This window comes from Mesocricetus auratus, unplaced genomic scaffold (genome assembly GCF_017639785.1).
Source record: "Mesocricetus auratus isolate SY011 unplaced genomic scaffold, BCM_Maur_2.0 Super-Scaffold_100018, whole genome shotgun sequence".
NCBI lineage: Eukaryota > Metazoa > Chordata > Mammalia > Rodentia > Cricetidae > Mesocricetus > Mesocricetus auratus.
Window position 1 is genome coordinate 23,075,175 of NW_024429199.1, and position 144,179 is coordinate 23,219,353.

The 144,179-nt window shown below is 39.8% G+C and overlaps 11 protein-coding genes and 2 pseudogenes across 11 annotated transcripts; 2 read left to right on the forward strand and 11 right to left on the reverse strand.

Moving 5' to 3' along the window:
* Window positions 1–3,616: 3,616 nt before the first annotated feature.
* Window positions 3,617–4,679, reverse strand: LOC121132756 (trace amine-associated receptor 8b). Its single transcript, XM_040728335.1, has one exon. The coding sequence runs from the start codon at window positions 4,649–4,651 to the stop codon at window positions 3,617–3,619; it is 1,035 nt and encodes a 344-aa protein (XP_040584269.1). The 5' UTR covers window positions 4,652–4,679.
* A 7,237-nt stretch (window positions 4,680–11,916) lies between these two features.
* Window positions 11,917–13,167, reverse strand: LOC121132865 (trace amine-associated receptor 7e-like). Its single transcript, XM_040728308.1, has one exon. The coding sequence runs from the start codon at window positions 12,991–12,993 to the stop codon at window positions 11,917–11,919; it is 1,077 nt and encodes a 358-aa protein (XP_040584242.1). The 5' UTR covers window positions 12,994–13,167.
* Window positions 13,168–32,328: 19,161 nt separating this feature from the next.
* Window positions 32,329–33,405, reverse strand: LOC121132890 (trace amine-associated receptor 7e). The gene has a single exon (XM_040728367.1). It carries the CDS (start codon window positions 33,403–33,405, stop codon window positions 32,329–32,331), a length of 1,077 nt encoding a protein of 358 aa, XP_040584301.1.
* Window positions 33,406–42,561: 9,156 nt separating this feature from the next.
* On the reverse strand, window positions 42,562–43,638 carry LOC101824655 (trace amine-associated receptor 7b-like). Its single transcript, XM_040728341.1, has one exon. The coding sequence runs from the start codon at window positions 43,636–43,638 to the stop codon at window positions 42,562–42,564; it is 1,077 nt and encodes a 358-aa protein (XP_040584275.1).
* Window positions 43,639–56,715: 13,077 nt separating this feature from the next.
* On the reverse strand, window positions 56,716–57,792 carry LOC121132897 (trace amine-associated receptor 7b). Its single transcript, XM_040728382.1, has one exon. It carries the CDS (start codon window positions 57,790–57,792, stop codon window positions 56,716–56,718), a length of 1,077 nt encoding a protein of 358 aa, XP_040584316.1.
* Window positions 57,793–63,445: 5,653 nt separating this feature from the next.
* LOC121132891 lies at window positions 63,446–66,421 on the reverse strand (annotated as a pseudogene).
* Window positions 66,422–81,755: 15,334 nt separating this feature from the next.
* Window positions 81,756–82,832, forward strand: LOC101827813 (trace amine-associated receptor 7a). The gene has a single exon (XM_005065809.3). The coding sequence runs from the start codon at window positions 81,756–81,758 to the stop codon at window positions 82,830–82,832; it is 1,077 nt and encodes a 358-aa protein (XP_005065866.2).
* Window positions 82,833–90,208: 7,376 nt separating this feature from the next.
* LOC101827553 (trace amine-associated receptor 6) lies at window positions 90,209–91,246 on the forward strand. Its single transcript, XM_005065808.2, has one exon. The coding sequence runs from the start codon at window positions 90,209–90,211 to the stop codon at window positions 91,244–91,246; it is 1,038 nt and encodes a 345-aa protein (XP_005065865.2).
* Window positions 91,247–101,362: 10,116 nt separating this feature from the next.
* Window positions 101,363–102,373, reverse strand: Taar5 (trace amine associated receptor 5). Its single transcript, XM_005065807.2, has one exon. The coding sequence runs from the start codon at window positions 102,371–102,373 to the stop codon at window positions 101,363–101,365; it is 1,011 nt and encodes a 336-aa protein (XP_005065864.1).
* An 11,519-nt stretch (window positions 102,374–113,892) lies between these two features.
* On the reverse strand, window positions 113,893–115,245 carry LOC101828071 (trace amine-associated receptor 4). The gene is made up of 2 exons (XM_005065810.2): window positions 115,136–115,245; window positions 113,893–114,988 (listed from the first exon to the last, which is right to left on the reverse strand). Exons 1-2 carry the CDS (start codon window positions 115,192–115,194, stop codon window positions 113,893–113,895), a joined length of 1,155 nt encoding a protein of 384 aa, XP_005065867.2. The 5' UTR covers window positions 115,195–115,245.
* A 5,705-nt stretch (window positions 115,246–120,950) lies between these two features.
* Window positions 120,951–122,047, reverse strand: LOC101828337 (trace amine-associated receptor 3). The gene has a single exon (XM_005065811.3). The coding sequence runs from the start codon at window positions 121,980–121,982 to the stop codon at window positions 120,951–120,953; it is 1,032 nt and encodes a 343-aa protein (XP_005065868.1). The 5' UTR covers window positions 121,983–122,047.
* Window positions 122,048–132,124: 10,077 nt separating this feature from the next.
* LOC101828604 (trace amine-associated receptor 2) lies at window positions 132,125–137,827 on the reverse strand. The gene is made up of 2 exons (XM_005065812.2): window positions 137,804–137,827; window positions 132,125–133,120 (listed from the first exon to the last, which is right to left on the reverse strand). The coding sequence occupies exons 1-2, from the start codon at window positions 137,825–137,827 to the stop codon at window positions 132,125–132,127; spliced, it is 1,020 nt and encodes a 339-aa protein (XP_005065869.1).
* Window positions 137,828–142,212: 4,385 nt separating this feature from the next.
* On the reverse strand, window positions 142,213–142,552 carry LOC110340125 (annotated as a pseudogene).
* Between the last annotated feature and the right edge of the window lie 1,627 nt (window positions 142,553–144,179).

Here is a 144,179-nt window from a genome sequence, read left to right on the forward strand (position 1 = left end):
CACGTTTTTATGCAGCTCTCTATGTAAATGAGGCCCATGTGAAGAATCTCAACAATCCATGTCAATCCTGGTGACACCTGGTCATCGGTGTCATCTTCTCAAGGCTTGGTCACACTGGTCTCCCATTCTGGATATCCTTGCCCTGTTTTACCTCCATTCTTTTGCCTAAACTTAGGAAGCCTATCATTGTTAAGCTTTGGCCATATGCATTGGGAGGGAATGTATTACTTCATTATGTAGTCATTTTGTTACATTTAATATGTGTGCCATTGTAGAATCCATCACCTTCTTTCTTTAATTTGGCCAATGATGGTGTCTCATTCCAAAGTTAGAAAGGAATTATAATGGATAGAATATTATTTGTAAAAAACATTTTCTAAGATTGTTGCATTAACTTTTCTTGGGGAGACATGAACAAATAGCTCATCAACAACAGAACAAAAAAGATGACTTTAACCACATACGGCTTGGTGAACTAATGAGCTGAATTAAGACTACTTATAGATACATGGGCAAGAAATCCTTACAAGAATCTGGGGAAGTTGTAGGTTTCAACCAAGCTCCTCTCCCTGCAGCAGCCATTAACAACTTCCTTATTTTGGAGAGGCATGAGGCCTTGTAGGTACAATACACTACTCTGTGCTCTGCTCATGTGATGTCTTGTGAGACTTTTGGATGCCACTTCATGAACTACTCCTGACCAGCTCCTGCATGACCCTGTGAGCGCTCCCTCTCCTCTCCATGAGGGAATGTTAATAGGCCCAAAGCAGTGATGGTACAAAGAGATAATCATAGCTCTTCTGATTTCAAGAGAATTAAGGCCTTGCCCAGAGGTTAAGATTCTACAACAAAGACAAATGCAGTCTATCAGGGAAAGCAGGGAAAAGACCTGAGGCAAGAAATACACTGGGAGTGAAAAGAGAGGGTTGTGGGGTGGTGGCACATGCCTTTAATCCTAGCACTTGGGAGATAGGGGCAGGTGGATATCTGTGAGTTCGAGGTGAGCCTCATTTACAAAGTAAGTTCCAAGACAGCCAAGGCTACACAAAAAAACCTGGTCTCAAAAAACAAAAACAAACAAACAAAAAAAACAAACAAAAAAGTGAAGAGAGAGAGAGAGAGAGAGAGAGAGACAGATGCCCAATGCTGTGTGAGTCAAAATTTTCACAACACTGAGAACTATGATTCCTAAGTGCTGGGACACTTGTGACCTTTGAGTTTAACCATATCAACACTCCTCTCTTATCCCTACCCCTAAATAATATACTCTAGAAAAACCATTTAATTACTTTACTTACAAAATGGAAATTCTTAAGAGAAGTAAACCAGCTAAAAGTCACTTCCATACCATGTTGTTAAGAGACTTAACTCTCTCTCTCTCTCTCTCTCTCTCTCTCTCTCTCTCTCTCTGAATGTCTGCATCTAATTCTCATCTCTACTCAATAGACAGAACTGTACTTCATACTCACTTTTCCTGAAAGCCTTCTTTGATAAAGATGCATTCTTCACCTGAATGGACTTCTGTAACCGACGGGCTCCCAGTTACAACCAGCAGCCCTGGGCTACACTTGTCCTGCTCTTACTGGGGGAACTCAGGCAAAAGTGGCAGCAGCCAAATTTCTTGCAGAACTGAAAACGTAGCATGGGTGTAGAAGAGTGAGCAGTAGGCTGGAGAAGCAGGTGGAAGGAGCACTAACTGGAGAGAAAGGATGAGTTCCTCTTCTGGGGAAAACTGGGAAGGAGTGTGAGCACAGCCCTGGCCAGTCCTGTCTGCTGGATGATAGACACAGAGGATTTCCACAGCAGTTCCTACCAAGAGTCATTGTTGGTGTGGGTCTAACCACTTGTGTGTGTATTGAATGATGGACAGTCTCACAGTGGGAGACAGGCAAACATTGGGCAGAAAGCATTCCAGTACCTACAGCTGGAAGATCAGACAGGAGGCACTGGTGCAGGAGGAGGATGAATATGAGAGAGTCAGAGGATGGATAGGAATATAGCAATTCTGACGACCTGTTTTTCAGAACCCAAAGAGGGTTCTGTGTAATGAAGCTCCCTGAAACGACTCCCCACAGCCTGTGAGGACAGGAAGAATGCTGAGCAAACACACAGTCATCAGACCGTTTGCCAGTGGCCCCCGGCATGAGTGGTATTGAAAACAAGAGCATGCAAGTCCTCTCAGTCTGTAGTGGACCTTCTCTGCAGGAGGATTTAGAACCATCTTTTCCCTTTGGGCAAATCTGTTCTTAAAAGCTTCTTATTTATTTGTTTGTTTATTATTTGCTTACCTATCTGTGTGCACATACAAGTGGAAGTCAGAGACAATTTGCAGCAGTTGATTCTCTATGGGCCTGGTGATCAAACTCAGGTCATCAAGTTTAATGTTCAGTGTTTTATCTTCTGCATCATCTCTCTGGCCTTCACATTTCTTTTTTCATAGCATATTGCTATGATTATTCTAGTTTGCTACTTAAAATTGAATTTCCTAATGAACCTAATTGTAAGTTTCACTTCGTCTATATCTCTAGGCAGACAGATAATTGGGAAAACTGTATAAATAGGATAAGGTATCACCTATTATTTCAGTCATTCACTGAGTATCTTTATCTTGAGAAAGAAAGGAGTATGACGCACACCATTTTGTGATGGGAAAAACCATATAGGTACCAAGCAGAAGTGAATTATGCAGTGCTTAAGATGACCACACTTGGCATAGCTTGTTCATTGTGCCAAGCCTATATCGTAGATCTTCTCCTTGCCAATTTTCTGGAAATCTCTGTAGGAATTATATAAGCCCCAAGGTCAAATTACTGGTCCTATAATATTGTACTCAATACCAAGTACAAGAAATTTATCTCTGTCCCCCAATCTCCTTTTAGGTACAAACACTGAAGAAAGAGGGAGGGAGTGTCACAGAGGAGCAGAAAATACACAGCTACTTGCCTGTCTGTGGCTGTTAAATAGGGCTTTTATGAGCTAAATTGTGTCACCTAAAATATACAAGTTAAAGTATTAATTCCCAACACTCCAGCAGTGAAGAAAGAATTAAATTATCTACTTAACATCTTATCAAATCCAATATGACACATGTGTTTGCAAGAAGGGAAGACGAGGACACAGACACACAGATGATGAACCTGTGGGGGGAAGCCATCTCAGAAAGACTACCAGAGACTCTCGAAAGAAACGCAGGCTGACATCGCATAATCTGTGATTTCCAGCCTCTAGAAACCATCTAGTCATGGACCATTATCCCTAGCCACTCACGCAGAACTTCAAAAGAATAGAATGATTACGTGAGAATGTGTGACAGTCCAGCATAAGCTAGAAGCATATAAATTTCACATCAAAAGTTATTTCCAAACTGAAAAACACAAGTGCATATACTGAGAATATATACAAAACGTAGATGAAGATCACACATGCCAAGCATTCATTATTCATTATTTAATGCAATAAATATCTTTACAATAGTTTAATCAGCCCATGACTTCTTTCCTACTCAACTGAAAAGCATTGTTTCCTCAATCAGAAAAAGTTTATTTACTTCTTACGTTAAATTTCAGCTTCACTTACTAATGTAAAAATATCCTTAACATCAATGTAGTGTTAATACTTATTCTAAAAACAAACTCATGGTAGATGAATGACTCTTTAGGACCTCTCCACTTAAAATAAGTTTTATTGCTTTCCTAAACCAAGGATAAAACAAAGCATAAATTAAAGGATTCATGGCTGAGTTATAATATGCACTCCAGCAACAAATTTCATAAATGTAGGCAGGAGTGATGAAGCCCATAAAAGCATCAATCAATGTATCAATTGTATATGGTAACCATGAGAACATAAATGCCACTACAGTGACCCCCAAAGTTTTTGCAGCCTTCCTCTCTCTCTTGGCCACTCTGGCTTTGTAATTTTCTGAGGATGACTCTGCTTGGTTGCTACGTATAGTAGTTTCAATTTTTACAGCTTGCTGTTTAGCTATCAAGAAAATTTTGCTGTAGAGAATGATCATAATTAGGGTAGGTGTGAAGAACAAAAGAAAGTCTATTAAAACCCAGTCTTGATTGACAACAATCTGGCAGCCCCCTACACAGTTGAGAGCACTCACTAAGCTTTCCATCCCCTTAGCACTGATGCCTGTGTAGAATACAGCACTACTGTACACCAGGGGCAGAATCCAGGAGATGCTGATGCAAATTCCTGACACAGACACGGTGAACTTGGTGGGATAGATCAGAGGGTCAGTGACAGCGATGTACCTGTCGATGGAGATGAAACACAGGTGGAAGAGAGAAGAATAGCAAAATGCCGCATCCCAGCAACTGTGTAGACTACAAAATTTGTCTCCAAAGTACCAACAGCTCTCGATGGACCTGACCATGCTGAAGGGCATCACAGAGATACCCACCAAAAAGTCAGCGCTGGCCAGAGAGGCAATGAGGAAATTGGCTGGAGAGTGCAGCTGCTTGAAATGGAGAACTGAAATCACCACCAGGAGGTTCCCACACACTGCCAGCACAGCCCCAAAGCCAAAGACCATGTACAGGATGACCCTGGCCCCTGGTGAGTAAGGAGTTTTAATGCAGGATCCATTCATGTTCTCATAGCAGAGCTGCAGGGCTGGTTGGGAAAAGTTGCTGGTCATGAGTCTGCTTTGTGGTGCCTGAGGGATTTCTGACCTGGTAGAAGACAACAGTAATTATGAGATCTAAAATTAAAGAATTGGGGCTCTATATCTGAAGAACTGATTTTAAATATTGTCCAGGATTACATTCCTTCTCAAACTTAATTCTTTTAAAATTAAACTCAGGAATCTATTTTTGCAATTATGTTTATTTTCATGCTTTACTTCAGATATGTCTAATATAAACCTTACTATAGTCCAGAAATTATTACTTGAATGTTAGAAAAGTAATCTAAATTAAATTTTGAGTTCTAAAGTTTAAAAAAAATCATGAAGAATATTTGATCACTTACTTTAAGTATTTTCCCAGATCACATTCTTTTACAAATGAAAAATTAGAAGACATTTAAAATTCAGAAAGCTATCCTGAGTTTAGAATCAAATAATAATTTTATAATTATATCTAAACTACATCACTAACCCAAAGCAAATGTCCTATGAATTGTCATCAGCCCAGAATCACATTATCTAAATAATTTAGAAAATTTTTACTTAAATACCTGTTTAGCCCAATGATGCTCTTATCTGAAAAGGGTAATCACATATATTTAAATAAATATTAGAGAAGGGACCTTTTAATGAGTTTCTCCTCTTAGACTTTGTAGGCAGTCAGCCAACCCACTTTAACTATTATAAAAGTCCTCTCAGAGGGTCCCTGTGGCCTGAGGTGTGAATCATAAGGGGAAATTCGCTTTGATAATTGTAATCACTAAGTCCTTCTCTGAAGTGGGTTCTCTGTGTTGTGCTGCGTTGTAGAGATGACTCATTTTCACCACCTAAGCATTTCTCTCAGTTCAACAATCTTAAAAGCCCAGCCCAGCATTTGAGTCATTATGATGCTTCCTTATTAATTAATCTGCCTCCAGTTTTTACAAGACCTAGGACAAAATGAAAATAACAAAGCAAAGCTACTTACTTAAATGGGGTGGCAGTGAGATGGGGAACCTATGGAAGGTCTAAAATATCAAGCTTTTTCCTGTCCTTTGTGGTCTCTCGTGGAGTTTGGTGTTTGCAATGCTTTGCTTAATTAGTGTCATGGTTACTTTTTCCATTGCCATGACAAAACTCCAAGACCAAAAAGGCTTACAAAAGAAAGCATTTAATTTGGGCTTACCGCTCCAGAGGCTTAGAGTTCATGGTTCATGACCATCACCGCGTGGAGCATGGCAGCAAGCAGACAGACATGGTACTGGAGAAGTAGCTGACAGAGCTTACATCTTGATCCATAAGCACCAGCAGAGAGAGCTGACATTGGCAGGGGCTTGTGAAACCTCAAAGCTCACCTCAAGGCCATTTCTACTGATTCTCTCCAAACAATTCCACCAACCGATGACCAAGTGTTCAAACATATGAGCCTATGGAGGCCCTTCTCATTTAATGTACCATTTAACAGGCATAGAGGTTTGATTTTGTGGGTCATGTGAAGAACCTCTCAGATATCATTCTACCTAGAAGCTCAGCATGTATGTGTCACAGAAACTGCCACACTCACTCCCTGACAGTGTTGAGCCAATATGTCATGCCCGTGATGGGGACAAAGAAGTAGAGGCAGACAATCTTCCCTTCTCATGGGACTGCCACTTTAACCGAAAACAGGCACATGACTTCAAAGAAATTGTAACATCCACAGCACAAGCAGCCTGGATTTGGAGGGGGAGTAGGAGAACTGGCCCTCAGAAAGAGCGTAACAAAACATTTTGTGATACCAGCTTCTGCCTAGTTCTGAGACACACAGAGAATACATGACCACAATTCTTTCCCTGAATCCAGGGGGGAAGAGGATGGCAGGGGAGCAATGGTGGAAGGAGTCATTTTAAAGAAACTCAGAGAACTATACAGGTGGGTGACTGAACTTATCAGAAATGAGGGGATGGAATATTATCTTTTTGGATTCCATCTAATGGAAATTGAACAAAATTATTTTTTTAATTATAAATAAATTCAAAACAGCAGTTCAGACACCAAAATCCAACTACAAGACTTCGCTACTGCACGAGGTGCAGGCCCATGTACGAACTCTTCTTATTTTATTTCATGTATTGTTACATTTTAGTAGTAGCAATTCAATGATAAATCCAGGAATAACTTACACTGTGCCTTACAGCATGGCAGCCAGGCAGAGGGGTGTGGGAAGTGAGGGCCAGGCAACTTCAATATGGGCACATTTTCTGACCTAGACTTCTACACTGACAATTTATTGGGAGTAAGGGAATTCAAGAAGAAAAATAAGAAAGAGCTAGAGCTGCAAGAGAGGATTTTCTCTTTGAGAAAGGCTCATAAACCACTACCAAATGGAAGATATAATACTGTTTTATCCCATAACAATTTATTAAATATTGAGATAGAAAAATGCCACCTAGGATAAAAAACATTTAAAAATACATTGGAATAATAATAGGAAATTGTAGGAGGAAGTCTGATGCCGCCATTAAACATGTGACTTACTAGAGGCGCATACAGATGAGGTAATAAAAGGGCGGTTTACCACACCGCTAACCACACCCACTTTAGGCAGGACTAAAGACGTATATGGCTGGACGTAAAGACGTATACGTACGTAGGCGGAACTACGTCACTAGCCAGGCCCACTTTTGGGCATGGCTAGGGGCGTTACGGGGGAAAGGCATAAAAGACAGCACACAGGAAGTCTCGGTCTCTTTTCCTGGAGTTCGGCTTCCAGTCCGGCAGCTAACTGAGAACTGCTTGGCTCCTCTGGGTTTGGTATCTTGTGAGTAATTTTCTACATTAAATACTTAGCTTTACTGTCAGTAATTGTGTGTCGCGTATCGTTACAGCATCCGTTGAAGCCTACAGGAAATAATAGTAGGAAAGCAAGTATTAGAAATGTTTCATGAAAACAGGTGTTCAGCTAATTATCTACCTAATACTTCATGGTGATATTGCCATCTCTGTAAATTATTGATTAATTTGATTCCACACTGTCCTTGTTGTTTTTTTATAGAATTGTTTGCATTTTTTATTTATTAAGAAATTGTGTTTGGAACAGTGGCATACACTTTAAATCCCAGCACTCAGGAGGCTGAGGTAGGCAGAGCTCTGTGAGTTTGTGGCAAAACTACTCTGCAAGAAAAGTTCCAGGACAGCCATAACTGTTACATAGAGAGACCCTATCTTGAAACACACACACACACACACACACACACACACACACACACACACACACACACGTTGCAACACTGTACTATATACGTATGTATAAAATGATGTGTTTCATTATGACATTTTATGTGTGTGTTTAGTTACTTTTTTAGAACTACTATCTACTGCTCCTTATTTTCTCCCCCTCATAGTGCTTTTGAGTCAATTTTTACTTCACAAGCATTTCTTAGAGATACTGTGTATAATCTAAGGAATTTTTCCAGATGACTAAAAAACAGTATGAAATTATGCTTGCTCCAACCACAGTGTGCAAATGTACTGTAGCCAACCTTTCCTTTTCTTCTGTTGTTGAAGCCTCAATTGTCAGTCACCATGAGCATTGAAAATTTGGATTTCCTTCAACTTCAGCTCAAAAGTTGAGGCCATATCTGAGTGTTGTCAGCTTTTCTTTCACTGGTTTGAGGAAGATAAATGTCTTTCTTCATATTCATTATACTATAGCACAAGGAGGATCAAAGGACAAGTTTAAATAAGTGAAATAATTTTATAACCAATTTTATCTGCTCTTAGCCTTCGTTGGTGGGCTCCATCTCTATGTTTCAATCCTCTAATCATGTTAGTCTCACTTCATTACTCTGTGGAAAGCATAATAATCCACAATTACAAAGGGCTTGCATCCATCTGACCTCCATCTATCAATTAACTTCCCATATGAAGTCCATGCAAGCTCTGTCAAGGCTCTTCGTCTCCCATGAGTGCTCTGTGTCATGTGGAACTCACACTTCTTTGTTACATGGCAGAGAGAGCTAATGTAGGTTTCTCCCAATCACTCAAATTACCTTCCAATTTTTTCTTCCTTTTGCTCCAAATAAACATGGGACAAGTTAAGGAATATTACTACAATGGAGAAAAGTAGGAACTAAAGTTTGAACCCTTTAGTCAGTACCCTCTTCAATGTCACAGTCCTTAAACAACATGGCCTCATGAAAACGCCCTAAAGTTTTCTATCAAGGACATAATGCTAACAAGAACTAGGAGAGATCCACAGAGAATTCTCACCAACATGTCTTAGCAGGGCAGGATTCTGCCGATGGAATCAGATGTGTATCATTCACACATTGTACATTTGTTTGGTGATCACTTCATGGGCTTTGTCCATGAAAACTACATGACTACCATGCTCAGAGAATGTTATTTTCCTGGTTTCAATATTCTCTTTGTTTGCTGTTTCTTGGTTCTGGACAATGAGTGGGTTTATAAAGAGGGAATAAAGAGACATCATTCAATGGTCTGGATCGGATGGCAGGGGCAGGAAATATAATATGCTAAATTGCATTCTATTTTGAAGTTTTAATTGCAAATATATTTAAATTCATAAATTATGTAATAGTTCCAGAGGTAGTGTGCTTGCTACTGGATTCACTCAATATACAGTCACTGAAACAAGGGGTCATGCAATAAAGCACAAGCAGAGAGGTTCTTAGAGATTAATGATGCACTAACATGATGAGATTCATAATCAGTTTTCCAATGCTTATGAAAATAGTCAGGAAAGTGTATTGATCTAGGAAGGGACATGGTAAAATTACTTGTCCAATATGTTTGAAAGGTGTCCTAGTCAGAGTGACTATTGCTGTGATGAAACAGCATGACCAAGGCAACTGGGCAAGGAAAGCCTTTAATTGAGATTCACTTCCTAGTAGCAGTCCATCACTGGAGGAAGTCAGGGCAGGAAGACAAACAGGCCTGGAACCTCCCAGAGGCAGGAGCTGTTGCAGAGACTTGGGTACTTACTGCCTTGCTCAACATGAATTGCTCAGCCTGCTTTCCTATAGAACCCAGGACCACCAGCCCAGGGGTGGCACCACTCACAGTGGGCTGAGCCTCCCTCATCACTTATCAAGAAAATTCGTTATATCCAGACCATATGGAGGAATTTTTTCAACTGAGGTTACTTTTTTTCAGATAACTTGTGTCAAGTTGATGTCAAACCTGACAACACAGAGAGTTATTAAAAAGGAATTTCTACTTTGAGTGTATTAGGCTAAATATTAGAGTTACTTTTTGTTGGGGAAGTCTTATTAGCACTGTTGAGCTAATAGGGAACTAAGATAGGAGGGACTAGGAGTCCAGGAGGACTCTGAGAAGGAGAAACACAGGAGAGTTCGACATGTAACGCCATGGGGTAGGAAGCCCGGAACTATTCTCCAGTAAGAGACATACTTAGATTAACAATTATGGGGTAATTACTTAAGTCAGAGCTAGCCAGTAAGAAACAAGCAAGGCCAACAGCTTCATAATTAATATAGCCTCCTGTGTGCTTATTTGGGACTGATGCGGCTCTAGAACCAGGCTGGCGGGAAGGCTCCTCTCAAGGAAAAAGCTTCTCTTTACAACTTTTGAATACAGACATTTACAGCATGCGTCAAGTACTGTAAAACTTTTGATTATGTACACTGTCACACAAGTGAAGAAGAGATCCTGTTCCATAGCTTCAGGACAAGCCACACATTGAAATAGCTAAAGTCAAAAGAAACGTGATGTTTAAGGTCTACACTGAAGATCAACAAGCAGGGGACACTAGTGAGTTTGCGGAGACTTTAGTCATCTGCCTATCACACAAAGACAGACTTCCTCAAGACACATTAAATTAAAAAATAAGTCAAGTATAGTAGCTTAAGCCTCTAATCATGATGTTAAAAAAGCTGAGGCAGAGGGATTTCCTGGAGTTCCAACACAATATAGAGTCTGAGCTACAGATAGTGAGTCAATCACAAATAAAAATCAGAGCTAGATCACATCAAAGGGAAAGCTTTTTCATTTCTAATATCTAACAATAAAAGACAATGCACATTAATAGTAAAGAGCCCTCGTCTTTGTCAACATAGAAATTAGAAAAAGTGAGAAGCTAGAAAGTTTCAATATGTCTTAATACTTTTGTCAAATAAGTCTCAAGTTTGTCCATTATTTTGCTGTTGTGTGTATGGGTGTTTTCCTTGCACATATGTCTGTGCACCATGTGTTTGCCGTGCCTCTAGGTCAGAGATACAGATGGGGCTGGGGTCACCGACGGTTGTGAGCTGTGGAAGAGCAGAACTGTCACTCCAGCTCCAAGGCTTGGAGTTTTATAATTTCTTGTCTGAAGCATGCTAATCAAGAATGGTATATGCAGTCTGTTTATGGCTCTGCTGCACACTGCCCTCTACTTTATTATTGAGCGAGTCATCGAAAAAACACAGAGTTATCTTACCAGGGTAAATTGCACAACAAATTCAGACCTTCAGGGGTAGGGGGATTTAGAAAAATGGTCTCTAATACAAATGTATTTTGCAGACTTGAGTTGACTGCATATTGTGTCCATATTCTTAGTGTTTTCTTCTTCTGAACACATTATTAATTTGGATTTGTGTATATTTTTGAAAAGTTCTATAAAACTTTACAAATCGCAATAAATTAAGAATAATCATCTTTATATCTTTGATTTAAATAAGTAACAAACTGTAAACCTTTTAGACAGTCACATTCCTCTGTGTGCTTGTTGCCTAGAAACCAGGGGACTGAACAGAGGTTATTATGTGTGACACCATTTATATTTCCTCTATAAACAATTGAGTAGATGTTATTGAATACATAAACGTCTTAGTTTATTTTCTCATGACCATAAAAATCATATTTTAAATGTACAAATCTGGGCCTCAGTGAACAGAGAACACACGTACACATTCTCTCGGGAAGAGACAACCGGTAAGGGTCTCTTTGTTTCAATTACATTGCATCAGAAAAATACTACTAAAGGAATTAAAGATTACATTCAAACTTGAGGCTTAAAACATGTAAACAAAAGCCAAGGGTTAGTTAGAATTTTAGAAAGGCAGGAAAAAGTGGCTACAAGAAATCAAGCAAAACTAACATAGTGGGAAAATGTTAGATCCAGGTTCATCTAGTTCCATTACAACTAGGAACTTATTTTACATTTATTCAAGAGCATGGAATCTGGATTTAAGTATTACAGTCAGCACTGACTCTAAAAGGTCAGATGTGGCATTCAGTCTCCCCAGAGATGTTCTGCTGTGAATCTCTTGTCAATCCTGAACTAAACCAACAATCTATTCAAGAAACAAGTTGGTGGCTGAGGAATTCTCCCTCAATATTCTGCCAGTGACAATCATTTTGATGGCTTTTCGAAACCAAGGATAAAAGAAAGCATAAATCAAAGGGTTCATGGCAGAGTTGTAGTAAGCGATCCAAATTAATATTTCATACACATACGTGGGTGTGATGAACCCTAGGAAGGCATCAATGATGGAGTCAATGAAGAATGGAGTCCATGAAAGGAGAAAGGCTGCCACCGCGATTCCCAGGGTTTTGGCTGCTTTCCTCTCCCTCTTGGCTACCCTGTCCTTGTAGCTGTCTGATGCCCTGGCAGTCTGGTCACGCATTTTCTCAATCTTCTGAGCCTGTTGTTTAGCAATGAGGAAAATCTTAGAGTAGACAGTTATCATGACAAGTGTGGGGATAAAAAATATTAGAAAATTAATAAAGACCCAGTTTTTATTCACTACAACTTGGCAGCCACCCACACAGGTGAGGGCACTCACTAGATCCTCCAGCCCAGCTTCATTTGCCCCTGTGTAAAGGAGGGAGAAGCTGTAGATGATGGACAGGAGCCAGGAGAAGGTGATGCACTTGCCAGAAACAGATGCAGTGAACCTGGTGGGGTAGAGTAGGGGGTCACTGACAGCAATGTATCTATCAACAGAGATGAAACACAAGTGGAAGATAGAAGAACTACAAAATGACACATCAAAGCAAGAATGAAGTTTACAGTAACTGTCCCCAAAGTACCAGCAGCTCTCCACAGACCTCACTGTGCTGAAGGGCATCACAGTCAGTCCCACCAAGAAGTCAGCACAGGCCAGGGAAGCCACCAGAAAGTTGGCAGGAGAGTGCAGCTGCCTGAAATGAAGAATTGACATCATCACCAGGAGGTTTCCACACACAGCCAGCAGAGCCCCAAAGCCAAAGACTGCATAGAGGATGAGGCGCGGGCCTGGAGAGTATGGGTTCCTGACACAGGATCCGTTCAGGTTCTCATAGCACAGCTGGACAGATGTGCCAGAGAATAGATCTCGGGTCATGATTCTGGTTTGATCCCAGACAAAACTCTCATCATCTGCAGCCATGTATGCTATTCCAAAGATCCTCAGAAAGAAATACAAAATGTTTAATTGCTAATGGATTTTCATTTCCTAAAATCATTTGCTTCCTAATACACAATCAACCTTCCTTATTACATGAATGTTGCTTAAGTCTACTTTAATTTCTTTGTCTGCTTAACCTATTTATTCACATCTCAAAAGCAACAGTCTATTCTGTGATGCGCATCTAATTCTCACCTTTTATTAGCATTCTCATTCTTATTTAACTAATCTTGGGTATGCCCCAAGCACTTTTAACTCTCAGGAAAGCAGCCTAACAATGGTAAATGCAGGTGTCCCTAGGACTGAATCCCCAAGGTGTAAGGTGAGGATAAGTGAGAGCTTGTCAGTGTATGTTGTTTGTGCCAAACCAAATTTTCTCCTTCTAATTTTCTAGTGACACCTGACCTTTCTGTACAATGTGAGCATGTGATTTCTGTTGCAAAGTAACTTGGTCCAGTATTTTCAATTGTTTGCTTCTTAAAGATAGCCTTTCCCCTATATGAGAAATTCTATTAATGACCCTCATATTGAAAAGCAATCAACATTCTTGCATAAAAGGTATTTCTTCTTTCTAGCACTGGTCCTTGTTAAAGAAATATGATGAAGACTCAAGAGATCAACTACTTTTGTGTAGGTACTGTTTTAATATTACTGATTTAGAAAAATAAGGTCATCAACTGCAAAGATTTTTCTTATGGAATGAAGCAAGGGGCTACTATAATAAACGAGTTTTTCTTGGTGTTGTTTGCTTGATTTAATGGAATCATTGGAAAGATACTGTAAAATTCAAAGGTACAAGTAATCTTCAGAGTGTAGAGTCCTACTGTATGCTTTTATTTTACTTTGAAAATATTTCTCCTCACAAAACACTGTTAAAGAATCTGCCTAAGTTCTGAAAAGGTTTTCCTGTTGAATGTCTGGATATTGTTAGTACTTTTTGTTTGTTTTTGAGTATTAAACTGTAAATTATTCTTTAAATCCTTTATGTTATGACCTATAAAGATTTTAAAACAATTTCCACTTTTATCAGTCTATGAAATAGACCTTCCCTGTAATTTGATGGCAGTCAACATAGCTTTCTTATTTTTCATAATCATAGTAACAGTAATAATATACAAAATAGTGTTTTTCATATTTGCCTACCCGAACAACACTTTGTATTACATTTATGGTTCTCTTCAAAATAAAACCACATTTTCATGGCTTGGAATTCTCAGTAAACAATGTGCTCAAAGTACACATGTGGGGAACTCCAGTAAATGCCTGGTAGACATGGCTGTCCACCTGTAATTCTAGTGGTCAGAAGAAAGAGACAGCTGATTCCCAGAGCAACTGGGCAAGCAAGAATAGCAGTATTGGCAAGCTATGAGTTCACCTGAGAGACCTTGCCTCAAATAACAGGGGAGAGGAACTGGAAAAGACACCCAATGTCACCTACAGGCTTCTACATGCACAGGAACACATATTCATACATATGCTAAATATAATGATAGTAAATTCACTTCTCCGTTTAATTGTAAACTGTCCATTCTATTTTTGGCAATATTATGCCTATCGTATACTTTATGACTTTTGTAGCAGCATTGATTTAGTTTCAGTTGTTTAAATTTTAGATGCCACAGTATGATCTTTTAATATACCTCTCAGGGGTGGTGTCAAATTTTTAAACATTTTTTCATCTTCTTAGTTGTCATTTTTGTGACAAGTATACCTTTTGTGGAATATTATTTTGAGATGTGTTCCATTTGTTTGCACTGTGGAACATTTATTTAATGATGCAAAGATGTGTTGCATTCTTTTCCGTTGCATTTAGTTAACTTTGTGAAGCTGTGATACTTTGCCTGTCTAAAGCACCTAATTGGTCTAACAAAGATCTCAACAACCAATAGCGAAGCAGAAGAAAAGATAGGCAGGGCTCACAGGTAGAAAGAATAAGTAAGAGGAGAAATCTGGGAAGGAAAGGTCAAGAAACAAGACAAGGAGGATAGGGGGACAAAAGGGACCAGCCACTCAGCTACACAGCCAGGCATGGAGTAGTAAGTAAAGAAAGATAAAAGCCTAGAGACAAAAGCTAGACTATATAATTTAAACTAAGAAAAGCTAGTTAGAAACAACTGAAGCTAAAGCTGGGCATTCATAAGATTGGCCTCCTTCTGATTTATTTGGGAGCTGTGTGGTGTGACCCTAAAGAGCATAAGAGTAAATAGAAAAGCCAACAGCATATACCGAAATCTATGTTTATATTTAATAATATTGATATTTTCTCCAAGAAATAAAACCAACATCCTCTAATATTTGAAAATAAAACTGACTTAATTAAAATTTTCTAAAGGATACAGGTAACTTACTTAGCAGTTTTTAAACAGCCCAGGACACCATCATTATTTCTTAAATAATCTATTCTTTTTTTCATGTATTGTTCTACATCGTGTATTTTTTTTCCTTTATCAACATTGTAGATATGGGAGTGTTTTTGGAAAAAAATGACAAAATTGCTGTACACTATGATATTAGACATGCAAAATTTAAGGTAAAGAATAAAAGAATTCCACAAAGACCATCTCTATGAGCTGGAGAAATGGCTCAGTGGTTAAGAAACGTGTGCTCTTGCAGAGGACCTGTTTTCAGTCCGCATTTCCCACATGGTGGTTCTAAACTCTCTGTAACTCCAGTTCTAATCTCCACAGGCACCAAATGTGCAAGTGGTACACACACATACAAGCAAAATGCTCGCACGTAAAATTTAGCAAGAAATGTCTACTATAGAAATGGCATTTAGCTGCTCTTATTAAAGCATGGATGGGAAGATTTTCAAAGACAATAATTAATCACAAATTAGGCATCCAGGCAGATTTGTGTTATGGTACCTAGGAAATATTGTGGAAACTAACATTTATTAAACCACACTTCTATCAAATGACTTAAGATAATCATGCAACCAAGAACCTACTCAGAATAAAGACTATTGTATGAAATTTACATGTCATTTCCCCTCCTCAACTTTAAGCAGCATATTCATGGGCTGTATAATAACTGTCATAATGACAGCAAAACTCCCATAATGTCTGCAGATTCCTTAATTATAGATTTTGACTGGGTTACAAGGTCATGAATTCTTGATACCTGTTAAGTTACTGGATGTTTTGATAATCTCATGAAACACAGAAAAAATAAAGCATAAATCAACATATTTTGACCTGAGTTATAGTGTCTAAACCAGCAAAATGTCTTATAAATGGATAATGATATCATAAACACCTTAAAAGAATCAGTGAAGGAACTGATCATGTATAGTCACAGATGATCACAAATGCTATAACTTGAAACCAAGATTTGGCAGCTTTTCTCTCTCCTTTGGCTACCCTGACTTTATATCTCTTTAAAAATAACTGTCCTTGGTGGCGCACGCCTTTAATCTCAGCACTCGGGAGGCAGAGGCAGGCGGATCTCTGTGAGTTCGAGGCTGGGCTGGACCGATAGCCTCCAAAACAATACAGAGAAACCCTGTCTCGAAAAACCAAAAAAAAAAAAAAAAAAACTGGCCTTGTGCCTGGTGTTTTATTTTTTAGCTTGTTCTCTACTTAATATAAACAATATGACCACTACAATATAGGCAGGTCTGAAAAATAACAGAGAACCTGTAAATGTTCAGCCCTACGATAGAATACACTGACATCCTTCTATAAATTTGACAGAACTGGATAATTCTTCAAGTCGGGGTCATAGACCTCTGTAGAACATAGCACTGTTGTCCACCAGGGTCAGAATTCAGGAGATAAAGGCTCAAATCTCTGACTGAGATACTGTGAACTTGGTTGGATAGACAAAATTGTCAGTGCTACTGATGTACCTGTCAGTGGAGTTGAAACATGGTAGAAGAGAGAAGAGTAGCAAAATGCCATGCCATCTGGTGAGAAAAGTAGAGAAGTTTTTCTCAAGATACCAAAAGATCTCTAAAGGTTATGAAAATACTGAAGGCATCACACAGACTTCCACCCAGAATCAGAAAATCCAGAAATACAATGTTGAAATCCAGTTGATTGAAATGCAGGGTGAACCTCATCTCATCTTCAGGAGGTTCCCAAATAAAGCCAGCACAACATCAAAATCAAAGACTATGTAGAGAATGATGACCAAGGACCCTGGTGAATAAGTTTTCACAGAGGACTCCTTGGCTTCTTGTAGCAGAGGGCTATGGGAGACAGGTATTTTTCTTGGCACGGCTGTTGACATGAACACAAATTCTGAGATTTGGTAAATCCCACAACACAACAGCTATTTTATTCTGAGGACAGAGAAAGCTCTAATTAATGTGGGTATCCAAAGTGTCATTATCAAACATTTCCCCATTCCCTATCACATATCGATTTCAGTTTTAATATTTGAACCTATAGAGCAGTTGTGAATTCTACTTAAATTTGTGTGTTCCATAAATGTCATTGTTATGATCATGATTCTTATTTCTCTGTATAATATGGGAAATAGCATTTTATTCTAGCAGCAATTGTTATTCAAAATATGCAGCAAATATTCGAATGCTAAAGATAGTTTCTGACTTCGTGATTTAACTTGTCACTTTCAGTACCTGATATGTGTGCCTTGGACCCTCCTCACCGTCAATGCCATGAAATTTGATGAAGGTTTTATTGGTGTTACTCATTTTTCACAACTTTCACCCCTAATGCTCAGTAATGAGTGAGAAAACCTCCCAGGAACACAGCCAAATCTCATGTCAGAAACACAAAGACAATAGGAGTCCCTGAAGGATGGTATGAACAATGAAAAGACATTTACATTAATGTTTAAAAGAGAATGGCTTCAGTGATAAAACATGGTAGAGACAGTAGAAAAAGGGAAATGAGAGACATTTTCACTTTAAATAAAATACAAAATCCAAAAATATGTAGATACTCACAAATAACCTAATAAATCCAAGCATGGTAGCATACACCTTAAATCCCAATGATGAAGAAACAAAGGTAGGTGAATCTCTCCAAGGTCAAGACTGGCCTGGCCTACAGATCAAGTTCAAGGCCTGCCAGGACTACATAGTGAGACCCTACCAAAAAGAGAGGTGATATATCATAATTGGAGTCTCTGTCTATGTGGGCATGTGTGGTGTGTGGGGTAGAGGTAAATAGAAATTTTACTTTTCCACTTGGTTTAAGATAAAGACTCTTACTAAGGCTGGAGCTTGTCATTCCATCACTGAACTAGACAGGTTGACCAGTTAGTCTATTAATTGTACAACTCTCTGTCTCATAGTGCTGGAGTGTCAGACCCACACTACCACACCTGGCCTTTCTAAGGAGTGGATGAGAGTGGAGTAGGGGGAAGGTGGGGAAAGAGAGAGGAGAGGTGGTGGGAAATGGGATTGGTCTGTAAAATGAGAAAATATTATTTTAAAATAAAAAACAAAAAAATAATTTGGTGGTTGAACTCTGTTCCTTGTTTGAATAATTTAAATATTCCATGATCTTCCATCACTCACTTTGAGATACAGCATTTAATTATTGAATGTAACAAGCAATTGATGCTTTGATATTTTGGGGGTATATCTTAATTGTCTATATTTGGGTTTATATTATCAAACAAAACTTTAGTGTAGTTAAAATGTTCAACAACATGAATCACTTAATTACTGAGTTCATATTCAGATGGCATATTCCAAAACCAACAGAGTAAGACACAGGCAATGACCAACCAGATCTTTTTAATTCTGAGTGTGGAGAAAGGACTTGAGATGACATCAGCTTTGGACCATGTGCCAGAATGAATATGAAGGAAGGAGTCAGATCACATGGGGACACAAGGCCTATACACTTTCTAATAAATGATGTCCCAATCCCACAAATTAATAATCAAATGGTTGGATCAATGTGCACTACCTAAACATTGATTCCCATTTTCCTGGGGAATCTGCATACTGATTTTCAAAGTGGCTGTACAAATTGGCATTCTCACCAGCAGTGTAGGAGTGTTCCCATCTCTCCACGTCCTCTCCAGCATAAACTGTCATTGTTTTTTTATTTATTTTAATTTTAAATAGCTTGTTTTACATGTCAATCCCAGTTCCCTCTCCCTCCCCTCTTCCCGCACTCCCCTTCACCCCCTCCCTCCCACCCTATTGCCAAATCCTTCCACATAGGGGATATCTAGAGTCTGTCATTTTACTCTTGGTAGGGTCAAGGCACTCCCCTAAGAGTCCAGGCTGAGAGAGCATCTCTCTTTGTGCTATAGGCACATGAAGACAGTTTGTATACCAGGGATAGACACTGATCCACAGCTCTGGGCCCCATAGGTTGCCCAGGCCTTCTCACTGACACTCACATTTGGGGGGTCCAGATCAGTCCCATGCTGGCCTCCCCACTGTCAATCTGGGGTCCAAGAGCACTCCCCTGTTCAGATCAGCTGTCTCTGCTGGTTTTGCCAGCCCATTCTTTGCCAATTTGCTCATCACTCCTCTCTCTCTGTCACTGGGTTCCTTGGGTTCCATTTTGACAGGAGTGAGATGGTATCTCAGAATTGTTTTGATTTGCATTTCCCTGATGGCTAGGGATGTTGAGCACTTTCATAAGTGCCTCTCAGCCATTTTAGATTCCTCTACTGATAATTCTCTATTTAGTTCTACAGCCCACTTTTTAATTGGATCCTTTGGTGTTTTGGACAATTGCTTCTTGAGTTCTTTGTAAATTTTGGAGATCAGCCCTCTGTTTGATGTGGGATTAGTGAATATCTTTTCCTATTTGGTGGGTTTCTGTTTTGTCTTGTTGACTGTGTCCTTTACCTTACAGAAGCTTCTCAGTTTCAGGAGGTTCCATTTATTGTTGATCTTAGTGTCTGTGCTACTGGTGTTATGTTCAGGAAGCAGTCTCCTGTGCCGATTCATCCAAGGGTACCTCCCACTTTATCTTCTAAGAGGTTCAGTGTGGCTGGATTTATGTTGAGGTCTTTGATCCATTTGGACTTAAGTTTTGTGCATGGCGGTAGACATGGGTCTATCTACAGTCTTCTACATGCCAATACCCAGTTATACCAACACCATATGTTGAAGATGCTTTTTTCTATCATATAATTTTAGCTTCTTTGTCAAAAATCAAGTGTTCATAGGTGTGTAGGTTTATATCAGGATTTTCAATTCAATTCCATTGATCTACCTGTCTATTTTTGTGCCAATACCAAACTGTTTTCAGGACTATAGTTGTATAATAGAGCTTGAAGTCAGGGATGGTGAGGCCTCTGAAAGTTCCTTTATGGTACAGTGTTGTTATGGCTATCTTGGGTGTTTTGTTTTTCCATATAAAGTTGATTATTGTTCTTTGAAGGGCTGTGTAGAATTGTGCCAGCATTTTGATGGCAATTGCCTTGAATCTGTAGATTGCTTTTGTCAAGATTACCATTTTTCCTTTGTTGATCCTACCTATCCAAGAGCATGGGAGGTCTTTCCATTTTCTGGTATCTTCTTTAATTTCTTTAAAAATTCAAAGTTATTGCTATACAGGTCTTTCAATTGTTTGGTTGGCATTATCCCCAGATATTTAATGTTGTTTGGGGATTATTGTAAAGGGTGATGTTTCTCTGATTTCTTTCTCAGATCATTTATCATCTGTATATAATAGGGCTACTGATTTTCTTTGAGTTAATCTTGCATCCTGCCACTTTGCGGAATGCGTTTATCAGCTGTAGGAATTCCCATGTAGAGTCTTTTAGGTCACTTATATAAACTATCTGCAAATAATCAAAGTTTGATTTCTTCCTTTCCAATTTGTATCTCCTTGATCTCCTATTGTTGTCTTACTGCTCTAGCTCGAACTTCAAGTGACACATTGAAGAGATATGGAGAGAAGCCTTGTCTTGTTCCTGATTTTAGAGGAATTGCATTGAGTTTCTCTCCATTTAGTTTGTTGGTTTATTGTATGTAGCTTTTATTATGTTCAGGTATGTTCCTGCTATCCCTGATCTCTCCAGGACCTTTATTATGAATGGGTGTTGGATTTTGTCAAAGGCTTTTTCAGCATCAAATGAGATAATCATATGATTTTTCTTTTGCAGTTTGTTTATATGGTCAATAACATTGATAGATTTTTGCATATGAAACCATCCCTCCATCCCTGGGATGAAGCCTACTTGATCAAAGTGGATGATTTTTCTGATGTGTCCTTGAGTCAGATTTGCAAGTATTTTATTGAGAATTTTTGCATCAATGTTCATGAGGGAGATTGTTTTGTAGTTCCCTTTCATAGTTGTGTCTTTGTGTGACTTGGGTACCAAGGTAATTGTAGCCTTGTAAAAAGAGTTTGGCAACAAACCTCCTGCTTATATTATGTGGAACACTTTGAGAAGTATTGAAATTAGCTCTTTGAATTTCTGGTAGAATTCTACACTGAAGTCATCTGGGCCTGGAGTTTTTTGTTGTTATTGGTGGTGGGTTTTGTTGTTGTTGTTGTTTTGTTTTGGTTGGGAGACTTTTGATGACTGCTTCTATTTCATTAGGGGTCATAGGTCTGTTCAGATTGCTCGTCTGTTCTAGATTTAATTTTGGTAAGTGATGTCTATCAAGAAAATTGTCCATTTTCTTTAAGTTTTCAAATTTTGTGGAGTATGGGTTTTCAAAATATGTCCTGAAGCTTCTCTGGATTTCATCAGTGTCCGTTGTTATGTCCCCCTTTTCATTCCTGTTTTTGTTAACTTCCATGTTCTCTTTCTGCCTTTTGCTTAGTTTAGATAATTGTTTGTCTATCTTGTTGATTTTCTCCAAGAACCAACTCTGTTACATTGATTCTTTGTATTGTTTTCTTTGTTTCTACTTTATTGATTTCAGCCCTCAATTTGATTGTTTCCTGCCGTCTACTCCTCCTGGATAAGTGTGCTTCCTTTTGTTCTGGAACTTTCAGTTGTGCTGTTAATTCTCTAGTGTGACTATTCTCCAGTTTTTTCAATATGCGCTCTTAGTGCTATGAACTTTCCTCTTAGTACTGCCTTCAAAGTGTCCCACAGGTTTTGGTATGTTGTGTCTTCATTTTCACTAACTTCTAGGAAGTCTTTAATTTCTTTCTTTATTTCTTCCTTGACCCAGGAATGGTGCAATTGCCTATTGTTCAATTTCCATCAGTTTGTAGGCCTTCTGCAATTTGTGTTGTTGTTGATTTCTAACTTTAAAGCATGGTGGTCTGATAAGATACAGGGGGTTATTCCCATTTTTTAGTACCTGTTGAGGTTTTCTATGTTGCCAAGTATGTGGTCGATTTTAGAGAATGTCCCAAGTGGCACTGAGAAGAAGGTATATTTTCTTGTGTTTGAGCAGAATGTTCTATAGATGTCTTTTAAACCCAATTGGGTTATGACTTCTGTTAGTTCCTTTGTTTCTTTGTTGAGTTTCTGTCTGGTTGTCCTGTCTAGTGGTGAGAGTGGGGTGTTGAACTTTCCCACTATAAGTGTGTGAGGTCTTATGTGTGATTTGAGTTTTAGTAATGTTTCTTGTATGAATGTGGGCGCCTTTGTATTTGGGGCATAGATGTTCAGAACTGAGACTTCATCCTGATTGATTGTACCTGTGATGAATATAAAATGACCTTCTCCATCTCTTTTGATTGATTTTAGTTTGAAGTCTAATTTGTTCGATTCTAGGATAACTACACCAGCTTGTTTCTTGGGACCATTTCATTGGTAAATCTTATCCCAACCTTTACTCTGAGGTTATGTCTGTCTTTGAATTTGAGGTTAGCAGAAGGATAGATTCTGTCTTAATATGCATTCTGTTAGCCTGTGTCTTTTTATAACCAAATTAAGACCATTAATATTGAGGGAGATTAAGGACCATTGAGTGTCAGTTCTTGTTTGCTTTTCATTTGTTGGCGGTTGTGTTATTGTCTGTGGAATTACCCCATTGTTTCTTTTGGCTTTTGGAAAGTTTGGATTATCTATTGCCTGTTTTTGTGACTGTAGTTAACTTCCTTAGGTTGAAGTTTTCCTTCCAGTATTTTCTGTGGTACAGGATTAGTGGACATGTATTGTTTAAATCTGGTTTTGTTGTGGAATATCTTGTGTTCTCCATCCATAGAGATTGAAAGATTTGCTGGGTATAGTAGTCTGGGCTGGCATCCCTGGTCTCTTACTGTTGGTAGGATATCTATCCAGGACCTTCTGGCTTTCACAAATTCCTTGGAGAAGTTAGGTTTGCCTTTATATGTTACTTGGTCTTTTTCCTTTGCTGCTCTTAATATTCTTTCTTTATTCTGTATGTTTGGGTTTTATTATTATGTGGCAAGGAGACTTTTTGTGGTCCACTCTATTTGTTGTTCTGTAGGCTTCTTGTACTTTCATCGGCATATCTTTTTTTAGGTTGTGAAAGTTTTCTTCAATGATTTTGTGGCATATATTTTCTGTACCTTTGAGCTGTGTTTCTTCACCTTTTTCTATCCCTATTAGTCTTAGGTTTGGCCTTTTCACGGTGACCTATATTTCCTGGATATTTTGTGTAGGGATTTATTGGATTTTTCTGTGGTTGATGAATCTTTCTCCTAGTGAATCTTCAATGCCTGAGATTCTCTCTTCTAACTCCTGTATTCCATTGGTTGTGCTTGCATCTGTAGTCCCTGATCACTTTCCCAGCTTTTCTATTTTCAGCATTCCCTCAGACTGTGTTTTTTCTTATTGTTACTATTTCAACTTTCAAACCTTGCACTGTTTGAACTGTTTCTTGCAATTTTTGGTTTGTCTTTTCCTCCATTCCTTGAATTTTTTTGGTTTTTCTTTCATTTCTTTAAAGGATTTTCTCATTTATGTTTTTAGGGTCCCTATCATCTTCATGAAGTTGTTTTTAGGTTCGTTCTCTTCTGATTCATCTGTGTTGTGATGTTCAAATCTTGCTGATGTACAATCCCTAGATTCTGGTGGCATCATATTGGTTTTTCTGTTGTTGAATTTGTTCGTATATTGTCATCTTCCCATCCCTTCTTTCAGTAGGTACTGTTGTGGTCTCTTCCTTTCCTGGTCAGTACAGATTCAAGTTTCTCTTCCGGTGGGTGCAAGCAGGTCCAATACACTGACAGGTCTCATAGTGGGTGCAGACATGTCTGAGTCACTTTCTCCCAGTTGTAGCTCTGCCCTCTGCACTCTGCCCTCTGTACTCTACCTTCTGCCCTTTGCCTGAGTGGGGGCAGGAGTAGACTGACCTCTCAGCAGGCTCCTGGTAGCTGAGTCCTCCTGGGGCAAGTCGAGCTGGCTTCAGTCTACAGGCCTGGAGATCCCAGAGAGGGCAAGCAGAAGGAAGTAAGAACCAAGGTGCCTGGAACTCACCTCTCCATTTAATTAGTTTTAATTGTTTGTGTTTTAGATGGCTCACTATCATCTTTTAATATACATCTCAGGGATCGTGTGATATTTCTATTGGTCATAATTTCAAACAGTTATTCACCTTCTTAGTTTCTATCTTTGTGACAGGTATACCAAAATCTACATTCATATTTAATAATATTAGTATATTCTCCAAGAAATAAAACCAACATTTTCTTCTAATACTTGAAAATCCAAATGAATGGTTTACAATTTCACAAAGGATATGAGTTACTTAATATTCTTAAACACTTGTATGCTGCATCACCATTTCTTAAGCAATTTATTCTTTCTTCAGGTATCACTTTACATTATGAGGTTTTTAATTACCAACAGTGCAGAAACTTTAGTGTTTATAGAAAATCAGTGTTCATGACAAAATTACTATATATTATGGAATTAGACATAAAATTTCAGGTAAAGAGTAAAAGAATTCCACAAAAGACAATCTCTAGTGGCTGGCGAGATGTCTAAGTGGTTAAGAACACTTGCCCTTGCAGAGGACATGGGTTCAGTTCCCATCATCCACAAGGTGATTCACATCTCTCAGTAATTCCAGTCCCAGGAAATATGGTATCTTCTCCCAGTCTCCATGTATACCAAATATGCAAGTGCTGCACAGAAACAGACAAGCAAAACACTCACACATTAAATGAATAGATCTAATAAAAATATTTTAAAACTTAACATGAAGTCTCTCTTGTAGAAACTGCATTTTTTGCAGTAAAGCATGGATGGGAGGCTTTTCAAAGGCAACAATTAGCCACAGACAAAGTAGGCATTTAGACAGATTTTAGTTGTGGTCTAGAAATATTGCATAAACTAATAATTACCACATCATATTTTTCAAGTGATTTAAGATGATCGCACAACCAAGAGCCTACTAGAATAAAGGCTATTCTATAGAATTTACCTGTCATTTCTCCTCCTCAACTTAAAGCAACATGTTCATGAGCTATGAAGTAACTGTCATAATGACAACAAAATCCCCATTCTATCAGAAGATTCCCTAATTACACATCTGGGCTGAGTTACAATGTGATGAATTCTTTGCACCTAATGGGGGATGTCCTTCTGTATGCTGTGAATATATGTTTCTTTTATTGGTTGATAAATATAGTTGTTTCAGCCAATGAAGAAGGAGGATTCAGCCACTTGGGAAGTCCAAACAGGGAGAGAGAAAGGTAGTAGACGGAGTCAAGGAGAAGCCAAGTAGCTACCAAGGAAGAAAGAGGACCAACCAGGCATATATGTTAAGCTAAGACTACGTGGAGATACACAGACTAATAAAAATGGGTTAACAATTTAGAGAAAGGTAACCATTAAGAATCCTGAGCCATTGGTCAAACAGTTTATAATTAATATAATTAGTCCAAAATCAGATGTTCATACATATATGTGTTAATATCAGGGTGTTCAATTCTATTCTATTGGTCTACCTGTCTATTTTTGTGCCAATACCAAGCTGTTTTCAGGACAGAGCTCTATAATAGAGCTTGAAGTCAGGGATGTTGATGCCTCCAGATGTTGCTTTGTTGAATAAGGTTGTTGTGGCTATCCTGGGTCTTTTGTTTTTCTGTAAAAAGTTGATTATTGTTCTTTCAAGGTCTGTGAAGAATTGTGCTGGGATTTAATGGGGATTGTGTTAAATCTGTATATTGCTATTGGTAACATTACCATTTTGACTATGTTGATCCTACCTATCCAAGAGCATGGGAGATCTTTCCACCTTTTGGTGTCTTCTTTAATTTCTTTCTTTAAAGACTCACAGTTCTTGCTATACAGTTCTTTCACTTGTTTGGTTAGCATTACCCCAAGACATTTTATGGTGTATGTGGCTATTCTAAAGGGGGGTGTTTCTTTGATTTCTTTCTCAGCCCTTTTATTGTCTGTATACAGTAGAGCTACTGATTTTCTTGAGTTGATTTTGTATCCTGCTACTTTGCTGTAAGTATTTATCAGCTGTAGGAGAACCCTGGTAGAGTTTTTCTGGTCACTTATGTAAACTATCATGTCATTGGCAAATAGTCACAGTTTGACCTCTTCCTTTCCAATTTGTATCCCCTTGATCTTTTGTTGTTGTATTGCTCTAGCTAGAACTTCAAGTACAATATAGAAGAGGTATGGAGAGAGTAGACAGCCTTGTCTTGTTCCTGATCTTAGAGGAATTGCATTGAATTTCTGTCCATTTAGTTTGATGTTGGCTGTTGGTTTGCTGTAAATACTTTTTATTATGTTGTGGTAAGTTCCTGTCATCGCAGATCTCTCCAAGACCTTTATCATGAAGGGGTGTTGGATTTTGTCAAAGGCTTTTTCAGCATCCAATGAGATGATCATGTGACTTTTGTTTCTCAGCTTATTTATATGGTGGATTACATTGATGGATTTTCATATATTGAACCAACCCTGCATACCTGGGATGAAGCCTACTTGATGCTTTTTGATGTGTTCTTAGATCCGATTTACCAGTATTTTATCAACAGATTTTGACCTGAGTTATAGTAGCTAAGTCAGAAAATGTCTTATAACTGGAGAATGATGTCATAATCACCTTAAAAGAATCAATGAAGGAACTGATCATGTATAGTCACAGATGATTACAAATGCTACCACTTGAAGCCAAGGGTTGGAAGCTTTTCTCTCTCCTTTGGCTACACTGGCTTTATATCTCCTTAAACATGACTGTCCTTGTGGTTACTGTTTTAGTTTTTTAGCTATATATGACTATATAGGATTGCCATAATAGAGGCAGTTCTGAAAAATGACAAAAAAACTGTGAATTTTCAATCTTAGTTTAGAATACCCTGATATCCTTCTATTAAGTTGAGAGCACTGGATAATTCCTGCAACCCATGGTCATAGACCTCTTTGTAGAACACTGCACGGTTGTGTACCAGTGTCAGAATTCAGGAGCTAAAGATACAAATCCCTGACTGAGATACTGTGAACTTGGTTGGATAGACTAAACTGTCAGCACCACTGATGTACCTGTCAATGGAGTTGAAACATGATAGAAGAGAGAAGAGTAACAAAATGCCACTTGTCGTTGGGTGAGAAAACTAGACCAAAAGATCTCTAAAGGTTATGAACATACTGAAGGCATCACACAGACTTCCAACCAGAATCTGAAAATTCAGAAATACAATGATAAAATCCAGTTGATTGAAATGCAGGGTGAACCTCATCTCATCTTCAGGAGCTTCCCAAATAAAGCCAGCACAACATCAAATTCAAAGACTATTTAGAAGATGATGATCAAGGACCATGGTGAATAGGTTTTCACAGAGGACTCCATTGGCTTATTGTAAAAGGGGGATATGGGTGACAAGTTTCTTCTCTTGGTACTGCTGTTCACATGAACACAAGTTCTGAAATTTCATCAGTCTCATAAGACAGACAGATTTTTATTTGATGAGGTGAGAAAAAAATCCTCATTAACTTTCATATCCAATGTATCACCATCAAATATTTTACCCATTCCTCATCACATTTGATTCAATCCATAATCTTTGAACTTATACAGCAGTTGTGAATTCCACTTAAATTTGTGTGTTCTATAAATGTCATTGCTATGATTATGATTCTTATTTCTCTGTGTAATGTGGGAAAAAGCATTTTATTCTAGCAACAATTGTTATTCAAAATATGCAGCAAATATTCGAATGCTAAAGATGTTTCTGACTTCGTGATGTAACCAGTCAATTTCAGTACCTAGTATGTGTGTCTTGGACTGTCCGCACAGTCCATGCCCAGAAATTTGATGAGAGTTTAACATGTGTTACCCATTTTTCACAACTTTCACCTCTAATGCTGAATAATGAGTGAGAAAACCTCCCAGGAACACAGCCAAATCTCATGTCAGAAACACAAAGACAATAGGAGTCCCTGAAGGATGGTATGAACAATGAAAAGACATTTACATTAATGTTTAACACAGAATGGCTTCAGCGATAAAACATGGTAGAGACAGTAGAAAAAGAGAAATGACCAACAAAATCCAAACCTATGTAGATACTCACAAATAACCTAATAAATCCAAGCATGGTAGCATACACTTTAATTCCCAATGATGAAGAAACAAAGGCAGGTGAATCTCTCCAAGGTCAAGACTGGCCTGGCCTACAGATCAAGTTCAAGGCCTGCCAGGGCTACATAGTGAGACCCTACCAAAAAGAGAGGTGATATATCATAATTGGAGTCTCTATCTATGTGGGCATGTGTGGTGTGTGGGGTAGAGTTAAATAGAAATTTTACTTTTCCACTTGGTTTAAGATAAAGACTCTTACTAAGGCTGGAGCTTGTCATTCCATCACTGAACTAGACAGGTTGACCAGTTAGTCTATTAATTGTACAACTCTCTGTCTCATAGTGCTGGAGTGTCAGACCCACACTACCACACCTGGCCTTTCTAAGGAGTGGATGAGAGTGGAGTAGGGGGAAGGTGGGGAAAGAGAGAGGAGAGGTGGTGGGAAATGGGATTGGTCTGTAAAATGAGAAAATATTATTTTAAAATAAAAAACAAAAAAATAATTTGGTGGTTGAACTCTGTTCCTTGTTTGAATAATTTAAATATTCCATGATCTTCCATCACTCACTTTGAGATACAGCATTTAATTATTGAATGTAACAAGCAATTGATGCTTTGATATTTTGGGGGTATATCTTAATTGTCTATATTTGGGTTTATATTATCAAACAAAACTTTAGTGTAGTTAAAATGTTCAACAACATGAATCACTTAATTACTGAGTTCATATTCAGATGGCATATTCCAAAACCAACAGAGTAAGACACAGGCAATGACCAACCAGATCTTTTTAATTCTGAGTGTGGAGAAAGGACTTGAGATGACATCAGTTCTAGACCATGTGCCAGAATGAATATGAAGGAAGGAGTCAGATCACATGGGGACACAAGGCCTATACACTTTCTAATAAGTGATGTCCCAATCCCACAAATTAATAATCAAATGATTGGATCAATGTACACTACCTATACATCACAATGACAGAATGCAATGATTTACTTACATTATTCCTTAATTCTCACAGAAATGACCTAACATATAAACATGAAATATAAAAAGCAGAGGTGATCAAAGTGATGAAAAAAGAATAGTGCATATACACATATGCATATGTGCATACACACATATAGACCTTTAATTATACTTTTCTTGATTAAATTCATATTTTCCCTAGAAATAATTAGATGAAATTTACATGTTCCAAAATTATACTACATAAGTTGTCTTCAGGGACTATGCCTTATTCTCCTTTCTAATGGAAAGAATATTTAGGACAGCCCCACTTACACTCTGAGTTAAGGGTAGTGTATGTTCTTGTCTTATTGTAATGACATTAGGCACAATACAACTTCTTCGGATGTAATTACACTCACTGACAGAGGTACAATCCTACCTGTTCCACCATATTGTGGTATAGAATAAAAGAGCTGTTATAATTAAAGCAATCCACAGCACAAAATAAGCATTCTACAAGTTTATATACAATATTCATATAGTTTAAGTTATTTATGTGTTGTATTCCGGATCCAGGGTGGGTTTATTTGCTTCTGAGGTCAATCAATAAACACTCACTGAAATAAGGGCTCATGCAATAAACCACAAGCAGAAAGATTCTCAGAGATTAATGTTGCATTAACATGATCAGATTCACAGTCAGTTTTCCAATGCTTATGAAACTGGTCAGAAAAGCCTATTGATCTAGCAAGGGACATAGTAAAATAACTTGTCCAATGTGTTTGAAAGGTGTCCTAGTCAGAGTGACTACGGTTGTGATAAAACACCATGAACAAGGCAACTGGGCAAGGAAAGCCTTTAATTGAGATTCACTTCCTAGTAGCAGTCCATCACTGGAGGAAGTCAGGACAGGAACACAAACAGGCCAGGAACCTCCCAGAGGCAGGAGCTGTTGCAGAGACTTGGGTACTTACTGCCTTGCTCAACATGATTTGCTCAGCCTGTTTTCCTATAGAACCCAGGACCACCAGCCCAGGGGTGGCACCACTCACAGTGGGCTGGGTACTTCCCTTTCATCACTGATCAAGAAAATTCATTACAGCAGAACCACATGGAGAAATTTTTTTCAATTGAGGTTATTTTTTTTCAGATAACTTGTGTCAAGTTGATATCAAACCTGACAACACAAAGAGCTACTAAAAAAGGAATTTCCACTTTGTGTGAATTGGGCTAAATATTAGAGTTACTTTTGAATACAGACATTTACAGCATGCATCAAATACTGTGAAGCTTTTGTTTATGTACACTGTCACACAAGTGAAGAAGAGATCCTGTTGCATGACTTCAGGATAAGCCACTCATTGAAACAGCTAAAGTCAAAAGAAGCATGATGTTTAAGGTCTACACTGAAGAGCTACAAGCAGGGGACATTAGTGAGTCAGGGGAGACTTTAGTCATCTGCCAATCATCACACAAAGACAGACTTCCTCAAGACACATTAAGAAATAAGTCAAGTATGGTAACTTAAGCCTCTAATCAGGTCACTAAAAACACTGAAGCAGGGGATGCCCTAGAGTTTCAACATACTATAGAGCCTGAGCTACAAAGAGAGATTCTATCACAATTAAAAATCAGAGCTAGATCACACCAAAGGGAAAGCTTTTCCAGTTCTAATATATCTGACAATAAAAGACAGCGCACATTAATAATAAATAGTCTTAGTGTATGTCAACATAGAAATTAGAATAAGTAAGGAGCAAAATTGATTCAATATATCTAATACTTTTGCCAAATAAATAAGTCTCAAGTTTTTCCATTATTTTGCTGTTGTGTGTATGGGTGTTTTCCTTGCACATATGTCTGTGCACCATGTGTTTGCAGTGTCTCCAGGTCAGAGATACAGATGGGGCTGCGGTCACCGACAGTTGTGAGCTGTCACAGAGTGTGCTATGGAAGATTAGCCAGTGATCCTAACTGCAGGTCTGTCACTCCAGCCCCGATGTTTGTAGTCCTATAATTTATTGTCTGGAGCATGCTAATCAAGAATAGTATGTGCAGTATGTTTATTGCTATGGTGAACACTGCCATCTAGCTTATTATTAAGTGAGTCATCTCAAAAAACACAAATCTATCTTATCAGGGTAAATTTTACAATAAATTCAGATCTTTAGGGGTAGGGAGCTTTGGAAAGACATCTCTGTGTCCTAATACAAATGTGTTTTTCAGAGTCAGGGATACTGCATAATTTGTTCTTTACCTTAGTGGTTTTTTTTCTGAACACATTATTAATTGGTTTTTGTGTATATCTTTGAAATTTTCTATAAACCTTTTGAAACTTTGCAAAATAGTGTTGGATCAGAAAATTTATAAATTGCATTGAATTAAGAAAAACCATCCTCAAATCATAGAGTTAAACAAATGACAACTTGTAAAGCTTTTGGACTGTGACATTTCCCTTGTGTGTTTGTTGCCTAAAAAGCAGGTCACTGAACAGATGTTACTATACGTGACACCATTTTCCTTGCTCTGTAAACAACTGCATAGATGTTACTTAATACATAAACTTGTTGACTTAGTGTTCCTGATATTAAAAGTCATCCCCCCATTCTCCGAGGAAGACACAGTGCATAAGGGTCTCCTCATGTCATTTGCATTGTTTTAGAAAAATACTACAGAATGATTTAATGGCTGCATACTCAAAACTGAAACTTAAAAAGTTTTTTAAAAAGCCAGGAGTTAGAAGTTTGGAAACACAGGTAAAGGGGCTGCAGTGAAGCAGCAACACTTCCCTGCACAAAACATGGGGGGAAAGCCGGGTACATCCAGTTCCATTACAACTAGAAACTAATTCTATAATTACTGAAGAACATGGAGTCTGGATTTAAGTTTTTTGATCAGGACTGAAGTATAATTCATGACTCTAAAAGACCACTTGTGGCACTCGGTCTCCCCAGTGATGTTCTGCTGTGAATCTCTATTCCATCCCCAACTAAATCAACAACCTAACCAGGAAACAGGTTGATAGACGAGGAATTCTCCCTCAAGATTCTTCCAGTGACAATCAGTTTGATGGCTTTTCGAAACCAAGGATAAAAGAAAGCATAAATCAAAGGGTTCATGGCAGAGTTGTAGTAAGCAATCCAAATTAGTATTTCATACACATACGTGGGTGTGATGAACCCTAGGAAGGCATCAATGATGGAGTCAATGAAGTATGGAGTCCATGAGAGGAGAAAGGCTGCCACCGCGATTCCCAGGGTTTTGGCTGCTTTCCTCTCCCTCTTGGCCACCCTGTCCTTGTAGCCGTCTGATGCCCTGGCAGTCTGGTCACCCATTCTCTCAATCTTCTGAGCCTGTTGTTTAGCAATGAGGAAAATCTTAGAGTAGACAGTTATCATGACAAGTGTGGGGATAAAGAATAGTAGAAAATTGACAAAGACCCAGCTCTGATTCACTGCAAGTTGACAGCCACCCACACAGGTGAGGGCACTCACTAGATCCTCCAGCCCAGCTTCATTTGCCCCTGTGTAAAGGAGGGAGAAGCTGTAGATGATGGACAGGAGCCAGGAGAAGGCGATGCACTTGCCAGAAACAGACGCAGTGAACCTGGTGGGGTAGAGTAGGGGGTCACTGACAGCAATGTATCTATCAACAGAGATGAAGCTCAAGTGGAAGATAGAAGAACTACAAAATGACACATCAAAGCAACTGTGTAATTTACAGTAACTGTCCCCAAAGTACCAGCAGCTCTCCACAGACCTCACTGTGCTGAAGGGCATCACAGTCAGTCCCACCAAGAAGTCAGCACAGGCCAGGGAAGCCACCAGAAAGTTTGCAGGAGAGTGCAGCTGCCTGAAATGAAGAATTGACATCATCACCAGGAGGTTTCCACACACAGCCAGCACAGTCCCAGAGCCAAAGACTGCATAGAGGATGAGGCGAGGGACTGGAGAGTATGGGTTCCTGACACAGGATCCATTCAGGTTCTCATAGCACAGCTGGACAGATGTGGCAGAGAATAGATCTCTGCTCAGGATGCTGTCTTGATCCCAGAGGAAACGGTCATCATCTGCAGCCATGTATGCTATTCCAAATATCCTCAGGAAAAAAAATACAGAATGTATAATTGCTAATGGATTTGCATTTCCCTCAGCAAATCCTACCGGTGTGTGTCACCACAACCGGTTGGATTTTCATTTCCTAAATTTATTTTTTTCCTAATTGGCTGTCAACTTCCATATTACATGAATGCTCTTTAAGTGTACTTTAGGTTTTTTTCTCTGCCCTATTTTTCACGGCAGGCACATTTAAATCCTACTGTTTATTAGCATTCCCATCCTTATTAACTATCCCATGGTGATGATTCAAGCACTTTTAACCCTCAGGAAAGCAGCCTAATGATGCCAAATACAGTGTGTCCCTTGGACTGAATCCCCATGGTGTAGGGTGAGGTGAGAGCTTGTCAGTAAGTATGCTGTTTGTATCACAATCAAATTTACCCCTCTTTTAATTGCCTAGTGACAGCTGACCGTTCTGTTCAAGGTATGTATGTGTACATGACTTCTGCTGCAATAGAACTTGACCCAGAATTTGAACCTTTGTTCAGTTATTAAAAATGACCCTTCCCCTTCATAATAAATTTTGTCAATTGGTCCTATATTGAAAGTGACAAAAACTCTGCATAAAATTTCTTTTTTCCTTTAGGAATTGGTCCGTTTTAAAAAGATAAGATGCAGAGTCATGAGTCAACTCTTTTCCCAGTTCAGTTTTAGTATTTTTGTTTTGGTAAATTGGAGGTATGAACTGCAAGTATTTGCTCACAAATGAAGCAAGGAGGCTGGCATAACCAACAGGAGCTTCTTCTCTGTGTTCTTTGATTTAACTGAATCATTAAAGACACTGAAAAAAAAAGACACTGTAAATCTCAAATGTGAAAGGAATCTTCAGAGTGTGGGGTCCTAATGTATGATTCTACTTTACTTTGGAAATGGTCTTCCTCACAAAACACTGTCACACAATCTGCCTAACCTCTGAAAAGATGTTTTCTGTTGAAAATCTGGAAACTGATAGTACTTTTTTGTATTGATTTATAAGTTATACTTTAAATACTACACATTAAAATCTATCTAAAGATTTTAAAGCAATTTTTGCTTTCATCAGTACATATGAACATGAGCCTTCCCTGCAGATTAATGATAATCAATATGTCATTACATTTTTCATAATAGTGGTAATAATAATAAGCAAAAAATTTCATTTGTCTACTGTAACAACAAAAGGGTAATACACGTTGAATTTTATTTATGGTACTATTCAAAATAAAAACACACTTTCTATGCAGCAAGTTGCCCAGTCAAAAGAAGTGCTCACAGTACACTTGTTAGGATGGGAGTTTAGTTCCTCAGAACCCTGAGACATGCCTGGATGGAAGACATGGCTGCCTACCTATAATTCTGGTTCTCAGAAGCAAGACACTGTTGATTGCCAGAACAAGTGGGCTAGATGGAATAGTAATGTTGGCCAGCTATGGGTCCAACTGAGAGACCTTCCCTCAGAGAATAAGGGAAGAAACACTGGAGAAGACTCCCAGTGTTAACTGCAGGCTGCCACATGCACGTGCACACATGTGGGCATTCATTCATATGCTAAATAAGATAATGAATTCACTTCTCTGTTTAATTGTAAGATACCCATTTCTTTATTTTTCTATTTCATTTTTTATTTAAATTAGAAACAAGCTTGCTTTACATATCAATCCCAGATCCTTCTCCCACCCTTCTCCCCTGCCCCCACCGGCCCCCTATCCCATACCCTTTCTGCTCCCCAGGGAGGGTGAGGCCTTCCATGGGGGATCTTCAAAGTCTGTCATATCATTTGGAGCAGGGCCTAGACCCTACCCTGTGTGTCGAGGCTGAGAGAGTAACCCTCTAATAGGGAATGAGCTCCCAAAGTCCATTCCTGTACTAGAGATTAATACTGATCCACTACCAGTGGATCACTACCCAATAGATTGCCCAGACCTCCAAACTGACATCCACTTTCAGAGGGTCTGAAACAGTCCCATGCTGGTTACCCAGCTATCAGTATGGTGTCCATGAGCTCCCCCTTGCTCAGGTCAGCTGTTTCTGTGGGTTTCTCCAACCTGGTCTTGACCCCTTTTCTCATCACTTCTCCCTCTCTGCAACTGGATTCCAGAGTTCAGCTCAGTGTTTAGCTGTGGGTGTCTGCTTCTGCTTTCATCAGCTACTGGATGAAGGTTCTAGGATAGCATATAAGGCAGTCATCAATCTCATTATCGGAGATTTAAGGTAGCTTCTCAATTATTGCTTAGATTGTTAGTTGGGGTCAAACTTGTAGATCTCTGGACATTTCCCTAGTGCCAGATTTCTCTTTAAACCTATAATGGCTCCCTCTATTATGGTATCTCTTTTCTTCATCTCATCTTTTCAGCCTCTGACTCAATCTTCCTGCTCCCTCCTGTTCTCCCCTTCTCTTTTTCCTAACTCCTTCTCCCCTCCCCCATGCTTCCAATTAGCACAGGAGATCTTGTACCTTTCCCCTTCTCCGGGGGACAATGTATAACTCTCTTAGGGTCCTCCTTGTTTCCTAGCTTCTCTGGTGGTGTGAACTGTAGGCTGTTTGATCCTTTGTTCTATGTCTAAAATCCATACATGAGTGAGCACATACCATGCTTCTCTTTTTGTGACTGGGTTACCTCACTCAGGATGGTTTCTTCTAGTTCTATCCATTTGCCTGAAAATTTCAAGATCCCATTGTTTTTTCCCCACTGAGTAGCACCCCATTGTGTAAATGCATTTATTCATCTTCTTAGTTTCCATTTTTAACAAGATACTAAAATATGCCTTTATGTATAATAGTAATATGTTTTTCAAGAAATAAAACCAGCATTTTATTCTAATACTTGAAATACCAGTTAGTTAATTGCAATTTCCTGAAGGATATGAGTAACTTTCCTAACATTTTAAAACAGTCCTACATTCCACTACCATTTTTAAATAATTTTCTCATGTATTATTCTACATTATGGAACTGTAACACTGTAAAAATATGACTATTTATAGAAAATTTATAGAAAATCATGAAAATGACTATATTATGATATTAGACATATACAATTACAAGTCAAGAGTAAAAGAATTGTAAAAAAGATAATCCCTAGTTTCTGGAGACTTGGTTTGGTGGCTAAAAACACTGTGCCCTGGCAGAGGACCTAGGCTCAGATCCCATAACCCACATAGTGGTTCACAACTCTCATTAATTCCAGTTCCAGGGGATATGGTGCCTTTTTCTACTCTCTATAGGCACCAAATATACACAGAAATACAGGAAAGCAAAACGCTCACATATAAAATTAATAGTCTACTCAGAGTATTTTAAAACTTAACAGGAAGTCTCTTTGTTGATACTGCATTTGTTGCTCATAGTAGAGCATGGATGAGGGGCTTTTCAAAGACAATTAGCTGCAGAAAAAGTATGCATCTAGGCAGATTCGAGTTGAGGTACCTAGGAAATATTTTCCTCATTCGTAATCACGTTTGATTTAACCTATAGTCTTTAAAAGTATAAGGCAGTTGTGAATTCTACTTAAATCTGTGTGTTCCATAAACATCATTGCTATGATCATGGTTCTTATTTCTATGTGTAATCTGAAAATTGCATTTTTATTCTAGCAACAATTAGTATTTAAAATATGCAGAAAATATTCTGATGCTAAAGAAGGTTTCTGACTTTGTAATTTAGCCAGTCATTTTTAGTAGCTTGTTTGTATGTCTGTGACTGTCTTTGTTGTCAAATCCCTGAAAATGGATGAGGGTTTAGCATGTGTTACTCACTTTTCACAACTTCTACCCCTAATGCTGAGTAATGAGTGAGAAACCCTTGCCAGAACACAGCGAAAGCACATGTCAGACACGCTATGGCAACAGGAGTCTCTGAAGGGTGATATGAACAACGAAAAGACATTTACATGAAGCTCTTCTTAAGATTTAATGTTTAACAGAGAATGGCTTCAGTGATAAAACATGGTAGAAACAGTAGAAAAGGGGGAATGAGAGAGATGTTCACATTAAATAAAATACAAAACCCAAACATATGTAGACACTCACAACCTAATAAAGCCAAGCATGGTATCACACATCTTAAATCCCAACAAAGAAGAGGCAAAGGCAGGTGAATGTCTACAAGGCCAAGCCTGACCTGGCCTACAGATCAAGTTCCAGGCCAGCCAGCAATACATAGGGAGAGTCTACCAAAAAGAAAGGTGTTGTATAATAATTGGAGTCTCTGTCTATGTGGGCATGTGTGGTGTGTCAGGTAGAGGTAGATGGTGGGCATTTTGCCATTCCATTTGGCTTTGAGATAGAGTCTCTAATGAACTCTGGAGCTTGCCATTCTGCCACTGAACTGGACAGGCTGGCCAGTTAACTCATTAGTTCTACCAGTCTCTGTCCCATAGTGCTGGAGTGTCAGATCCTCACTTCATATGTGTGTCTGTGTGTGGGTTTGTGCCTGCATGTGTAAATTCCAAAGATAGCCATAATCCACTGGATTTAGAGTTATATGTAGTTAGGAGTTGTCTGATGTGGGTTCTGGCCACTGAACACAGGACTTCTGCAAGAACTGTACATGTTAAGGTCTCAGTAGTTTCTGGTTTTGATGAAAAGCTTTATGTTGCACAATCTAACTTCAAACACGCTTAAGAGCTGAAGATGCCCTTTAACTCTAATATTCCTGTGTCCTCCTCCCAAGAGATGGAATCACAAGCAATTATATTTTCTGTGACTGAATAATATCCCTCTTGGTAGGTATATGATATTTTCTTGATTTCTTCTTCCATTGTTTGATAAGCAGACTGATCCTAGACTAGCCTATTGAGAATAGTGCAACAATAAACAGGAGTGTGCAGATAGCTATAGTGCCTGCTGATTTTGATTCATTTTGGTACACTGTAAAGCATGATGCAACTGACACACATGGTACTGATTAGAGATCAGCAAGCACTAGAAAGGGGAAAGCCAGTGCCCTATACTATAGTAAACACAGGGATGTTCAGGTACAGGCAAAGCAAAATGTCACCTCAATGTTTTTATAATGTTAACTATTCTACCATTACACTAGACAATCTAAACTCAATAAAGGTTATTCAGGTTGATTTGACCTTTCCCTTTAGAGTAACTAAATGGAAACCTTGTGCTGAGATACAACATATTTAGGAGAGATTCCTAATGCCCATAACATTTCTGTACAAATGTGAATCGCACATTTGTTTGCAAAAAAATTTTCAAAAAAAAGATCTGCAAAAAAGTCATATGAAGATCAGGCAGGTGCTTTGTTTCCCTGGGGTTTAAGATTCTAATACTGAGATCATGATTCTCATACAAACTTTTGGTTCTTTGGTGAACATAAGTTTCCTTCTCATTTCTGCACTTGAGCATTAGTTTACAGGTTGTTGGTTTCTGAAATACATTATTAAAAATCCACTTACTTGTAACCATCCAAGTGGTAGACAGTTGTCATCCATGCCTTATTATAAAAGGATGGTCTATGGTCATAGAATCGTCAAAATTATGAATACATCTAATGAGAGGAAATGGGAGAAAGGTTTTATGCCCTATCTTTATGGGACAGAATCTAATGCAATGTTTCTGAATCTTCCTAATATGTTGACACTTTAATATAGTTTTTTATGTGTGGAGACCCCCAATCATAAAATTATTTCCTTGCTACTTAACTGTAATTTTGTTACTGTTATAAACTGTTGTAATTCAAACATCTAATATGTAGGATATCTGATATGCGACAATTGTGTCAATGTTCTAAGGTGGGGTCGACACCCACAGGTTGAGATCCCCTAGATTAGATGATGGAGGCAACCAAATAAAGGGAATATCAAAATACTAAACTATATATTAACAGCAGTGAGCACTGGGCACACACAGCAATTTGTCCAATAATGGGTCTAGACAATTCTTTTACATAATCTGTATTTCACAAACATGTCTTATAGATACAGCTAATTGCCTAAGGAATTCTAGATGTGAAATTGTATGAAATTTTGCTTGCTTCAACCATGGTCTGAAAGTGCTCTGCAACCAATCTTCCCTTTTCCTCTTTTCATGAAACCTCAATTGTCACTCTCCTTTTCATGAACACTGAAAATTTGGTTTCTTTCAACTTCTGTGCCAAAGCCTCAGTCCATATCTGACTATTGTCACCCTTTCTTCCAGTAGTAGATGAGCAATAGTGAATAATGCTTGGTTTGAGGAAAATAAATGTCTTTCTTCATATTCATTATATTTTCTGTTTCCCTCCCACAAGGAGGAACAACGGAATGAAATAATTTTATAAGCAATTTAGTCTGCTCTTAGCCTCACTGTGTTGGCTCCAACTCTGTGTTTCAAGCTTCTGATCACGAAGGTTTCATCTTCAGTACTTGGTTGAAATCATGATAATCCCCAATTACAAAGGGCTTGCATCCAATTGACCTCTATCAATTCACCTCCCATATGAAATCCATGCAAGCTCTGTCAAGGCTCTTGGCCTTCCATGAGTGCTCTGTGTCATGTGGAACTCACTCTTCTTTGTTACATGGCAGACAGAGCTGATGTAGGTTTCTCCCAATCACTCAAATCATCTTCCCAATTTCACCTTCCTTATTCTCCAAATAAACACAGGTAAGTTAAGGAATATTACTAATTGAGGAGATGTATGTAGGAGCTAAGGCTCCAACACTTTTTCCAGTACCTTCTTCAGAGGCACAGTCCTTTAGACAATGTAACCTTATGAAAATCCCACAAAGTTTCCTGTCAGGAGCAGACTGCAGCAGGTATTGGGAGAGATCCACTTAAAAAGTTCACCCACATATCTTGGGGCTTGGGGTGGCAGGCACAGGATTCTCCCAATGGAATCAGGTATGTACCATATCACAGAGCTTACATTTGTTTAGAGACTACATTGAGATCTTCCTCCATCACCCCACATGACTAGTAGGCGTGGGGAATGCTATTTTCCTAGTACCAATATTCTCTTTGTTTCATGTTTCTCAATTCTGGACAGTGAATGGGTTTATAAAGAGGGAATGTAGAGACTGAAATATAAGATATTTCATTCTCTAGTTTGGAACTGGTAGGCATGGGCAGGAAAGATAATGTACTAAATCACACCTGAATTTAGAGTCTTAATTTAAAATGAGCTAAAAATGTACATGATTTTAGAGCTTTGATTTACATTATACTTTGAATAAACTTTTAAGTTGGATTTATCAAAGTTGGTGAGTTAATGCAAGGAGAATTAAAAAACAGCAGACAGATAAAATGATAAAGTAGACTAAAATGAAACTAGAAACACATCTGACTGGCCAGACTTCATGTTACAAGAAGAGGTAAGGAAGAATTGGTGGTTCAACTTTTTCTTAATTGAATAATTTAAATATTCCATACTATACCATCACTTGTTTGTGATATCTCATTTGTTTATTGAATATAAATAAATCCTTATATTTGGACTTGCATTATCAAATTTTAATTTTGTTGCAGTGAAAATGTCCAATAAAATCTAATCACATGATTCCTGAGTTCATATTTAGATTCCAGATTTCAAAACCATAAGATCAAGACGCAGGCAGTGACCAACCGGAATCTATGTTATTCTAAGGGTGGAGAAAGGATTTGACATTACATCAGCTTCTGGACCACGTGGCAGCAAGAGAAGAATGGTGTCTGATCACATGGGGGCACAAACCCTAGATATTTTCTAATAAGTAGTGTAGCAATTCCATATTTTAATAATCGAATGGTTAAACCGCTGTACACTACCTAAACATTGCACTGACCAAATCCAGAACTATACTTACGTTATTCCTAAATTTTCACTGAAATACTCTAGTACCTGAAAGATAAAAGCAGTGGTGGTCAAAATGGATACATACATACATACATATTCCACACACATATATATAAATATACACATACATGAACATATACATATATACATCAAAACACATGTACGCATATAAATATAGACTTTCACTATAATTTTCTTGACGAAAATCATATTTTCCCTTGAAACAATTATATGGAATTTATGTATTCCATAATCTTTACTATAAACAACTTGACCACAGTCTATTACATGGTGTGAAGAATATTTAGGAGCAACATTACTTATTCTCTGAGTCCTAGGTGATGCATGTTTGTCAGAGACCATGGAAATATATAGCATATAGCAACTGATAATTCATATGTCAACCAACCAGAGGAATGATTCTGATGGAGGTTAATTCTATCCAGGCAAGGCCTTTGAGATCATCCACTCTGGAAACTGCTGTTGACTTTTTAAAGGCAATTTGATGTCTCCACAATACCTGAATGTTTTGTGTAATCTCATGTGATGTGTATGTGTAATCTCATAATTGCATCTCAATCATATAGGCACATATATTTGTGAGTGTCAGGAGGTTTAGTTTTCATTTATCTACATAGTTTTGATATATAGACTATATACTGGGACATGCTTCATAACTGGATCTATTTGTCCCACAAAGACTGTAGACACTTAAACCCCTGCCTTGTTGTTTTTCTCAGACTAACATTACACAATTGGCTCACTTTCACCTCAAAGCAAGTTCAAACGAAGGTTTTTTGTAAATATATCATGAGTTTAAAACTTTAGAGCTGTACACAAGGTCACAGCTGCAGATGTCCAACCAAGGTTACTACACAAAGCACCCTAAGAAAAGCATGCCAATTCTTTGCTTTCCAAGTCTATTAATAATAGACCTATGTCTCAAAGTTTACCTTAGTGGGCACTGTACCTCACCCTGTGGTCACAGTCTTACCCTGTAACCATGAACCCTTGTGTTGCCATGGCAATGGCTTAGCTCTTGATCACCCTAGGAATGTGCTTTTGGACAATGAAAGGCAACTCCTGTAACTTTTTTTTTATCACTTCAAGACTCCTGTAAGGAGAAGAGTTTTTAGGTTAGAGGGGAAGAAGCTAGAGAATGTAGAAGTGGAATCGGAGAATTAGAATAGAAAAATAAGAATAAAGAGACTGAATCAGAAAAGCAGTAGTTAGAGATTCATTCACCCTCAGACATCCTGAGTCTGGTCAGAGATGAAGCATAATTCATGACTCTACGAAATCAGATGGGGCATTCAGTCTCTCCAGTGATGTTCTGCTGTGAATCTGTTGTGATTCCCAACTACACCAACAATCTACTCAAGAAACAAGTTGGTGGCTGAGGAATTCTCCCTCAAGATTCTGCCAGTGACAATCATTTTGATGGCTTTTCGAAACCACGGATAAAAGAAAGCATAAATCAAAGGGTTCATGGCAGAGTTGTAGTAAGCAATCCAAATTAATATTTCATACACATACGTGGGTGTGATGAACCCTAGGAAGGCATCAATGATGGAGTCAATGAAGTATGGAGTCCATGAGAGGAGAAAGGCTGCCACCGCAATTCCCAGGGTTTTGGCTGCTTTCCTCTCCCTCTTGGCCACCCTGTCCTTGTAGCCATCTGATGCCCTGGCAGTCTGATCACCCATTCTCTCAATCTTCTGAGCCTGTTGTTTAGCAATGAGGAAAATCTTAGAGTAGACAGTTATCATGACAAGTGTGGGGATAAAAAATAGTAGAAAATTGACAAAGACCCAGCTCTGATTCACTGCGATTTGACAGCCACCCACACAGGTGAGGGCACTCACTAGATCCTCCAGCCCAGCTTCATTTGCCCCTGTGTAAAGGAGGGAGAAGCTGTAGATGATGGACAGGAGCCAGGAGAAGGTGATGCACTTGCCAGAAACAGATGCAGTGAACCTGGTGGGGTAGAGCAGGGGGTCACTGACAGCAATGTATCTATCAACAGAGATGAAACACAAGTGGAAGAAAGAACAATAACAGAATGATCCATCAAAGCAAGAGTGAAATTTACAGTAGCTGTCCCCAAAGTACCAGCAGCTCTCCACAGACCTCACTGTGCTGAAGGGCATCACAGTCAGTCCCACCAAGAAGTCAGCACAGGCCAGGGAAGCCACAAGAAAGTTGGCAGGAGAGTGCAGCTGCCTGAAATGAAGAATTGACATCATCACCAGGAGGTTTCCACACACAGCCAGCACAGCCCCAAAGCCAAAGACTGCATAGAGGATGAGGCGAGGGCCTGGGGAGTATGAGTTTCTGACACAGGATCCGTTCAGGTTCTCATAGCACAGCTGGACAGATGTGGCAGAGAATCGATCTCTGCTGACAATGCTGCCCTGATCCCAGAGAAAATTGTCATCTTCTGTAGCCATGTAAGCTATTCCAAAAATCCTAAGGAAAAAAATACAAAATGTTAATTGCTAATGGATTTTCATTTCCTAAAATTATTTGCCTCCTATTACACAGTAATGTTCCTTAAACAACATGAATGTTCTTTAAGTCTATTTTAATTTTTTCCTGCTTAATCTATTTCTTCACATCTCAAAAGCAACTGTCTATGCTGTGACACACATCCAATACTCACCTTTTCTTAGCATTCTCATTCTTATTGACTAACCTATGGTAATACCCCAAGCACTTTTTACTCTCAGGAAAGCAGCCTAACAATGGTAAATACAGGTGTCCCTAGGACTGAATCCCCATGGTGCAAGGTGAGGTAAGTGAGAGTTTGTCATTAAGTAGGCTGTTTGTGCCACAACCAAATGTATGCCCTGCTAATTTGCTAGTGACAACTGCCCTTTCTATAAATTGTGTGAATAGTGGTTTCTGCTGCAGTAGAACTTGTCCCATAATTTGAAACTTTGTTCATTCATTAAAAATTATCTTTCCTCTTCTTGAGAAATTTTATCAATGACCCTTATATGAAAGTGATAAAAATTCTTGGAAAGAAGTTCTTTTTCCCATCAGATCTAGGTCAATTAAGAGGTAAAGTCATGAGAACAACTTTTCTCCAGTTTCAATTTAATATTTTTGTTTTGTAAAAGTGTGGTTGTGGACTACAATTATATGATCATGGAAGAAAGCAAGGAGGCTTTTATAACAAACAGGAATTTTTTTCTGTGTTCTTTGATTTAACTGAATAATTAAAACTCGAAGGTGGAAGGAATCTTCAGATTGTGTGGTCCTAATGAGTCATTCTAATTTTCTTTGGAAATGTTTCTCCCCACACAATACTATTACATAATCTGCCTAAGCTCTGAAAAGTTTCTGCTATTGAATGCCTCATTGATGGTACTGGGTTTTTTTGTTTGTTTTGTTTTGTTTTGTTTTATTATTGACCTGTAAATTATGCTTTAAATAGTTCACATTAAAATCTGTCTAGAGATTTTTTAAAACAATTTTTGCTTCATCAAAACATAAGAGTGTGAACCTCCCCTGTAGTTCAATGGGAGTCAACATAGCATTGTTTATTTTCATAGTAATGATATCAAAGTATTAACAATAATAATATACAAAATAGTTATTTTTCATATTTGTCTACTGTAACAACAAAAGGGTAATACATCTTGAATTACATTTTTTGTTGTTTTTCAACACAGGGTTTCTCTGTATTGTTTTGGGGGCTGTCCTGGAACTCCCTCTGTTGACCAGGCTGACCTCGAACTCACAGAGATCTGCCTACCTCTGCCTCCCTAGTGCTGGGATTAAAGGCATGCACCACCAATGCCCAGCTATTTGAATGACATTTATGGTTCTATTAAAAATAAAACCATACTTCCCAGGCATGGAGTTGTTCAGTAAACAAAGTGCTTGCAGTACACATGTAGTGATGGGAGTTTGGATCCTCAGAACCCTTGTAAATGTCAAGTAGACATTTTTGCCCGCTTGGAATTCCAGTGTTCAAAAGGAAGGGACCGTTGATTCCCATAGCAAGTGGGCAAGCTATAGGTTCAAGTGAGAGGCCTTACCTCAAATGATGAGGGGTGAGAAACTGGAAAAGACTGCCAATGCCACCTACAGACTACCACATTCATGTGCACGCATGTGGACTTTAATACACATGCTATATAATGATAATTTTTTCACTTCTCTGTTTAATTCTAAGCTGTCCATTTTATTACTGGAGATATTTTGCCTTTACTTTATAACTTTAGGAGCATATATTTAGTTTAGTTTTTTTACCTGTTTTTTTATTTAAATTAGAAACAAGCTTGTTTCACATGTCATTCCCAGCTCCCTCTCACTCCCATCCTCCCCAGCTCCCACAACCCTCCCAACCCCCTACCCAATACCAACTCCACTCTGCAGAGAGGGTGAGGCCCTTCACGGGAGATCTCCAAAGTCTGTCATATCATTCCCTCCCCTATGTGACTAGGCTGAGAGAGCATTCCTCCATGTAGTATGGGCTCCCAAAGTCCACTTGGATGCCAGGAATAAATACTGATCTATTGCCTTGGCACCAAAGAATGCCGAGACCGCCTCACTGACACCTACATTCAGGGGGTCTGGATCAGTCCCATGCTGACCTCTCAGCTATCAGTCTGGGTTCAAGTCACCTGTTTCTCTGGGTTTCACCAGCCTGGACTTGACCCCTTTGCTTATTTATCCTCCCTCTCTGCAAGTGGTTTCCCGGAGTTAAGTTTAGTGTTTAGCTGTTGGTGTCTGCCTCTGTATCCATCAGTCACTTGATGGAGGCTCTAGGATGGCATACAAGGCAGCCATCAGTCACATTCGGGGAATGGCATTTAGGGTAGCCTTTCCACTATTGCTTAGTTTGCCAGTTGGTGTCATCCTTGTAGATCTCTGGAAATCTCATTAGTGCCATATCTCTCCTCAGACCTATAGTGGCTCCCTCTATTACAGTATCTCTCACTTTACTCTCCTCTGTTCTCCCAAATAAGCTTCTTGCTCCCCCATGTCCTCCTCTCCCCTTCTCTTTAACCTCTCTCTTTCTCCCAGCTCCCTCTCACCTCCCCCCTTGTTCCCATTCCCCTCAGGAGATCCTTTCCCATTCCCCTTCTCGGGGGTACCATGCATATCTCTCTTACAGTCCTCTCTGTTTCCCAGACTCTCTAGAGGTGGGATTGTAGGCTGGCACTCTCCTGTTTCATGTCTAAAATCCATATATGAGTGAGTACATACCGTGTTTGTCATTTTGTGACTGTGTTACCTCACTTAGGATGGTTTCTTCTAGTGTCATCCATTTGCCTGCAAATCTCAGGATTTCATTGTTTTTTCTTTCTGCAGAGCAATACTCTATTGGGTAAATGTACCACATTTTCTTTATCCACTCTTCAGTTGAGGGGCATTTAGGTTGCTTCCAGGTTCTGGATATTACAAATAATGCTGCTATATACATAGTGAAACAGATGTCCTTCCTGTATGAATATGCATCTTTTGGGTATATGCCTAAGATGGAATTTCTGGAACTTGTGATAGACTGATTCCCATTTTCCTGAGGAATCTCCACACTGATTTCCAAAGTGGGTGTATGAGTTGGCACTCCCACCAGCAGTGGAGGAGGATTCCCCTCTCCCCACATCCTCTCCAGCATAAACTGTCATTGGTGTATTTGATTTTAGCCATTCTTACAAGGGTGAGATGGTATCTCAGAGTTGTTTGATTTGCATTTCCCTGATGGCTAGGGATGTTGAGCACTTTCTTAAGTACCTCTCAGCCACTTTAGACTCCTCTATTGAGATTTCTCTATTTAGTTCTTTACCCCACTTTTAATGATATTTTGATGTTTTGGAGACTTGTTTCTTGCGTTCTTTGTAAATTTTGGAGAGCAACCTGCCATGCCTACTGCGCAGCTTGTGTCCCAGAATGTGTGGAGGGTGTCGGGATTGATGACACAGAGACCTGTGTCGGTGGTGCAAAGAAAACTTCAAGAAGGCTTCCAGAATGTTCCTCAAGAAGGCTCTACTTTATTCCTACTCTGGATGGTTATATATACCCTGACACCAGAGGCAGTGGTGGGTGGGTCAGGAAGAGGCGGTTAGTCTTTGGAAAAGTTCAAGATTAGGGTGTTCCTGTGGGTGAGCCCTTATCAGGAGCTTATTGCTCAGAGCACCATATTGTTTTTAGTAAACATGTTTTTAGTAAACATTGTCTTACAGCTGCCTGCTCCCAGGCTGATGGGGAAGTGGGCCTCTGGCCAAGGTCTGTTGTTCCCATAATTCCCTTTTTTTATTTTCTAATGAGGCACTCCTGTCTTAGGTCAAGTAGGGTCACCCACGCTTACCCGTCTTTTTTAACCTTTTTAGTTCAAGGATTGGCTGGAGTTGTTCTGTTACAGAGATTTTAATTAAGGAAGTTTCATTTCAACACACTAATCATGATCTAGGGAAAAAGGATTACCAAAAGACGTATGTATGTTCTGAATGTATGGTGTGGCCACACTGGTATATATGAAATGTGACTGTGAATGCGTGAGTGTGAACTGCTTATATGATTAAAAGGATACTTAAATCCCTTCAAAATAGTTAAAAAGCTACCTAAATTGCTTTAGATATAGCCAAAAAGGACATCCAGCCAGTTGGTTAATGTCTTAACAGAAAAGGTATAAGATTAAGACTTCAGAGCCAGTCGATTTTTTCAGGGAACTGCCACTTGGTCCGAACCCACCCCCAAAGGTGTCTGTGTAGATGAAAATGAGGCCTTGTCAGCTAGTGAGAGCTCTACCAGTTAGATTGGAAAAGTCTGCTCACAGACTTCAAAAAATTTTCACAAGTTATTTGGGACATAGTATAGTTTACAATCCTTGAATGATTCTCAAAAGTTTTTGGGAAATACTTAATGGTTATGTCCTTTTTAAAGGGCATCTACTAGTAATTTAGATATAGATCCTAATTCACCTAGATAGTTAACTAAGGAGGGTAGACAAATCCTTCTACTGTTATAGTCCAACATCAACAGATGTTAGCAGTTTAAACAAAAATTTTAAAAAATAAAAAAGGGAGAGTAATGTCCCCTGTGCCCACATGACTCATTAAATAATACACTCCTCATTTAAAATTTTTTAAAATGTGAATTCCAGTGAGCAATCTACTTCAGACAGATTCTGGCATGATGGAACTTGAGCGACTTTTGCTCAGATCAAATGAAGACATTCATGCACTAGACAGTGGAGAGGACCCGATTCTGCCCTAATTTGGGATCAAGGGCGTGTTTGTGTTTGGTTGCAGGAAAAGAAAAAAGTTTGGCAGCTGTCAGAACATTTGGTGAGATGCATGGAGCAGAGAACAACTGAACCTGAGACCATGGGAGCCTACCTAAGCCAGTTCGAGTGAGATCTCCTAAATCAGTGTTCCTGACTCTTGATATCATCGAATCTATAGCCTGAGAAAGAAAGAAAACAGTCGGTTTGAGATTTTCAGTTTCTCAACAGGCCTGCTACATCAACATCCTGGACCTATGAGTTTTCATCCCGAAGCCAACAGAGAACTGGAAGATTAACAGTCTGCCCTTGACACACCTTGAAACAACAGAATTAATTTTGCCAGTTTTTCCCTTTGGGGAAAAAATGACACATTTGGACACTGGTATGGATCATGATGAGTAGCAAAGCCCCTTTTCAGTATTTGAACAGGACATGACCACTTGAAGTATCAGCCTTAGTGGTTTCTGTTGCTGGAACCGCGCCTATGCCAGTGTGTTTTTCTGGAGAAATGCAACTTGTCCTAATGCAGCAAAAAGGAGACTTTGGCTTCATGGCCGCTGTTGTGGCAGCCATCGCCATATTGGCCACTGCAGCTGCCGTGGCCAGAATTGCCGTTGCCCAATTTTCTGCCAAAGCAGAGACTGTTAGCAGCCTTGCTGGTAGAGTTAGCAAAGCCCTGTCCACCCAGAGTGCGCTCAATTAGCATATTCAGCTGAGGCTGCTGACGTTAAATCAACAAGCTGCATCATTACAGGAACAAATTGGTGCTCTGTGGATAGTGCAACAAGCCTCTTGTTCACATTTCATCATGCTACATGTGTAACATCAATGAGTATACCTAATGTATCTGTGCAAGTGCTCCTTCTAAATGCTTTCCTGAGTGGATCTTGGGACGATTTTAAACTTTATCACAGTTTTGACCATCAAATTGTAACTGTAAATCACATGCGGGTTACCCTTGTAACAGAGGAAGGCTGGTAGAATGTTATGGCCCAGATGGGGAATGGGTATGGCAATGGAGAGGTGCTACATCAATGGGGGTCCTGGGAATAGTGTCAGAGGCAGTAGACATTCTGGCCTTATGCCGAGTTCAAACGTGCCTTGCTCCATAGGCAAGAGATCCATCACCAAGTATTGCTCAGCTTAGCCCATGGCAATCCCGGTAGCCATGAAGTCTGGTTATAGATGATTCAAGGATGAGGTTCTCTGATGATGGGCAACCTGTGAGGAAGAGACCTCCCGCCTAAGACAGGGTTTGCCAGGTCCCCCAAAGACAGATAAGCGAGGGTGACCCTACTTGACCTAAGACAGGAGTGCCTCCTTAGAAAATAAAAAAGGGAATTGTGGGATTGTGGGAACAATAGACCTTGGCCAGAGGCCCACTTCCCCATCAGCCTGGGAGCAGGCAGCTGTAAGACAATGTTTACTAAAAACATGTTTACTAAAAACAATATGGTGCTCTGAGCAATAAGCTCCTGATAAGGGCTCACCCACAGGAACACCCTAATCTTGAACTTTTCCAAAGACTAACCACTTCTTCCTGACCCACCCACTGCCACCTCTGGTGTCAGGGTATATATAACCATCCAGAGTAGGAATAAAGTAGAGCCTTCTTGAGGAACATTCTGGAAGCCTTCTTGAAGTTTTCTTTGCACCACCGACACAGGTCTCTGTGTCATCAATCCCGACACCCTCCACACATTCTCGGACATAGGCTGCACAGCAGGCACAGCAGCAACCCTCTGTCAGATGTGGAGTTAGTGAATATATTTTCATTCTGTGGGCTGCCTTTTTGTCTTGTTGACTGTGTCCTTTCCCTTACAGAAGCTTCTCAGTTTCAGGAGGTCCAATTTATTAATTGTCGATCTTAGTGTCTGTGGTACTGGTGCTATGTTCATGAAGCAGTCTCCTGTGCCAATTCGTTCAAGGGTGCCTCTCACTTTCTCTTCTAAGAGTTTCAGTGTGTCTGGATTTATGTTGAGGTCTTTGATCAATATGGACTTAAGTTTTGTGCATGGCAATAGACATGGATCTATCTGCAGTCTTCTACATGCCGATAACCAGTTATGCCAGCAACATTTGTTGAAGTTGCTATCTTTTTTCCATTGTATAATTTAGCTTCTTTGTCAAAAATCAAGTGTTCATAGGTGTGTAGGTTTATATCCGGGCTTTCAATTCAATTACATTGGTATACCTGTCTACTTGTTTGCCAATACCAAACTGTTTTCAAGACTAGCTTGATAACAGAGCTTGAAGTCAGGGATGGTGAGGCCTCTGAAAGATCCTTTATGGTTCAGGGATGTTTTGACTATCCTGGGTCTTTTGATTTTGCATATAAAGTTGATTATTGTTCTTTCAAGGTTTGTGATGAATTGTGCCGGTATTTTGATGGGAATTGTCTTGAATCTGTAGATTGCTTTTGGCAAGATTTTCATTTTTACTATGTTGATCCTACCTATCCAAGAGCATGGGAGGTCTTTCCATTTTCTGGTATCTTCTTTAATTTCTTTCTTTAAAGACTCAAAGTTCTTGTTATACAGATCTTTCACTTGTTTGGTTACAGTTATCCATAAATATTTAATGTTGTTTGGGGTTATTGTAAATGGTGATGTTTCTCTGATTTCTTTCTCAGCCCCTGTATCATCTGTATATAGTAGGGCTACTGATTTTTTAAAGTTAGTCTTGTATCCTGCCACTTCACTGAAGGTGTTTATCAGCTGTAGAAGTTCCCGTGTGGAGTTTTTCTGGTCACTTACATAAACTATCATATCATCGGCAAATAGTCAAAGTTTGATTTCTTCCTTTCCAATTGGTATCCCCTTGATCTCCTTTTGTTGTCTCATTGCTCTAGCTACAAAGACAAGTGATATATTGAAGAGATATGGACATAGTTGACAGCTTTGTCTTATTCCTGATTTTAGAGGAATGGTGTTGAGTTTTTCTCTATTTAGTTTGATGTTAGCTATTGGTTTACTGTAATTTGCTTTTATTATATTCAGGTATGTTTCTGTTATCCCTGATCTCTCCAGGGCCTTTATCATGAAGGGGTATTGGATTTTTGTCAAAGGCTTTTTCAGCATCAAGTGAGATAATCATATGATTTTTCTTTTGCACTTTTTTTATATGGTGAATTACATTGATAGATTTTCATATGTTGAACCATCCCTGCATCCCTAGGATGAAGCCTACCTGATCATGGTGGATGATTTTGCTGATGTGTTCTTGGGTCAGATTTGCTAGTATTTTATTGAGGATTTTTGCAGCAATGTTCATGAGGGATATTGGATTGTAGTTCTTTTTCTTAGTTGTGTGTTTGTGTGACTTGGGTACCAAAGTAATTGTAGCCTTGTAAAAAGAGTTTGGCAACAAACCTCCTGCTTCTATTGTGTGGAACATTTTGAGGAGTATTGGAATTAGCTCTTCTTTGAATTTCTGGTAGAATTCTGCACTAAAGCCATCTGGGACTGGGTTTTATTGTTGTTGTTTGGATGGGAGAATTTTATGACTGCTTCTATTTCATTGGGGGTTATAGGTCTGTTTAAATTGTTTATCTGTTCTTGATTTGATTTTGGTAAGCCACATCTTCCCAGAAGATTGTCAATTTCCTTTAAATTTTCCAATTTTGTGGAGAATAGGTTTTCAAAATATAACCTGAAGCTTCTTTGGATTTCCTCAGTGCCTATTGTTGTGTCCCCCTTTTCATTCCTGATTTTGTTCATTTCTGTATTCTCTCTCTGCCTTTTGCTTAGTTTGGATAAAGGTTTGTCTATCTTGTTGATTTTCTCAAAGAACCAACTCTTTGTTACATTGATTCTTTGTATTGTTTTCTTTGTTTCTACTTTATTGATTTCAGCCCTCAATTTGATTATTATCTGGCATCTACTGCTCCTGGGTGAGTGTGCTTCCTTTTGTTTTAGAGGATTCAGTTGTGCTGTTAATTCTCTAGTGTGACTATTCTCCAGTTTCTTCATATGAGCACTTAGTGCTATGAACTTTCCTCTTAGCACTGCTTTCAAAATGTTTGGGTATGTTGTGTCTTTATTTTCATTGAATTCTAGAAAGTCTTTAATTTCTTTCTTTCTTCATTGACCCAGGAATGGTGCAATTGCCTATTGTTCGATTTCCATTAGTTTGTAGGCTTTCAGCAATTTGTGTTGTTGTTGAAAGAACTTTAAAGCATGGTGGTCTGATAAGATACAGAGGATTATTCTAATTTTTTTTTGTACCTGTTGAGGTTTGGTATATTGCCAAGAATGTGGTCAATTTTAGAGAATGTCCCATGTGGCACTGAGAAGAAGATACATTCCCTTTTGTTTGGGTAGAATGTTCTGTAGATGTCTGTTAAACCCAATTGGGTCATAACTTCTGTTAGTTCTCTTATTTCCTTGTTAAGTTTCTGTCCGGTTGACCAGTCTAGTAGTGAGAGTGGTGTGTTGAAGTTTCCCACTATAAGTGTGTGAGGTCTTATGTGTGATTTGAGTTTTAGTAATGTTTCTTGTATGAACGTGGGTGTCTTTGTATTTTGGGCATAGGTGTTCATAATTGAGTCCATCCTGATGGATTTTTCCTGTGAGTATGAATAACCTTCTTCAGCTCTTTTGATTGATTTTAGTTTGAAGTCTAATTTGTTTGATACTAGGATAGCTACACCAGCTTGTTTCTTGGGACAATTGGATTGGAAAATCTTATCCCAATCTTTTATTCTGAGGTAATGTCTGTCTTCGAAGTTGAGGTGTAGCAGAAAGATGGATTCTGTCTCAATATGCTTTCTGTTAGCCTGTGTCTTTTTATAGTCAGGAAGATTAGTTTTCATTTATCTACATAGTTTTGATATATAGACCATATAATGGGAAATGCTTCATAACTGGATCTAATTGTCCCACAAGGACTATAGACACTTAAACCCCTGCCTTGTTGTTTTTCTCAGACTAACTTCACACAATTGGCTCACTTTCACCTCAAAGCAAGTTCAAACTGAAGGTTTTATGTAAATATATCATAAGTTTAAAACTTTAGAGCTGTGCACTAGGTCACAGCTGCAGATGTCCAACCAAGGTTACTACACAAAGCACCCTAAGAAAAGCATGCCAATTCTTTGCTTTCCAAGTCTATTAACAATAGACCTATGTCTCAAAGTTTACCTCAGTGGGCACTGTACCTCACCCTGTGGTCACAGTCTTACCCTGTAACCATGAACCCTTGTGTTGCCATGGCAATGGCTTAGCTCCTGATCACCCTAGGAATGTGCTTTTGGACAATGAAAGGCAACTCTTGTACCTTTTTTTTTTATCACTTCAAGGCTCCTGTAAGGAGACGACTTTTTAGGTTAGAGGGGAAGAAGCTAGAGAATGTAGAAGTGAGATGGGAGAATTAGAATAGAAAAATAAGAATAAAGAGACTGAATCAGAAAAGCAGTAGTTAGAGATTCATTCACCCTCAGACATCATGAGTCCTTATGGACTGTTGCTCCCTTCTGAACCCTGAAAGGGCATTGAGGCTGGGCAACAAAGACTCTCATTACATGTTCACATCTGATTATGATGACATTAGACATGAGGCTTGTTCTCTTCTGACATAAGTACATTAAAAAACAAAGGAATATCCTTACCTGCTCCACCAGATTATGAAGAGTGAATGAGCTGTTGTTATTAAAACAATCCACAGCACAGAATAAACAACCCATGAAATTACATGCAAACTAAAGTTCTCCCTATGATGTATGCTTCCAGTTCCAGAGTCAGTGTGCTTGTTACTTATTGTAGTTATTTAGAAACTACAATAGAATCTAGACCTTCTGGCCATAGAAGACACTATCAATGTCATATATAGATTACAAAATAGTCTCTGTGTAGTCCCATTTTAAGCTTTACTCTGTATTTGGAATTGGAATGATTGTTGCCTGGAAAAATTTTCCAAATTCTTTTGTATTTATATATGCCTACAATAAACCACCTTGCACCAAACCCCCTGAAGTTTGATCCAGGTAGACAAAGTCAATCTGAACTAAGTTTTTATTCTCACCACTTCATTTTTTTCAGCATGATATAACACCTGCAGGGATGGCATCTGTTGTGATAAAGCACAAGACCAAAGAGGCTTTGGGAGGAAGTGGTTTATTTCAGTGTTTATTATTTCACACAATATTGCACTACCAGGTAACCACTCATCACTGAGGGAAACGAGGGGAGGAAATCAAACAGGGCATGAACCTGGAGGCAGGAGCTGAGGCAGAAGCTATGGAAGAGTGTTCCTTACTGGCTATCTCAGCATGGTTTGCTCAACACCTTTGTTATAGAACTCAGGACCACCACCCCAGGTATGATACCACTCACAATGGGTTGGGTCCTCCCACATCGATCACTAATTAAGAAAATGCTCTTCAGAGAGCCCATATGGAGGCATTTTCTCAAATGAGTTTCCATCCTTGCAGAAAACTCTAGACATAAAATGTACGTAACACAAAGGTCTCCTAAAAAATGTATTGCTTCTTTGAGTATACTTAATTGCTTCTTTGAGTGTTACTTTTGAATGCAGACATTTACAGTATGCACCAGCTACTCTAAAGCTTTTGTTTATGTACACTGTCACTTAAGTAAAGAAGGGATCCTGCTCTATAGCTGCAGGATAAGCCACTCATTGAAACAACTGAAGTCAAAAGAAACTGATGATGTTTATTATCTGAACTGGAGATATGAACAGAGAACACTAAGGAATCTGAGGAGCCTTTAGTCATCTGTCAATCACACAAAGACAAACTTCCTTAAAGACATTAAAATAAGAAGTACGGCAAATGTGGTAACCTAACACTGTAGTAACAACATGCAGGAAGCAGAGGCAGGTGGATTGCCAGGAATTACAACTCAATATAGGTTACTTTGAGCTACAGAGAAATTGTCTCAAATAAAAATCAGATATAGTATCATCTCTAAGGGAAATATTTACCAATATAAAATATATATGATAATAAAAGACAGCAATTACTAATAATAAATATGCATGGTGCATGTCAACAGAGAAATTAGAAAAAATGACAAACAATAAGGTTTAGATATGTATCCTTAACTTTGGTAAATACAGAAGGTTCATATTCTTTCTTTATTTTTCTATTACATATATATAATATATATGGGTATTTTGCCTGCATGTATGTCTGTGCACAATGTTATAGATGGAATTAAAGTTACAAAGGGCTATGAGCTGCCTTGGGGTGCCCTCTGAAAGAGCAGTCAGTGCTCTTACCTGCAAGTTGTCATTCCAGCACCAAGGCTTAGAGTTTTATAATTTCTTGTCTGAAAAATACTAACTAAAATAGAGTATGGAGTTTGTTTATTCCACTACTGTACACTGCCCTATAATTCACTATTGAAAGAGTCATCTGTAAAACATCTAGTTGGCGGTATCCATGATAAATTTTATGACAAATTCAAATTTGGGGCTGGGTGTTAGAAATACATTTCTGGATCCTAACAAAAATATGTTTTCCAAGCTCAAAGTGACTGTACAGTTTGCATTTATCTTAGTGTTATCGTCTTGTGAACACATTAGCAATTTGACTCTTGTGTATACATTTGAGAACTTCTACAAATCTACAGAAATTTTCCAAGATAACTGAAGGATCAGCAGACTATATACCACATTTAATAAAGAATAACAATATTTGAATCCTTTATGTAAACAAATAACTTGTAAGGCTATTGAACTGTGATCATTCTTTCTGCGCTTGTAGCCTAGAAAGCAGGTCACTGAGCAGATGGTACTATTTGTGACACCGCTTTTCTTTCCTATGTAAACAACTGGGAAGATGAGAGAAGATACATGAACGTCTTTTTTTTCTTGACGTCAAAAATCACATTTTTAAAACTATAAATCTGGGCTTCAGTGATAGAGAGCCACAATCAGCCATTCTCTGAGGAAGGGTCTCTTCATTTCATTTGCATTGTTTTAGTAAAATACTACAGAATGGTTGAAAGGTTACATACTCAAAATTGAGACTTCAAAACTTTAAACAAAAGCCAAGAATTAGAATTTTAGAAAGGTAGGAAAGGGGTTACAGGACCAGCAGCACTAAGCAGTACAAGACACAGTGGAAAATGGTTAGAGCCAGGTTCATCTAGTTCCATTATAACTAAGAACTAATTTTACATTTATTGAGGAATATAGAATCTGAATTGAAGTTTTGGTCAGAACTGAAGCATAATTCGTGACTCTACAAAATCAGATGGGGCATTCAGTCTCCCCAGTGATATTCTGATGTGAATCTGTTGTGATTCCCAACTACACCAACAATCTACTCAAGAAACAAGTTGGTGGCTGAGGAATTCTCCCTCAAGATTCTGCCAGTGACAATCATTTTGATGGCTTTTCGAAACCAAGGATAAAAGAAAGCATAAATCAAAGGGTTCATGGCAGAGTTGTAGTAAGCGATCCAAACTAGGATTTCATACACATACGTGGGTGTGATGAACCCTAGGAAGGCATCAATGATGGAGTCAATGAAGTATGGAGTCCATGAGAGGAGAAAGGCTGCCACCGCGATTCCCAGGGTTTTGGCTGCTTTCCTCTCCCTCTTGGCCATCCTGTCCTTGTAGCTGTCTGATGCCCTGGCAGTCTGATCACCCATTCTCTCAATCTTCTGAGCCTGTTGTTTAGCAATGAGGAAAATCTTAGAGTAGATAGTTATCATGACAAGTGTGGGGATAAAGAATAGTAGAAAATTGACAAAGACCCAGTGTTCATTCACTGCAACTTGGCAGCCACCCACACAGGTAAGGGCACTCACTAGATCCTCCAGCCCAGCTTCATTTGCCCCTGTGTAAAAGAGGGAGAAGCTGTAAATGATGGACAGGAGCCAGGAGAAGGCGATGCACTTGCCAGAAACAGATGCAGTGAACCTGGTGGGGTAGAGCAGGGGGTCACTGACAGCAATATATCTATCAACAGAGATGAAACACAAGTGGAAGAAAGAACAATAACAGAATGATCCATCAAAGCAAGAATGAAATTTACAGTAGCTGTCCCCAAAGTACCAGCAGCTCTCCACAGACCTCACTGTGCTGAAGGGCATCACAGTCAGTCCCACCAAGAAGTCAGCACAGGCCAGGGAAGCCACCAGAAAGTTTGCAGGAGAGTGCAGCTGCCTGAAATGAAGAATTGACATAATCACCAGGAGGTTTCCACACACAGCCAGCACAGTCCCAGAGCCAAAGACTGCATAGAGGATGAGGCGCGGGCCTGGGGAGTATGGGTTCCTGACACAGGATCCGTTCAGGTTCTCATAGCACAGCTGGACAGATGTGGCAGAGAATAGATCTCTGCTGACAATGCTGTCCTGATCCCAAGGAAAGCTGTTATCATCTGCAGCCATGTAAGCTATTCCAAAAATCCTCTGGGGAAAAAATACAGAATGTGTAATTGCTAATGAATTTTCATTTCCTAAAGTTATTTGCTTCCTCTTACACAGTCAACCTTCCTTATTACATGAATGTTCTTTAACTTTATTTTAATTTTTTCTCTGCTTAACCTATTTCTTCACACCTCAAAAGCAGCAGTCTATGCTGTGATACACATCTAACTCTCACCTTTTATTAGTATTCTCATCCTTATTAAGTAACCTGTGATAATGCCCCCAAGCACTTTTTACTCTCAGGAAAGCAGCCTAACAATGGTAAATACAGGTATCCCTAGGACTGAATCCCCAAGGCGTAAGGTGAGGTAAGTGAGAGTTTGTCATTAAGTATGTTGTTTGGCCACAATGAAATTCACCCCTTTCTAATTTTCTAGTGACAACTTCCCTTTCTGTATAATGTGTGCATATGTGATTTCTGTTGTAATAGAACTTGGCTCATAATTTGAAATGTTGCTCATTTATTAAAAATGATCTCTCCTCTTCATGAGAAATTTTATCAATGACCCTTATGTTGAAAGTGATCAAAATTGTTGCAAAGAAGTTCTTTCTTCCTTCAGACCTAGGTCCAATAAGAGGTAAAGTCATGAGAACAAATTTACTGTAGTTTCAATTTAATGTTTTTGTTGTGGAAAAGTGGGGGTATGGACTGCAACCATTCTCATGGAATGAAGCAAGAAGGCTTTTGTAACAAACAGGAGTTTCTTCTCTGTGTTCTTTGATTTACCTGAATAATTAAAACTCAAAGGTGGGAAGGAATATTCAGATTGTGTTGTCCTAATGTGTGATTCTGTTTTACTTTGGAAATGTTTTTTCTCACAAAACACTATTACAGAATCTGCCTATGCTCTGAAAAGCGTTTGCTGTTGAATCCCTTATTGTTAGTACTGTTGTTTGAGTATTGACCTGTAAATTATGCTTTAAATAGTTCACATTAAAATCCATCTAAAGATTTTTTAAAACAATTTTTGCTTCACCAAAACATATGAATGTGTACCTCCGCTGTAGCTTAATGGCAGTCAACATGGAATTGTATTTTCATAATAATGTTATCATAATAATAATAATATACAAACTAGTTATTTTTCTTATTTGTCTACTCTAACAACAAAAGGCTAATACATTTTGAACAACATTTATGATTCTATTCACAATGAAACCATACTTTCCAGGCAGGGAGTTGTTCAGTAAACAAAGTGCTTGCAGTACACATATGGTGATGGGTGTTTGGATGCTCAGAAGCCTATAAATGCCCGGTAGACATTGTTGCCTGCTAGTAATTCCAGTGTTCAAAAGGAAGAGACCATTGATTCCTATAGCAAGTAGGTGAGCTAGAATAGTAGTATTGGCAAGCTATACGTTCAAGTGAGAGGCCTTACCTCAAATGATGAGGGGAGCACAACTGGAAAAGACTGTGAATGTCACCTACAGACTACCACATTCATGTGCACGCATGTGGACTTTAATACACACACTAAATATAATGATAATCTTTTCACTTTTCTGTTTAATTGTAAGCTGTCCATTTTATTACTGGAGATATTTTGTCTTTACTTTCAACTTTAGGAGCATTGTTTGGATTTTAGATTGCTCAGTATCATATTTTAATATACATCTCAGGAGTTGTATGTTATTTCTATTGGTCATAATTTCAAACATTTATTCACCTTCTTATCTTAGTGTCTATGTTTATGACAGACATATCAAAATCTATGTTTATATTTAATATTAGTAATGTTTTCTCCAAGAAATGAAACCAACATTTTCTTCTAATACTTGAAAATCCATATGAATTATTTACAATTTCCCGAAGGATATGAGTTACTTAATATTATGAATCAGTCCTGAGCTGCATTACCATTTCTTAAATAATTTATTCTTTCTTCAGGTATTACATTACATTGTGAGTTTTTAAATTATCGACACTGGAGAAACTTGAGTTTTTATAGAAAAATTAGTGTTCATGACAAAATTACTGTATATTATGATATTAGACATAAAATTTCAGATAAAGAGTAAAAGAATTCCACAAAAGACAATATCTAGTGGCTCGCGAGATATCTAAGTAGTTAAGAACTCTTGTGCCCTTGCAGAGGACATGGGTTCAGTTCCCAAGGTGATTCACATCTCTCATTAATACCAGTTCCAGGAAATTTGGTATCTTCTTCTCATCTCCATGGATACAAAATGTACAAATATTGCACAGATATACGGACAAGGAAAACACTCACACATAAAATGAATAGATCTAATAAAAATATTTTAAACTTAACATGAAGTCTTTATTGTAGAAACTGCATTTGTTGCTCATAGTAAAGCATGGATGGGAGGCTTTTCAAAGGCAACAGTTAGCCACAGACAAAGTGGGCATCTAAGCAGAGCTGAGTTGTGGTCTAGAAATATTGCATAAATTAATATTTACCATATCATATTTTCAAGTGATTTAAGATGATCGCACAACCAAGAACCTATTAGAATAAAGGCTATTGTATGGAATTTACCTGTCATTTCCCCTTCTCAACTTAAAGCAACATATTCATGGGCTGTAGAGTAACTGTCATAATGAAAACAAAATTCCCATTCTATCAGAAGATTCCTTAATTACAGATCTGGACTGAGTTACAATGTGATGAATTATTTGCACCTGATGGGGGATATCCTTCTGTATGCTGTGAATATGTTTCTCTTAAAGGATGATAAATAAAGTTGTTTTGCCCAATGAAGAAGAAGGAGTTAGTCATCTGGGAAATCCAAACAGGGAGAGAGAAATGTAGTAGGTGGAGTCAAGGAGAAGCCAAGTACCTATCAAGGAAGCAAGAGGCCCAGGCATCACTGTTAAGCCAAGACTATGTGGAGATACACAGATTAATAAAAATGTGTTAAAATTAAGAGAAAGATAGCCAATTAGAAGTCTGAGCCATTGGTCAAACAGTTTATAATTAATATAAGCCTCTGTGTGTTTATTTGGGACTAAACAGCTGCAGGACTGGACAGAACAGAAACTTCTATCTATATGTACCTGTTAAGTTACTGGATGGTCTGATGTTCTCATGAATCACAGAAAAGCTAAAGCACCAATCAATGGCTTTTGGTCTAAGTTGTAGTAGCCAAACCAGCAAAATATCTTATAAATGTAGAAATGTGTTTTGAATCCCTTAAAAGAATCGATAAAGGACCCCAGATTTGGCAGCTTTTCTTTCTCCTGAGGTAACTTGCTTTACATCTCCTCAAAAACGACTACCCTTGTGACTGAAGTTTTCTGTATTTTAAGCTTGATTTCTTGTGTCTATAAAAATATAACTATATAGAACTGACATAATAGAAGCAGGTATGAAAAATAACTGAAAACCTGTAAATGTTCAACCTTAGTTTAGAACACACTGACATCTTTCTGATAAGGAAACAATGTAATGGGGAACAAAGATATTTATTAAAGGTAGCAATCACTTACTTGGGAAGCACTCTGCCCTCTGTAGTACAGCCAACCTCCAAGAGAGGAGGAGTTCCCACCTGTTCCTTCTTTTATATCCTGAATCTTCCCATGTACACCTGACAGGGGCGTGGTCTCTATAAGTTGAAGATTGGCCTCATCTACAGAGTTAAGTTCCAGGCCAACTAGGGCTACATAGGGAGACCTTAGCAAAAAGAAATGTCATACATCATAATTGGAGTCTCTGTCTATGTTGGTATGTGCGATGAGGAGGCTAGAGGTAGATGGTAGGCAGATTACTCTTATTCTTAGTTTTGAGATATAGTCTATAACTAAAGATGGAGCTTGCCATTCCCCCCACTGAAGCAGACAGGCTGGCCAGTCTACTGGCCATTATATCCACCTGTCTTTGTCCCACAGTGCTGGATGACAGATACACACTGCCATAACTGGTCTTTACATATGTGTCCTTATATGGGTTTGTTCATGTGTATAGATGCCAAAGGAAGCCAGATCCCCTGGATCTCGTGTTACAGGCAGTTGTGGGTTGGTTATGTGGGTACTGGAAACTCATTTCTGGTCTTCCACAAGAGCTGTACTGCTTTTAACTTCTATAAATTCTATGTAGTTAACAGTTCTTTATTCAAAACTTTATATCACGTAATTTGTTCTCAAACACTCCTAGGAACTGAAGATGACCTTGAAATCTAATACTCCTGTCTCCATCTTCCAAGAAGTAGAATCACAAGTCATTTATTTTCTGTGACTGAATAATACCCCACTTTATATGTATGCAACATTCCCCTAGTTCTTTCTTCTGTTAGGAAAGCAGACTAATCCTAGACTAGCCTATTGTGAATAGTACATAAGTAAACAGGGTATGCAGATAGATATAGTTCATGCTGACTTTGATTCACGTGGGTACACTGAAAGGAATGATGTAACTGCATCATGTGGTAATGACTAGAGAAGCAGCAAGCACTAGAAAGGGGAAGCCAGTGTCCTGAAGTACAGTAAACACAAGGATGGTGGAGTACAGGCAGAGAGAAGTGTAAACTCAACGTTTCTGTATTGCAACTTTCTACACTTAGTTTAGATAATCCTCAGTAGAGGCGTCCAGGTTAATTTGGCCTTTGCTCTTAGGCTAACTCCAAGAAAATCTAGTGTTGAGATAGGATAAAATTAGGAGAGATTCCCAATGCCTATAAAATTCTTGTGCAAATGTGACCCCCACCATTTTTTTTGCAAAATTATTTTCAGTAAATGAGTCTGCTGAACGTCAGATGAAGATCAGACAGGAACTTTGTTTCCCTGGGGTTTAAAATTCTAATACTGAGATCATGATTCTCATACAAACTTTTGGTTCTTTGGTAAAAAATAAGCTTTCCTTCTCATTTCTGCACTTGAGCCGTAGTTGTTGGTTCCTGAAACACATTACTAAAAATCCACTCAATTGTAACCATCCAAGTGGTAGACAGTGTCAACCATTCCTTATTAGAGAAGGATATAGTAATGATGGCCTATGGTCATAACATAGCCAAAATTAGGAAGACATCTAGTAAGAGGAAATAGGGAAAAAGGTTTCATGCCCTATCTTTATGGATTAGAATCTCATGCAGTGGTTCTCAGTCTTCCTAATGCAGCGACCCTTTAATTCAGTTTTTCATGTTATGGAGACCCTCCCACAAAAGCATTTCATTGCTACTCACACCCGTAATTTTGTTACCGTTATAAATTATAACTGTAAATATCTAATGTGCGGGATATCTGACATGTGACTCCAATGAAAGGGTATTTAACCCCACAGAGGAGTCAAGACCCACAGGTTGAGAACCCCTAGATTAGACAACAGCAGAAACCAAATGTAAGAAAGATCAAAATATCAAGCTGTATGTGGAGAGCAATGAGCATGTGCAGAAATTTGTCTACTAATGGGTCTAGGCGATTCTTTGAGTTCAGGAGTAATTGTATCAGTTCAGCTTGATTCACTACATAATCTGTATTTCACAAGCATTCCTTATAGATACTGCTAATAGCCTAAGGAATTCTTAGAGATGGATGTGAAACTGTGTGAAATCCTGCTTGCTTCAACCATTGTCTGCAAATGTACTGCAGCCAATCTTCCATTTTCTTCTTTTGGTAAAACCTTAATTGTCAATCACCATGAACATTGAATTTTTGGATTTAATTCAACTTCCATTCCAAAGCCTCAGTCCATATCTGAATATTGTCATGGTCTCTCTTGGCCACCCTGTCCTTGTAGCCATCTGATGCCCTGGCAGTCTGGTCACCCATTCTCTCAATCTTCTGAGCCTGTTGTTTGGCAATGAGGAAAATCTTAGAGTAGACAGTTACCATGACAAGTGTGGGGATAAAGAATAGTAGAAAATTAACAAAGACCCAGCTCTGATTCACTGCAAGTTGACAGCCACACAGGTGAGGGCACTCACTAGATCCTCCAGCCCAGCTTCATTTGCCCCTGTGTAAAGGAGGGAGAAGCTGTAGATGATGGACAGGAGCCAGGAGAAGGTGATGCACTTGCCAGAAGCAGATGCAGTGAACCTGGTGTAGTAGAGCAGGGGGTCACTGACAGCAATATATCTATCAACAGAGATGAAACACAAGTGGAAGATAGAAGAATAGCAAAATGATACATCAAAGCAAGTGTGTAATTTACAGTAACTGTCCCCAAAGTACCAGCAGCTCTCCACAGACCTCACTGTGCTGAAGGGCATCACAGTCAGTCCCACCAAGAAGTCAGCACAGGCCAGGGAAGCCACCAGAAAGTTTGCAGGAGAGTGCAGCTGCCTGAAATGAAGAATTGACATCATCACCAGGAGGTTTCCACACACAGCCAGCAGAGCCCCAAAGCCAAAGACTGCATAGAGGATGAGGCGCGGGCCTGGAGAGTATGGGTTCCTGACACAGGATCCATTCAGGTTCTCATAGCACAGCTGGACAGATGTGGGAGGGACCAGATCTTCACTCATGATTCTGGCTTGATCCCAGATAAAACTGTTATATCATCTGTAGCATTTGTCCTCAGAAAAAAGAATACAGAATGTACAGTTGCTATAGTTTCTCTTTTCCTACACATTTATACACCAAGTTTTGGTATCTATTTTGATTTTCATTCCCTAAAAGTTTTCCCTTCATACTTCAGTCAACCTTTCTTATTACATGAATATTGTTTGAATCTATTTTAAATATTTTCTCTGCTTAATCTCTTTCCTTACATCTCAAACTATGAGTCTATGCTGTGACCCACATTTAAATCCCATCTTTCATTAGCAGTTTCATCATCTTTAACTAACCTATGGTAATGCCCCAAGCAGTTTTCACCCTCAGGAAAACAGCCTAATGATGCCAAATGCAGTGTGTCTCTAGCACTGAATCCCCATGGTATAAGGGGAGGCAAGTGAGAGCTTGTCAGTGAATATGTTGTTTATGCCACAGCCAAATTTTCCCCCTTCTAATTTGCTAGTGACCGCTGGTCTTTCTGTGTGATGCAGGTCAATGTGACACTTATCGCAACAGAACTCACACAGAGTTTGAAGCTTTGTTCATTTATTAGAGCTCACCTTGCCCCTTGTGAGCAATTTTATCAATGAATCTTATATTGAAAGTGAAATTCCTGCATGAATGTCCTTTCTTCCTTCAGGCATTGGTCCATGTTAAAGAAATATGATGCAGAATCATGGAACACCTAGTTTTTTCCAGGTTCAACTTTAACATTTCAGATTTGGAAATGTGAAGGTATGGAATGAAGTTTCTTCTCTGTGTCCTTCGTTTCGTTTAAATGAATTTATTGGAAATATAGTATATTAATCAAATGTGGAAGAAAAAGTCATGGCTGGGAGTTGCCCAGTAAACCAAATGCTTGCAGTGTACATGTTGGGATGAGAGTTTAGATCCTCAGAACCCTAATAAATGCCTGGTAGACATGGCTACCTACCTGTAATTCCAGTGCTCAGAAGGAAGATAGAGTTGATTCCCAGAGCTAGTGGTCTAGCTAGATTAATAATATTGGAAAGGTATGGGTTCAAGTGAGAGACCTTCCATCAGAGAATAAGGGGAGAACAACTGGACAAGACATTCAAATGTCACCTACAGGCTACCACATTCATGTGCATACATGTGGACATTAAAACACATTCTAAATATAATGAAAATAAATTCACTTCTCTGTTTAATTGCAAAGTGTCCATTTTCTTATTGGAGATACTTTTCCTATAGTTTAAGATTTTAGAAGCATTATTTAGTTTTAATTTCATGAGTTTTAGATGTCATATCTTTTAATACATATCTCAGGCAGGATGCATAATTTTATAGGTCATAATTTCAAACACTTACTCGTTCCGCTCCTTTCCATTTCTGTGACAAGTATCCCACCTGTGTTTATACTTTATTTTGTTGAAGAAATAAAACCAACATTTTCTTTTAATATTTCAACATCCAAAGGAATTAATTATAATTTCCTGAAATACATGAGTAACTTACCTAGTACTTTTTAATCAGACCTGCACCCCATGACCATTTTAGTGTGAAAACTCCAGAGGTTCTTTGTGGTGTTTCCTTTTGAGGAGATTCTTATTTCCTACATGTAGGTGCTGTATTTTTCACAGATGCTTTAATGCAGCTTAGTAAACTTCTCTCAATTGCTACTTGAAGGTGGACAGTTAAACTACGATTTTCTGCTTAGTTTCCGTGATTCCCGCAGGAGCAGATGTTGCTGAGAAGTAAGAATCTTTGACTCTTTGACAAGTAACCCATTCACCTTAGTGGGTCTGTAGGCGGAGGTTGGGGAGTCCACAAGAGCCTGAATAAAAGGATATCAAATATTTGTTGGGAGAACACTCACAAATAACAATACGGTAGAGAGCTACGTGGTCTTCTGCCATGGGGATACTGGAAGCTGAGATCAGCTCTCCGACCACCACACCAGAGAGCATGAGACTGCTCCCCTCTTACTTTCAAAGGAGTTATGCCAGCAAACAAGAAGCTCCACCTCTATAGAGCCAGATAACCCACGTTCATGGGCGGGGTGAACACCCACTCCATGTTTCCCTTCCTATTTAATTCCCCAACAATCTCAGGTGTCTTCCTTGTTCTCTGATGATGCTTCAAACATTGTTCTGTGTCCACTGAGCTTCCATCCATTGTTGTCAGGGTCGGAGTGAATACCAGCTATTGTTAATCACATGTAGCCCAAGTCAGCAATTGCACCTTGTATCCCAGAATTTTTATTTTGTTTTATTTTATTGATTGAATTTTTCTCTTCAATTAGCTAATTAGAGATTGTAATCTTGATTTTGATGTCTCCTTTGTCTCACAGCTCTCTTCATTAGGTTATCTTTTCTGAGCCTGCAGATACCCCAAATGGAAACACTCAAAATTAAAAATTAAATAAATCTTTAAAAGAAATGGTTTAAGCCAGATGTTGTGACACACACTTTTTTAAAACTTTTTCTTTTTTACATTCCAATGCCAGTTCCCCCTTTCTCCTCGCCTCCTGCTCTCTCCTTCTTCCCCCTATCACATTTCCCATCTGCTCCTCAGAAAGGGTGAAGTCTCCCATAGGATGTCAACTAAGTCTATCCCACTACCTTGTTGAGGCAGGACCAAGCACCTCTCCACCCATGTCTAGGCTGGGCAAGGTATCTTTCCATAGAGAATGGGCTCCACAGAGTCAATTTATGCATTATAGTTAGACCTTGGTCCCACCGCCAGTGATTTCGTATACTCAAGTCATACCATTGTTACCTGTATTCAGGGATCCTTGTTCAGTCCTATGCTCATTCCCCAGTTGCCAATGTGAAGTCAGTGATCTCTCTCTAGCTTGGGTCATCTGATTCTGTGTGTTTCCCCATCATGGTCTTGACTCCTTTGTTCATATTATCACTCCTCCCTCACTTCAATTCTACTCTGGAAGGTTTGCCCAATGGTTAGTTTTACGTTTCCAAATCTGCTTCCAGCTGTTTCTGGGAAAGGAACCTAACTTCTTTAGGGCTGTGGATTGTAGGCTGGTTATACTTTGCTTTATGTCTGGTATCCACTTTTGTGGGAGTACATACTATATTTGTCTTTCTCGATCTGGGTTACCTCACTGATGGGGGAAGTCCTTCTGTGTTTATGTTTGTCTTATTAGTTGATAAATAAAGCACTGTTGGCCAATAGGGAAGCAAGATAGGTGGGACTAGGAGTCAAGGAGGATTCTGGGAAACAGAGGCATGGTCAATCACAATATAGGATACAAGAGGAGTTAGAGGTATGGACCCTTTCTCTAGTAAGAGACGACCATGTGGAAATACTCAGGTTAGCAGTTATGGATTAATAATTAAGTCAGTTCTGGTCAATAAGAAACCATAGCAAACAGCCAATAGCTTCATAATTAATATAGCATCCTGCGTGTTCATTTGGAACTGATACAGCTCTGGCAATAGACTGGCAGGAAGAATGTTTGTTACACCTCACTCAGGTTTTCTAGTTCTGTCCACTTGTTTGCAAATTTAAAGATGTCATTATTTCCTACCACTGAGTAGTACTCCATTGTTGGCACACACTTTTAGTACTGGTACTGAAAAAGAAAAAGCCAGCCTGATCTACACAGCTGTATGTCAGCCAAGGCTACACAGTGAGACCATATTAAAACAAGCAAATAAATAATAAAATAGATAAATGAAAAGAAATTAAACTTTTTAATAAAAGACCAGGATATTAGTGTATTTAATTTGTTTATCTGTCCTTGATTTAATCTTGGTAAATTATGCCTCTCCAGAATATTACCTATCTCTTTACATTTTCCAATTTTGTGGAGTACAAGTTTTCAATGCATGACTTAATGATTGTCTGAATTTCTTCAGTGTCTGTTATTATGTCTCCCATTTTTTCTTGGTTTTGTTAAATTAGATATTCTCTCACTGCCTCTTAGTTACTTTGGACAGGGTTTTGTCTATCTTGTTGATTCTATAGAAGAACCACCTCTTTGTTTCACTGATTTTTTTGTATTATTGTTGTTGTTTCTGTTTTATTGATAAAAAAGACCAGGATATTTAAAAACAAGAATTGAATAATGAGATTACATCAAATTAAATGGCTTCTGCATACAAAGGAAACAAGCAGAAGAATAATCCAACAGCCTACACATGGAAGAAAAATCCTACACAACTTCTTGTCCAGTATATACAAAAATCTAAAAAAGAAAAAGATAAAACCAAATGACAAATAACCAATCAATCAATTAACTGAGCTGACACTTCTCAGAGGACTGAATATTTAATTACGCAAGAAAAGTTCCACATTCTGAATGATCAGGGTAATTAAAACCACAACTAAATGAGAAACCTGTTACCCAGAGAGAATGGCTAATACAAAAAAAGAAAGAAAAATGTTAATAAAATAAAGTAACTAATGCTGGAAAAAAACTACAGAGAAAGGGAATCCTTACAAAGTCATAGTGAGAAAACAAACTAGAACGGCTATGGGAATCAGTAAGAAATCTCTCTAAAAACTAACGAATGGGGCTGGTGAGCTGTTCGTTGACTAAAAGCATTTGCCAAGTCTGACAGTTTGAGTGTGGTGCCTGGGATCCACGTGGTGGAGGGAGAGAGCTGAATCCTGAGAGTTGCCTCTGGCTGCCATACATGTGATGGCAAATGCAAAAGCCAGTCTCCCACTAGAAGAAACAAACAAAACAATAAATATATGTGATTTCAAAAAAACCTAAAAAACAAAACAAATAACCGAAGAATGGAAACTAAAGAGTGATCTGTGTCTACAGTGCCTAGGGTGAGTCTGAGAAAGTAAAGTCAGCATACAAAACAAGCACCTGGATTCCCAAGTCGCTCTATTCTCAATAGCTATAACATTGAATTAATCAAGGTGTCTATTAACAAATGGGTAGATTTTAAAACACAATGTATATTCATAGTGGTGATTGTTCGATCATTAAGAATGAAATCCTATCATTTGCAGGAAAATGAGTGAATTGGAGAACAATAGATCTGGCAAAAAAAAAAAATAATAAGCCAGGCACAGAAAGGCAAATGTGTAATGCTCACTCTTGCTGGTGGAAACTAAAAACCTCCCCTTTATGAGTGAGCACCAAAGATCCTGGATCTCTGAGAGCTTCATTGTAATCTGGAGGCTGAGCCCACCAGCTGTCATCACACTGTTAATTGAATATATTGAATTATACTGTAAATACTACAGATACTGTTTAGCTTACCAAAAAAACTGAAAGTTGAGAAGCTCATGAATGTTCACAGAGAGAAAAAAATCCTGACCACTGAAATCTACTATAAATTGTGTACCAAGTCTGAGAAACCGCAAATAGGAAAGAAGACCAAGATGCAGAAAAAGAGAAACGGCCAACAAAAGAAACACAAGACTCCCCTCCCCAGGAACAGCCTCTGTCCTGTACTACATAGAGGACACATCTGGTAAACATGCTTTTTGTTTTGGTCTTGGGGGGGTTGTTTTGTTTTTTTGTTTTTTGTTTTTTGTTTTTGTTTTTCGAGACAGGGTTTTTCTGTATTGTTTTGGAGGCTGTTCTTGAACTCTGCTCTGTAGACCAGGCTGGCATCAAACTAATAGAGATCCGCCTACCTCTGCCTCCCGAGTGCTGGGATTAAAGGAGTGTGCCACCAATACCTGACTGTAAGCTTGCTTTTTGAAACAATTAAACAAAAAACTAAAGAGCAGGCTGAGCTGAGCGATGGGCTACAGACCCAAAGATTGTAGCCTGGGAGAAGCAGGCGTGTTAAAAACCACTGGAACATTAAAGAGAAAAAGCAAAATGCAAAGAAGCCTTCCAAGAAACCACACATAAGGAAATCTCAACATAGCCATTCGGTGGTGGCACATACCTTCAATTCCAGCACTCAGGTGGCAGAGTCAGGTGGATCTCTGTAAGTTCAAAGCTAGCCTGTCTACAGAGCAAATTCCAGGACATCCAAGGCTACACAGAGGAAGCCTGTCTCCTAAAACAAACAAACAAAAAAGTCTCAACATAACATGTAACATATCCTGAAATTAAGTGAGTGAACACAGACACATACACACACATACTCACACACACACACACACACACACACACACACACGTAAGTAAATAGATAAATAAATGTAGTAGGAACTATTAAAAATGACTTCAGTAAGCTAGACATTGGTAACGCACGCCTTTAATCCCAGCACTCAGGAGGCAGATTTCTGTGAGTTCGAAGTCAGCCTGGTCTACAGAGCGAGTTCCAGGACAGGCTCTAAAGCAATACAGAAAAACCATGTTTCTAAAAAAAATGATTTCAGTAGTAATGTGGAATTCAGTAGTAATGTGGAAGACTTACTCAAACAAAAAATACACAACCAACTGACATGACAGTGAAAAATACAAAAATAGGTTTGTTGTATTCACAGTTATGTAAGTTCAAAACCTATCCTTTCTTCTACTATACAGTTAGAAAATATTCTAAAATGAAAATGTTTGATTTTAATTCAACAAAGAGGCATTGAACATATTCAAATATGCTTATGAGGGATTTTTTAAGTTTAGTAAAGAAAATTTGACATGAAAATTTTTTATAGTGTTCACCATATCTCAGTATCAAGGCTGATTTTGGAAAATAACCAGATGTCTCCCATCAGGAAAATCTTAGCATAGACTAAGATGAAAGCTGGATATCATGATGTATACTTACAGTCCTAGCACTGGTGAGACTGATTCAAGTGGACTATCCTGGGAGCCTGGGATTTAGGGATTAACCTGGACAACACCTCAAGAGTCTGACTAGAAGAAAAGAGAATGAAATGGGTGATTATACACAGAGGGATGATATGGAAGGAAAATAGATAGATTACATTAGATAGATACATAGATAAATAGATAGATACATAGAAAGATAGGTAGATAGATACATAGATATATATATATATATTAGGTAGATAGATAGATGGATAGATAGATAGATAGATAGATAGATAGATGTTGGGTAGAAGATAGATAGATGGATGGATAGATAGATAAATAGATAGATACATAGAAAGATAGGTAGATAGATACATAGATATATACATTAGATAGATAGATAGATAGATAGATAGATAGATGATAGATAGACAGACAGATAGATAAATGATAATGGATTAAAAAGAAAAGACCCAAGAGTTCTATGAGGACAAAGAAATTTGTCTGACTGCAGATAGATGCATATCTACCGCCTTGCACAAAACTTAAGTTCAAATGGATCAAAGATCTCAATATAAATACAGTCACACTGAACCTCTTAGAAGAGAAACTAAGAGGTACTCTTAAACTAATTGTTACAGGACACCACTTCCTGAACATAACATCAGTAGTACAGACACTGAGATCAACAATTAATAAATGGGACCTCCTGAAGCTGAAAAGCTTCTGTAAGGCAGAGAACACAGTCAACAAGACAAAATGGAAGCCCACAGAATGGGAAAAGATAGTCACCAACTTCACATCTGACAGAGGGCTGATTTCCAAAATATACAAAGAACTCAAGAAGCTAGTCACCAGAACACCAAATAATCCAATTAAAAAGTGGGTACAGAACTAAATAGACAATTCTCAATAGAGAAGTCTAAAGTGGCCGAGAGGCACTTAAGAAAGTGCTCAACATCCCTAGCCATCAGGGAAATGCAAATCAAAACAACTCTGAGATACCATCTCCTGTCAGAATGGCTAAAATCAAAAATTCCAACAACAGTTTATTATGGAGAGGATGTGGAGAAAGGGGAACACTCCTCCATTGCTGGTGGGAGTGCCAACTTGTGCAGCCACTTTGGAAATCAGTATGGTGATTCCTCAGGAAAATGGAAATCAGTCTACCACAAGATCCAGAAATTCCACTCTTAGGCATATACCCAAAGGATGCACATTCATACAACAAGGATGTCTGTTCAATTATGTTCATAGCAGCATTATTTGTAGTAGCCAGAACCTGGAAGCAGCCTAGATGCCCCTCAACTGAAGAATGGATAAAGAAAATGTGGCACATTTACACAATGGAGTACAACTCAGCAGAATAAAAACAATGGAATCTTGAAATTCATAGGCACATGGATAGAACAAGAGGAAACCATCCTGAGTGAGGTAACCCATTCACAAAAAGACAAAAAACATAGTATATACTCACTCATATATGGATTTTAGATTAGAACAAAAGATTACCAGCCTACAATTCACACCACCAGAGAAGCTAGGAAACAAGGAGGATCCTAAGAGAGACATACATGGTCCCCCCTAGAGAAGAGGAAAGGGACAAGATCTCCTGAGCTAACTGGGAGCATGAGGGGAGGAGAGAGAGAGCTAAGAGAGAGAAGGGGAGAAAAGGAGGGGAGAGGACATGTGGGAGCAGGAAGACTGATTCAGGGGAAAAATATTTTAATAAAAAATAAAATAACATTATTTATTATAATAAAAGAGGGCAACAAGAAAAGAGATAACCATAATAGAGGGAGCCATTATAGGTTTAAAAAGAAATCTGTCACTAGGAAAATGTCCAGAGATCTACAAGTTTGACCCCAACTAACAATCTAAGTAACAGTGGAGAGGCTACCTTAAATGCCCGTCCCTGATAATGAGATTGATGACTACCTTATATGCCATCCTAGAGCCTTCATTCAGTAACTGATTGAAGCAGAAGCAGACACCGGCAGCTAAACACTGAGCTAAACTCCTGGAATACAGTTGCAGAGAGGGAGAAGTGATGAGCAAAGGGGTCAAGACCTGGCTGGAGAAACCCACAGAAACAGCTGACTCGAACAAGGGGGAGCTCATGGACCCCAGACTGATAGCTGGGAAACCAGCATAGGATTCTTCCAGACCTCCTGAACTTGGATGTCATTTTAGAGGTCTGGGCAATCTATGGGGTCTCTGGTAGTGTATCAGTATTTATCCCTAGTATACAAATGGATGTTGGGAGCCCTTTCCACATAGAGGGATACTCTCTTAGCCTAGACAGGCAAGGGAGGGTCTAGGCCCTGCTCCAAATGATATGACAGACTTTGAAGATCCCCCATGGAAGGCCTCACCCTCCCCAGGGAGCAGAAAAAGGATAGGATAGGGAGATGGTGTGGGGCAGGGGAGGAGGGGAGGGAGAGGTGATTAGGATTCACGTATATAAACAAGCTTGTTTCTAATTTAAATTTTTAAAAAGAAGGAAAGACAGAAACTTGAGATTAAATTGAGCCTTATTCAGCACTAGTTGGGTTGGGTGGATTAGTGAAACAAGAAGGCACAAGGCTGGGGGGACATGAGGTGATGAATCGGGGAGGGGTTGGATATGGCCATAAGATGTACATACATGATGTAAGACTATTGAAGAGTAATGGTAAATTATTTTTTTTAAAAATGGAAGAGAAGGTTCCTTCGGCAACATCAGGTAAACAGGCCAGCTTCCTGGCCTGTGTTCCAGTGCCTGCAGATCACCTGGGAACTGCACAGAGCTCCCAATCCCGGTGGGAGCCAAGCACCCCAGACTCCAGGTCTTCTCTCCCACCAACGAGACCAGGAAACCAGAGGAGGCTGGGAGTCCAGGGAAGCAGTGGTTCTTCCAGCAGCGTCAGGTAAACAGGCCGGCTTCCCAGCCTGTGTTCCAGTGCCTGCAGATCACCTGAGAACTGCACAGAGCTCCCAATCCCGGTGGGAGCCAAGCACCCCAGACTCCAGGTCTTCTCTCCCGCAAACGAGACCAGGAAACCAGAGGAGCCAGGGAGACCAGGGGAGTAGCTGTTCCGGATCAGGTACAACAGGACGCAGCATAGGGTCCAGGGGACCAGGTAGGAGGCTAAGCACCCCAGATTCCTGTTCTTCTCCACCCACGGGACCAGCATTTGGACAAGGAATAGAAGAACCACCAGATTATTGGACTTGCTAGCACCCACCAAAAGGGAACTCTGGTCCCCAGACCAGTAAGGAGCTCTTTCTGCACCCACTAGAAGAAGAGATGGGAAAGAGACAATACAAAAACACACTCAGCAACAGAAAAACAAATATGACACCGCCAGATTCTAGAGACTCCACACCGGCAAGACCCCAACATTTCAATGCGAACTAAGCAGAAGAGAATGACCTTAAAAGCACTTTCATGAAAATGATAGAGGCCCTAAAAGAGGATATAGGAAAGTCCCTCAAAGAAATGGAAGAAAAAACAAACCAAAAAATGCAAGAAATGGAAGAAAAAACAAAACAAAAAATGCAAGAATTGGAAGAAAAAACAAACCAAAAAAGGCATGAAATGGAAGAAGAAATGAAGCAAAAAATGCAAGAAATGGAAGAAAAAAACAAAGCAAAAAATGCAAGAATTGAAAGAAGAAACATACAAAAAAAGGCAGGAAATGGAAGAAGAAACAAAGCAAAAAATGCAAGAAATGGTAGAAAAAACAAAGCAAAAAACGAAAAAATGGAAGAAGAAACAAACCAAAAAAGGCAGGAAATGAAAGAAGAAACAAAGCACAAAATGCGAGAAATGGAACAAAAAGCCAACCAAAAAATGCAAGAAATGGAAGAAAGAACAAACCAAAAAAATTCATAAAAGGCAACAAACGGACGAAAAGATAAACAGAAAATTGCAAGAAACAATGCAAACACTGCAAGGGTTGAAAACTGAAATAGAGACATTAAAAAAAAAACACAATCTGAAGAAAGGCAGAAAATAGAAAAGCTGGACAAACAGCCAGGCACTACCGATACAAGCATTACCAACAGAATAGAAGAGATGGAAGAGAGAATCTCAAGTGTTGAAGATACACTAGGAGAAATGGATTTATCGACCAAAGAAAACCTTAAATCCAACAAATCCTTAACACAAAACATCCAGGAAATATGGGACACCATGAAAAGACCAAACCTAAGAATAATAGGTATAGAAGAAGGAGAAGAAATCCACCTCAAAGGGGCAGAAGGCATATTCAACAAAATCACAGAAGAAAACTTTCCCAACCTTAAGAAAGACATGCCAATGAAGGTACAAGAAGCCTACAGAACACCAAATAGAGTGGACCACAAAAAAAAAATCCCCTCGCCACATAATAATCAAGACCCCAAACATACAGAATAAAGAAAGAATATTAAGAGCAGCTAAGGAAAAAGGTCAAGTAACATATAAAGGCAGACCTATCAGAATTACACCTGATTTCTCCATGGAAACTCTGAAAACCAGAAGGTCCTGGATAGATATTCTACCTACACTAAGAGACCATGGATGCCAGCCCAGACTACTATACCCGGCAAAGCTCTCAATCACTATAGACAGAGAAAACAAGCTATTCCATGACAAAACTAGATTCAAGCAATATGTGTCCACTAACCCAGCCCTACAGAAAATTTTGGAAGGAAAACTCCAACCCAAGCAAGCTAACTACAACCAGAAAAACATAGGCATTAGAGAATCCCTCTCTACCAACAGCCAAAAGAACAAAGGGGTGACATTCCACACATAATTCCACCAACAACAACCATTGCAAATCGAAGAAGGATGAGCAATCAATGGTCATTAATATCCCTCAATATTAATGGCCTTAACTCACCCATAAAAAGACACAGACTAGCAGAATGGATTCGAAGACAGAACCCTTCCTTCTGCTGCATACAAGAAACACACCTCACCCTCAAAGACAGACATTACCTGAGAGTTAAAGGTTGGGAAAAAATTTTCAATCAAATGGACCCAAGAAACAAGCAGGGGTAGCAATCCTAATATCTAACAAACTGGACTTTAAAATAAAATCAATCAAAAGAGATGAAGGAGGTCATTACATACTCATCACAGGTGAAACCCACCAAGATGAAGTGTCTATCCTGAACATCTATGCCCCAAATACAAAGGCATCCACATTCGTTAAAGAAACATTATTAGAACTTAAATCTCATCTAAAGCCCCACACAGTTATAGTGGGAGATTTCAACACACCACTCTCACCACTAGACAGGAATACCAGACAGAAACTCAACAAAGAAGCAAAGGGTCTAATAGAAGTAATGACCCAACTGGGATTAACAGATATCTATAGAACATTTCATCCACATAAAAAAGAATATACCTTCTTCTCACCACCACATGGAACCTTCTCAAAAATCGACCATATACTTGGCAACATATCAAACCTCAGCAGCTACAAAAAAATTGGAATAACTCCATGCATCTTATCAGACCACCATGCTTTAAAATTAGATTTCAACAACAACACAAATTGCAGAAAACCTACAAACTCATGGAAATTGAATAATGCTCAACTGCACCATCCCTGGGTCAAAGAGGAAATAAAAAAAGAAATTTAAGACTTTCTCGAATTCAATGAGAATGAAGACACAACATACCCAAACCTATGGGACACTTTGAAAGCAGTGCTACGGGGGAAGTTCATAGCACTAAGTGCTCACATGAAGAAACAGGAGAACAGTTATACCAGAGAATTAACATCACAGCTGAAAGCTCTAGAAGACAAAGAAGCAAACTCCCCCAGGAGGAGTAGACGTCAGGAAATAATCAAATTGAGGGCTGAAATCAATAAAGTAGAAACCAGGAAAACAATACAAAGAATCAATGCAACGAAGAGTTGGTTCTTTGAGAAAATCAACAAGATAGACAAACCTTTGCCCAAACTTACCAAACAGCAGAGAGTGAACACGCAAATTAACAAAATCAGAAATGAAAAGGGGGACATAACAACAGACTCTGAGGAAATCCAGAGAATCATTAGGTCATACTTTGAAAACCTGTACTCCACAAAATTCGAAAATTTAAAGGAAATGGATGACTTCCTGGATAGCTATCACTTGCCAAAACTAAATCAAGAACAGATAAGCAATTTAAATAGACCTATAACCCCTATGGAAATAGAAGCAGTCATCAAAAGTCTCCCAACCAAAAAAAGTTCAGGCCTAGATGGCCTCAGTGCAGAATTCTACCAGAAATTCAAAGAACAGCTTATACCAATTCTTCTCAAAGTGTTCCACACAATAGAAGCAGAAGGGTCTTTGCCAAACTCTTTCTATGAGGCTTCAATAACCTTGATCCCCAAGCCACACAAAGATACAACTAAGAAAGAGAACTTCAGACCAATATCCCTCATGAACATTGATGCAAAAATACTCAATAAAATACTGGCAAATCGGATCCAAGAATACATCAAAACAATCATTCACCACGATCAAGTAGGTTTCATCCCAGGGATGCAGGGATGGTTCAACATACGAAAATCCATCAACGTAATCCACCATATAAACAAGCTGAAAAACAAAAATCACATGATCATCTCACTAGATGCTGAAAAAGCCTTTGACAAAATCCAACACTCCTTCATGATAAAGGTCTTGGAGAGATCTGGGATAACAGGGACATATTTAAACATAATGAAAGCTATATACAGTAAACCAACAGCCAACATCAAACTAAATGGACAGAAACTCAATGCAATTCCTCTAAAATCAGGAACAAAACAAGGCTGTCCACTCTCTCCATACCTTTTTAACATGGTACTTGAAGTTCTAGCTATTGCCATACGACAACAAAGGGGGATCAAGGGGATACAAATTGGGAAGGAAGAGGTCAAACTTTCACTGTTTGCAGATGATATGATAGTTTACATCAATTACCCAAAGAACTCTACCAGGGAACTCTTACAGCTGATTAACACTTTCAGCAAAGTGCAGGCTACAAGATCAACTCAAGAAAATCAGTAGCCCTATTATATACAGATGATAAAAGGGCTGAAAAAGAAATCAGAGAAACATCACCCTTTATAATTGCCACAAACAACATAAAATACCTTGGGGTAACGCTAACCAAACAAGCAAAAGACCTGTATCGTAAGAACTTTGAATCTTTAAAGAAAGAAATTAAAGAAGCCCTCAGAAAATGGAAAGATCTCTCATGCTCTTGGATAGGTAGGATCAATGTAGTAAAAATGGCAATCCTGCCAAAAGCAATCTACAGATTCAATGCAATCCCCATTAAAATCCCAGCACAATTCTTCACAGACCTTGAAAGAACAATAATCAATTTTGTATGGAAAAACAAAAGACCCAGGATAGCCAAAACAACCCTGTTCAACAAGGCAACGTCCGGAGGTATCACCATCCCTGACCTCAAGCTCTATTATAGAGCTATAGTCCTGAAAACAGCTTGGTATTGGCACAAAAATAGACAGGTAGACCAATGGAATCTAATTGAAAACCCGGGTATTAACCCACACACATACGAACATCTGATCTTTGACAAAGAAGCTAAAAATATACAATGGAATAAAGAAAGCATCTTCAACAAATGGTGCTGGCATAACTGGAGACTGGCATGTAGAAGAATGCGGATCGATCCATGTTTATCGCCATGCACAAAACTTAAGTCCAAATGGATCAAAGACCTCAACATAAATCCAGCCACACTGAACCTCTTAGAAGAGAAAGTGGGTGGTACCCTTGAACGAATTGGTACAGGAGACAGCTTCCTGAACATAACACCAGTAGCACAGACAGTGAGATCAACAATTAATAAATGGGACCTACTGAAACTGAAAAGCTTCTGTAAGGCAAAGGTCACAGTCAGCAAGACAAAAAGGCAGCCCCCAGAATGGGAAAAAATATTCACTAATCCCACATCTGACAGAGGGTTGATCTCCAAAATTTACAAAGAACTCAAGAAGCAAGTCTCCAAAACATCAAAGGACCCAATTAAAAAGTGGGCTGCAGAACTAAATAGAGAGTTTTCAATAGAGGAGTCTAAAATGGCTGAGAGGCACTTGAGAAAGTGCTCAACATCCTTAGTCATCCGGGAAATGCAAATCAAAACAACTCTGAGATACCATCTCACTCCTGTCAGAATGGCTAAAATCAAAAACACCAATGACAATTTATGCTGGAGAGGATGTGGTGAAAGGGGGACACTCCTCCATTGCTGGTGGGAGTGCCAACTGGTTCAGCCACTTTGGAAATCAGTATGGAGATTCCTCAGAAAAATGGGAATAAACCTACCACAAGACCCAGCAACTCCACTCTTAGGCATATATCCAAAAGATGCCCATTCATACAACAAAGATGTCTGTTCCACTATGTTCATAGCAGCATTATTTGTAATAGCCAGAACTTGGAAGCAACCTAGATGTCCCTCAACCGAAGAGTGGATAGAGAAAATGTGGTACATCTACACAACGGAGTACTATTCAGCAGAAAAAAGTAATGGAATCTTGAGATTCGCAGGCAAATGGATGACACTAGAAGAAACCATCCTGAGTGAGGTAACCCAGTCACAAAAAGAGAAACATGGCATATACTCTCTCATATATGGATTTTAGACATAGACCTGGGGAGTGCCAGCCTACAATCCTATGGCCAGAGAGTCTGGGAAACAGAAATTTCATTTAGCGGCTGATCGAAGAAGAGGCAGACTCCCTTGGTTAAGTACTGAGCTGAACTCAAGAAAGCCAGTAACAGAGAGGGAGGACTGATGATCAAAGGGATTAAGACTGGGCCGGTTTAACCCCCAGAAACAGCTGACCAGACAAAGGTTAACTCTTGAATCCCAGGCATCAGCCTGGGAATCCAGCATGGGACTGATCAAGACCCCCTGAATCTGGGTGTCAGTGAAGAGGCCTAGGTAATCTATTGAGCCTTGGGCAGTAGATCAGTACCCATCCCAAGTATACACACGGACGTTGGACTCCCATAGAACAATGTGAGGTGCACTCTCACCCTGAACTCTTGGGAAAGGGTCTAGGCCCTGCCCTATACGAAATGACAGACTATGCACACCCCCATGGAGGGCCTCACCCTCCCTGGGGGAATGAGGGGATAATTGGGCGGGGTTGAGGGGAGGGCACGGGAGGAGGGGAGGGAAAGGGAGAGGGACCTGGAACTGACTTGTGAAGCAACCTTGTTTCTTATCTAAATTTAAACTGGAAAATAAAATAAAAGAAAAAAGAAAAAAATTGGAAAAGAAGACTCCTTATTGTACAGAGAATGCGCATATACAATACATTGAATTAAACCTGTATGAGAGCTGAACCACATAGCTGTCATTTGTAGATAAGGGTGAAATACAAGTTGCAAGAGTGTGACATTTCTACCATAACCACTTGTTAAGAAAATCACTATTAAAGTCATGTTTGTATCTTTCTCAGGTTTTTCACTCAGATATAAATAATTATGTGCGTATTGTATAAAGTCATTATATGTAAACTTTAAAATTTCTACATTCTGGGCCTAGAGAGATGACTGGGCAGTTAAGAGCACTGGTTGCTCTTCCATAGTACCTAGGTTCAATTCCTGGCACCCACATGGCATCTCACAACTGTATGTAACTCCTATTCCAGAGGATCTGATGCCCTCAGACACACCTTCAGGCAAGACACCGATGTGCACAAAATAAAAGTGAATAAATAATAAAAAATAAAATTTCTATATTCTATATAATTTATTTTTAATACATATTGCAGAGCTAGAGAAATGGCTTAGGAGTTAAGGGCATTTGTTGCTCTTACAGAGGACCCCCATTCAGTGTCTAGCACCCACACAGTGGCTCAAAAACTTCTGTAACTCCAGTTCCAGGGAACCTGATGCCCTCTTCTGGCCTCTACAGGCACCAGGAAAATACATGGTACACATATAGACATTCAAGCACAATGCTCACATGAATGCATAACATAAAAATAATATATAATATATATTATTTTCAGTATTTCCAATTGAAAAAATAATTAAAACTTAAGAGTGACTATGTAATTATTAGTACTAACTAATTTAGCATCTTGTGTTTTTAATTTAAAAAAAACAAAACTGGAAAGCAAAAGATTATCTGAAGACATTTTAAAGGCAGCCATTGTGAGAACTGATAATAAAAAAGTTCTTGTAAAATTACAATGACAATTTCAACAATAAATAAGAGAATTAGCATGGCTTACAAATCTGAAAAATGATCTGTCAGGGCAGCTATTGTTCCCATCTCCATCTCCATTGTGTGTTGTCATCACAAATTAGATGTGTGTAAATTTAGTTGTGGCATAAGAAAAGTCACACTGAAAAGTTTCTTACTTCTCTCCCTGTACTATAGGGATTCAGTCTTCGGGGCTTTAGGTATTGGCGGTCATTAAGCTCCTTTCCTACAGGAAAAGTGTGCTTTGAGCATTCTGTGAGGTTAAGTAACGTCAATAAAAGGTGAACACAAGCCAGCATCACACAACAGAGCACCATGGAAGACACGTTTGTTTCTCCTATATGAGGAAGTAGGTAATTCAGAAAATAGAAGTAGCGTTGTATGTAATAATGAAAATTTATAGCTTAAATGTTAGGTAATAACTCTGATATAAATACCAGTTTGTCTATGATTAAGGAATTAATTTTATGAAATGAAGGTATAAACATATCCCTCAACATGGCTATAAATATTTACAGGTACAATGAGGGGACAAGCAGTGGGAATTATTGACATATTTTATATCTTTTTTCCAAGGATTTTTTGAAAACTGGAATAGCATTCATGAACAACTTGGGTGACTGTTTTCCCAGAGATCAAGTCAAAATCATGAGTGAAGATCTGGTCCCTCCCACATCTGTCCAGCTGTGCTATGAGAACCTGAATGGATCCTGTGTCAGGAACCCATACTCCCCAGGCCCTCGCCTCATCCTCTATGCAGTCTTTGGCTTTGGGGCTGTGCTGGCTGTGTGTGGAAACCTCCTGGTGATGATGTCAATTCTTCATTTCAGGCAGCTGCACTCTCCTGCAAACTTTCTGGTGGCTTCCCTGGCCTGTGCTGACTTCTTGGTGGGACTGACTGTGATGCCCTTCAGCACAGTGAGGTCTGTGGAGAGCTGCTGGTACTTTGGGGACAGCTACTGTAAATTTCACTCTTGCTTTGAAGGGTCATTCTGCTATTCTTCTATCTTCCACTTGTGCTTCATCTCTGTTGATAGATACATTGCTGTCAGTGACCCCCTGCTCTACCCCACCAGGTTCACTGCATCTGTTTCTGGCAAGTGCATCACCTTCTCCTGGCTCCTGTCCATCATCTACAGCTTCTCCCTCCTTTACACAGGGGCAAACGAAGCTGGGCTGGAGGATTTAGTGAGTGCCCTCACCTGTGTGGGTGGCTGTCAAATCGCAGTGAATCAGAGCTGGGTCTTCATTAATTTTCTACTATTCTTTATTCCCACACTTGTCATGATAACTGTCTACTCTAAGATTTTCCTCATTGCTAAGCAACAGGCTCAGAAGATTGAGAGAATGGGTGATCAGACTGCCAGGGCATCAGACAGCTACAAGGACAGGGTGGCCAAGAGGGAGAGGAAAGCAGCCAAAACCCTGGGAATCGCGGTGGCAGCCTTTCTCCTCTCATGGACTCCATACTTCATTGACTCCATCATTGATGCCTTCCTAGGGTTCATCACACCCACGTATGTGTATGAAATCCTAGTTTGGATCGCTTACTACAACTCTGCCATGAACCCTTTGATTTATGCTTTCTTTTATCCTTGGTTTCGAAAAGCCATCAAAATGATTGTCACTGGCAGAATCTTGAGGGAGAATTCCTCAGCCACCAACCTGTTTCCTGAGTAGATTGTTGGTGTAGTTGGGTTTTGACAAGAGAGTAACAGAAAAAATCTCCAGGGGAGATTGAGTGCCCACATCTGCTCCTGTAAAGTGATGAATTATACCTCAGCTAAGACCTGACTGACAATGTAAATCCAGATACACCTGTTCCCTGGTTAACGATGAAATTCAACTGTAAAGATTCTAACAAGACAGAATCTCAAAAATGGGAGGTTTTTATCACACTTTGCCTTTTATCATTGTGTTCTTGTTTTTCTTGGTTTTGTTCTGAATTTCCCTCTATTTCATGGATTTGTAAACCTCTCCTTGTGGTATTGTTGGGAAAAAAACTGTGTGTGTTTTGTGTGTGTGTGTGTGTTTTGTGTGTGTACATGTGTGTTTTGTGCATATCTCTCTTTCTGTTTTTAATTAAATATACATATATGTACATATATTCCAAACTATGGCATTTCCACATTCCCATTAGTTCATTTCCTGAGCATAACATATCTTCATTCTTCTGTGCTTTTAAAAATAAAATGTAAATGCAAAAAAAAAACAAAGGTGTATAATGAAAACCAAGGCACACTGTGCTGTTCAGAATTGTGTGTCACATAGTACAATTTCAGTCATGGGAAATATTATTAACGATCCTAGTTCAATTGTTGGCAATGATAAAGAAGACTAACATCATAAGTTGTAAAGTCCATTGGCATGTTAATGACTTTGAAATAAGTGTCATGCTATCAGAGTCAAAGGACATGAGCTTCCTCCTATATGTTCTCTACTCAATAAGGACAAAGAGTCCCAGTCACAGTGGTCAATTTGCTTAGAGCTCTTTAAAGTAAATATATTATTCCATAACAAAATAATTGCCATGGTGTAAAGTATAAGAGAGATCCACAGATAATGTGGACACTGGAAGGAGTAATTAATTTATAGTAATACAAATATCTAACCTCCCAATGTTCTCATCCATACTTCTTAATTCAACTGTACCTTTGTTGTACACAATGTTTTGCTCTAAGGCTTAAAATATAAGAAGGTATCGATCAGATAAACTGTTTTGATTATTAACACAAGCTTTGTCCATACATCAAACAAAACTATGATTATACAGTTTGCTCTTACAGTATCTTCATGTCTCTCCCCAACCAAACTAACACACTCAAGTTCATTTATTCAGCCTCAGATTAGCTGAGATAACAAATGGTAAGTTCCTCTCCATGGGTACTGGTTTGCTATTAGGAAGAACAGTGTGATCATGTTTGTGAATAGCATGTTCCTCCCATGACTTATGTACTTAACAACACTGTGGCAAGTGTTCTGTGCAGGGAAGTTTAAGACAAAAGTGATTCTGGGAGCCTTCTTGTATAGTAGTCCAGGTTTTAGGAGCCAGGTTGCTTATCCTGTCGAATGAGTTACATTCTGCATTCTAATGAGCTACACATATTTGCTTCCTTTCATCTGCATGCCTCCGTGTAGATGGACCTTCCACTGTGTACGCAATGTAATGATTTCTCAATGGATTTTTGCTGAATAAACATGTGTTTCCTTTAAGTTCAGGAGTATTTTAATATCCTTCTTCTAAATCCAGACATATTTAAGAGAGACTGTGCATGCTCGCAGTAAGTGACTACAGCTCAGTATGGATCATTCATCATCCAGGTTGCTGTTAGACACTGGTGCAGAAATGCTGAATACTAACTTTCTGACATTTGAGTGTGAAAAGTCATAGACATGAGTTTCCTTGAACTGGTAAGTAGAGGTTGTTTGTGGTTAATTTAAGGGTGGGGGGCCAAAAACATTTGCAAACCAAGACTTCTTCCTACATTCTTTTTTCTTGTCAGTCATCTCATACCATTATGGCAGACATAGACTATGACACACAAAAGCCCATTTAGAATAATATGTAGCATCCTTTTCATGTAGGACATGGTTATGACAATGTGATTCTGTCTTGGGAAGGTGTATGGGGTGCCGGCCACACTTCTGCTGTTTCTGAATATTCCCAGGGTCAAGGGCGGTCCTTCAGGAAAAGCCAGTGCTCCTCACCTGGTCACAGCACAACCTCACCTTCCTAAGCATTTCCTTAGCTGTCCTCATAAAATTGACCCAGCCTGGTTCTATGAATACATGGCTATCTATTCTCTGCTCTAATAAAATATGTATAATATTACAATTATATTTATTCTTTATTTACTTATGAAATGTTTATGGTATTTCTATTACAATTACATTAAATCTATCAGAATTTTGAAAGCCTACCTATTTTTTAAAGTGTGTGTGTGTGTGTGTGTGTGTGTGTGTGGTGCATGCATGGGGATATGCAGGTGCACACAGAGAGGTCAGAAGAGGGCATACAGTGGTATCCCCTGTCACTATCAGTATTGTATTGAGACAAGATCTCTCACTGAACTGGAAACTCACCATTTAGGTTGATATTTTTGGGGTGCCTGTTCTTAGAATTCACCTGTCATCACTTTCCAAAACTGTTGTTAAAAACATGTATGTTCATGTAAAAAGCCTTTAACATGGGTTCTGGAGATTTGAGGTCAGGTCCTCAAGCTCTCAGAGCAAGGTTCTCATGTACTGGCTCTCTCCCTGGCCTGAAGGCATGTCTTTTTTGCCTTCTAACAGCCAGTACAAGAAGGATGAATTTCATTATTATTTGGTCCTTTTCTAAGAAGTCTACATGATTTCGTTTCATACTTATCTGGTATTAGTGCCTGTTTGTTTGCTGTTTTTATTCTGGTATTCCTGTTAATTATTTTATTGGTATATATTTGTCATATCGATTTAAGATTCACTGTGATATTTCTACACATCTACAAAGCAAATGTTGATCAAATAAAACCTCCTTTAGTGATAAAACCCCCAGAATCTATCCCAATCCCTAGTAATTTCTAATCTCCTATTTTATCTTCTACTAATGAAAAGGAACGCATGATGTTAATCCTTCTGTGTTAGTAGACATTTTCTGATGCTCAAACATTACTTTAATGAAGATGAAACTTTCTGTAGAGTTGATTTTATTATATTCGCTCCATCATTCTCTCTGTAGGTTCTTTCTGGGGCATAGAATTTTTCTCTGATTCCAGTGAGAGGTGAGAGAAAGATAGTTCTTAGTCCTGTAACTACTTCCTGCTGTGTGTGTTAGACTGTAATTCTTTTCTTTGACTTTTCAATCAATTTGACTCCATTTTGCTTCCTCTCACCTACATATATGGGGGGGGGAATTCTAAGAGAATTTTAGAAGTAATACCAGAGAAACTATGTGCTCAAGTGGCTTGATAGGTTCTGTGACTAGGTTCATGTGTGACTTCTCTAGGGAACGTATGATCACAATAGATCCCTGTGTGGGTGGAACACTCCAGCAGACTTCTTCATGCTCTCATTTATAGTCTGAATGTGGAAAGAATCTATACAGACTTACGTGCTTGAGGCCATTCTGTCCATCTCTCTACTGAAGAATATATTAATAAAATGATTCAAACATCATTCTCTTTTAGGCTTTTTATTCAATGGTCTTTATAACCCACTTTTTATTCATTTTGAGCAAATTAAGTTGGAATTAAGCACACTGGGAGTAGGAAAAGTGGAATGAGAGAGGGCGAAGTCTTATGCACCTCTCTCTACAAGGCAATGGTCCATGAGTTCCATACAGCCTAGAAGGGGGGGGCATCCAGGCTTGCCCCTTCCCCCAGGTTCCTCATTTAACAGTATGTCAACTATGCATGATACATTCTACAAGGTCTGAGGTGTAAGTATGAAGGGTACAAATAAAAATGACCAGACCCCCCAGTAACAAGGTAGTGGAGTGCCTGTGACAGAGCTTACTGAGTAATTCATATTCATATTTATGGCATATGAGACCAGTGTGGTTTGGCTCAGAGGTAGAAGCACAGCAAACTCCATACAAGGTTCATTGGCCTCTTTTCCCCTTTCTTTCCATTCCTTTGCATGTGGGGTGGGGAGCTACTTTGAAAATGTCCTTGATTTGCTTGAGATCCAAAGTAAGAGTACAGACCTCTCACCATGAATAAAGATCAAGCAAGGAAGAATTTGTTCTCCACATAAAGTCCGATGATTTGAACCATATATATTTATATATTTGGATGTGGGGTACACACTTTAACCTCAGCACTCAGGAAGCAGAAGTAGACAGGTCTCTGTGAGTATGAGGCCAGCAGACTGTACATAGTAAGTTCTGGTGTATCCAGGGCTGCATAGTGAGGATGTGGGTTGGGGTGTGGGGGAGAGTGACTCATTTTAGATATTATGTATACGATCATATAACTGTATACTTTGTGCATTTTTCAAACACTGTAAAACCAGGGGAAGTAGTCAACATTGCTTCTAGTAGAGACATTTCAAGCTTAGAAATACTGTTGGAGCGAAAGTGTAATTGAAATTCTTACCAGATGTGGTAGCACATGCCTTCCCAGCACTCGGGAAGCAGAGGTAGAGCAGGTGGACCTCTGTGAGTTCTAGGCCATCCAGGGCTACTCGAAGAGACCCTGTCCTGTTTTTATTAATTAATTAATTAATTAATTAATTAATTAATTTTGTGCATAAAGAAGTAACCCTGTGCCTAAAAACCTTTCTGAGGGCAGACATATTCAAGTGTGTGTGGACTGAATCCCTGATTGGGTCCTAAAATGGAAGCTTTCCTGGTCACGTGACTAGACAAGCAAGTGTGGCACCTGAGGTCTGACTGGCAGATGAAGAAGGAAACACTTGCTAAATAAACTACACTTGAAGAGGGAAAAAACGGTTTCTTACAACTTCTCACTCTACTCCAAGTACTCACAAGCAGTCAACGCACACTTAGAACAACACTTGTCAACCCTGGGTGGTGGTGGAGAGAATCAGGTTGATTCAGTAATACACTAACGCATTGAGCTTCGGAGACCATTACCAGACAAGCTGGTGGCACGTACTCACTGTCCAGTGTTCTGCAGTTACACATTAGTACTTCATTCTGCCTGGTGTTTGGTTCCCTCCAGCCTCTAATCCACAGAGACAGGAGTAAAACACTTCCTCTCATTAACACCCTTCCCAATTTGTGCCCTGCGTGACCACAGGCCATCGTTACCACATCCTTCTATTACTTTGGTCATAATAAGGAGGATTTCACACATTCAGTCACTGGGGACAAGGTCTCATTAGGAATGTCTTGGAGGACCAAACTAAAGATCAAGTGCAGAAATCAGAAGGAAAACTTCATCTGATGTAAGAACCAAAAGTTTGCCTGAGGCTCCTTTTTCTGGGCATTAGAGTCATAAACCCATGGGAATCAGGACTTCTCCCTAATGTTGACAAACTATTTACTAAAGATGGTTTGTGGGGACAACATTAGGAAAGTCATATTTGTGCAAGAATTTTACAGGCCTTGGGACAAGCCTCTAATTACATCCCACCTCAGCACTGGGAGAAGCGCTGTTTACTGGGTTAACATCAAGGCACAAGTTAGCCAAGGTTCTGCAATTAGGCTTAGATGGCATTTAAAAAATAGAATAGTTAGAATTGTACAAATATGAAAGCAACTCTTTGCATAACCCTACTCTGGGGTCCCTGGGACTGGATCTGCTGATCGTACGCTGTCATAAGCATCGTCTTTTCCTTCTGCTGCTGTACTCACATGCCCAGCTCTCCACTTAGGTTTCAGTGTTGCTTCATCTTCAAGACCTCAGGGTTTATGTTCACAGGGATGACATGGATTTTTTCATTGCTTTATACTGAGTTACAGACATCCACTATGTATTAAGTAGATGAATTAATTAATAAATAAGTAACTCTCAAGGATGGGGTGAACTATAAAGTTATTTTTCTACCAAATGGCAAGGATTCCAATGGAAAGGTTTTTATTTACTATAACACAGATCTCAATGGGAGGAAGGGGTGACCTTGCCTACTGAGGATATATGACAATGTTTAGAGACATTCACTACCAGGGGTGGGGTGGCTATTGCTGGTTGTGCACTTGGTGCCATACAACATATGGAACTGTTTCTGATGTTTATAGAACATAGATGGGGAAAACCTGGCATAGGGTTTTTCAATATAAGTAATTGGAATCGTTTTATAAAATCAAACACTATGGAAATGTTTGGAGAAACTTGAAAGATATCTGAATAAGAGTATTGATTTTGTTGATTTGTGATGAGGCAGACAATGGGATGAGTAAGAAATATCTCGTGCTCATTACAATATACTACACAAGTTTGTCTCCAGTCCTGTACTGCCAGAGATTTGAATTCTTCATCAGGGAGTTTGAAAAGCATTTTCCTTAGTCTGCAGTGTTCTGCCAGGCTTGCAACTATGAACACAAAATTAGTTTCAGAGTTCTCACTCCCTGTGCTTTGTTCTTTGTAAAATAAATCTCCCTAGGAGCATGGGCAAAAATGGCAGTCTTCAGTAACCACGGAGGAAGGTACAACCTGCGTGCTCACTGTAGATCTGTACATGGAGAGACTTTCCACACAGATCCAGGTAGCAATGACTTGAGAGCAGAATCATCTTCTCAGTAGTCCCCGAGAAAAGCTGCTGTATCTAAGTGCCACACAGTTGGCATTTAGTCCACATAGTTCCTTAAGGCCTCCATGTAATACATTTCTCTTCAGTGTAGTATTTCCCATAGCTTGTTATCTTGCTGCTTGGTAGCCATGGTAGATGCATAAATGATTCTTACTAGGCTGGAAAGAGCCATGTTGGCCTTTAAACCTTGTAGGCCCATAATATCTTTTTAAAACCCCAGGAAGGTGATTAAGTCATGACTAAGAAGGAAGGCCTGGTTCAAGTCTGTAAACAAAGGAAAAATAATGATTTGGCCTAAGATCCTTAATAGTAATTAATGTAGAAAGGACTTGTTTTGTAGACTAACCTTCCCGATAATCACTGTTGAGTCATCTTATTGGTTCACACCTCACCCCATTGGGATTCCATCTAGGGTTTTCCCATTGGTGGTGTCTATTTAGCTGAAGGACCACATCCTTTAGGCAGTGGTTTAAGACATGTAACATGGAAGTAAATCTGTAGGAAAACCAACAGCTCCATGGCTGCATCCACTGTTATGCCGCTAACAGAGGAACACTAGAGGTAAAAATGAAATATAAAAACATATTTAAGAATCAAAGAAAATTAACCAATTAAGAAAAGGAATTATTTGTTCATTGAAATTCAGCTTAATAACTTTCCACCATAAAGTATTTGTTGGATTTTACTTTGTACCAAGGAATGATTAAAATTGAAAAATCCTATTCGACTTAACATCTCATAATATCCTCTGTCATCCTACTGGATCCATGTGTCCTTCTTCCCTCTACAGCACTGAAAATTAGAATTGCTGAATCTTGAGAATCAAATGCAGACTTTGCTCTGCCCATGCAAACAGCAGCAGCATGGGTAGTAACTCGTCTCCACCGGCAGTCCTACAGCTCTGCTATGAGAATGTAAATGGGTCCTGTGTGAAAACCCCCTACTCGCCTGGGTCCCGGGTCATCCTGTATGCAGTCTTTGGCTTTGGGGCTGTGCTGGCAGTGTTTGGAAACCTCCTAGTAATGATCTCCATCCTCCATTTCAAGCAGCTGCACTCCCCCACCAATTTCCTCATCGCCTCTCTGGCCTGTGCTGACTTCTGGGTGGGAGTCTCCGTGATGCCCTTCAGCATGGTCAGGTCCATCGAGAGTTGCTGGTACTTTGGGAGACAGTTCTGCACTTTCCACACCTGCTGCGATGTAGCATTTTGTTACTCTTCTCTCTTCCACCTGAGCTTCATCTCCATCGACAGGTACATCGCTGTCACTGACCCTCTGGTCTATCCCACCAAGTTCACTGTGTCTGTGTCAGGAATCTGCATCAGCATCTCCTGGATTCTGCCCCTGGTGTACAGTGGTGCCGTGTTCTACACAGGGGTCTATGATGATGGCCTGGAGGAATTATCCAGTGCCCTCAACTGTGTAGGAGGATGTCAGGTAGTTGTGAATCAGAACTGGGTGCTGATATATTTTCTTTCCTTCTTCATACCAACCCTTGTTATGATAATTCTATATGCTAATATTTTTCTGGTAGCTAGGCAACAGGCTAAAAAGATAGAAAATATTGGTAGCAAAACAGAATCATCCTCAGAGAATTACAAAGCAAGGGTGGCAAAGAGAGAGAGAAAAGCAGCCAAAACCCTGGGAATCACCGTGGTAGCATTCATGGTCTCATGGTTGCCATATAGCATTGACTCATTAGTTGATGCTTTCATGGGATTCATCACCCCGGCCTACATTTATGAGATTTGCGTTTGGTGTGCTTATTACAACTCAGCCATGAATCCTTTAATCTATGCCTTATTTTACCCCTGGTTTAAGAAAGCCATTAAAGTGATTATGAGTGGCCAGGTGTTCAAGAACAGCTCAGCCACAATGAACTTGTTCTCTGAGCAAATATAGGCAAAGGCACAGAGGAACACTCAAGTACCTTTAATGTCTTCATGAAGTGAGTCATTAAGGTGTCTGTGAAGGGGTTAATGGAAAAGAATAATGGCTGTTCAAACCAGACTTAGCATTTTCTAGTCTTGTTAGGGTGTGCACCTTGCTGCCCTTTCTCTGAAAAATATTACCTGGGCCAATAAATGTTAAGTCTTGTTAGCTTACTACTTCAGATCTAAGCATGCAACACTCCTTGCATTTAATTCCCTCCATCCATGCCTTCTTTTTTTCCATTCCTTCTTTTAATCCAAACAGGTTTTCCCTTGATCCTAGTGTACCCTCTGAAAGCATGGAAAATCTCCTCTGATGCTGTCCTCTTTTCCTTACAAAGCTTCCAGACTGACCCTAGCCTGCTAAACATTTCATTTCATGCATGAATAGGCTTCCTTCAATTTCTGCTTTCCTTTTGTCTTTCAAATATAACTTACAAAAGGAGATTCACTGGCAAATATAATCGACTCAGTCTCATGAGAGATCCCAGAATACAGTGGAACAGACTGTAAATGACATTGCCTTTCTCAGGCTGTAGTGACTGTCAGCCCAATTATTGTCCTCCTACCCCATGATTTCCTCTCCCCATATAAGAAACAGAAGTCGGTAAACTTCCCAGAGTAGAGGCACTGTGATTATGGGGCTATTCACACGGAATCTTGTGTCACACTAGTCTGTTTGGGTGCATGGACTATTATTTGTCCATTAAGGAGAATCTCTTTCAAGTGAAGTCTCTAGTTTTGTTTAATAAAGTTTAATTACAATGAAGAATTCGTGAGTTTCGGTAGCCATGTAGAATATAAATTAACAGCAAGCATTCAATATTCATTGTTTTTACCTTTTCTTTTAATCAAACATGAACTTCGTGCATGCACCATAGTGAAATCCACGCTGAATGCCCTGAAACAGGTAATACCATTCCCACTTTTGTAAGCCATTACTCTGGTAAGAAGCAATGCTACTCATTGCAAATATGTTTTAAATAAATAGGCTCAATTCTTTTCTCTAAATTAAATAAAATTCAACAGTCTAAAGAACAAGAGAAAAATGTTGCTAGCTCTGATACAGGATTGACAGCTGGAATATATAAAGAAATAAATAACCTAAATTAAAAAAAAACAAGCACACCAACCAAGAAAATAGGCTAATGGAAGACACAGGTGATTCTCCAAAGATGAAGTGAAAATTTCCAATAAACATATGAAAAGGCAGATCAACATCTTATCCATCGATGAAATTCATGTTAGTTAAGACTTATTCTGTCTTATCCCATCCCTAATAGCTAAAACTAAGAACATAAATAGCATCACTGCTGGTGAGAATGTGGAGAAAGGGGAACCCTTTACATGATGCTTCGGGAATACTATTAGAGAAAGGGGGAATGGAGGGAGAAAACAGACCTCCCGTGTGACTTAGCCATACCCTTCTGGGTGTACACCCGAAGCAATCTGAATCAGCACACCACAGTGCTATTGCACATCGGTGTTTCTTGCAGCTTTGCTTACAATGGCCAAGTCATACACTCAGCCTATCTGCCAACAAATGAATGGGTAAAGAAAAAATTCTGTATGTGCCCAATGGAAGAGTTTTATTGGGTCATAAAGAAGAATTTAATTGGACCACCTGAAGAAAAATGGATACAACTAAAGGCCATCATGTTAAGTGAATCAACTCAAGCTCAGAAATACAAGTGTCATATATTTTCTCTCATCTGTGGATCCCAGATTTTACATAGACATAGCAAAAGATACGCACATGCACATATGTAATGAGCAATTAACTGCATATATATGACATGAAAATAGAAATGAGTTTTGAGTTTAGTGGGAAGAGGGTAAAGAGAAGGGTATGGGAAGATGAATATGGTTGAAGTATATGTTTGAATGAAATATCTTTATGTAACTATTATGATATATAACAAATATTTAATGAGAAATTAAATAGCAAATTAAAGACAAGAAGAAATTTAAGAAATTGTATTCCACAAAGGAATTAATAAATTCTACACTTAAGAGAACATGTAAGTTTATCCTGCTAATGATTTTTTAAATCATTTTTAGAACATACTCACATTGAACATGTATATCCACTCCACTCACAAAATGCACAAAACGTATTCATGGTATTCGGCGTCCTATTTTGGAGTTTTCCCAAAGCCCTGAAACCAACTACAAGTCAATGATCCCAATCAGGCATAGGTTAGACATAGGTGAATCAAAAGCAAGTGCCTCCACAGCCTAGAATACACTGACTCACTGAAGCGCTGTGACGCTGGAACGCTGTCCTGGGCAGCTGCCCTCACACCTGTGACTGCGAGTTGCTTGGATTTCATGGCTCATTCTTTCAACCAGAAGCTTCCATCTCGCTTCAGCCTGAAATGACAAGCTGGTGTCTCTTAGAATCCAAGCGGACTGCTCCACCTAGTGGCCAGGGGTAGTGGGCGAGCAAGTGGAAACTCTCTCAGTCTAGCTTATTTAATGAATGGCAGGTGACAGTCTGAAGGTTTATGGCCCAGGATTTCGAAACTGACATAAGCACTTTAGCAGTCGTTTCAGTAACAATGTCGTTGAATTACGGTGAGTGTGGCCTTAAGTTCAGTGACTCAAGCATGCTCGCTCGAGTCAAGATGCTGAGATTCTTATTTCTTAAGTGGCTCCTTCCAAGTCATACTTGTCCCTGGGTATGGGGAGGAGGTTCAAGAAAAGAGGGCTTTCCTGAAGCCTGACTCAGCAACTTCAGATTCCTTGATGGAGGGAAGGCTCAGTCACGAGGAGAAAACGGCTGTCAGGTGAGAAGTAAGTACTTCTACTATATGAAGTAACTCAGGAATCTGAGAAAGATATTGTTAAACTGCCCCAAAGGCTTTTCTCTACAAATCCACAGGACAATCAACTGAGGAAAAGGAGAAGAGGTGAAAATAGCCGAGGTCTTCTCAATGGCTTCCCTGCCGACTTCCTCTTACCCTTCTCCCTTGGTGTTATTCATTTAGTTTTGTTGGCCAGTGAACCTTGGACTTGAGCTACATTGAAAACTCTGCATTAGCCGTGCCAAAGACCTGAAAGAGCAGAGCTGTACTGTGGAGGGCAGGGGGTCTGTGGTTGACATTTGCCACCTGAGAAAGCAGATGAACACTAGGTGTAAGGATTCAGGCATTATGCTGGCCTGCCCCTGTCACCTGGCAGAATGCACTCAACCCTGGTCAGCCCAGGGTTCCATGGCTACATAGTCTGCACCCATGTGCAAAGGACCCCTTTAAAAGAAAGACCCCCGTCCACTTACGCCCCCCACATCCTCGTGGACCTGCCACTCATAGTCCCAACCCATTATTCTTTATTCCTAACACTAGACCCTTGACTAACCCTAGCATTTGACATTGGTCTCTGTGATCTCTAAGGGTTTATAATATGAAACTCCAAGCCCAAGTCCCATAGTGTTTAGGATCAAATTCTAACTCTCTTGCTAAGGCCTGAAGTTCACATATAGTCTAGCCCATCTCAAACTCACTAACCACATTTCTTCCAGTCCTCCTAGCCATCTGTGTGTCCCCTCCCACTCCTCATCATCTCTCCCTTCCACAGGAAGTCCTATGTCACTGGCACAAGCCATCAATCTGTTAAAGAAGATAAAAAGAGTCAAGTTCAACTATAGCCTGGAAAAGGTAAAAGGGGGTTAAATGGTAGGAAAGATTTAAGCCCTACTGTAGCCTTGACTGAGGATAAACATCTTATGATCTATTGGAATTTTATTTGCTCTTTACAAGGAACCATATTTAAGTTGCCTTGAAAAACAGAGACATAGTGGTTTTCAGTCTGAACTGATACATCTGGAATGCAACTCCTGCCTCTAAGGCTCAGGGCTCATAGCAGAAGAAGGGTCAGAAAGATTGTAAGAGCCAGAGGGACAGGAAATTTGCTGTGAGATTATGTCTTGTAGAAAGTACAGAGAATCTACACCCATCAAGTCTCATCAACATGGCTGCCTAACTAACAAGGACAACACCAAAAGACATGCTCACATGGACAGGGGGAATTTCATGGGACCTCAACCCTAATCAAAGAACTACAGAACATTGATAGCAAGAGAAATAGTCTTCCCAGGGAAGAGACCCCCAGTTGGTTATCTAATACACAATGATCAATCCTGAAACCATATACATACAAGTACAACAGTATATGGATTGAGCAGGAGATATGTATAAATAGATATAGATATAGGTATGTAGATACATATAGTGTGTGTATATATATACATATATGCAATGTATAGACAGACAGAGAGACAGATAGACATGAGAACAAGTTGGAGGGAGGAAAGAGAAGAGAGGAAATGATGTAATAATTTATTTTCAAAAAAGTATTAGCCCCCTCCCAAACTAGAGAAGTGGACTATATCAAAATAACTGCCGCAACCTCACTGTTTCTCATTCTGTAAACACACCTGCTGACTTTTAAAAACTGGAAAAAAATAAAAGTTCTGCTAGGAGTCTGTAACCAACTGCACTGTAAGATAAAGCTCACCCATCAGGAAAAACATCAAAGACTGATGTTGTATCAGCAACAAAAATGTGAAACACAGGATTGGGGTCCTAATGCTTAGAGCATTAACTAGGATCAGAACATCAGCTAACAATAAAGCTGAATTCTCTGTCTGTTTCTCTAATGTATTTATCCATCTGCCCATCTGCACGATATAGATACTAATTCACACATCATTCATTTTTCTCATCTTTGCAATGCTAGTTCTGGTCACTCTCAGAGTCTCTGCTTTGGTATTTTTCCCTCAGAAAAGTCACTGTGGAGGCCAACATTGGCAACTCTCTCCTACACGATTCTTTTTTTTTCTTCAACCTCTTAATTGTATTTACCAGGAATGGGTCACAGTCTTACTAATATTATACTTGCTTGTCTCTGATAAAGGTGTGTAAGCTACATTAGGACTTGTCAACTTGTCGACTTGACGGATTTAGAATCACCTAGGAGACACACCTCTGGGTATGTCTTAGGGAGTTTACTAAAAGGATTAACTGAAGGGAAAAAATCCAGCCTCCAAGTGTGTAGCTCAGATATGAAGAAGTTGGAGGAGAAGCCCTGTTTCGACATCTGAATTGAGAGTGTCTAAAGATGCTCTGACACCCTCTGTTGACATCAGATCCAGTTTTTTCATCCTTCCAGTGTGGACACTCTGTGGAGCTCCAGCCCTTCAGTGCTAGGGCAGAACAGCTGAGACATTCCAGTGTGGACACTCTGTGGAGCTCCAGCCCTTCAGTGCTAGGGCAGAACAGCTGAGACATTCCAGTGTGGACACTCTGTGGAGCTCCAGCCCTTCAGTGCTAGGGCAGAACAGCTGAGACATTCCAGTGTGGACACTCTGTGGAGCTCCAGCCCTTCAGTGCTAGGGCAGAACAGCTGAGACATTCCAGTGTGGACACTCTGTGGAGCTCCAGCCCTTCAGTGCTAGGGCAGAACAGCTGAGACATTCCAGTGTGGACACTCTGTGGAGCTCCAGCCCTTCAGTGCAAGGGCAGAACAGCTGAGACATTCCAGTGTGGACACTCTGTGGAGCTCCAGCCCTTCAGTGCTAGGGCAGAACAGCTGAGACATTCCAGTGTGGACACTCTGTGGAGCTCCAGCCCTTCAGTGCTAGGGCAGAACAGCTGAGACATTCCAGTGTGGACACTCTGTGGAGCTCCAGCCCTTCAGTGCTAGGGCAGAACAGCTGAGACATTCCAGTGTGGACACTCTGTGGAGCTCCAGCCCTTCAGTGCTAGGGCAGAACAGCTGAGACATTCCAGTGTGGACACTCTGTGGAGCTCCAGCCCTTCAGTGCTAGGGCAGAACAGCTGAGACATTCCAGTGTGGACACTCTGTGGAGCTCCAGCCCTTCAGTGCTAGGGCAGAACAGCTGAGACATTCCAGTGTGGACACTCTGTGGAGCTCCAGCCCTTCAGTGCTAGGGCAGAACAGCTGAGACATTCCAGTGTGGACACTCTGTGGAGCTCCAGCCCTTCAGTGCTAGGGCAGAACTGCTGAGACATCCTTCCATCTTGCTGAGCAACTAATTGCTGGGTTCTCAGCCTCTGTGGCATGCAGATAACTTGATCCCTACAATCATGTAAATGAATCCAATTCTTTTTTTCTCCCTTTCTTTCTTCCTTCCTTTCTTTTTTCTTGCTTGCTTAATTCTCAAGAATTAAGGATGGAAAGACTGAGATTTGAACCTTCAGAGTCTTTGTTTTCACTGTAGTTAAATGTGTCATATGATGGCCAGTTAATCATTTTCAGTGAAATCTCTTAGATAATTGCTATCTTGTACTCTTAAAAAGAGACACTGAAGTCTAGACAGTAAAGTCCATGTGACCTAGACTTTAGGGACAACTGGGATTTGGAGCCAGGTCTATCAGATATAGAGATTCTATTCTTTACTTTCCCCATGATTCTCCATAGCACCTGCAGTGATAGAAAACATGCTGACTAGACCTTAGGAACAAAGGAACTACAGAATCTAAATCCTGTGCCCACAGTAGAAGTTCTGGTAGAGGCTAGCTGTGGGGAGTTCATGTTGATGACAATTCAAATCACAGGATTGATTTTCAAGTCTACTTCAGGATTGAAATTTACAGTCCTTACCATCAAGGTTAATTTTTTTTTATTCATTCTACACACCAACTATGGTACCCCTCCCTCTCCTCCTTTCACTCCCCTTCCACCTTCCCCCAACCTACACCTTAAGAAACAAAAACAGTAAGAGAAGAAATGTTGAACCCAAGATTATCAGAGGAAAGTGTACTGCTGACATGCCCCAAGAATTCACTAGACCGAAACAGCCTGAGTTAGTGGAGTACGTGACAGTGACCGATGGATGTGACCAACACTTGCCACATAGTTGAATAATGACAATCTATTCCATTGATGACCCTTGAAATTCAATTCAACCATTTTTTATCTGCCCTTTTGTGTTCAAAGTGGAACATAGGAGGCAAGTGCTCCCGAAGTCTCTCAACTACTATTTTCTGTGTGTCCAAAGGAGTCTGTGTCTGCAGCTGTGTCACCAGCTGCCTGGACCTCTGCTACCATCTTTACTATAGTTCTCCCCATTCTCCTCTTACCACTTTCAAACTGCATTGTTTCACTCTGGGGAGACTCCCGTCAGGTAGGACCGCTCATTTACCCACACGTGGATTACTATTTGCCTTTGAGTTTTTATGTCTGAACAGTAAATGTAGCATGGAGGAATTCGAAGGAGAGGAGAGAAGGGAAACTGCAGTCAGCATGTAAAATAAATAAATTTATTAATTTTTAAAAACAATGTAGAAGAGGAGTCACTGAGGGTTATCATGTCACTGGTGTTCAGGTCTGATGTTGAGGTGATGGGTGCTTTCTCTCATAGCACACGCATATACACACACATATTACTAGTGTAAGTATGCGCTTTGAAGTGAGACTTATTCACTCATACCACTAGCTGTCTGAGCTACAATGGGTTGGGCTTAGCCTAAGAAAGCAATGTAAATCAATTGAAATGTGTACATGAAATAATTGAAATGAGAATGAACTACCTGTTAGCGTCATACAAAATAAGAGCGGTTCACCTTGGAATTTTAGACGATATTTTGAAATTTTATTACGATTTTTATGTAAATGTCATAATGTGTGTGGTTTTCAGTGTGTACATTCCACATGTGCAAGTGCCCATAGAGGCCAGAGAAGGGCACTGGATCCCTTGGAGCTGGAGTACAGGCAGTTATAAGCTGCTCGATGTGGGGATTGAACGTGGGTCTTCTGCAAGAGCAACAAGTGTTCTTAGTCACTGGACCATCTCTCCAACCCCAAGACTATATTTATGTCTTGTGGAACATACACACAAAAAAATGTAAGCAAGCATGTACACATACCACACCATCACTGCCACCATGATTATCCTTTTAACCTCTTTTCCATTGAAACACTCTTGATGAAGAAGAGTATCTCCAGGGGATTGCTCTCAGGCACTACTGTTTTAGACATTAGTGGTGATATTTCACTGGTGGTGCCTTCTGCTTAGATATGAACCCAATGCTACACGTTTGAAAGAGTGTCTGGCATTCATGTTTAGAGGGGGAGTCCTATGTGATGAAGAATAGTCTACCTGTCCCATTTTTAATATGGATAGAACCCTAAGTGATCTTAGCAATTGCTCTGATATTTGTCACAAATACAAATCATTATGCTCACATCTCAGTACAGCTATTGCTGATATTGTGTAAATTTATTAACTCACCGTTACTTTGAATTTTACTAAGTTCATTGCACCTGCCAGCAGAGTTTGTTTGATATTTTTACATATTACTGTGTTGCAGGTGTGGCTATTTCCAAGATATTTTAAAGATGTGTTTCAACATAACTGTTTTCCTTTGGATTCATGTCTCTTAAATTATTTTATACACTTAGAAATTATATTCTGAGGTGGGGTCCACGGTCTTTACCATGTACTCAGAAATCCATAGGTCACAAAAGTCAGGACATTTGCCTTTTGTGCAGCTGATTCCTTATTAACAAGGGGTGATTAGAGTATTATCTCAGCAAAGTTTTGCATCATACTGAGATCTTAGGAAAGGTTTTCTTCCACCCAAAAGGTTCAAAGACATTTGCCTCTTAGAGCCTGTAGTCATAGCATAGGTATATATGATTTTAAATCTGTGTTCCACATGTAAGAGAAAAACATAACATGTAATAGATACTTCCTTAAAGATTGTTATCTGAAATGAATGATTGTTTTACTTAAACTGCTCAGTGGTTAGTTCTTTGTGAGTTTTAACTTTAAAGTTGTTTCAGGAACCGGAGAGATGCTTAAGAACACTAACTGCTCTTCCAGAGGTCCTGAGTTCAATTCCCAACAACCACACGATGGCTCACAAGCGGCTGCCATGAGATACATGCAGACAGAACACTGTATACATATTAAATAAATACTTCTTTAAAATAAAAAACAAACAACTTTAAAGTCGTTTCAAAAACACATGCGTGCATTCATGGTTTGTTTATTGAAACTAGAAAGAAACATAAATACATATCCAAACCTGTAAATGTGAATGGACTCCAGAAACTTCAAATTAATTTACAAAGAAATTTTACAAAGAAACAATTACTCATTCGCAAACAAACCAGAACCAGTGCAAAGCATGGAAACAGGGTGACTAGAGGCCTTTAGGAAATTCTTTTAAAAAGACAGAAGTGAGATGTACTCTTATTAGTAACATTGCTAATGGATATTTGTTTCAGTTCCTTCTATGCCTGGGGCTCAGGTACTTGCTTTACCTCTAACAATCACACACTGGGACTGGAGGGGACATGGTAGGTTTAGTCTGTGTGATGCAAACATAAAAGAAGAATATTAATTAAATGCCAAGTTCTGGTTAATTGTCACAGAATACATCACACATTTCAGGTTTCTCCTATTTTTTTAAAGGAAGAAAATTTTCCTTCAACAATATAAAAAATAATTCCACATTAAGAGGGACAAATTTGGCTTCCAAACCTCTAAATAGTCTGGTTCTAAGGAGACTAGGATTCTAAAATAAACATTTTGAGAGGGCCCCTTCCAAGTGTTGTGCTCCGGTTGCTGAGTGTGGCATGCAATTATGACTCGGGCAAAGTTTCCCAAAGTTAGATTAGACGCTGTCTTGTTTTCAGGCCACTTCAGAGAGGAAATAATGTGAGTTTTATTTTTTTAGTGAGAAAACAATGGCAAAGGGAAGAGTCAAGGCTGAGTTTCCTCCCCCTGTCCAGTGCACATAACACACACAGGGAGGAACTTAAGACATCAAACCCCAGGGCTCTGCGACTTCAGCCTCTGCTTCTTAGTTTCTAGGAAGCAATGACGCGGAGGAGGGTATTTCCCAGAATTCTTGCTCACCCACTGTGTATACAGACGACCTCACCCAGCCCTTTCCCTGCATTCTTCTGTGAGAATACCGGGTGAGGGTGGTGTTTTACTTCTTCCCTGACTTAGTGACACGCTGTTCTTCTCCGCTTAAGCCCTGGGCGCTGCCTACAAGCTAGGCAAGCACCATAGCCTATGGCAATAGTACCCTCCTCCCTCCTGCTTGAATCAGTCATGGTACAAATCAATAGTTGGCGCTCGTGGTGAGAGGATCTCCCGGCTCAGGAGAAGTTTCAGTGCCTTCCTAAACCACCGGTAGGAGAAGACATAAATGATGGGGTTACAGGCTGAATTGAAATAAGCAAACCAGATAAAGATGTCAAAGACCAGGGGTGGGGTGATAAAGTTAAGGAGGCTGTCAACTAGTGTGTCAATGGTGAAGGGGAGCCAGCACACAAGGTAGACGCCCACAGCGATGCACAGCGTCTTGGCCGCCTTTCTTTCCCGCTTGACAGCCCCAGCCAAACTTTGGTTCAGGGCGCTGATCTGCTGAGCCTGCCTGGTGGCAACCACGAAGATCTTCACGTACAAACTGATCATGATGAGACAGGGAGCAAAGAATGCAGGGAAGTTTAACCAGCCCCAGAACTTATTGAACAGCAGCTGACAGCTGCCCACACAGGGCATCTCTTCCAGCCACTGGCTGAGCCCTCTCTCTACCACGTCTGTGTAGAGAAAGAAGGCAGTGTAGGCTGCCGGTATCCCCCACCCGGCCACGATGTAGCGGAGGGCTGTCCTGACTGTCACCTTGGAGGGATAGAGCAGCGGGTCACAGATGGCGCAATGACGGTCGATGGAAATAAAACAGAGATGGAAGATGGAGGCGAGGCAGAACAGTGTGTCCAGGTAGGTATGCAGACGGCAGAGGAAGTCCCCAAAGAACCAGCAACCCTCTACAGAGCGTACCGTGCTCAGGGGCAGCACCAGCAAACCCAGCAGCATGTCAGCCAGGGCCAGGGAGAGCAGCAGAAAGTTGGTGGGAGTGTGGAGTACTTTAAAGTAGGACACTGTGAACACCACAAACAAATTCCCCAGGACTGTGATCAGCACGCCTATTGTGCAGGCCAGGTAGATGATGACCTGGATGGCCAGAGGGTGGACCGTCCTAGGGCAAGACCCATTCACCTGGTAGCAAAATGCTGCAGGCTGCTCTCCAGCACCTGGAAGGACAGCTCTCATTGATAGGCTCTGTTCTTGGGATTTCTAGAGGATCTGGTCACTTTTTCTCCTAAAATAATGAAATTGTTATATTTATAATTTTTTAATATGTACAGAGTGATATTAGGAAGAGAAAACTAAAAAGTGATTGAACTGATTGATCCTGAGTACTAAATCAAATTCACCCTGAAGATCAAGTGTAGCATGGGTGGAGTCACAGAACGGGAGTGTAACGTGGAAGCTTGCCTGAGGGTTTCTGTTTCTGTTCTACTTTTCATTAAGACTGGAATCAAGCTTACATGTAAACTATTGGTAATTTAAGTTTCCTTTTGTGTCATTCAGTGTAAAACTGTCTAATTTGAAAAAAAATGTAGGTTATGAAAATAAAAGATTTAGGCACTGTTAAAAAAAAGTGTAGCATGGGACTAGAGGTATAGGGTTTAGCTATGTTAACTGGTCCAACAAGTTAGCAATGTTGGCCAGTCCATCTGACAAGGCTCTTTTAAAACTACTGTAGATGATATCCTTAGAAGAAAAGAGGATGTAGGCTAATTGTTTTCTCAAAAGGAAAGTGTGATGTGGTGATGCATATAAAATCATAAAGCATTCTCCTTTTTTGATAAGGCACTTGCTAAGTGAGAGTCAAAGTTTTGAGTCTGAACCAAGAGATAAATTAGCAATTGTGAACACATTGTTTCTTGGGAGACAGCATCTAGCCTGCTCCTTCAATAATTAAGTAAATTGACAATAATTCAGTAAGTTCAAGTTTTTAATTATATCAACTCATCCCCAAATAAGAATCCAGCAGACAAATAATTAAAAGGACAAAAAATTCCTTAATACAGTTATTTTTGCATTACACAATTTAGAAAAATAAAAGACATATGGCGAAACAAGCTGAGAAAATATTTGATTGCTCAAACACCAACCTGTAGAGTATGAACCGTGTGCTCACACACTGAACTGAGGGCCTGAGGATGTAGCTCACGGTGAAGAGTGCTTTCTAAGTGTGCACAAAGCTCTGGGTTTGATCGCTGGCACCATATAAACTTAGTGTGGTATCACACACCTGTAGTCTCAACACGTGGGAGGCGGAGGCCGGAGAATCATGAGTCCAGGACCATCCTTAATGCCACAGTTCAAAACTAGTCTGGGATACATCAGACCTGTCTCAAACAAGAAAAAAAATGAATATAAAAATTTTCAAAGGAACTGAGGGTTTCCAAGTTACTTACTCAGGCAGGAATCAGTCACCCCATAAAAGAAAAGGTGTCTGTCCCAGGTGGACACAGACATGCACAGAGCTCTTCTATCAGCAAAAATGACAGGCACAAGGTCAGGGGAGATTTTATACTCTCAGAAGGACCTGCTCCTCCCTGTGGTTGACACAAAGGAACGGTGAAGAGGTGCCAAGGGACCAGTTCACGCTCTTCACGGTCTCCATTGTTTCCTTTCCTTTCCAATGTGGCAATTAATTAGAGATGCAATTTAAACACATTGGGTTTTAGACTCTGCTTTTCACTCCTGTGCTTGGGGATAGCCACAATGTCATCCTTTTGTAGATAACTACTGGATGTATGCTTCGCTTAATTTCAGGGGTTTTGAAAGTTCCATAATGCCTTTCTATTCCAGGAGTTCCTTTGTACATTTCTACTGACGTGATAAATAGTTGAGAAATAACACCAACTAATCATTACTTGAGCAGTGGTAGGATCAGAAACTTGAAGTCAGCCTCAAAGGGTCTGTTTCATATAAATAAGAAAAGGAGCAGACTCTTGAGAAAACAGTTCTGAAGGTTGGTCACAACAAAGACTATATGAAGCTATTCCAGAGAAAAAGCCACGGAATCTGAAGGAACTAAATAGTCAGGTGTGATGGTGCACATCTTTAATTCCAGCACTTGGGACACAGAAGCAGGTGGATGGATCTTTGTGACTTCAAGGCCAGTCTGGTCTACAGAGTGATTCCAGGACAGCCAGGGTTACACAGAGAAATCCTGTATCGAAAAAACAAATCAAAGAGGAAACAGTCAGATAATAAGTTTTAAGAATTATTTCCTTTTATTTAAAGTTATTTTCTCAAATAATGTATCATGATTATAATTTCCCCTCCCTCTGCTCTTCCCAGTTCCTCCACACGTCCTTTCTCATTACAATCCATTCCCCTTCTGTCTCTCACTAGAAACCCAACAGGATTCTGAAGGATAATAATAAACAATAATATGATAAAACTTCACATCAGAATTGCACAAACAAAAAGAACCCAAGAGGAGGTACAAAAAAAGAGAGACCCACTCATTCTCACACTCAGGAATCTGATTTTTAAAAACTAAACTGGAAGCCATAAAATACACACAGAGGACCTGGTATAGACCTGTGCAGGCCCTGTGTGCGCTGCCTCAGTCTCTGTGAGCTCCTATGAGCTTTGATCATGTTGATTTAGAGGGCCTTGTTCTCCATCCCCTCTGGCTCTTACACTCTTTCTGCCCCCTCTTCTGCAGGGTTTTCTGAACTCTGAGTGGAGAAATTTGAAGAGACATCCAATTTAAGGCCAAGTGTTCCTCGGACTGAGTGTTTCTAATTACATTTTCTATCTAAAAGAGCAATCACTACAAACTGATGAAATGAGGATTCACAATCTCAAGATTAAGAATAAAGGAGAGAAGGATGAGAGATACCATAATAGAGGGAGCCATTATAAGTTGGAGGAGAGATCTGGCACTAGTGAGATCTTCACAGATCTATAAAAATGACATCAACTGGCATTAAGGCTACCTTAAATACCCTCCCCTGATAATGAGATTGATGACTATCTTATATGCCATCCTAGAACTCTCATCCAGTGGCTGATGGAGGCAGAGGCAGACACCCACAGCTAAAACCCAAACTGAACTCCTAGAACCCAGTTGCAAAGAGGAGTGATGATCAAAGGAATCAAGACCAGGCTGGCGAAACCCACAGAGGCAGCTGACCTAAACAAGGGGGAACGCGTGGACCCCAGACTGATGACTGAGAGACCAGCATGGGACTGATCCAGACACCACCACCACTACCCCAGAACCTGGGTATCAGAGAAGAGGCCTCAGCAAATTATGGGACCTTGGAGGGTAGATCAATATTTATTCCTGGCATACAAATGGACTCTGGGAACCCATTCCACATGGAGGGATGCTCATTGGGGAGGATTTAGGACCTACCTGGGATTATATGACAGACTCTGAAAATCCCTCTTGGAAGGCCTTACCGTCCCTGAGGAGCAGAGGGGAGATGGAGTGGGATGGGGGTTGGGAGGAATGGGGGGCCAGGAGAGGAAGGGAGGGAGAGGGAACTGAGAGTAACGTGTAAAAAGTTAAATAAAAAATATTACAGGGGCTGGAGAGATGGCTCAGAGGTTAAAAGCACTGACTGCTCTTCCTGGGGTCCTGAGTTCAATTCCCAGCAACCACATGGTGGCTCACAATCATCTATAATGAGATCTGGTGCCCTTTCTGCAGGCAGACATGCAGACAGAACACTGTATACATAATAAATAAATAAATCTTTTTTAAAAATATTACACATAGAAAAAACAGAAAAAACAGTAAAAGCAACAGTCTTCCAATGAAGAAGCAATCTCAGGTGTGTTTATGGACCACAGAACAAACCGTCTTTAGTAGAGCCTCAGCTGCTAAACCCTGTAAGCAGGAAAATTTGGTAAGCAATAGAATGCAAAGAGCAGGGCTTTGCAGAGAGGCAAAACTGCTTTCATATTGCTTCTAACGTTAGTACTGTGTGATCTTGGAAGATGTTTAACCTCTCTAAGAACAACAGATTCTAATCTGTTGGATTAAAATATTTAGAAAATTAAATACATTAAACCACTGACCTGGATCATGGCAAGTGATCAACAAATATTAATTCATTTCTCTTGCTATTTTGCATGCTCTCTAAATTTATACTCTATTATGCGTTTGCTTAAGTTTTTTTATTATGGTACTTTTGAGGTGGTTCTTAAAGAATTTATGTTGTATTGTAGAATGCTGGTAAATGTCTTCAGCATGGTGACTTTCTGATGTCTTTTGAATGTCCCCACTTTCTGATGTCCCCATTGCATTTTGCCTGACCTCCTCTGTACTGCATGTATTATTAAATAGTTATGTCTTGATTCCCAAAGACTGCATCATACTGTACTCATATGCTTATGTAAAATTCTCTGTACTTCATTTATAACATTCTGTTAGATGCTTGACTGTAGATTCCTGTCTCTTTCCACGGTCCCATCAATACAATCTTCATGAGAGGAAGAACTGAGCTTAAAGTCTCTCCCAATACCTGGCATACATCAACCGCACAGGAAACATGGATCCACTATAGTGGAATCTGCTGCAGACAAGCTAACATGTTGAAAATGCTATGAATACCACTCTGTGGTGTAGCCTTTACCCTACCACACAGGCACCAAGAGAGCAAGGACTGGTTGCACAGCCCAGCTTAGAAGTTGTGCTATGAGACTACTCTTCGTGTTGCCATGACCAGCGTCATCTCCTACATCATCCTGGTTTTCTTTTTCTCCTCTTTTTAAAACACATACCATGTCTCCTTCTTATATGCATTCATTTAAGTCTTTCTTAGAGCTTTTCTAGAATAAGGAGTGGGGGTGGTTAGTGATAATGAATTCTTGAAACTAGCTATAACAATTCAAGGGATACATCTCAGAGAGATAACCATACAAATATGAACAGTACATACTAAAGACATTTCTACAGAAAACTATGAATAGTAGGAAAAGATTAGAATAACCTGAGTGTCTCCAGAAGATGGGTTAAATAAACTATAGTGAGATTCCTGTAACAATATATTTTGCCATCCCTAAAACTAATTATATAAGATGTGCCCACTGGTGCAATAGTGGCATGAATGTTAGGTGATCATCCATTTCCTGGTTGGATTTTAAGACTGCTTCACAAGAGAGGAATACACACACACACACACACACACACACACACACACACACCCCTGTTGTTGTAAACCTGGTCGAAAGCCCATGGCAGAAGAGGCCATAGGCCTGAAGGAAGAACTTACTAGTACTGTTTTGCTAAATACTTGTGTTCTCAAACTGTACTCTAAATATTTACTGTCATACCCACAGGTTTGTGTTTCTCTAAACTTGGTCAGAGCAGCTTGTGTTTTAAGTAGCCAGTGATGACTGCAGAGAATCACAACTGATCACAATGTTGAGAATAAATAACTGACTGCTATTGAGTGCACAACTCTAAATGGGATATGCTGTATCATCTGCTCCATGACGATTCATGGAATATCATGGAAGATAGGGGTCAGGAGAGAATATAAGAGTCAGAGAATGGGAAGGGGTGCTGTGAATACTCTCTTCCAGACATGACTTGACCATTGATTGTACTTATGAACTCACAGCAGCCTACTCCAGTAGGAGGTTGCCTACTCCAGGCATGAGCAAGATTGAGCCTGTTAATATTCCAGCATGAATGAAGAGCTATTGGCTGCCAATGGCTGCTGGGGAAGAGGTGGTCATTTTTCTTTAGTGGTAGCCACTGATAAGTTGCCCACTGTTCAGTATATAGTCCTATACTGATACTTATGCAAGCAATCCTTATTAAACTTATTAGACAATTTTTAAATATATGAAATAGACAAAAGATTTAGTGGGGAAAAACAGGTGGGTAAAAAGGAAAAAGAAAGGAAAGGGGTAGGAATATGATCAAAACATTCTCTCTTATACATTAAAGTGTCAAAGAATAAATAAGAATATATTTAAAACTTGATGTACCTATACTAAGCCAGTCAGTATAGCCATGACATTATGAGTAAAAATGATGACTAACACTAACTTTGATTAAACTGAGAAACACCTAGGGGATTAATAAAACACACGGGGGAGGGGGGCGGGCATTTCCAGGAGTGATTAGGTCATGAGGACTCTAACCTAATAATAAATAAGTTAATCTCGTCATTGATTTGTACTTTATGGATTTAGTGGGAAGAAAGGAGGGAGGTGATGCTTGTTTGAAGAAAGCAGGTCACTGGGGAGTGTCCTTGGCAGCTGTGTCTTGTCCTGGCCCCTTGTTTTATACCCCTTTGCCTGTGTCTAGCTGCCATATGAATAGCTCTTTTCTACCGCATACCTCATACATATACTGCCGTGATGTTCTCCAGCTCATGGGGACAGGAGCTGATAAAAAGCAGCTAATGTTTTGAATAGAAAAGACAGATACCAAGGAGTCGGTTGTAACAAAACTGAACACGCATATCTCTGTGGGTGCTTGTACACCAGGAGTGGCAGCTCACAGTGGGTCTCTGGTTGGTTCCCTCATTATACTATGTGGAGTTGGTTGTTGTCTTCCTCTTCTACATGGGTTTAGAAGCTTGAGCATGGCTTGCAAAGTTTATTCTGCACCCACCTATATCGGAGCCCTCTCATCAGTACTACTCCACTCTTGTAAAGAAAATCTCTCCCATGAAAACAAGAATCCATGAAGTTTTCAAAGGAAAATGACTGTTAATGGTAAGAAATTGTTGCATGTGTCTTATTTGCACAGCCATTGGTCCCACAGAGCAGGAAGATTTCTGCTGGATTCGTATACAGTTTAGAAAATAAAGGCTTAGAAAGGCAAAGGAAGTGCTCCAAGATCAATTAGGAGGAACTAGCCAAGCTGCCTTGGCCTGTTGTGCTGTATACCCCAGGCTTTCTTCATTAACTCATCCCTCACAAAAAGGTGGAAGCCTCGAACAACTGTCTTTCCACCTTTGCAACAAATCCAACCCTTCTATCCAAGTGTAGCTTCTGCTGTGTGCCCCAAACCCTTCATAGGTGAACAAGACAGGATGAGACATATCTGAGAACAGCACAACTGTAAAAGTACAATTTTATTATACTTTCACATGATGGCATGTCACAACTAAGGGCATAAAAGATGAGTAATAGAGCAGGAGACTCAAGTCTCATTTTATTACATTGCTTTCTGGGATGGTGAAGATTAAGAATAAGGTTTATCTCCCCAGCCCAGAACCTTCAGTGTCCTATAGCTCAGAGAAACAGGATGACAATCTGAAGAATAATACTAAGCTGTTCCCATGAGATGGAACCCAAAACTTCTCCCATATGTAGATCACGAGAGGGATTGCCCTGTCTTTCATTTTACTCCCTCCTCTCTCCACAAGGGTCTTCCTCAGAAGATCATTTCAGAACCCGCATGTGGTGACACGCAAAAGCAGCTAGCACAGGTTCTGTAGAAGACCTTCCCAACCTGGAAATAGGACCGAGATAGTGTATCATCATACATTATCTTTAAACTTAATGAGTTAGTTTTTACCTCTTCATTCATTTGGCAGTCTACTAGAATGAGGGCTAGTTTGGAATAGAGATAGATGCCTGTTGTGTCAGCACTCAAGAGACTGAAGAAGAAGCATTAACACACCTAAGATAGCTGGGTGCAGAGTGTAATCTTCCTTGCCAGCCACAGTTGCAGTTCCCAAATAACACATAAGATGCTATATTAATTATGAAGCTGTTGGCCGTTTGATTGGTTTCTTACTGGCTAGCTCCGACTTAAGTATTTAAGCCGTAATTGTTAATCTAAGTTTTTTTCTTACTAGAGAAAGGGTCCGGACATCTTACTCCTCTGGCAGGCTACATTGTGTCTCCTGTGTCTCTCTTCCCCAGAATCCTCCTCAACTCCTAGCCCCACCTATCTTGTTTACCTATTGGCCAACAGTGTTTTATTGACATATACACAGGACTTCCCCATAAGCCAGGGTTTGCTTAACTGTTTTTTTATCATTTTTTATTTTAATTTTAAATAGCTTGTTTTACATGTCAATCCCAGTTCCCTCTCCTTCCCCTCCTCCTGCACTCCCCTTCCCCCCCAGCCTCCCACCCTATTGCCAATTCCTTTCACATAGGGGATATCTAGAGTCTGTCATTTCGCTCCAGGTAGGGTCCAGGCATTCCCCTAAGAGACCAGGCTGAGAGAGCATCCCTCTTTGTGCTATGGGCACACGATGACTGTTTGTATTCCAGAGACAGACACTGATCCACTGCTCAAGGCCCCATAGGTTGCTTAACTGTTTTTAATGAGATATGGAGAAAAGTATGGAAATTTAGGAGTTGGAATCCCTTCATATTTTTGGTTGTGAGTCTAGCCTTTAATGGCTGAGCCATCTCTCTAGCCCTAAATGATTCCTACTCACAAAATGGATGTAGTTTCTTGGCAGGTTGCATATGGGGTTCCCCAGGCCTTGTCCCACACCCTTGCAGCTCATCCTGTCCTCAGTGACTGGCTGAACTGACTCTGTTCTGACACAGTCTCTGTTCCTTTCTCTCATTTATTTCCTATGGTAAGATATGCTGGACAACTTCAGCTAGAAACTACATCTCCCAAATCTCTTTTTGGACACAATCCCAAATTACAGGCTCACATACAAGATGCTCTCAAGATTCAAGAGGACAAGGGAAGTGGTGGCCATCATTCTGCATTCATCAGTAAGTTGATACTGAACTGAAGAGGAAGAGGAGGAGGAGCCAATGGCTCCAGCTAAGCAGTCCTCTGTCTCCTCTACATCCAGCTTGTCTTCCTGACAGCTGGCACTGCAAAGCAGCAGTGGTCCTGGGTTTGCTGCAAAATTCATGAACACACGCAGGCCTAGTCTGACAGCTGGGGAGCCAGCATAGGACCAAACCAAGCCCCCTGAACATGGGTGTCAGTTAGGAGACCTGGGCAGTCTATGGGATCTCTGGTAGTGGAACAGTATTTATCTCTGGTGTATGAAAGGACTTTGGGAAACCATTCCTCATGGAGGGATACTCTGTCAGCCTAGATACACTGGGGAGGACCTAGGCCCTGCCCCCAAATGACTTGATAGATTTTGATGATCCCCCATGGAAGGCCTCACCCTCCCTGGGGAGTGGATGAGGGTGGGATGTGGGGGTCGGTGGGGGACATTGGAGAATGGGAGGGAGAGGGAACTAGGACTGATATGTAAAATAAGATTGTCTCTAATTTAAATAAAATCTATGTTAAAAATTCATGAACACAGACAACAAAGCCAGCTACCCAGAGGCAACTGCTCACCACTGTCTTTACCCGTTCATGGTCCAGCCCCACTTCAGGGCTGCACCAGCCTGCTTTCTCAAACATGAGATAGCTCAGCAGTTTTTCTCTGTTGCTCTAGCTACCCTCCCTAGAATTTATCTCAACTCTAGTGGAGGTGCTGTCTCTCTTGCTTAACTTGATCTGTCTCCTTGATTTAAAAGACATACTGTCTTTACTATATCCAAAGAAAGCTAAGTTTTCCTCCTCTTTGCTCTCAAAGCTTGCTGTGTCTAAATTTTTCATAGCAAACATGGCCCTTCAGTCCTGGTAAATGGCTGTTCCTCCCCCTATTAGGGCAGCAGTCCCTTGGAAATGAAACTTGTTTCATTTGCCCCTGAACCACAAGCACTCAGGGAAAGCTACTGGCAAGTAGGGCTAAATGTTTATTAACCTTGATGTGTTTGGGTACAGAGTCCTGTATCCATGTAAGTCTCCAACTTCCCTAGATGGCAGCTATTCTGTCCAACTCAGAGGGGTCTTCTAAAAAGAAGAATTGAAGAATACATGGTATGATGTTTCACTTCTACTTAAACAGACACAGGAAGAATATACCAGAATGTTCTAGAAAAACAGTTTAGTAATATTCATGGACATTTTGTAAACTATAAATTTCCTTAAATATGGAATGACTTTGACTTCGGTAGAGGCTTCCACCAGCTCCATCGGTTCCCTTTAGTTGGCCTTCTTGTAGAAAATGCTGATCTGTTAGAAGCCCTTGGGACCCAGCTCCTCATATTGTCACAGGTTGTGTGTCATTTTAAGGATCAATAGAAAGAGTGACTACGTAATGAGTGAATGCCCTTTGCATTTAGTCACTCAGATTCAGCAGTGCAAAGGACCCTTGTTGAGCTACCAGAAAGAAGGAGGCCCACCACTGAAGGGAGTCTTAAGCTGTCCCTGTAATTAAATATAAGAGGATATATTGTACCTTCAAGACCTGGATTGAGGTACAGCTCGGAAGAGCTCTCCTGTGCCTTTGACTCTTTGAAAAGAAAGAATACTTCAGTCTCTGAATTTTGCCATTGGTTTTCAGTGTGAGGAACATCTAAAGGATTAAGTGACCTCAACCACAAACAATAAACTGTGGCCAAGCACTTCAAAGTCTAATTTTCACTTCAACTATTGTCCTGTGATAGAAAGAGTAATGTACCAAACCTTTGAAGGTGCTCTGTTCAGATGACCCAATCTTGACCTTGGAAAGCTCAGACATTGCAGGTCAAGACATTCCCAGGGGGTTCCCAGCTGGGAGTAGAAATGTTTCTTTAGAGGTGGTTTTAACTGAGAAGTAACTGACCAGTGGAAATACTGGGCCAAGGGTAGATCTAAATAAGAACAAGCTCATAAAGGGTTCACTTAAGACTAACAGACATGAACGCCAGAAACCCCAAGGTCAGAGTATCCCACAAAAGATTGTGATGTCATTTGGCCAAGTGACTAGATAAGGAGATCAACTTAGGCGAGTGTTCTGATACCACTGCAAGAGTTACAAAGAAGAAAATGGGGTGAAAAGGGACAGAAGTTAGTGAAATACATATAAGAGATAGGAGAACAGGAAAGACAAAGAGGACATGGGGAGATGACATTCAGTGAGACAATGATGTCCCAAAAGTATGGGAAGGGGAAAAGAGTTCAGTTTTGTAAAATAATGTTCAGACTTTTTAACACACCACAAACACACACACACAATCAGTACATATGCTTGCAGAATGTATAAATATCAGCATGCGACAAAGATGTACATCAAAAGAAAAAAGGAAAATATTTTCCTAAGACTCTTTCTTATTTCTACTCATTTCCTGATGGTTCAGTGTTATGAGTTATGATAAATCCCTCCTCAATTCCTCCTCAAAAGAGGCTTAAATCTGAAAGTATTGATAGCTGTCTGCTTCATTTTCCCTGCTCTTGTCACATATTCCCTAAGTCAGACCCCCGATCTGCTCAAGCTCTTTATTGATCCTCTATAAAAACAGGAATGGGCTCGGCAGTGGTTTGGATAATTATACTATGCTACAAGGCTGTCAGGGATTGTAGAGATGTCTATGTCTCCTTCTCTGATGTTTCAAGTTAGAGTGAGGATAACCTCAGTAAATCTAAACCAAAGGAGTAAATCCCTAAATTTCATAACTCAGGAGTCACCAGCATTTGTTGGAAACTGGTTTTCTTGTTTGTTCAAATAAGTTCCCTAGATAGCAGCTCAAAAGGAACCACTCTGTGACCTTTGGTACACACACACACACACACACACACACACACACACACACACACACACACAGAGCAACAACACAAAACGCACTAGATCTACTACTTTCTCGGGTGGCCATAATGACTGCTGGAAATTTTTTCTCATCTAACCAGCCCACACCACTTTCCTTGGAGAGAAAGAATATCTTAGATTATTTCTTGAAAAACAAGTTAGGCTAATGGGGGGCCTTGCTTAAGGATGTGCGGGATGTAGGCTTGAAGTAGAAGAGTCAGAACGGAAGATCATTCCTGTGACTATCATCCTCAGGGCCTTGCGAAACCAAGGATAGAACAAGCCGTATATGATGGGATTGAAGGTGGAATTAAAATAACCTAGCCAGAGGAAGACGTTATACACATCTTCAGGGGTTGTAAAATCAATGAAAGGGTCTATGATTGTCAAGATGAAAAACGGCAGCCAGCACAGCACAAACACTCCCATGACAATGCTTAGAGTCTTGGTGGCCTTGCTTTCCTTTTTGGATGTGACCTTCGCTTTACTTTCTGAGATGGCCTGTTTCGCTCCAGGCCCTGTGCCAATCTGCCTGGCATGCTTCTGAGCAACTGTGAAGATGTGTATGTAAATGCCCACCATGACTGTCCCAGGCAGAAAGAAGGCTATGAAGGAAGCTAGCACACCCCAGAGCTTGTTAAATATCAACACACACAAACCTGTACAGTCAACGACTGCAACAAAATCCTTGACACCGATCAAATTTAATTCTGAGAATACCAAGCCGAAGGCAAAAAAGATGGGAATGGACCAGCTGACAAGCAGAAAGACCTCTATGACAGGGATGGTGATTTTGGTGACGTAGTGCAAAGGGTCACACACTGCATAGTACCGGTCAACTGAGATGAAGCAGAGGTGGAAAATGGAGGTAGTGCAGAGCATGATGTCACAGCAGCTGTGAACTTTACAAAAGAGGTCTCCAAAATACCAGCAGGACTCAACTGACCTGACCATACTGAAAGGCATGACCACACAGCTCAACAGGAAGTCTGTGGTGGCCATAGAGAGAATAAGGAAGTTGGTTGGGGAGTGGAGTTGTTTAAAGTGGGCAATAGACACGATCACAACCATGTTTCCCAGCATGGTCATCACTATTGCTCCAACCATGACAAGGTACATGACGCAGACAACAAATGTGGGCCTTGCCTTCCTGGGACAGGAATTGTTTGACACAGGAAAGCAAAACTGTACTTCTGGGTGGCTCCAGAGATCGGGTGCATCCATTGCCTTTGACTTGTGGGTAGTATGAGTCCTTTCAAAAGAGCTATGTTTCCTTCTGTGAAAATAAAAGAAAAAGAACAATGAAACCACTGGCAGGGCAATTGTCCATTGAACCTTATCTAGCCCCTGAGTCTCAACCAAGTTGGAAGACCCTCTGAGCCAGGAATGTGTTTTCTGCAAACCTCATGCCTACATGACTCACCTGTAGATCTTTCTAAAAAGTGGACACTGATTCTGAGGTGGGAGGTTGCAAGTCTGCATTCTCACAAGCTCTCAGGAGAGGACCACAATATTAGTCTGAGGCCACATACTGAACTGAAAGGCAACTGAAAAATCCTGTATTAATACTGTTACTCAACACCATATACTCCAGGTAGAAGCATATACCCTCTTATTAACTTACAGCCCTAAATCCATAAGCTGATCAAGAATTTTTCCTGTCCAGTTCTATTTACCTGTTTTATATATTAAGATCCACTCGAGAAAGATGGTGAGCAGTAGAACTGCCAATTAGATTAAATGATGATTATAATCTGCAGCTGTACTGTTTCTTTTATAAAATGACCTTCTCTGTGAGCTAACACAAATGCTTCTGCCTCTGCTTCTTAGAAGCATTTCTCTTTGCAACGTGAAGAATACAGTCTGCGGAATTTAGAGAACAAGTGTGGCCAAGCTTCCAAGACTGTACTTCAATAATGTCCAAAATGGAGAAACAAAATGACTGAAGTAACAGACTCCGTGAATCTCACGGGCTCACCTTTCACTAAGCACCTGCATTCAGGAAGTAGAGCTGTGGTTGAGGACACACAGGGACATCAGTTCCGAGTTTCGTATTGCCAACAAATTTGACTTACAGGTGTATATTATTTAACCTGCCATTTTATAACTTTAAAAAGCTGAAAACAATAGAGCTGACTCACCCAGGCTTTGACACAGGTTTGTTTTTCCAGTGCTCACTCTGGACACGTCTTTCTGATAGCCAATGGCAAGCGTTTGTGAGATCAAGGGCTACGTTGAAGAAATGGACTTTGGCCTGAGAACAGACTAAAACTCACTGACCCCTTGGGAAAGTGAACCCACAAATGCATCCTGAGCCAGAAATACATGAAGAAGGAAGTACTGAGAGACAGAGCACCTTTGAAAACAATATTTCTATGGTTAGCTGTAATGCCTCAACAATTGTTTCCTGTGTCTGTGCATTATTTGAAATATTAATGCTATCACATATTTTATTGGCTTCAGATACAGAAATGTAATCCCTAAGGTTAATATTTTTCTTTTCCTAATTGTATCAACTAATATTGCAGTTAAAGTGGAATTGAGAAATTAAACTATAGGAAGCCAAATATAAGACTGACAAGCATTTCTAAAACTCTACACCACACAGGTAATCAGATCCACTGCATAGATTATTTGGGTATCAAGCTATGAGACTGAAAGTCATAAAATATTAAACACCCCATTACCTCATGGAATTATTAACTTTGTTGGGTGGTGGTGGCACCCGCCTTTAATCCCAGCACTCAGGAGGCAGAGGCAGGTGCATTTCTGTGAGTTAAAGGCCAGTCTGGTCTCTACAGAGTAAGTTCCAGGACTGCCAAGCACTGTTATAGAGCAAGACCCTGTCTCAAAAGACTAAAAATAGATAGATAAATAAATAAATGAAAAGAAAAATCAATTAAGAAGAACTTTAAAGATAACGAAGAATCACCACAAAATTCCTCAGGTGCTTCCCACTACTGTTTATGCACAAAAAAATTCATTTCGCAGATGAAAGTGTACACGCTCCAATATGTCACGGTACAGTTATCAAGGTTTTAGGTTTCAGTATTGTCAAGTTAATGCTGAAGGGAGCAGGTAAAGGTACCTTGGCCTGAGTACTGCTATTTTGACTTCAGACTCCATTTTACCTGTAGGTGAAACAAAGCTCAGGTTCCCAAGCCCTAGGGGAGCTGGGAGCTTTCCAATAGCTGGCCTACCTCCTCCTGGAACTTACAGAAGTGGTCATTATGCATCTTACGTTCTCTAGAAACACCATGGCTGCTCCTGACAACAGAAGGAACAAATGAATCTGATTGGTGGGACTGAAAACCTTGCACTGCATGTAGATTGACAACAACGGGACATTCAAGGAAGGCCCTAATCTCTAGATCCTGATTGGTGAAAAACTGTAACTGTATCTTGGCAACAAATGTCTGTGATTCTTAAGCTTAAATACTCCCCTCAGCTGGCAGTTAGGGTGTCAGTTCAGCTCCTGAATCTGTTCTGAGGCACTGAGCCATCGGCTGCCCCGCCCCCCACTTCCCTCCTTCTTTTGTATTGCCCTGCATTAGAGGTCGCTTTGCAGTCGCCTCTCTTATCTGCCTGCCTTGATTCGCGGTGTCGGACCACAACAATGCCTCAGCAAACTGAACTTACCCCCCCCCGATCTGTAAAATATAGTTTCAGGAGAGGAGCTGGGGGCCCAGGCCAAGGCTCTAAGCACCCCAGACAGGGTTTTCCTAAAACATGGAATGGAACATTTCTAGATGCTACCAGCATCTGCTTTCATTCCTGTCGCGCAGTTAATGTGGACTAGGAACAGTTAAAGGTTTGGTTAAGACAAAAGGTAGAACAAAACACAGCGGCATGTACTTGGGAAACAGCTACTCAGATAAATAGTAGCTGAGGATAGAAGACAGAGTAAAACACACGCAGTATTTTAAAATGGTTACCTGGAAGAATAGCTAAGGTAAAGGCACTAGTAACTCCCTATCCTGACCTCCTGGCCAGCAGCTGCATACACCTGTCTGATGGCTGGGCTAGTGTTTTGTTATAAGGAAATTGTTGGGAAGTGAATAGGGAAGGGTTTTTGTGTGCAGTTTTAAAGCCTGACATGCTAAAGCCCCACCCACCCCACACACACACCTTTGGTGATTTGCCTTCAAGTTAAAAAAATCTTTACAGTAATTTAAAAAAAAATGAAGCCCTTCACAGCATCTCTTTTTCATAATAGGAAATTGTTGTCTTGCTCTTCTTTTAATCCATAACATTTCCCTAAAACTCAGGCAGGAGAAGGGTAAATCAACTACTGTATTTCCCACCACCACGCAGGAAAGCATGGAGATGTTTTGGTTATTTCTTTAGAAAGTGGGAAGAAAGATTTTCCGGTAACTCTGGAGAGTAGTAAGAATTGTAGTTTCTTGGTTCAGGGTTAGCTCTTTGAGGGAAAAGTTTACACACCAATGAAACAGACACAAAGGACTGTGGAGCACTGGATATGGTGCGTACACTTGTACTCCCAGCATTCTGGAGGCTGAGGCAGGAGGACTACAAACTGGAGGCCAACCTCGGTGACACAGCAAGACCCCCGACTCTAAAAACTAGAAAGAAAGAAAGCTATTGCCCCAAGCTGGAAAGAAAAATGTGAAAGGATTTTAATGTGATAACTTTCTCCAGATATTCAATGCCTAAAGTATATCAATGTGTGTTTCTCTCAGTTGAAAGATAGTATTCAACAGCTCAATGATATAAATAAATACATGGGGGGGACTAGAAGACACATCATACTTTTTTTTATTTTAACTGTTAGATATCTCAAACATCCCACTTTAGGGACTATCTGCCAAAACATTGATTTGTTTGTAATTACCCATGGCTTCTCACTCCTGAAGTAGTTTCTTAGGACTATGTGGGGTAAACAGAAGATTTGCTTTCTCCATGCCTCTTTGAGATTACAGTGATCTTTTTAATACCCCGGGCTTATTTTTACAGATCAGTATTTGAAGTGTGGTTCCCCTCTATAGACCAATAATAACAACAAAAATGCCACCCAAAAACAATCTGAATTTTTTTCCCATTCATAACACAATCTCCTTTACCAGGATTTGGTTCAGTAAGGGGTAATTTAGCTCAACAGTTATTGCACCAAGAGTAACTAGTGTGTCAGTCTCTTACCAGGCAAATGAGCACTGTGTTCCCTCAGTACACTGCTCCTCACTCACATCCCTCTGTAGTAAGCACACAGGATATAGGCTCCTGCTCCTGGGACGACTTCCGGTAGGCTGTGCTGTCCTCTGTATTTAAGTATGGCATGTGTCTCCTGAGATTGCACTTCCTGTGTCCTCCGTTTGCAGACGACCCTCTTATCACCTTCACTCTGCTGCCAGCTGAGATCACAGAAAACCACCGGAGAACGGGCTCCAGGGAGCAAACTAACTTTGTGACCTTGTGGGTCTCGGGGACAGCGCAGATTTGTCTTGCACAAGGTCAAAAGTAGGCAAAGTGAAAGAAGGGGCAGAGAAACAACATAGGAGGGGACGGAGAAAAAAGAGAAAATATAATCCAGCAGATGTTCATCTTACCTCTTGTCCTAGATCACTTATCTTTAATCTAGATGCTAGATCATTGTCATATTGAAGATTTGTTTTAATTATGTGTCTATGTGGGAAGAGTGGGAAAAGGGGTATGTGCACAGGTGTCCAGGTGGCCTCACAGGGCAGAGACATGGTATCTCGCTGGAACTGGGGCTGTAGGGAATAGTAAGCGCACCGATGTGGGTACAGGGAAATGAACTCAGGTCCTCTGATTGAACAGTGCACACTCCTAATCTTGGGCCATGCCATCTCTCAGGCCTTTATTTGGTTTTTTGAAACAGGGTGTGCCTGTGAAGTCCTGGGTGGCCTGAAACTTGCTAGGTAGAGAGGACAGGTCTCTAGCTTGTCAGCAATAGAAAATATGTCATAGTCAATGCTTCACAAAGGAATTTACTTTGTAAACATTATCTAACTGGGTGTTTCTAATACACCTATAACCCTAGTATTCAACAGGCAGATAGGAGGATTGCCACAAGTTGCTAGCCTGGGCAATATAACAAAACAAGTATCTACTGAAAAATATGGGCAAACAAAACAATAGAGGAAGAATGGGTCTAGTCACAGCTCAATGGTAGAGATATGCCTTGCACACAGACGCCCCGACTTTGATTCTCAACATGCCCCAACGAGGATGCATATGAAGTGGGTCTCTTTAGGTTGGGTGACCCTTGAGCTTTAAGAGATTCTCCTGTCTCTGTCTCCCTGCAAGTGAGCCACACCATGTGGATTTTACTTGGGCCCTAGAGATCCAAACTCACATTATCAGGTGTTTATACTGAGCCATTTCCCAGCCCTAGTTTTATTAATTTTTATATTTTCAATAGTGTACAGTCCTGAAAACAAAAAATGAAACTGATGTTTTCATGGCAGTTGAGCTCACAAAGTGTTTTAAGGTCAAACAAAGCAGTTCACTAAAAGCTCAGACAAATCATATGGCTCTTCCCTTGAATTCCTCAAGGCCATTTAGACCCCAAACTGTTAGCACATTAAATTCTTTATTCTCAAATCAGTCTTCAACTTGTGGGTATAAATTTATTCCATGTCACACTTCGTATTTCTTCTGTACAGTTTTTTATTGTCATTATTTTTAGATGTCAGAGGTAACCACACTATGGATGCAGACTTTATTAATCAATGAATGTATCAATTAAACAGTTCAAGCTTTGGAAGGAGCTCTTGGCAGCTTACAGAACTGCACTTGATGAAATGTCACAGATAGACCAGTGTTTGCAGTAACCTGGTGTCTTAGTCAATGCTCTATTGCTGTGAAGAGACACCATGACCAAGACAACTTATAAAAGACACAGTTTGTTGGGAGCTTACAGTTTCAGAGGGTGAGTATGGCAGTAGGCAGGCAGACAGGCCACTGGAGCAGTCACTGAGAGCTTGCATCTTGATGCATAAGCTATAGACAGAGACAGAACAATCTAACTGAGAATAGCTGGGTTATTGAAACCTCAAAGCCCACCAACAGTGACACTTCCTCTGCAAGGCCACACCTCTTAGTCCTTCCAAAACAGTTCTACCAACTGGGAACCAAGTATTCAAACATATGGGCTAATAGGGGCATTCTCATTCAAACTGCCCCACCTGGACTTGTAAAGATCAAAATAGTGTCACTTCCTGTATTCAATTCATACTCAGTGTTTTTTTTTTCTTTTCTTAATGTGCCTCAGGAAAGAGATTTGCCATTTCTGAATTGGAGCGAAATATTTTTCCTGACACTATATGCTCAAGAGCTTTTCGAAACCACGGGTAGAAAAAGCCATGGATGAGGGGGTTGCAAGTAGAGTTGAAGTACCCAAGCCATACCAGAAGATCAAGCACTATGGTGGGCGTGGAGTAGTCTAAATATGGGTCAACCAAAACAGCCAGAAAGCAAGGCAACCAACATGCTAAAAATACCCCCATGACAATGCCCAGGGTCTTAGCTGCTTTCCTATCCTTTTTCTTAGACAGGTTTTTTCTTATTTCTCGTTTTGTGGTCTCAGGCATACTGCTGAGGGCTCGAGCATGTCGTTTGGAAACAACAAAAATTTTGCCATAAATACCAACCATGATGGAGCCAGGAGTAAAGAAGCAGGTAGTGAACAGTATTGTCCCCCAAAATTTGTTGAACGTAAGTGCACAGAAATTGAAGCAAGCAACAAGAATCTCATAGCTCTGCATACCAGAAACATTGGCCTCTGATAGAACTAAGCCAAAAGAAAAAAGAGCAGGGGCTGCCCAGCAAAAAGCCAACAATCTCTTGATCATGGACACCGTCATGGTCGTGGTGTAGTGCAAAGGATAACAAACAGCATAAAATCGGTCGATAGCGATGGAGCACAGGTGGAATATGGAGGTCAGGCTTAGCATCATGTCGAAGCTCGCGTGGAATTTGCAAAATCTGTGCCCGAAATACCAGCAGCTCTCCACTGATCTCACCATGCTGTAAGGCATGATGAGAAAACCCAGCAGGAAGTCTGTGGTTGCCATGGAGAGGATCAGGAAGTTGGTAGGAGAGTGTAGCTGTTTGAAATGTGATATGGAAATCATTATCACCAAGTTTCCAAAGATGGTGATAACCATGGCTCCGGTCATAAAGGAGTACATTATCACACGGACACGGAAAGAGCGATTGGTGGGAGGACAGGATTTATTGCCAAATTTTGGACAGCTGGATAGGTCTTCGGGAATGTATGTTAGATCCATGACGCTTTATCCTTCGAATGCCTGTCCAGGAGGAAGTCAGGCTTTCTTCTTTTCTTCAGATGACCACAATGAACTTCACCTGCCAAGAGTACAGCAATGTTGGAAGTCATCTGCCATTAATTCACTCTAAGTATCAGTAATTCAAAAATCCAAAATTATACCTGCGGTGTTTATTTTCTGAGTTAGCTGCCACATTAGAAAAACAAAAACCTTCAGCTGTCTGTGGTTCTGCGTTAATCTTTTTTATTCTTGTCCATCCATCCCTCCCCTCACTCATCATGTGTTCACTTATATACTGTTTTATTCCTGAAATAAACTAGATTTCCAATATTTTTGGTTGACTTTTATCATAAACAACCTCATTCCCAGAACTCAGCAACAATAACCTTACATATCTTTCACCATCAAAATAGTTAATATGGAAAATCTTTTTGTCACTTGCAAAAATGTTTACTAATGAGCTTTGGAGCAGATCCTGATCTTGGTTGAAAACAGGTGTCCATTTGACAGTCTCCGTGTAACTAAATTGTAACTAAATGAAGGCTAATCAGTCCTCTTACTGGAATAGCACCCAGACCCTTATTCTTTTTTTAATATTGTTCACATTTTAAATTTTTTATTCATTTTACATACCAACCATGTTTTCCCCTCCTTCTGCTTCTTCCCCCACTTCCTCCCCAACCCCCCCCCCTTCCACTCCTCAGAAAGGGTAAGGCCTCCCATGGGGAGTCAACAAAACCTGGCCCATTAAGTTGAGGCAGGACCAAGCCCACCCACCCAGTCAAGGCTGAGCAAGGTATCCCACCATAGAGAATGTGCTCCAAAAAAGCCAGCTCATGTACCAAGGATAGATGATGGTTCCACTGCCAGGGCGCCTCAAACAGATCAAACTACACAACTGTAGAGGGCCTAGTTCAGTCCCATGCAGATTCCCCAGCTGTCAGTCTAGAGTCCATTGAGTTCCCATGACCTCAGGTCATCTGTCTCTGTGGGTTTCCTTGCCATGATCTTGACCCTCCTTGCTCAACTAATCCCTCCTCCCTCTCCTCTACTGAACTACTTAGGCTCTGCCTGGTGCTTGACTGTGGATCTGCATTTGTTTCCATCAGTTACTGGATGAAGGTTCTATGATGACAGGGTATTCACCAATCTCATTACAGGAGAAGGCCAGTTCAGGAACCCTCTCCATTATTGCTAGGAGTCTTAGCTGGGGTCCTCCTTGTGGATTCCTGGGGATTTCCCTAGCACCAGGTTTCTCCCTAATCCCATAATGCCTCTCTATATCAAGATATCTCTTTCATTGCTCTCCCACTCCATCCCTCTCCCACCTCAGACCATTCCATTCCCTCATGTTCTCATTCCCTATCCCCTTCCCTTTACTGGCCCCCACCCTCTCTCCCAGTTTACCCAGGAGAGCTCCTCTATTTCCCCTTGCCAGGGCAATCCATGTGTCCCTGTTAGGGTCCTTCTTGTTACTTAGCTTCTCTGGAGCTGTGGGCTACAGTCAGAAATGTAATGCAAGATGTTATTACTCAATTAAAATCTACTGGAAATTTGCTGGACACCTTCATTTCAGTAGGAGGCATAGTTACATCACACTGCACGTTAGCTGCATAAACTAACTTCTTTAGCCTTAAAAATGAAAGTATTGTAAGCTATGCCTGAAATAAAAATTGTGATACAAAATTATAACACAGAAAACAAATGTTTGTATATGTCACTGAATAATACAATACAGACACTGCTTAAACAGTTCTCCAATTTTAGGACCTAGAACTAATACTAACTATAATTCTGTTCATTTATATCCACAGGTTAGAAAATAATGCTGAGTTTTACATAACCCATTAAAAAGTCATCTCAAAGTATAAAGTGGTGGCTCACTCCAACACTCCACAGGTTGAGGCAGGAAGATAGCCAGGATCTCAAACCTGGCTGGACTACATGGTAAGTTCATGAGAAAAACAGTTCAAAAAAATATACAGACAAATGAATAAGGATCTTTAAGCACAATTTATCAGATTTAAATTCTGTTTTTAGAGACTCCAAATCTAAAAGACAATTTTGTCTCAAAAGATTTGTGTTGATTTCTGTTAAGCATACTAAGATAAAAGCAACAGGGTAACAGTATAACTTCATGAATAATTTCATAAAGTAGACTTTATTACAAAGTATAAATGACAAAATACACTAAGAAAGATAAAACACATTTATTAAGATTTGTGTCTAAAGCAACAGTTTCTTTTGTCACAGTCTGGGACAATACCAGGTTTGTCTAAACTTCTCAAGTACTTCATTTTTATAAGTGAAATTGTATCACTATATTTCCATTATTACTAATTAAATCATTTTTTCACATAAAAAAAAGATTTGTGCCTAGATATTTTTGTTTCGTTCTCTGATGTCAACATTTAAGACTGAAATTGGAAACAAACACTATTTGGAAATCATTGCAGGGCTGGCAGTAAGTTGATCATATTCAAGTGTCACACTAAAAACTAAGGCAGAGAATAGGCAAACATTTCTCCTATAAATTTACTTTGTAATTGTGTGTAGGGTTTGTGCTCATAGCATCAAAAATAAAAAGTGTGACAATTCCCAGTTTTTAAACAGGCCTTGTATGTCGACAATGAACAGAGATGTATTTTCTGAAAATTTTTTGAAAAACAGGTAGGAGCAGGCAAAGCATTTTTGGACAATAATGTTTACAAAAGATGTGCAGAGAAATTCCATTCCATAGAGCAGGGCAGAAGGTAAATGAGAATTGTAGTGAGTTTTTCTTATAATTTGTAATAGATGTTGCTTTATTTAAAAAAATGTTAGGACAGAAATTATCTATTAGAACTAAGTATGGGAGAATGTGCTAGACATGGAGTGGGAAGCAGTGAATCTTTTGAAACACATCTTTTGTAAGGACACACTTACCTTTTTCAGTGGATGAAAGAGAGAGTCGGAAGCACACCTTGACTGGCAGGTCAATATACAGGTATATCAAGTGTGTATTTCAACATCCCCCACACTGCACCTTTAACAGTGGTCTCCACACTGTCTTAAAAATGTCTTTTCTAGCTGGACAGTGGTGGCACACACCTTTAATTACAGCATGCAGGAGGCAGAGACAGGCAAATATCTGTAAGTTTGAAACCAGCCTGCTCTACAGAACTAGTTCCAGGACAGCCAAGACTGTTACACATAGAAATCTTGTCTCAATCCCCCCACGAGAGAGAGAGAGAGAGAGAGAGAGAGAGAGAGAGAGTGAGAGAGAGCGAGAGAGAGAGAGAGAGAGAGAGAGAGAGAGAGAGAGAGAGAGAGAAGGGAGGGAGAAAGAGAGGGAGGGAGGGAAAGAAGGAAGGAAGGAAGGAAGGAAGGAAGGAAGGAAGGAAGGAAGGAAGGAAAAAAATCTCTATGAGCAGTTCCCTTCCTTCTGTCCAATATCCAGGTCCATCTTTTGTGATATTTAGGACTCAGAACAACCGATGCTATCTTCCAGAAGCCTATGTTCTTATTTATTTGTTTGTTTTCAAGTCAGGGTTTCTCTGTGTAGCCCTGACTCCCCTGAAACTCTCTATGTAGACCAGGCTGCCCTGGAACTCAAAGACCCTTCTGCCTCACAAATGAATGAAAGGCAGGGATCAGCAGCTATTTAAAAAAACTTGCCCAGTAGGAATTAATCTTACAAAATTATTGATATAACCAAAGAAATTAGAGAGTGTTGAGGGGATGAGTGTCTAGTTACTCTGACTCCTTTTCTTCTAGCACTGTGCCTTGTCTTAATGGAGATTTCTAGAGAAGTAAGATAGCGTTCCATTTATTGGCTAACCTTAATGACACAAAACAAAGCCATCTTTAGGGCAGGAATCACATGTTAAACTAAATAGTAAGACATTAGATCCTAGTTAAGAAAGCACTATGTCCCATGGCATTCTTTAATCTGTCTCGGAAAATATTAAGATAATTAGAAAATAGAAAATGCTGTTTAGAAAATAGCAAACCAACCCTTTCCTCCTGCCCACCCCCAAATAACAGCAAAAATTTTGGCTATCAAAAAATTTCAAAACTACTTGCCCCAAATTTGTCTTCTTTTATATTGTTCTATTTTGCTTTTTGAGACAGGGTCTCACTCTGCAACCAAGGCTGGCCTGGTACCCAGCCTTCGTCAGTCTCCTTGGTGCTGGGTTTACACACACAAACTATTACACCCAGTATGCCAAGCATATGCTTGTTTCATTCCCTGGTCCCAGATGTTCCATTTATATGAAATACCTCAGATCTTGAAGTGGCCACTGCAACTGCACACTAGAACCAGTATTAAAATTTAGCTCTCCTGGATCCCTTTCCAAGTGAACCTCCTTCATCTCTTTCAATCTGCAATTCATTACTGATTTATCTGGGCAGCAAAAGTATTTATGGCCTCATCCTGTCCTAATAAAAGTAACCTGTGGGCCTGCCATGTTCTCATTTCCTGGAAATGGGCTTGAAATGAAAAATCAGACCATTCCCCCAAAGACACATCGTTACTATGTTTTCATGCTATTTGTACACTCGCTGAATTGGACAAGAACTCTTAGGTCCTAGAGATCTGGCGTATCCAATGTGGGCATTCTCTGTGTTTGTAATGGAGGACCAGTTTTGACAAGCAGGAACAACAGAAAATCTTAAATGCTGCTTGCAGGGGGGAGATATTAAAAAAACGCATGGCATCTGAAACTGGCTTGAATAATATATGTTATTTTTGTTAAGATAAAATGCCAAAGAAGAAAATGTATCTTAGTGTTACTTAAATACCTTACAATTACTGAGTCTTGCCTTATATAATTTTTTAACTTAGTAAAAGCATTTCATATGTCACATAGAAATTTGTAAACCCTACCAAACAAATTGTGATGGAAACATTAAAGCCTTTCATAGGAATATCATAATAATTACCTTCCAGTTAGGAAAGGGAAATCTTACCTTTTCTGTTATAATCTGTGTATAACACATTCTAATCCCCAAACATTTTTGCTAATGAATGTTTCCAATTCTTTTCAAGATCCAGTGCCTTTGGCTTCTTAGGATGTTAGTTTTACCTCATAGTTTCTTCTGGTGGCTTGGTGGAAGTGATGCAGGAAGTTCTGCAAAGTTCGGTGCAGAGAATTAACATACCTGTATATATAGGATTGCCTCTGTTCTCAAGAGGGCTGCCATGGAGGAGGCAGATCCAGGATGCAGGGAGAGTCTTCACTGTAGATCCCCGATGTAATTGCCATTTAACTTTCTTCCCTTGAGGATATTATAATAGTCCGTGTGTTTCACTGTTCCAGCGAATTTCAGTTTCTTTTTTCCAAAAGAAGGACAGTAATTTCAGATCTGACATCTTGGTTATTTGGCTTTCATTCTAGAAAGAGAATGTATTCAAACCCCCATATACTAAAAATACATGGAAAAGTGAAAATAAACTAAATATTGGTTAATATCCAAGGCAAGAATAATTGCCTTTTATTATTTATTTATTTATTTGTTTGTTTGTTTGTTTGTTTTCCCCAGCGCAATCACAGTTTCTCCTCCCAGTCCCTACCCCCAACATCCCATCTCCTTTCATCCACTCCTCCTTCTTTCTCTTCATAAAAGGACGGCCTCCCATGTGTATCAGCCAGCCATGACATATCAAGTTGCAGTCAGATTAGGCACCTCTTATATTGAGTCTGGATGAAGCAAACAAGTAGTAAGAAAGGGTTCTGAAAAGCAGGTAACAGAGTCAGAGACAGCCCTTGCTCCCACTGTTAAGAGTCCCACAAGAAGACCAAGCCACACAACTGTAGCACATGTGCAGAAGACCTAGGTCAGTCCCATGCACTTTCTGGTTGGTGGTTCAGTCTCTGTGAGCTCCTAAGAGCCCAGGACAGTTGATTCTGTGAGTATCCTTGTGGTGTTCTTGGCCCCTCTGGCTACCGTAATCCTTCCTCTCCCCTCTTCTATAGGATTCCTCAAGGTCTATCTAATGATTGGCTGAGGGTCTCTGTATCTGTTTCCATCAGTTGCTGTATTGAAGCCCCTCTGGCAATGATCTATGAATGTAGCAGAATATCATTAAGAATTTTTCTGCCACTTTGGAAATAAATATGGCCGTTACCTCAAAACCTAGCTATATCACTCCTGGGTATATACCCAAAGGACACTCCACCATACCACAAGGACACTTGCTCAACAATGTTTGTATCAGCTTTACTCATAATAGCCGGAAACTGGTCATCAACTGAAGAATGGACAAAAATTGTGGTACATTTATACAATGGAATATTTATTACTCATTTGTTAAAAACAATGACATCATGAAATTTGTCAGCAAATGGATGGAACAAGAAAAGATCATCCGGAGTGAAGTAACCCAGACCCAGAAAGACAAACATGGTGTGTACTCAATTATAAGTGGATATTAGCCATAAAGTTAAAGATAAACATACTACAATACACAGATCCAAGAAGCTAAGTAACAAGGAAGGCTGGGGTGTGGGCACAGGAATCTCACTGTAAAGGGGAAATAGAAGAGACATCACAGGTGGATTGGGACAGGTCTGGGGGGGGGGCATGGGAACAGGAGGGATCAGGTGTAGGGAGGATGGAAGGACAGAGTACTGGGAAAGACAACTGGAATCAGGGGCATCTCTGGGATGAGCTAGAAACCTAGTGCAATGGAAACTCCCAGGAGTCTATGAGGGTGATCCTTGCTAAGACTCCTGGCAACAGGAAATACAGAGCCTAAACTGGCCATCTCCTGTGACCAGGTAATACTTTCAGTGGAGGGATTGGAACCCCAACACAGGCCCATAAGCTGGGACCTACCATTTGCCCTGCCTACAAGATATGTTGGGGTAAAGATGGCACAGAAATTATGGGAGTGGCTAACCATGGCTGGTCTGGCTTGAGACCCATACCATGAGATGGAGCCCACCCCTGATACTGCCTGGTAGAGCAGGACCCAGAGGCTAGTCAGTCCAGAGACCTAGGATAGAATCAAAGAATAATTGTCTTAATCAGGAAAGGTTTCTGTTTTCAGTCTGAATGAGAAGACGTTGGTGTGAGAAGGCGGTATTTGTTTTTACTTCAGGGATGTGTAACAAGTTGGCTAAAGCACTGGGGGTGAGGGGAGAAAGAGGAAAAGAATATATCAGATCATTTCATTTTTAAAAAGTGATCAAGAGACGAGGTCCCACCCATCCCTGAGGAGATAAAAACAGGTGATGGTTACTAGGGGAGATGGGAACCATTTTCTTCGATGTTGTAGAAACTACTAAGTTGTTCATGTTCCAGTAAATATCCACTTCCATGCATTTGCAGGTGACCCTAATTAAACCCAGTAGGTAGCACACACTAGAGAGAGAGAGAGAGAGAGAGAGAGAGAGAGAGAGAGAGAGAGAGAGAGAGAGAGAGAGAGAGAATTAACAAACCCAAAATACTGTAAAATGGATGAACACTTGTTGGGAAGAAAAGGTATTCATTGGTGGGAGAAATGAGTGTACCAGGGGATGAAATGATCAAATATGTATTTGTATGTGAAAATGTCAAAGGATAATAAAAATGAAAGCAAAATGACTAAATCATCTTAGGCTCTAATGTACTAGATTAGTTCCCATAACTGTACCTGGCTTATAAGTTTGTTTTTGGAAATTTTTTTCATTTTTGTTTTATTTGTAATCTTTTTGACCACGCCACTTCCTCACTTCAGGCTGTGAGGAGTGAACTTATCAGATAAGAAGGACAATGCGGATAGGGAGGAAAATCCAAGTCTACAGAAAAGTGACGGGGCCATCTTTGATGTGCATTTGAGCAAGACTAATATTCAATCTGACCACTTAATAGCCATTGTTTCATCTTAATCTCTGCAATGAGCTAAGGTCAAAACAAACTTGTTGACTATATTTTCAACGTCAATTTTTTCATTGCCGTGCTAAAAATAAATTAAATAAAATATTTCATATTACATGATTCACATACCTATGTTAAAACCCACATGAACACAGACATATCTGATTAAAATTATGTTCAACAGTACTTTAAAATCAATCAGGGATTCTCATATCTATTTTCCTCTAGTTGGCTTTTCATTAAGACTGTTGCTTATAGCTTACTAAGATTACTAGTGCCCACTTGAATGAATAGATGGTTAAGTTTTCAGTAATATTGACATTACATTCAAACCTTAAAATCAGATATAAGTTTATTAGGGAGCAATTGTTTATATCACATAGAAAGTGCCAAATTTTACACATTTTTCCTTGTGAGGAGCGGAAACGTTTGCCTGCACATCTTGCTGGCACAACACACAGACTATAGCTCACCTTTAATGAGTCTCAACATGAAGGCAGCAAAAGGCAGTAAATGCCAAATATAAAGTCACTAATACCCGATATTTCCTTTAAATAGTGAGGGGTTTTTTGCCTCCCTCCTTCTACTCCAATACTCAATAAATATAGATATTGATCAAACAGTGATGGATTCAAAACACAACATATTCGGGATTGCTTTTATTAATCATCACATCCAAAACAATACAAGCTACTCATAAGCTACTCTCTCTGAAGAGAGTTCTACTGTAAGTGAAGAATAGGCAGTTGCTATGACCAAGTTGCATTGATGAGGACTTTCAAGGAATCTGTGTGTTATTTATTTATGTGTGTGTGTACGTATCCAATGGCCCGTGCGTCGAGGTCAAAGGACAATTTTATGCAAGAACTGCTTCTCTCATTCCTCCATATGGATATTGGGGATTGAACTCAGACTTTGTTGCAAGCACCTTCATCCACTGAGCTGTCTCATTTAAGAAATACATTTCATGTCACCACAGTAAAATCTAGTAATAGTCTAACATTCAGCTACTAAATTTACTAAATTGATGCTTTCTGCCAGAATGTGAGTTTTTGATATTATTCAGTTACCAATAGTTTCTACTTGTTCATATTCCAAAAATCTGATAGATACACTTAGACACTGAGAAAGAAACATTGAATGAAGACGTCACACAAAAGGTATGGTGGTGACAGGAAGGAGCAATTCTCAGGTTCAGCTGCATTCTGATCCTCCTGATGAGAAAAGAAAGGGGCAGAGCTAGAGGTGCTCAGCAGTCAAGAGCAAGGGCTGCTCTTCTGAAGGACCTGGGTTTGACTCCCATCACCCACATGGGATCTCACAATCATCAGTAACTCTCGTTCCAGAGATGCAATGGCCTCTTCTGAGCTCCACGGGCACAGCATACACATGATACACAGACACTCGTGTAAACAAAATACCTGTGCACATAAAATCAACCCCTTTTTCAAAAGGTGTTTGCATATTCTTTTTGCTACTGAATTTTTCCTCATGTTCTATTTCCTTTTCTAATATTACTTCATTTCTTCCACGTTAAGGCAAAGGTTAGACAGAATTTGGGTACAAAGAGAATTTCTCTTTCTTCCCCTTAAATACTAGAAACCATGAACTCTTTATGCTAGCCAAAATCTCTCCCACCTCTCTCTCTCTCTCTCTCTCTCTCTCTCTCTCTCTCTCTCTCTCTCTCTCTCTCTCTCTCTCTCTCTCTCTGTATCTCCCCCCTCCCCTTCTCTCTCACACATGCACACTTTGGGCAACTTCATTTTTCCTGTATTTTCTTCTTTTCTGAAATTTTTCCATCTTGTGGAGTACATTGTGGTACTTCAGGATGTGTACGCAGCATGCTATAAACAAATCAGAATGATAATCATCTCCATCATTTCAGCCATGGGTCATTTTCAAGTATACATGACTTCCATTTTGAAATTCATCATATATGTTTTAATCAATAGTCACCCTGCTGTGCTGAGAATTAAAAGTAATTATTTCACTTAAAGTGTTGTCAAACCCTTTATTATTTTTATTATTCATTTTTAAGTTAGCATAAATTCATTATAGAGTCATCATTTTCCTACATATGTTTCATTTGTTATGCCTTCGTTATTCAGTAGCTGTTACACATTATGCATTTTCATATACATATATTCACACACACACATACATACATAATTTTACTTTGTTCCCCCCACAGTGCCCTGGCCATGTTCTTGACCCCTCCTTGCTCGCCTTCTGGCCCCTAGCTCCTTGAAGCACAGTCACTCCTTGAGTTCCAGCCTGTGATGTAGTACAGATCAAGTCTATTCTGTTTCCTTTTGAGTAAACAGATTAGGATTATGGAAATGTGAGCTGAAAACTTTACCCAGCAAAATGTACTTCAGTGCTCTGCGGAACCAAGGATAGAAGAAACCATAAATTAAGGGATTACATGTGGAATTAAAATAACCAAACCACGTTAAGGCATCAAACAGAATTACAGGTGTGGAAAAATTCAGAAAGGGATCTAGCAGAATGGTGAAAAAACAGGGAAACCAACACAATAGGAAAACACCCATCACTATCCCTAAAGTTTTGGCAGCCTTTTTGTCTTTCCTCATTTGACTATTTTGATTTTCTGGCAAGCTATCAATTGCACGAGCATGCTTTTTGGATACTGCAAAAATTTTGCCATAAAGCCCCACCATCATAGAGCTAGGAGTAAAAAAACCTGCCACAAATAAAGTAGTCCCCCACAGCTTGTTGAACATAACTGGGCAGGAACTAGAACATGCTACCAATACGTCATAGCCTTCAATACCGTCTGCGTAGGCCTCAGAGAAGACTACCCCAAAGGCAAATGCTCCAGGGACTGACCAGCACACAAGCAGTAGTCGCTTAACAACTGGAATGGTCATTCTGGTGCAGTAATGCAAAGGGTGACAGATGGCGTAGAATCTATCGATGGCCACTGAGCAAAGATGGAAGATGGATGTTATGCTAAGCATCAAGTCAAAGCTATAGTGGATCTTGCAAAATGTAAGCCCAAAATACCAACAGTTCTCCACCGACCTGACCATACTGTATGGCATGATGGTGAATCCCAACAGGAAGTCGGTGACTGCCATGGAGAGGATGAGGAAGTTGGTTGGTGTGTGAAGCTGCTTGAAGTAGGAAATGGAAATGATCATGGCCAGGTTACCAAAGACTGTGATGAATATGGCTCCTGCCATAAATGAATACATGGCAACTCGGACGCCTAGAGACCTTTCATTTTCTGGGCAAGATCCATTTCCATATTCTGAACAATCAATGGCTTCCTACATAAAAACAAGAACACATGGGAATTTATGAGAAAGTGGACAAACACTCTATTTTTATTTCTGTTTTCACAGACCAAGAAAAGAAATATAGAAGACCCAAAGAAGACAATTATACTGAAATATACAAATATATATGATATTTTCTCATTGCTTTTATGATTTATAGACTTCTAATAGAATCGATTAAAATTTTTTACGTTATAATTTTCGTGACTCGAGTTTTGTCATCCACTCTTACTTTGTTCTAACAGGATCTGTAATTAAGAAGTTGAAGAAGGGGAAAAGGGATGTAGAGGAGAGGAGACAGAAAAGAGAAGCAGGAGAGGAGGAGATGAAATAAATGTGTTAGTGACTTAACTCTAAGCTTCTTTGTGCGTATAGAAAGAATAAATAACTGCTAGAAAATTCAAACATTTCATCCTCAGATGAACCTGGAATCCAGCATCAGACTTTATTTGCTTGGTGTGTGTTGCCATTGTGTAAAAATAGTTTCATTCACATGTTCTATTGTTTCCTCTATGCCTTGATTTTTTTTCTTACTGAAGTTGTTTTAAGTGGAAGAGTTGTTGAAGTAGCCTTAGTTATCTGGGAGAGCCATCCTCTTTAGCAAATCTCCAAGTGTCACCCCATCCAGAACAGTTAATCCAAGGGTGGAGGTCAGAGGACAACTTTCAGGAGTCGGTTCTTCCCTACCACCGTGTGAGTCCTGGGAGTGGAACTCCGAACATCGGGCTTTGTGGTGGTTATTTTTAACTGAAGCAACTTAACGAGCTGTAAGACAGGGAACAACTCACACCAAGGAATGGATTCGAGGTAGTTCTATTCCTCTTTTCCTCCCTACTCTGGGACACCATGTCCACCTGCAGAGAAGAAAGGGGGTGTGTGACAGCATGCACTTGCACAATGCTTTAAAGTGGATGAAGGAACCATTCACACGTAAGACCTGGGTGTTCAGTTGCTGCAGATAGGGTACCACCAAATTACATTTAAGACCTCTGCCAGCCAATGCCGCCAGTCGTATTTACAGAGGAACAAACCTATTCCCAGTAGGTGGTAGTGGTGGTTAGTTGGTTTGATTTGGCGCTTTAGGTTTTCAAATAAGGCCTCCTATGGCATAGGTTGGCCTTGAACTTTTGATCCTTCTGCTTTCACTTACTGAGTATTGGGATTATAAGTGTGCACCACAGGGCCCAGTCCAAAGGAGAAGTTTTTATTTGTTCATTTAGAAATTCTTATATGCATCTAATATGTTTTGATCAAATCTATCCCTCATTCCTTCACCTCCAACTCCTCCCCTACTCCCTCACCACTACTTTTTCCACCCAGCTTTATGTGGTCTCTTTTTTTAGCACACTGAGTCCACATAGTGTTTGCAGGATGTGCATGGGTGTAGGACCATCAACTAGAGTGTGAGAAGCCTGAAGAAAATCTACCTCCTGTTGCAGCTGTCTCTTGCCAGTAGCTCCTCTGTAGGCAATGGGGCTTCACACTAAAGTTTTGTCTGACTTTATCTCGTGCATGCAACAAGTTTGAAGTCATGCAGGGAATAGCCCTGTCATGTCTGGAAAACATGGTCTCAATGCAGCCACTCACTGCCTTTCACTCTTAAAATCTTTTTGCAACCTCTTCTTCCATGACCATCCCCGAGCCCTGAAATATTTTCACTAAAAGTCTTTCCCCATACATTTCTAAAATACTTGTAATCAGTTCTCAAACTGTACTTAGTTTAGCATGTAAAAAGTCTGTGTTTAGAGTATATTTCTTCGTCCAGTAATTAAAATAAAATTGTAACATAGGAAAGGGTCGAGATATAGATGGGATAGACAGATGATAACATTCAGACTGATACCCCCACACAGAAAACTTTTAACTTTCAAAGTGAAGTGATTTTAAAATATGCCAATAAAATTTTCTTGCTGCGTGGTGGTGGCACACACCTTTAATCCCAGCACTCAGGAGGTAAAGGCAGGTGGATCTCTGTGAGTTCAAAACCAGCCTGGTCCACACAATGAATTTCAGCATAGCCAAAGCTACACAGAGAAACCTTGTCTCAAAAAAAAAAAACAAAAAAAATGTTTTTCCTTTGGTGTCTCTATGCCCCCTTCTTACTTGAAGTGGGGAATCAACCCAGTGCCTTGTTCACAGTGAGCACACATTAGGCTCCTGAGTTACTTCTGCTTCATTTAGGGGGACACCTGTACTAAACAAATCAGTTGGTCCTTAGGAAGAACTCCTGCTTTTTCAAGATTCTAAATACTCTTCTTAGAGGATAAGATACACTATCAAAAGCCAGCCCATTTTCTTGTTTCCTGACCCATCTGCCTCTCATGCTGGCATGTAGAAGAATGCGGATAGATCCATGTCTATCACCATGCACACAACATAAGTCCAAATGGATCAAAGACCTCAACATAAATCCAGCCACACTGAATCTCTTAGAAGAGAAAGTGGATGGTACCCTTGAACGAACTGGTACAGGAGACAGCTTCCTGAACATAACATCAGTAGCACAGACACTGAGGTCAAAAATTAATAAATGGGACCTCCTGAAACTGAGACGCTTCTGTAAGGCAAAGTCAATAAGACAAAAAGGCAGCCCACAGAATGGGAAAAGATATTCACTAACCCCACATCTGACAGAGGACTGATCTCTAAAATTTACAAAGAACTCACGAAGCAAGTCTCCAAAACACCAAAGGATCCAATTAAAAAGTGGGCTACAGAACTAAATAGAGAATTCTCAATAGAGGAGTATAAAATGGCTGAGAGGCACTTAAGAAAGTGCTCAATATCCCTAGACATGAGGGAAATGCAAATCAAAACAACTCTGAGATACTATCTTACTCCTGTTAGAATGGCTAAAATCAAAACCACCAATGACAGGTTATGCTGGAGAGGATGTGGAGAAAAGGGAACACTTCTCCACTCCTGGTGGGAGTGCCAACTCATACAGCCACTCTGGAAATCAGTATGGAGATTCCTCAGGTAAATGGGAATAAGCCTACCACAAGATCCAGCAATTCCACTCTTTTTTGTTGTTATTGTTGTTTTTATTATTATTTATTTTTAAGTTTAAATTTAGATTAGAAACAAGGTTGCTTCACAAGTCAGTTCCAGGTCCCTCTCCCTTTCCCTCCCCTCCTCCCATGCCCTCCCATCAACCCCCCCCCATTATCCCCTCATTTCCCCAGGGAGGGTGAGGCCCTCCATGGGGGTATCCATAGTCTGTCATTTCATCCAGGGCAGGGCCTAGACCCTTCCCCAAGAGTTCAGGGTGAGAGTGCACCTCACATTGTTGGATGGGAGTCCAAAGTCTGTGTGTATACTCGGGATGAGTACTGATCTACTGCCCAAGGCTCAATAAATTACCTAGGCCTCTTGAATGACAATGACACCCCCATTCAGGGAGTCTTGATCAGTCCCATGCTGGACTCCCAAGCTGATGCCTGGGATTCAAAAGTTAACCTTTGTCAGGTCAGCTGTTTCTGGGGGTTAAACCAGCCCAGTCTTAATCCCTTTGGTCATCAGTCCTCCCTCTCTGTTACTGGCTTTCTTGAATTCAGCTCAGTGCTTAGCCGTGGGAGTCTGCCTCTTCTTCCATCAGCCACTGAATGAAGTTTCTGTTTCCCAGACTCTCTGGCCATGGGATTGTAGGCTGGCACTCCCCAGATCTATGTCTAAAATCCATATATGAGAGAGTACATGCCATGTTTCTCTTTTTGTGACTGTGTTACCTCACTCAGGATGGTTTCTTCTAGTGTCATCCATTGAGCAATTCCACTCTTAGGGATTTATCCAAAAGATGCACATTCATATAACAAGAATGTCTGTTCCACTATGTTCATAGCAGCATTATTTGTAATATCCAGAACCTGGAAGCAACCTAGATGCCCCTCAACTAAAGAGTGGATAGAGAAAATGACACAATGGAGTACTATTCAGCGGGAAAAAACAATGGAATCTTGAAATTTGCAGGCAAATGGATAGCTGAACTCAAGGAACCCAGTGACAGAGAGGGAGGACTGCTCATCATCATAGAGGTCAAGACAGGGCTTGTTTAACACACAGAAACAGCTGACCTGAACAAGAGGGAGCTCTTGAACCCCAGACTGATGGCTGGGAATCCAGCATTGGACTAATCCATACCCCCTGAATGTGGGTGTCAGTGAGGAGGCCTACGCAATCTATAGGGCCTTGGGTAGTAGATCAATATTTATCCCTGGCATACAAATAGACTTTGGGTGTCCATCGCACAATGAGAAATGCTCTCTCAGCCTGGACTTTTGGGGGAGGGCCTAGGCCCTGCCCTGGATGAAATGACAGACTATGGACACCCCCCATGGAGGGCCTCACCCTCCCTGGGGAAAGGAGTAGGGATTGGAGGAAGGGGGATGGAGGGGTTGGTAGGATGGCATGGGAGGAGGGGAGGAAGAGAGAGAGGGACCTGGGATTGACATGTGAAGCAACCTTGTTTCTAATCTAAAAATTAAAAAAAAATTTAAAAAAAGAAAAATCCGATCTAGATCCTTACACATTCTCTCCGCAAGTAAACAGATGGGAAAGGAAAGAAAACGTGCATGAACAACATTACTGTCTTGCAGGGTAGACATTTTACTTCTTAACAAACACTCAGAGAAGACAAAACACAGATCTTTCTTTTCAAATCCCTTCTCCACATACCTGTTGTTCTTCAAAAGATGCCATTGTAGCTGCTTTATGGAAGAAATTTAGTCTCTTCCCTAATGGCTCTAAATCCTGATGCTGAACTACAAGACATGAACTATGTTGACTGTGCTTCTTTATAGTTTAACAATCAGTCTCAAGGGCATTGGGTGTGTGTTTGGAAGGGGGAAAGACACCCATGTCATTCTGAAGTTTAACAGCTTAAGTAGCCCTGACCTATGCCTGCATTCTCTTAGGAGGCTTTGCTTACCTAAGTTTTCATCATCCACAGAACTGTAAATATTCTAAAACAGCTATTACACAAAGGTTATAATTGTCAAGAGGAACTCCTTGCATTATCAGTAGCTCTCAATCTCAATTAGATATGGATGGACTGGGTGATTCAAAGAGAAAAGTAGACAGGTGTCCTCTGTCACTTTAGAATGAGCAGAAGGGGCACTGTCCATATGTCGTATCACATTTCTTAGTCACTGAGGTTTTCCCATCCACTGTTTCCTCTCTTTGTCTGGGGATGCAGCTCAGTGCTCCTAAGACCAGAGGAGCTTGACTCCATTATCATTTCTTTAAGTAACTTCCACAATTATGCTCATATTTTCTCAGACACCATTTGTTTAAATCTCACATTTAGTCACAGTTGCCCATAATTTTGTCATTCTTCTTTTCATATAAGAAAGTTCATTTTCCACTGCTTGGATAACTCAGGAAAGAAATACACTTCAGATGGGGTGGTGAGAAGGGTGGACATAATGCTAATCATTATGTGACATCTGGTTTCTGCTTGAGTTTAAGTGATGCCTGTTGACAGTGGCCTTATCTATTTTGGCAGCTGTCTGGAAGTAGGAAACTCAGACATCTATGTAGTAAAACTGAGCTCTGAGTGGTTTTAAAGGACTCACTAGTCCTATCTTCTTCTGGAAGTTCTTAGTGACATTTTAGCAAGAAACACTGCATTTTTGTTTTGTTTGATCCCTACAGAATACATAAATAGCTTTGATTTGACCTTCCTTGAGCTTTTCAAAGGAGGAAAGAGAACAACAAAACCACCCATTTTGAAATTCAGTCATATTACAAGATAATGAGAATTTTATCTTTTCTTTTTTTTCTATTTTTTGAGCCCATTCTTTTTTATTTAAATTAGAACAAGCTTGTTTCTCATGTCAGTCCCAGCTACCTCTACCTCCCTCCTCCCCAAGCTCTATAATTTTGTGGATTTTTTAACTACACTCACAAAGACACAGGCAATACATAATCCCACTTTACCAAACACCAAAAGAAAAAGGGAGGAGAACCTACACACAATAACTCCACTACCAATACATCAAGCACAAACAAGAATCATCAATCAATGGTCATCAATATCCCTCAGTGTCAACGGTCTCAACTTGCCTATAAAAAGACACAGACTAGCAGAATGGATACGAAGACAGAATTTTATGTTTTCAAATAAACATTTACAAATATCAGTCCAAGCCGGGCGGTGATGGCACATATCTTTAATCCCAGTACTCAGGAGGCAGAGGCAGGCGGATCTCTGTGAGTTTAAGACCAGTCTGGTCTACAGGAGCGAGTTCCAGGACAGTTTCCAAAGCCACACAAAAACCCTGTCTCAAAAAACCAGAGAGAGAGAGAGAGAGAGAGAGAGAGAGAGAGAGAGAGAGAGAGAGAGAGAGAGAGAGAGTTTCCAATATCTTTCCTGGCTTACAGAGAACTATGCAAGTATCCTTAGAGACCAGGATATAGGTCAGTGATAGACGACCTGCCTAGTGTGCAGGAGGACCTGTACTCCACCTCCAGCACGACAAATCATTACTATTATTTTCGTTGTCATCATCATCATCATCACCTCTATTAGTTACACAGATAAAGAGAAGTAGCAGAGAAAAGACAGAGCTCAAATTACACTGAGTCTGGGAATAAGTGCTTCCCCCTTTTCTTGAAGTTCACTAATACTACAATATATCTAAAAAATTGAAATATGCTCTCCCCCAATCATGGTTTTGGTGTTCGTTGTTTCTATTACCAATGGTTTATAAACATCAAATGAAGCTGGGCAGAGGTGGTGCATGCCTTTAAAGCCAGCACTTGGAAGGCAGAGGCAGGTGGATTTTTGTGAGTTCAAAGCTTAGCCTGGTATACAGAATGAGTTCCAGGACAGGCTCCAACGCTACAGAGAGACCCTGTTTTGCAAAAAGAAAAAAGAAAACAAAATAAAATAAAAATATCAAATGGAGAACTTCAGAAGTATGTAACTCATAAAGTTTAGATTGTTTACTGTTCTAAGTAGCATGTTAAAAATCCCACACTATCTCTCCCCATGGCCCTAAATCATACCTCTGTCAAGTAAGCCACACTGTATTATTACTTAACTGTTAGTCCCTCAGAAGTCATTTCAGTTATTAAATCTACTTGAAATATCCTGATGTTTTTGTTCAAGTACCATTATAACTATTGCAGAGTGGCCCAATGCTGAACTACAATACCCATATTATCTGCCTCCCTTCATCTCATCATACATCATCTTACATCATTACAAAGTATGCTAGTAATGTAGTGTGTAAAATGTAAACTGTTTTCAAAGAGAATTCATATCATTTTATACTTGTTCTGTTTTATTATGTTATTGCTAATCTTTTGCTATGACTAACTTCTGTACTAACACTGATGTCCATATATCTATATGCCTATCTCCTCAGGCAAATACTCCTTTCAACCTTCTATTAATCATTTGTATTCTTTAGTAAGTGAATAAAATACTAAGCATCCTGGTATAGCTAAATCAGTATGTAGTTTGATTTGTTTTTAGGAATCATTTTTATTTAAATTTAATTTAGAAACAAGGTTGCTTCACATGTCAATCCCAGGTCCCTCTCCCTCTTCCTCCCTTCCTTCATGCCATTCTACCAACCCCTCCATCCCCCCCTCTTCCAATCCCTACTCCTTTCCCCAGGGAGGGTGAGGCCATCTATGGGGGTGTCCATAGACTGTTATTTCATCCAGGGCAGGACCTATACCCTTTTAGGACTCGTTATAGAATAAATAACATGTTTTTTGTTGTCTGTTGAAATTTGAGGGTTTTTTTTAGTTTCTCCATTAAGCTTTATGTATCTGCAATTCATTCACTCTATTACTATAGAATAAATTTGTTTTCTGTTCTCTTATTAATGGTTATTTGAATTACTTCTAATTCTTTTGCTAATGTGAACAGTGCTCTCTGGAACACTCTAGGGCAAATCTGCTGTGGCGTATACTCATGATGTTTTTCCTCATAAATATACATGAGAAAGCAATTGTAGAGTCAGGAAGGATGTAGATACTCACGTTGTACAATATAAAAACCAATAGTATTTGTTGCCATGATAAACACTTTGGCCAAAAACAACTTGGGGAAGAAAGGGTTATTTCAGCTTTCACTTCCAGGTTGCGGTCCATCACTGAGGTAAGTGAGGACAGAAACTCAGAGCAGGGACCAGCAGGCAGAAACCAAAGCAGTGACCCCAGAGGATGCTGCTTACTGGCTCATTCCCAGGCTCATACTCAACTACCTTTCTTATGGAGTTCAGGCCCACCTACCAGGGAAAGGTGCCACCCAGAATGGGCTGGGTCATCTAATACCAATCATCAGTCAAGACATTTCTCTGCAAACATGCTCACTGGCCATCCTGACCTGGGCTACCCCACCCCCACCCTCACTAAGACTACTTCACATAACTCAGTTTGACAGCTGAAGCTAAATTAGGGCTGTCTTCCAAATAGCTATACTGATTTATACTCTAACAGTCAGTATGTAAAACTGTACTTTTTTACATATGGAATGATGTGTGAAACCTGTAAAGTAAGACTGCAATTCAATCCTTTTTTGATAAACCATCTTTATCCATTTCCAATCTATTGAAAAAACCTGGCTTTTATCCACAGATTTAACATCCAGATATGCAGTGTACCAAAGCTCATATTTATTTCTGAGCTCTCTAATTTCATTTACCATCCCACCTAATAATGGACAAAAGCTATCTTGCCTTGGCTATCACAGCTTCGCACTGTCTTCATACATAGGAGAACAAGACCTTTTCTTCCTCTTTCTTTTTCTTCCTCCTCATACTAAAATGAACTGGCTATTTCTGATCTTTTTGATTTATCTATTTATTTCTGATCTTTTAAACATTCACAAGTTTTCTAAGTTCTGCAGAAGTTATGTTGAATTTCAAGTGGGTAACAATAATATCTGTATAACATCAAATCTCTCACTTCAGTAACATGGATGAGTTCCATATTTACTTGGTCTTCTTTAATTCTCTTCCATAAACTTTGTTACATATATGTCTTATACATACATATTGTACGAATGTGTCTTATACATATTTTTTCAAAAACCAAGCCTCAACTTTGATTACTTAAAAAAGCAATTTTTATTTATTTCTTTTTTGACTCTAAATTTGTGCCTTCAACGCTTCCATAAGAATTTTCTGCTCCTCAATAAGGAAAGCCCATTTGATCCTATCACAGACACACTTGGCACGCATGGAGATGCTGTAGACACTACTGATGTCTTAGACCATCGCATAAGGACTTTAGGTCTCACATCATAAATCACTCAAAGTATGCCTGGATACACATGGCATGAGGATGCAGGTGCTTTCCCAACCTTTTTGGTCTAAAGGTAAATAATCCTGTGGTCATAGGTTTGAGAGTATTGTTAGAGGATGCACTGTGGGAAAGTCTATGACAGCATGTCAAACATTGGACCATTCTGAGTGCCTCTGAGCACCATCCCAGGAAGAGAAAAAGGAGAGCGTCTTGTACATATTTTAAAGTCTGCTTACTCAGTTTTAGATGCACATCTTCATCACTTGTACATTTTGTATGTGTTTGTATGTGAACATGTAGTGTGTATGTGCACATGTGCATGTACATGCATGTGCACATGTATACTTATGAAGGCCAGAATTTGATGTTGGCTATCTTCTACTATTGCTCTCCACTTTATCCTTTGAGTTAGGGTCTCCCACTAAATCAGGACTCAACAATTGACTGAACTGCCTGGCCATCAAACTGGAGATCAACCTACCTCTGCCTCCAACACTAGGGTGGCAGACATGCATGACGATGCTCATATGTAGGTGCCAGAGATCCAAATTCATGCTTGTGCTGCAGACACTTTAGTGACTAAGCCATCTCCTTCTCGTACAACTTTTCACAACTTTATTCCTATGTTTCCTATAATCATTATTTGTATTTTCTATTTTCCTTTTTATTTTTAATAGCTTACAAAAAATGTTCATGTAATGAAAACTCCAGGTCATTTATAGATAATGCAAATGACAAATTCTACTGAATCTATAAAGAGAAACTATTCAAGATATGGAAAAGTAATCATTTTCCCATTAACTTTATAAAGCTAACATAAACTGCTAGATAGAAAGCCTAACAAGAATCAACAGAATAAGAAAATTAAAGTTCAATTTTACTCAGAAACACAAATTCAAAGGTGTCAAAATTCATGAATTATTTGTAGAAAAATAAAAATTTTGTCTTTGTTGGCTTATCCCAAGGACAGAAACATAGTTTAATAGTTTGATGTTAGGATATAATTTAAACATCACAACATCAGATTAAGGAAGAACAATCATTTGATTATTTCAATAGGAAAATGGTAAAACTAAAATTGATTTATATTGTTAAATAAAACCTCTTAGCAAACTAAAAGAAAAGGCAGTTTATGTAACAAAATTAAGAGCATTTATAAAACAACAAATAAGAAAACACAAGAAGGAAGGCTTATGACTTTAGCCTGGGCAATTTTTTAACATGACCTCAAAACCACATGCAAAAGCAGAAACATACAAATGAGATTATACCAAACTAAAATGCATTTGTCAAGAGAGGCAATCAATAAAGTGGAAGACAGTCTACAGAAGGGAGAAAAATCTATCCATCCAATAAGTGAATCATGCTCAAAATACATAAGAAATAAAATAATAAGGAAGCAAATATTCTAATTAAAACAAAAGCAAAAGATTTTAATAGGAAAACCTTCTTCTTCTATAAAGACAAATTCTTGCAATGTCACCCATAATGATCAATCATAGGTCTGAACTGTAATTAGCCTAGGAGATGAATGAAGGTGGCATTCACTAAGCAGGGTAGGTTCAGGCAAGTAAAAGAGTTATTCTTAAGGCAAAGCTTCTAGAATAAGGAAATGAATTTGATGAAAAGCTTTCTAAAGATTAGGAGTAACTTGTTCACAGGGCAGGAGTTCTGAAAAATAGTTTGGTTTTCAGACAATTTAGGAACCCTGGTATGTCTGAAACATAATATGATGAAGGGCAAGGGGTTCAGACAGAAAGTGGGCAGGGTAACCGAAGGACTTTCATGT

Bases quoted from the DNA above. Each gene is read 5' to 3' on its own strand.
- LOC121132756 (XM_040728335.1), bottom strand. From the start codon at position 4,651: ATGACCAGCAACTTTTCCCAACCAGCCCTGCAGCTCTGCTATGAGAAC.
- LOC121132865 (XM_040728308.1), bottom strand. From the start codon at position 12,993: ATGGCTGCAGATGATGAGAGTTTTGTCTGGGATCAAACCAGAATCATG.
- LOC121132890 (XM_040728367.1), bottom strand. From the start codon at position 33,405: ATGGCTGCAGATGATGACCGTTTCCTCTGGGATCAAGACAGCATCCTG.
- LOC101824655 (XM_040728341.1), bottom strand. From the start codon at position 43,638: ATGGCTACAGAAGATGACAATTTTCTCTGGGATCAGGGCAGCATTGTC.
- LOC121132897 (XM_040728382.1), bottom strand. From the start codon at position 57,792: ATGGCTGCAGATGATAACAGCTTTCCTTGGGATCAGGACAGCATTGTC.
- LOC101827813 (XM_005065809.3), top strand. From the start codon at position 81,756: ATGAACAACTTGGGTGACTGTTTTCCCAGAGATCAAGTCAAAATCATG.
- LOC101827553 (XM_005065808.2), top strand. From the start codon at position 90,209: ATGGGTAGTAACTCGTCTCCACCGGCAGTCCTACAGCTCTGCTATGAG.
- Taar5 (XM_005065807.2), bottom strand. From the start codon at position 102,373: ATGAGAGCTGTCCTTCCAGGTGCTGGAGAGCAGCCTGCAGCATTTTGC.
- LOC101828071 (XM_005065810.2), bottom strand. From the start codon at position 115,194: ATGCAGACTTGCAACCTCCCACCTCAGAATCAGTGTCCACTTTTTAGA. The intron at 114,989-115,135 runs GTGAGTCATGTA...TTATTTTCACAG, and splicing joins CTTTTTAGAAAGATCTACAG to AAGGAAACATAGCTCTTTTG.
- LOC101828337 (XM_005065811.3), bottom strand. From the start codon at position 121,982: ATGGATCTAACATACATTCCCGAAGACCTATCCAGCTGTCCAAAATTT.
- LOC101828604 (XM_005065812.2), bottom strand. From the start codon at position 137,827: ATGGCATCTTTTGAAGAACAACAG. The intron at 133,121-137,803 runs GTATGTGGAGAA...GTTTTTATGTAG, and splicing joins CATCTTTTGAAGAACAACAG to GAAGCCATTGATTGTTCAGA.